The following is a 115,878-nucleotide window of genomic DNA, read 5'->3' as shown; positions in this document are numbered from 1 at the left end:
AAGAACGTTCTCTGCCCTCCCTCTATTTACCTAAAAGCAGGATATAGATTTACAAAGACAAAAGGTATCCCTACCAGGGAAAAACAAGGTTAATAACTACAGACAACTTTTGACCACTATGGACCTGGCAATGGCACCAGAGGAATCTGTATTAACAAGCTTTACTAATAGCCTTTATCTGCCATTTATTTGTCTTTCCCCACAAGTTGCAATCCCTGGAGACTCAAAGTCCTTTTGCTTTGTCTTTCACTTCTCTAAAAATCCACTGTTCTTTGTTGACAATGCTATATAAGCTGGAATTCAAAACCACTTGTTGGAAAATTACTCATTCTCTCGTTATCTCCCATGTATATATGAAATATACTTGTAAATAAACTTCTCCTTGCTTTTTTCTTGTTTATCTGTCTTTCATTACAGAGATTCCTTCCAACTAAGAATTTATGAGTTAAAGAAAAAATTGTTTTCCTTCCCCTGTAGCTGCCCTGTATACACACACACACACACACACACACACATACTTACTTATACACACACAGCTTTTTGTCCAATGACATAGAAACATTCGCCATTTTCATGTGCCAGGATCCCTCAAAGCTTCCAGTTTTGTATATCTCCCTCCTTTTCCCTATCCGGGTCTTATTCATTCATTTCACCACCCACCTTGAGGTGTATGGCTGACTCATCCTTTTAGACTCCATAAAAAAGTGTTCTTTGATTGTGCCCCATTCCTCAGGATGAATTAGGTCCTTCCTACTTTCCCTATGATGGTACTTTTATCACTGTATTACATAGCTAACTTGTCATTAGTTACCTCACTAGAAAGTGAGTTCTTGTTGGTTAGGTAGGGAGTCACATTTACCTCTGAAACCCTTTGGACAAATGCTTAGCATGCAACAGAGGCTCAGATGTGTATTGAAAAAAAAAGAATTATATTACTTCATTGAGGCATGTTATTATTCTCAAAGTTAATAATATTTTTAATTTTTGCATTGTCATTGAATATTTTCAAACCTTTGGCACATTTAGTTGCCAAATCTGTGCAGCATGTTTTAGCTATAACTAGACATACGCATAGCTTTCTGTATACAAAAGTCTTCAGTTTTAGAGTTAAGCTTTTTGAAAATTATTTTATATATTTTAAATAACTGAAGTTACAGACTCAGGAAATGTTAAATGTTGTACGGATTTCTTGTTTATATTAATATAAATTAACTGGATAATTCTATTTGGAAGGAAATTTCATGCTGAGAACAAAAAAGCTTTTCTTTGTAGTTAGTTCACTATTTCTATTATATTTCATGCTTAAAGTGAAGAGAAATGAAAAGAGAAGAAATTTGCGTTAATTGGATAAGCAATCTCCAGATCAGTGAGAAAGAACCTAATTATCCTTTGAAGATTCCCTTTCCTTCCATTTTTTCCATTAAAAGATGTAGGGGTTAAAAACTCTACCTCCATCCTCTTAGAATTCTGACTAAGTCTGAGAATTGAATTGACATAACATAAAATTAACAAGAGAAAAGCATAATATAAGTTTTATGTGGCATGAAAGCCCTCATAAAAAAAATGAAGACCTGAAGAGCAGTTTGAGTCAGTTACTTATATATTGGATTGGACAGAGAATAGTAAGTTATGAAGAAACAGCTAAGTTATGTGGGATGCTTAAAAGATAAGAGACATCTCAACAAAGTCTGTACAAAATTCTCTTGCTTTTGACTTCTCTTCCTGAAAAATAAAGATGTTGCTTCTTTCTCATATCAAGAGGGTCTTTCATGTCTTTCACATGGGAATCTCATCCTTTGCTTTTAAAAAACAACATGAAGGTCAAAGTGATTTTTTGTACTTGCTGTTTTCAAGTGTCTTTTACTTAAATAGTTAATATGTCATCAACTGTTACATGCACATTTGAAACCTTTCAAAGGGTAAAAGGAGCCTTGAAATTGCATAAATAAAGCTAGTTAATATTTAATGAGTGATTGACCAAATGCCAGATGTGAATCTACCGTGACCAAAGCCAAGGAAATATCTTTCAATGGTTTTTGCAGCCTATGTCACTTGAGAATTGTTTTTCAAATAGGTTGCTATAATAATCCTGATTTTTATAATCAGGCATTTATCCTCTGCTTCTATAGTTAGATAAGATGTAAAAATCTTTGGATTTCTAATGAATAAACCGAAAATCATGTCTCAAGGAAGTATACATTATATACCTCAAAACTGCTGGAAACACAAAGATAAATCTACTATGCTATTTTGACTACAATAGAGATATTTCTATAGTGCAATAAAACTTTCCTATTTGAATCATTTCCTTTCTTACTCTTGTATCTCCATCAGTTGCTACTCACTGTCCTATAATGTTTTCAGACTGATTCTACCAAGATGCCACGACTGAAATTTTCACTCTTAAGTGTTGAAACTCCTGGTTACTTCCATCTGCACTGCTTTTCTTAGCCTCTTATTGTCTTTTATGTCTCTCCACACTCTTTATTTCCTCCTTCCATCTCAAACATCTTTATCCTACTTATTGCATATTCCTAACTACCAAAGGACTGTTGCAGCTGGGAAGCAGACTCTGAGATAAGATCCTTTTATTTGTTAGAAAGTAGTGTCTGGATTAACGACTATGGAAAGAAAAGGAAACATCTAGGTCCATTCAGGCTTCTGTAACAGAATACCTTAGAGTTGTTGGCTTCTAAACAAAGAAATTTATTTCTCGTAGCTCTGGAGGCTGGAAGTCTGAGATCAGAGTGTCAGCATGATCAGGTTCTGGTGAAGGTCTGCTTCCTCGTTCATAGCAGCTGTCTTCTCACTGTGTCTTCACTTGGTGGAAAAGAGGAGGGAGCTCTCCAGAATTTCTTTTATAAGGGTGGCAGAGCCCTCATGGTCTAATCACCTATCAAAGACCCCCATCTCCTAATCCCTTTGCATTGAAGGATAGGATTTCAACGTATGAATTTTGGGGGGATACAAACATTTAGATTACAGTAGGAGGAAACCAGGATGGAGGAGAGGGAGAGGTTAAGCCACGACATAGTTAAACAAGGACCTCAGCTCAGTCAGCTGATCCCACAGGGAGCTCTGAGACTGATATGGCTGTCAAAGTTTCTGAGTTTAAGCAAGGAACCAAGATCTTTATACCTCCACATCGATCAGTCATTAGTTGTGTACTGCTCCTAGAATGGGAGCATGAACTTGGGCAAGGAGACTATCTCCACCTGAGCCAATTTCTGAAGAAGGCCAGTAGCTGAGGGCTCACAGCAACAATATTATAACTACCCAGGGAAAAGGTTGATCAGTCCTGAAAGGGGAGCTCAGTGACACATCATAATGCCCGCTGCAAAGACCAAACTTGTTCAAATGTGCCTTTTAACACGGAAAGCAAGACTAACAGTTTCTAGGGAATTTAATGACCTTTGCTGACTAAGAACTTTAGATCACACTGTGATGCAAGACATGAAGATATTATGACATAAGATATGAAAAGTCTTCTTTAGTAAACTAACGCAATTCAAGGGATTGAATTAGAGGTAAAAAAAAAAGACTCAAGAAAATGGGGTGGGGATGGGAAGTACCGAGTATGATGGTTGAAGGATTGGCAATCTGTGGAACTAAGTGCAAGAGAAAAGCCCCAAATAGCATGGGAGCCAAAAGGATTTTAAAGAACATGGTTGTCAGTGTCTGAGTGGAAGTTGTTGGTGTTGCTTCAGTGTAAATCTTTTTCAACTCAACCACCCCCACAGAAGTCTTTATAGATCTTCTTCATCCAGCATCTTACATGAATGATGTAATTTTAGCAGAAACTAAGTATAAGCTTCAGATTCATGAATGGGTTGTGTAGCATGTTTACAAGGAATCTGGAACCAGAATTTGGCCATTTGAACGTAAACCTTTGACAATTTTCATAAACCTTAGCAAATGTTCTTATTTATACACGGGCACAGAATGGGGTTTACATTTATCTTAATAGATTTCAAGGGGTGAGGAAACTCCAGGTTATGCTTGTGAACTGAAGTAGTTAAGCAATGAAATACTATTAATACAGAATTTAAAAAAGGAACAGCTTTGGAGCTCATCTGCAGTTGAGATAGCAAAGATGAACTAAATATGATAGACGACAGGACATTTTTCTTATTAGTTGTGTTCAAGGCCACATTCAGTCTAGATTTTCTTTTCCCATGAATGTTAGGGGTGCTGATGCAAACTCTACTTCAGCTGTGGTAGAAGGCATTTTGTGGCAAACATATTCACAGAATTTGTCAATTGTGTGTACATATCTGACAGGCCCTTAGTTTACAATTTCTTTTCTGGTATGGATGTTTGTGTCAACAACTTATTAAAGGACTAGAGCAATGAAAATGAGATTAATAAAATCTGTTTGATAAAGAAAATCATTGTAGTTTTATGATTAAACCTAGAATAATTAAAGGGAAAAAATGAAAAAATAATCCGTCATTTATAGGTAACTACTCTGCACCCAGCCCTATGCAAGGTATCTCAAATCCTCATACAGCTCTGAAAGATAGTCCCATTTTGCATTGCAGAGCCCTAGGACAACAAGGGCTACATCATTCAGAAGGACACAGAACTAGGATTCAAACTCAAATTTTCTCATTAAAGATCCATCGTTTCTAAATTGCTGAGAAATTTTGAAATTTTCTCATCAATTCTGATAAAAGGAAATTTTGCTTTAGCAAATTCCTATGTAGAATATAATGATCATGAAATGGAAAAACAGAAGATGAAAGAACAAAAAATATTTATAGAACTGTTGGTCAGGCCGGGTGCGGTGGCTCACGCCTGTAATCCCAGCACTTTGGGAGGCCAAGGTGGGTGGATCACAAGGTCAGGAGATCGAGACCATCCTGGCTAACACAGTGAAACCCCGTCTCCACTAAAAATACAAAAAATTCTCTGGGCGTGGTGGCGGGCGCCTGTAGTCCCAGCTACTCGGGAGGCTGAGGCAGGAGAATGGCGTGAGCCCGGGAGGCGGAGCTTGCAGTGAGCGTAGATTGCACCACTGCACTCCAGCCTGGGCGACAGAGCGAGACTCCGTCTCAAAAAAAAAAGAACGGTTGGTCAGTTGGACTGAGGTATTTTCCATGGCTAATTAAGAAAGTATTGGTAATTAACAAGAACTTCATTGTAACTATACTTGCATATTATTTGAATTTGTTGTAAAACACTCACTCTATTTAGTAAATTATAATATCTTAATTATTTTATGTTTTATCAGTGGTTACCAACATTCTTCTGTTGACTTTAGGAAATGTAGCTGAACTTGTGGGCCTAAATTATATTTGTGATCTGTAAAAAAAAAAAAATCTATAAAATCTGTAACTTATAAAATGATATACATGTGGGAAGAACAGGCAAGGATTATCCATTACTGAATGATGCCTAAATCAGATCTGTCCATGTTTAATTTCACTATACCTTAAATGTATAGATGTCAGGCCACAGGAGTACTTGTATCACCACACCCCAGTTTCATTGGCTAAGCATGGAGAGAGACTCTGTTTGGGAAAACATAAGGGAAAAGAACAAGAGTCTCTGCCTGGTAATCCAGAAAATTCTTCTGGATCTTATCCAAGACCACCAAGGCTGTACCTCTATGAGTCTACAAAAAACACAGCGATATTAGGCTTCGGTCCCAAGTCCCTTCAAATACCTGGAAAGCCTTCTCAACTAAGATGGCACAAATAAGCCCAGACTGCAAATACTACAATAAATACCTAACTCTTCAATCCCCAGACACCAATGAACATCCGCAAGCATCAAGACCACCGAGGAAAACATGACCTGACCAAATGAACTAAGTAGGTCACCAGGGACCAATCCTGGAGAAACAGAGCCATGTGACCTTTCAGACAGAGAATTCAAAATAGCTGTTTTGAGGAAACTCAAAGAAATTCAAGCTAAAACAGAGAAGGAATTCAAAATTAGATCAACTTAACACAGAAATTGAAATAATTAAAAAGAATCAAACAGAAATTCTAGAGTTGAGAAATGCAATTGACATAATGAAGAGTGCGTCAGAATCACTTAATAACAGAACTGATCAAGTGGAAGAAAGAATGAGTAAGCTTGAAGACAGACTGTATGAAAAGACACAGTCAAAGGATACAAAAGAAAAAAGAATAAAAAACAATGAAGCACACCTGTAAGATCTAGAAAATAGCCACACAGGGGCAAATCTGAGCTGCTGGCCTTAAAGAGAAGGTAGACAACAAGATCAGGGTAGAATGTATATTCAAAGGAGTGATATCAAAGGACTTCTGAAACCTAGAGAAAAATGTCTACATTCAAGTACATAAAGGTCATAGAAAACCAAGCAGATTTAGGCCAAAGAACACTACCTCAAGACATCTAATAAACTCCAAAAGGTCAAGGATGAAGCAAGGATCCTAAAAGCAGCAAGAGAAATGAAACAAATAACATACAATGGAGCTCCAATACATCTAGCAGGAGATTTTTCAGTGGAAGCCTACAAGCCAGGAAAGAGTTACGTAACATATTTAAGGTGCTGAAGGAAAACAAAAATTACCCTAAAATAGTATAGTCGCTGAAAATATCTCTCAACCATGAAAGAGAAATAAAGACCTTCCCAGACAAACAAGAGCTGAAGAATTTCATTAACACCAGAACTGTTCTACAAGAAATGCTAAAGGGAATTCTTCTATCTGAAAGAAAAAGATGTTATTGAGCAAGAAGAAATCAATGAGTTCCATTTGTTTAATGAAGAATTAGAATAAAATTGCCTAATAAGCAATCTCTCAGTCTCCTCAATAGACCTGAACAACTTTTTCAAAAATTCTTTTGGCCCTTAGTAGATGACTTTACCTCATTAGAAAAATAAAATTCACCAGAAGTTACCTCAATTTTGCCACCTCAGTTACAAATATATCTTCTCCTACTCTCATCCTTCCCTTTTTTCATTGAGTGTTCAAATTAATGGATACAAATAAACCTATCTGTAGGCACATTCAGAACCTGTGAAAATCCAGAACATTGCGGACAAAGAGAAATTTCTGTAAACTTTCAGAGAGAGGGAAAAAACAAAAGGGATATTAACAAAAGATGGGTCAAAATTACTTTGAATTTCTCTATAACCATGTAAGAAACTGACAAAGTCACGGAGCGATGTGCTGAGATTGCTGAAAGAAATTGATTTTAAATTGAGGATTTGAAATCAATCCATATTCAATCAAGGACAAGGAAAGAATTAAAGTATCTCAGTCATGCAGGATAGCAAAGAATTATGTCCCATTAAAATGAGGGACTAAAACAAGAAAGAAGAAAACATGGAATAGCTTCCGTTTGCAGAGACATAAGGGAATCTTCACTATGGGAGTAAGAAGAGTCTCCATATGACAACTGTTCACCAGGCCTAGAGGGCAATGAACCCAGATTGGAGCCAGAGAGGAGAGATATTTCTTCAAAAAAAAAGAAATTCATAGAATGATTCATGTGTCTGATCATTTCGAAGATTTAGACAATCGGCAAAGGGTTTAGAATTGAATTAGCGGTGAGTACAGAGAAAACTAAGAAAACAAGCAAATGAAAGCATGATAATTAGCTCCAGAGAAAACTCATCTGTGACTAACATTTGCATAATCGTCCTAATGTAAACATAAAATATTAATCTAATCCAACATCTGATCTAGCTACATTGGTAAGTTTGGTGGTGGCAAGGGTGTATGTCCATGGGGCTTGGGGGAAGAAAGTTAACTGCTCTTCCTCCTAAATAGCAGGTGACCAAATAATTCCTGAAACTGAAATCTCAGGAAATAGGGATACAAACGTGACCTTCAGAACCATTTATTTGTCTTTCAAAAGTTTCTATGCATGTAAAACTTTAACAAAATGCAAAATATAATAAAAACAAAACATTAAAAAGGACTAATGAGATCCCATCCTCCCATAGGACTTATGGCCTAGTAATGGATACAGTCAAGTAATAAATACATAAATAAAATGAAGCAACAAGTCCTAATGTGTGCTGTGAGAGGAACAGAAAGGGTGCCCTGATAGACACTAGCTGGGGAGGATTTTTTTTTTTTTGCATTGAATGAATCAGGAAAATTTTAGATTTTACCTAAGGAGGTGAAATTTAAGTTGAAAAAGTAATGAAAAGTCATGCATAGCTGGGGCTGGGTTTGGGAGAGTGTTCCATGCAGAAGGAAATATCAGTCTAAAGACCTGGAGGCAGGAAACAAATGAAGTTTTAGAGGAACGGAGGAAAGGCCTGAGTGTTTATAATAGGTATGAGGTAAGATGGAGAGTTTGAGATGAGTTTGGAGAAAGAGGAAGGGACTAAGTCACGCATGGATTTTATTTATTTAAAAATTAGAGTGTTTAAGCAGGCAAGTAAACTTATCTAAATATCAAACTGGCTTCCATGTTGAGAATGAATTGGAAACAGGCAAGATTAGAAGTAGGGGACCACCTAGGAGGAGTCCGGGCTAGAGACAATGATAGCGCTAGAGATGGAGAGATGTGATTAAATAGAAAATGTTTGAGACATAATATGCAAAATTAGATGATGAATCCAACATGGTCGGTGGTGGAAAAGGAAGTATTGAGGATTACTCTCAGATTTTGCTTGGAGCAACTTGGTAGATGGAGGCTCCACTTATTAAAACAGGAAATGCTGGAGAAAGCACAGATAGAAGTGTGCAAGTTGAAAAGTGAGTCTTTTTAATGCACAATTTAAATTTCAGATGCCATTAGTTATTGAAGAGAAACTATGAATCTCGCAATTGGATTTATTAATCTGAAGTTCAGGTATGTAAGTCAGGGAGCTATCAGAATTCAGAAGGCATTTAAAGCCACGGGAATAGCTATGATCACCTAGACTGAGTGGGTAAAAATAGAAAAGAATAATACTCATGGTTGATCTCTGAGTACTTCTAAAAATTAGTAGTCAAAAGAAGAGGATCAGAAGAAGAGATTAGCTGAGTTACAGACTAGTAGCAAATGACTGCTTTTCTTTTTCAAGTAACAAGCATTCCCATTAAGTAAAAAAATCAGAGCAAATCTCTCAACCAATCAGAGTCACAGATGTCAAGAAGCCCAGAACTTTTAATGCTCAGTTGTACTTTAGAATTTTAGTTAGTAAAAAGCAAGTTATTCTAAATGCCTATTGATTTTTACATCTTCAGTTTGTTTTGCCACCCATACAATTTTAAAGCTGGAAGGGTCTTCTATTCGCTTCTTGTAGCTGCTATAACAAGTTACTGCAAACTTGATGGTCTAAAACAACAGAAATTTATTATCTCACAGTTCTGGAAGTCTGCAGTTTGAAAGTATAATAGTATCACTTGGCCAAAAGCAAGGTGTCAGCAGGGCCATAATCCCTTGGTAGGCTCCAGGGAGAATCCGTTCCTTGCCTCTTCAGGCTTCTAGTGGCTACTGGTGTTCCTCGGCTTGTGGTTGCATCATTCCGTGTGGCTGCATTCCTCCATGGCACATTGCCTTTGTCTCTACCGAATCAAATATCCTTTTTATAAAAAAAAAAAATTGGTGATTCCACTTAAGTCCCACTTGGATGATACAGAATAATCTCTTCATCCAGAATCCTTAGCTTAATCACATTTTCAAAGTCCTTTTTTGCCATGTGATTTGACTTTCACAGTTTCCATGGATTAGGAGTCGGATATTATTAGGGAGTATTATTTGGCCTACCACAAGTCTTTATACATTATTTAACTTGACTCTTGGTCATGTTTGATAAGAGAAAATGAAGCAGAGTTCAAGTTACTCATGCAGGTGCATACCCAATCACAGACAGGGCTGAAACCAGAGGCCAGTCTCCTTGCTGCAGAAACCATGCATTAAATTAGAAGCAAGATGACATTTTTTTTTGTTCTCTGACACTGGTTTTGTACAGGCTAGCTAGAGATTTTTGAATCACAGAGATTGAAGATAAAAAATTTGAAAACAAATTTTAAGTTTTATGATTTTATTTTAATAACTGAAAATTACTTTTAACAATTATACTCACAAAACCTCTCATTTATAGTGATAATTCATAATTTAATACATTTTATTATAGAGTTTAGTGTCTTCAATTAGTGTTTCTTAAGGGAATTTGTGAATGACTTTCCTGAGGGTTCCAGGGACTTTACTTTTGAAGAAAGTGCTCAAAAACACTAGGAGCACTGGTGATTCAGATAAACTTTTTTTTTTCATCAAGTAACTGGAGAGATATAATTAAATGGTATGTGGTTCAAATCATCCCTGCTGAGGAAGCAGGCAAAGCAAGCAGGGTTTACATGTTTCCCAAACCACCTTTACAACCAGGTTAGTACACATTTTTAACGTTTATTTGTTTACACTTTACACATAAATGCTTCCTAACCAAAAACAAACAAACAAAAAATTAAAAACCCAGCCGGGCACAGTGGCTCACGCCTGTAATCCCAGCACTTTGGGAGGCCCAGGTGGGCGGATCATGAGGTCAGGAGTTCGAGACCAGCCTGGCCAACATGGTGAAACCCAGTCTCTACTAAAAATACACAAATTAGCTGGGTGTGGTGGCACACGCCTGTAGTCCCAGCTACTTGGGAGTCTGAGGCAGGAGGATTGCCTGAACCTAGGAGGTGGAGGTTGCAGTGAGCCGAGACCACGCCATTGCACTCCAGCCTGGGTGACAGAGGGAGTCCATCTCAAAAAAAATAAAAATAAAAATAAAATAAAAACCCTGCCTTAGACGATAAAATCAAAGCACAGTAGATGTTCATATGGTAAAATTGTTTTTGTCAGTCATCATTGCAAACTTTTCCAAGTGTCACATCAGCCTTACATAAGAAATCATAAAATGTAGGAGAAAAACATTCAAATTCAAGTTGATTATTCCACAGTCACTCAAAGCTGTCACAGAAAAGAATAAAGACATAATATTAGCATATCTTGAAAATAGTTGGGACATGCTTACTACTGTTTGGAGCTCTCATATATGATTCCTGATTGAGGAACCTTTTCCAAATATTAATGCATTCAGCCCCACCACACCTTTTCTGAAAAATGAGTGTCGACAAATACTATATTTTGAATCTAACTGCTTTTTTTGTTGTTGCTGAGACTAGGTCTCACTTTTTCACCCAGGCTGGAGTGCAGTGGTGTGATCTCAGCTCACTGCAGCCTTGACCTCTTGGGCTCAAGTGATCCTCCCACCTCAGCCCCATAAGTAGCTGGGACTACAGGCATGTGCCACCATGCCCAGCTTATATATATATATATATATATATATATATATATATATATATATTTTTTTTTTTTTTTTTTTTTTTTTTTTTTTTTTGTAGAGACAGGGTTTTGCCATGTTTCCAAGGCTGGTCTTGAACTCCTGAGCTCAAGAAATCCACCTGCTTCGGCCTCCCAAAGTGCTAGGATTACAGGCATGAGGTACTGCACCGGGCCTTTGAATCTAACTTCTGCACTCAGGAAAGTTCTTAATTTCATTTCTCTTCACCCTTATCAATACTTGTTATTTTCAAGCATTTTATTTTCAGCAATTCAGTGGTATGTACTCATATTTCGCTGTGCTTGAATTTTGCATTTCCCAATGTTATGCATTCATTTACATGTTCATTGTCTATTTGGATATCCTCTTTTGTCAAATCCCTGGTAGAGGACTTATGTCTCTTTTTCTTTTCAGCTATATTTTCTTATTGATTCGTAAGAGTTTTTTATATGTTATAAACATAAATCCTTTGTTGGATATACATATTTTATTCAGAATATCTCTTTCCCTTTGGAGGTTACCTTCTTACTCTCTTAATTTTTTTTACACTGACCAATTATTAATTTTAGTATCAAACAAAATATCAACTTTTTTCTATTATGATAGGGCTTGAAAAATTATTGTTAAGACTTGTTTTGAATCACATGATCAGCCAGCTGTATGAATTTAAATAACTTTTTAAAAAGCTGGAATATTGAATGACATCAACCTTAAAATAATGAATCTTCAGGTGCAAAACCCAATTAGAATTCATGCACAACTATTTGAATGAGAGTTATGTGTTAATGTAGCATAGTAAGTAAGTGTAGGTTTGGTATCAGGCGTGGTTCACATATTCCTTTTGACATCTAGTTCAGATTAGTGGATAATGTAACTTTTATGAGTCTCCCAGTAAATTCCTCTGTAAAATAGGGATAATAATGCATACCTGATAGTCTCTTAAATAGCTATCATATATAAGATGCTGAATATGACATTATTCTCAGATGTTACTTTTGTAAGCATTTCAAATAAGTACCAAAAAAATGTTTTCAACAGGAGGATGCAGTGAAGTTTCCCACTATCACTAAATATATGAATCAAAATATCCCTATACCTATGGAATAAACATAACTCATTTGAAAGCAAGAATTATGAAGCACCATTCAGATGATGGATGGATGCTCACAATTTTACTTTACAAATGACATTCAGGTACTTAATTTTTAAATTGCTTTTTGAGAGATGAAAAATAAACTCATTTATCAACAACATAACAATGTCAACTGAAACTGTTATAGAATGATGGTCTTGGAAGGAAAAATATAACTTAGATTCATGAATTCCAGAGACATCTTAATTCAAGAATTAAACTCCATGGGTCTTAATGGCAAATGGGAAAATGCTTGGCAATATTAACAATAAGGTACTATGTATACTGCATGAGCAAAAAACAAGCCCTATTTAAAGTAGTGACATATGCTCTATGAGAATGCGAGGACTCATGATCAAGTATGTCAAATAAAATAGACAGGTCCAACAATACAGAATTGACAGCATGGTGTTATCAGCATACATGAGCAAATGAGTTGGTGCAATTCACTGAAAGAGGGCAGCCATCATGCTATGGAAAGATCAAAACACAGATAGAAATTTCTCATTAAGGTTGTTACTTTGGAGGCAATTGTGTAAGTATGTTGTCAGCACTTTTTAAAATGCTGCTCTAGCAATTGGCTAGAGAAGGCAAATTGCTTTGGTAAGATAGTGGTATTATCACATCCCCATAACTGTCCATGAGGTATTCGTCATGGATAAGATCATTATCTTTGCAATCTATTATTTTTTAATATTCACAGTGTTTTCCAAATTTAGACAAATACTTATAAAACTTACATGCTGACATAAATAAGTTACATCATCTCTCCTAAAAGAATTCATCCTTTTGGGGATATTTACATAGAGATACATAAGCTATAGATGATATAGACAGAGACATAATGTTATAAAAACCTTATAATCACATATATATGTATGTGTGTGGTATACGTATATAAGATGACTTAATATGATGAAATACTCGGATGTTTCTTTGTAGGCATTTCAAAGAAGTACCAAAATGTTTTCAGCCTGAAGCTCCAGTGAAGTTTCCTGCTATTACTAAATATGTGAATCAAAATATCTCTATAGCTGTGGAATAAACACAGCTCCTATGAAAGCAAGAATTGTAAAGTTTAGTTGGTTAGGGCTGCCATAACAAAATGCCACAGACTAGGTGGCTTAAACCAGAAATTTATTTTCTCACAATTCTGGAGGCAAGAAGTCCAAGATCATGATGGTAGCAGGTTTGGTTTCTCCTGAGAACTCTCCTGGGCTTGCAGCCAGCTGCCTTCTCACTGTGTCCTCACATGGTCTTCTTCTGTGAACATCACTCTTATAAAGATGCCAGTCAGACTGGACTGGGGCCTACCCTAAATAACTCATTTTAACTTAATCATTTCTTTATTTTATTTTTTAAAAATTTTGTTTCTACTATTGGTCACATTAATCATCTCTTTAAAGTCCTTACCTCCTAACACAATCACATTCTGAGATACTGGGGGTTGGGACTTCAACATAAGAATTTGGGGTTTGGGGACACAATTCACTTCATAACAATACATTTTTTATTATTTTATGTTGTATGTTTAATCACATAAATGTGTTTTACTACAATTGCTGTTTTACCATTAAGTTCAGTGATTTTTTTTAAATTTATGCACAGTCTTAACTAATGTGAAAGGGCTCTAGACTCATTTTAGATATCAGTTGCTACAGTAGTAGGAAAAAAAGCCTGATGTCCTATCTCAAATGATCGTTGGTGACACTTCCTGGGAAACTCAAATGTTGAGGGGTGGCCACTGGCAATCTCAATGTCAAGAGCCTGATGCCCTTGACAACTCCTGTTGGGCATAAGCACCTGAGCATCCTCCCACATGACATTTGAACTGGCCTTGCAGCACAGCACGCGCTTCTGGGTGTGACGCTCGAAAAGGGGCATTGACAAGCAGTAGTTAGACCCTGAAAATAATTTTCTACAGAACTCTATATGACAGAATTAAACTAACTTATGAAAATAATGGAGAAATGAGTCTTAGCTCAATATTGAGAACAATTTATGTGCCTCAAAATATAATGAGCTTCTCATTACATAATAACCCCTCATCCAATAAAGTGTCCAGGGACAGGATAAACTCCAGACCAACACTCCCCACAAAATACTCTTCTCTTTTCATGTCTACTGTTAACAGAACTGGATCATTTGCACATTACCTAAGTTTGCAATGTGGTTATACATTAATTTGTTTCCTGCCAGGGAAAATAAACTTGGAGGTAAGTGAAATGCTGGGTCCCCTTTTAATATATAATGGCATCCAGGGTTTCTGGACTGTCAAAGATTATGAAATATACTGAGATAGTTACCATCTTATTCTCCTTCAGCTTATCACTATTTGAAGGGTTTTGAATTCTAAAATTAACCTAATAATTTTAAAAAGCAATGTGAGAAATTATTTATGGGAATTTTCTTGAAGCGGGTATATATTCTCCCCAGTATAAAAGCAATTATGTATTGATATTTTCTTCCCCCATACCTCCCCACCACGGAATTAACTGTGCAGTCCATTCATGGCTTAAGATCTATAATAACTTACCATAATATTCAAATAAATTTTTTTGAATGATTTAAAAAATGTTGACCTTTTTTTGGATATACATCCACTCTTTGTATTGTCTCTTAATTCATGAAGATTCATATGACCAGATCAAATCAACTGAAGACATTTTTTTATTCCCAAAGATCTAGAGAGTCTTCTGCTTGGAAGAGCTACTTTCCAAAAGAAAGGCAAACATAAGAAGGAAGAAGATGGGCCGGGTGCGGTGGCTCACGCCTGTAATCCAGCATTTTGGGAGGCTGAGGCAGGGGGACCACGAGGTCAGAAGTTTGAGACCAGCCTGGCCAACATTGTAAAACCCCGTCTCTACTAAAAAAAAAAAAAAATACAAAAATCAGCCAGGCTGAGATGGTGGGTGCCTGTAATCCCAGCTACTCTGGAGGCTGAGGCAGGAGAATCGCTTGAACCTGGGAGGCGGAGGTTGCAGTGAGCCAAGGTCAAGCCACTGCACTCCAGCCTGGGTGACAGAGTGAAACTCCGGTTAAAAAAAAAAGAAAAAAGAAGGAAGAAGGTGGGGGACTGAGGGTTCACAGGAGTGACTGAATTACACTTCCCAGTGTGTGGTATACACTGCAAAAAAAGCCATGAGTTCAAGAGTTAGGTTTAGCTTGGAGGGGATAAGTACCAAAAGAAAGGGAAATAAATTTGACATCTGCATTTGTGGCCTGAGATTTGAATTCCTACATCTAACAAGTAAATTGATCTTTCTTTCATATTGTGAGTTAAGTTTAATCTTTTTTCCAATATTTTGTCACAGTAAAGTGGACAAACATAGCATGAAAACAAAAATATTACATTGGGATTGTTCTCAAAATCAGGGATTTTTATATAATAATATTTTAAATATTTTAAATCTATAGACATGTTGTAATTCATATTGATTACTTTCAGTTTTAAATGAAACCAAATATGTCTTGATTTATACAATAATATAAAGATAATATAAAGGAGTATGAATTATGTGCCAAGTGGTATTCTAAAAGCTGTATATCTGTTAATTAATTTAGTCACCATACCAAATTATTTTAGAAAATAATTTCATATCACATTTTCTTTCTCTGTATGCTCTCATTTTAAAGCATTCAGTTTTTTCCTATGTATGAGCTGTTTTACTAGAAGTTAATGACACATTTGTAGTTGGAAAACCCAGAGTGCAAAACCATTTTCCTCAGTTATTTTCTTTCAGTAATTCAAATTTTCAGACCATTGCCCAAAATTAAGACTGTTGAAGCAGAAAAAAAATTATACAATTTTATTGAAAGCCAAATTTGAGGATCAATCAAGAAAGACACACCAACAAAGGTGGGTGTGTTCCAAAGTTTGTTCCAAGTTGGAATGCTTTTGTAAGAAAGTTTAGAAGAAGGGAGGGTGACTCCTCATATTGGAGTTGTCCTTTTTCATTGGAGGGTAAAATCCAGAGGTTACAATCATTGGCTACAGATAACATCTTACAGGCTCAAATGTTTTATGCACAAGACAATAAGTAAAACTTCATGATTCAGAAAGAAATCAGCAAAACTTTATGATTTAGAAACAAATTAGTGTCCTTTTCAATGTCAGTAGGTTACATATTAATCGGTATGTCAACAATTTGAGGAACTCACGATCAGATTTGAACATCTCACGATAAGATTCTTTACTCAAAGACAGGATATAAGACATGAATCATAAGATCTTTTCCAGGCAGTTAAAACATATTTTATTCTTTAAGTATAGGGGTGCATGACTTAACCCTTGTGTGGCATGGGCCTAGGTGCTGTTTAAAATTTGGTATTTTATTGCCACGAAGAGACTGTTCAGCCAGTTTTATGATCTCTATTTAACATTAATGCTGGTCAGTTGTTGTGTATAATCCCCAAAAGGGCAGGGGTATAATGAAACCTGTCCAACCTCCCATCTCATCATAGCCAGGAATTCAGTTTTTAAGGTTTCTTTGGGGTCTCCTTGGCCAAGAGGGGATCAGTTCCGGCAATGGGGTGCTTAGGAATTTGTTTTTAGTTTACAAGATGTCTATGTGTTTATATATTTGTAAATGTGCATGTATATGATAAAAGAGTATACTTTGTTAATATGCTATCACTTCTAATCTTGCTTTTCTTTTGTTTTGCCAAATCATGAATCTAACAATACAACTGAGTCAGTCTCAACCTAGTTTTCTATTCCCACCTTACTTCCCCGAATTGCATTTGTTGCCAGTGGTCGATGAGGTTGTTTTAATATACTTATTCTTTCATCACTACTCTTTTTCTCAGAATTTCTCTTCATAGTATATCTAACCACTTCATGAAGTAGCTAATTAGATCATTTCTAACCTTCTGCTTCAGTGACACATAACTAAGTCAAGTATGCAGGAATTATGTGGATTAAGTTGGAAACCTGTGGTTTCCCTAGACCATAGCCAAGGTACCTGATCATGTAAGAAAAACAGCTTCAGAAGGGCGACAGAGATAGATAGAAAGAAATGAGTGGGAAATTAATTTTAGTATCTGAAAGTTCTTGTTTTACATTGGTTTACTCAAGACATTCTTAATAAAGTATTTCCTGTTGCCTTGTCTTGATATTTATTTCAAGAAAGATTCTTTGAGCATCTCAAAATCTTTGTTTCAAGTGAAATATTTTTGAGATTAGGAAAAAACATTTTTAGATAATAAATTGAAACATACAGCTCTGAGCAATAGTGTCCTGACATCCAAAAAGGTCCTATCATATTTTTTTACACTTTGACATGGTTTCAAATGTTTGTTGCCATCATCTTTAAGTGAAGAATTCCAGAATTACCAGTAGCAAATACTTCAGGAGTATGAATTACATGCCAAGTGGCATTCTAAATGCTGTATGTCTGTTAATTAATTTAATCACCATACCAAATCTGTGAGGTAGATACAGGCACAACTCATTTTATTGCACTTCATTTTATTGAGGCTTTGCAAGTATTGCATTTTCTTTTACAAATTGAAGGTTTGTGGTAATGCTACATTGAGCAAGTCTCTGGGCGCCATTTTTTTTCCAATAGCATATGGTATTGGAATAACACAGGCTATTGGAAAAAATGACAACCATAGACCAAAATGTCACAAAGAGACTTTGTGTTTCTTACAAGAACTCAAACTTTTTCATTATTATATGTTATGATAATCTGTGATCAGTGATTTTTGATGTTACTATTGTACTTGTTTTGGGTTGCCATTAACCATGCCCATATAAGATGGTAAATAATCAATAAATGTGTGTGTTCTGACTCTTTCACTCACTGGCCATTCCACATCTCTTTCTCTCTTCTTGGTTCTTCCTATTTCCTGAGACACAACAATGTTGAAATTAGTCCAGTTAATAACCCTGCAATGGCCTCTAACTGTTCAAGAGAAAGGAAGAATTGCATGTCTCTCACATTAAATCAAAAACTAGAAATGATTAAGTTCACTGAGGAAGACATGTCAAAAGCTGAGATGGGTAAAAAGTTAGGTCTTTTGTGCCAAACAGTTAGCCAAGTTTTGAATGCAAAGAAAAAATCTAGAAAGAAAGTTAAAGTGCTACTTCTGGGAACACATGAATGATAAGAAAATGAAGCAGCCTCATTGCAGATATGGAGAAAGTTTTAGTGGTCTGGTGAAAAGCTCAATACAGCCACTATGCTCACTTAAGTCAAAGCTTAATTCAGAGCAAGGCCCTAACTCTTTTCCATTTCATGAAGGCTGAGGAAGGTGAGGAAGCTGCAGAAGAAAAGTCTGAAGCTAGCAGAGGTTGGTTCATAAGACTTAGGTAAATGCCATCTTCATAAGACAAAAGTGCAAAGTGAAGCAGCAAGTGCTGATGTAGATGCTGCAGCAAGTTATCCAGAAGATCTAGCTAAGATCATTGAATGAAGGAGGCTACAGTAAATGATTTTCAAGGTAGATGAAACAGCCTTCTTCTTTTGGAAGAAGATGCCGTGTAGGACTTTCATAGCTAAAGGGAAGTCAATGCCTGGCTTCAAAGCTTCCAAGGACGGGCTGACTCTCTTCTGAGGGGCTAATGCTACTGGTGACTCTCAGTTGAAGCCAATGCTCATTTGCCATGCAAAAAATCTAAGGCCCTTAATGAATATGCTAAATCTACTCTATCTGTGCTCTAGAAATGGAACAACAAAGCCTTGATAATAATGCGTATGTTTATAGCATGGTTTATTGACTATTTTAAGCTCCTGTTGAGATGTACTGCTCAGAAAAAAAAAAAAAAGATCTCTTTCAAAATATTACTGTTCATTGACAACGTGTCTGGTCACCCAAGAGCTCTGAGGGAGAAGTATAAGGAGATTAATGCTGTTTTTATACCTGCTAACACGACATTCATTCTGCAGCCCATAGATCAAGGTGTAATCTTGGCTTTCAAGTCTTATTATTTAAGGAATACATTTTGTAAGGCTACACCTGCCATACACAGTGATTCTCCTCATGGATCTGGGCAAAGTAAATTGAAAATCTTCTGGAAAAGCTCCACGATTCTAGATGCCATTAAAAACATTTGTGATTCATGGTAGGATGTTAAAATATCAACATCAATAGGAATTTGGAAGAAGTTGATTCTAACCCTCGTAAATCACTTTGAAGGGTTCAACACTTCAAAGACTTCAGGGGAGGAAGTAACTGCGGAGCAAGAAAACTAGAATTACAAATACAACCTAAAGATGTGACTGAATTGCTGCAATCTCATGATCAAACTTGAATGGACAAAGAATTACTTCTTACAGATGAGCAAAGAAAGTGGTTTCTTGAGACAGAATCCACTAGTGAAGATGTTCTCAAAATTGTTGACATGACAACAAAAGATTTGGAATATTATACAAACTGAGTTGATAAAGCAGTGGCAGGGTATGAGAAGACTAACTCCAATTTTGAAAGAAGTTCCCTTGTTGGCAAAGTGCTATCAAGCAGCATCACATACCACAGAGAAATCTTTTGTAAAAGGAAGAGTCGATAGACGCAGCAAACTTCATTGTCTTCTTTTTTAAGGAATTGCCACAGCCACACCAACTTTTAGCAACCACCATGCTGGTCAGCAGCCATCAACATCCGGGCAAGACTTTTCACCAGCAAAAGGATCATGACTTGCTGAAGGTTCAGACGATTGTCAGCATTTTTTAGCAATAAACTATTTCTAAATTAAGATATGTATTTTTTACATACCTTAACAACTTAATGCTGTATTTCTTTACATACCTTAATAACACAATGCCTTTGCACACATAATAGGCTACAGTACAATGTAAACATAACTTTCGTATGCACTGGGAAACCAAAAACTTTGCATGACTTGCTTTATTGTAATATTTACTTTTTGCAACAGTTTAGAAACAAATCTGCAGTATCTCTGAGATATGCCTATATAATTTTTATTATTTCTCATTTTATAGAAGATGAAATTGTCACTCAGATTAAATAACTAACCATAGGGCACACAGCAGGTAAGTGGAAAAGCCAGATTTTGAGGTAAGCAGTCTTGTTTGTAGCCACTATGCATTCCACCTCCTTAAAAAAATCCTTTTAGTTCAATTATTCTGTGCCGCTTTTAATCTAATGTCCTTTCCAGTGTGCTAGAGTGAGGAAAGAATATTTTTGATTGAATATTTGAAAATTCTTAATTTAAGGAGATCAATCAAAATATTTTAGTGAAGCATTTTATTACTACTGAGCCAAATAATTTTTAGCAATATAAAATAGATTCCTTAATTTTCATTTAATTTTGGTGCATTAGAACAGCTTGTGATATTCAATAGCTCTAACTCTTACATGGTCTGTGTGGTTTGTTATATTGACATTTATGGTTAATATAATAGCTAAAGAATCTATGAATACTATATTAAAACTGATCTAGGAGGACAATAAGCAGACTAAAAATGGATTAAACATTTTATTTATGGGAGAAGTCCTTTTTCATTTTGGTAATGATTATTTTTGCAAAATCTTTTGTAGTAAATATTTTTTTACACCGCTGCAAGGTTTGTGTCACTATGACACAAAGAAAAGTGAAAAATTAATATAGCTTCCTGAAATTCAACAAATAATTTCCTGTTGCATTTTCTTGTTCATATGTCCTTATTTCCTATACCAGCCTTTTGCTGAAACACTGATACATTACCTTAGGCTAAGGATATATTTCATTTCAGAAGTAAGCGATTGAATGTGTAAGGCTATCTTTTTATCTATTTTTTTCCTTTTAGTTTTTTAATCTGTCAGATGATGCCTGTGCGAGCTTATGCTGGTGACATGGTATCTCTTGATTTATTCATTTCCAAAAGTTGTCTTACTCTGCCAGTTCTGTTCATCTTTGCTAAAACTTGAATCCAAAAATAAGCAGTTATTTAGAGCTTTCTAATTGTCTCCTCTTTCCTGTGCATTCTTCTTTATCCTTCACAATCTTTTTTCTAGCATAATCATAGTGCTAGCCAATCATTTTGTGGGTATTTGCTAAGTACTAGTCATTGTGCTTAATGTTTTGCCTGCATTGTCACATTTAATCTACATAAGAATCTTAATAAGTAGGAATCATTTTATGTCCATGTTACAGGTGAAGAAAATGGGGCACAAACAAGTTGAGGTCAAGAGGTTGATGACTGTAGTTTAAACTCAATCAATCTGTGTCCATGATTCCCCACCCTTACTAACCAGCCTCTTGCATCAAATAGGTATGACCTTTGGGTTTGACCAACTGACAACTGATTTTAGGCCTTGTTTACAAGGGAAAGCCTGATTATCTTTGTACCTAAATCTGTGATTATTGTCTGTAAAAAAGTTTGATTTAAGGTAAATAAATAGTGGAATCAGAACTTTTAAAGACATGCAAACAATCAAACTATGGTTTACAGATGATTCTTACAGACTTGTCTTTGGAGTTGATTTAGTACTATAGACTTCATTTAATTGTTACAGACAATGATCACAGGGAACTGGATTTATATGAGAGATTATTTTTATAAAAATTAAATTTTACCCTTACCATTTCCACACACCTTTATGTATAAATTATGTGATTCTTCATAGCATATTTCTGTTTGAAGTGATTTTAGCTAACATATTTGTGCACACCTAAAACATATGTCCTTATGAATACTTCACTCATATTAAGTCAAGCATTCACTAAAACCATATTAAATAAATTATCTACTATATGTTGACCATTGAGATGGACCTTATAGATATTATGAACAAGAGAAACCAATGTTAGGTCCCTGTGAAATAGCTCTAATAAATGTAGCTAGTGAGTATTGCAGGTTTCTGATTATGGGAGTGAATTTTTTTTTTTTCTGTAGTAGCTATGCCTGAATGTAAATACTAAATGCCAGTGTTTCTTTGTAATGAAAAGCAATATATAGGGGTTCAAAAATCTTTTCTTTTTAAAATTTCTGTCATTTGGAAAATAGGTTTGATTATTTAGAGAGGTCTATAAATTACCCTTTATTCAAAATGTCTATAATTTTAATCATGTTATTTTAATTGCAATAGGTTGTAAATTTGCAATAAAATAACAAGAAGGGAGGCTGTAACAGATGTTCTGCCAGCACATGTGATTTCATCTGAGACAATCTAGCATTCATCATGCTTAATCTTCATCAATTGAAATGTACTACTGCTTTTCAATAATGTCAGCTCTGTACACTCAAAAGGCTTCTGATATTTAGAAAAACAAATTTGACTCAAACAGTTTTTTGTGTGTAGTTAAACGATGTATCTCTTTATCCTGATTGTAATTTTATTTAGTTGTGTATTATTTCATATTACATGATTTAAAAAGGTAGCTATCTCTTTCTATAGATGCAGTCTTTTTATTTTTTGGATCATCCCATGTTTCTTTGCACATGATGAAAAATATTTTACCCAAATAGGCAAAATATCATCTATGCTTAAACTGGATGCAATTTGTAAATAATGGTGTTAATTTTTTTCTTTGGAGTATACTACACAGATGGCAGCGTAATTAATTTAGATCGCTGTAAAATCCTATGGAACAGCACATTAGCAGTAATACTCTCATAAAGGAAATACAATTTAGGCCTGCTTCAGTACTATATTCAATGGAAATTAATTTCATTAATAATATAGTGCTTCCTAGAGTGTGTTTTGTATTATTTTAGGATCTTAGAACATATGAGGTAAAAATAAAATAAAATGAGAAAACAAAACAACATTCTTTAAATGATGGTTTATGAAAATGTATGTCAGAAAGAGAGTAAGAAGGAGAAAAAAGAATAAGGAGGAGAGCAAAAGAGAGACTGAAAGTGAAAGAAGAGAAATACAGTAATAAGTATGGAAAAAACTGATGGAAAGAATAGGAAGAAAAGGAGGAAGAGGAAAAGATGGAGGAGAAGGAGGAGAGGAAAAGGAGAAGGAAGAGGAAGAGGAGGAGGGAAGAGGGAAGAGATGGGGAAAGAAAAAGAATGGAGAAGCAAAAGGAGAACCAGGATCCTGTGAGTAAAAAGACCAAAGCTTTTCCTTTCACTTGCAAAGCCAGACATTCACCTGCTGACATTCAGAGGATCATGTAGAGAATCAAGCTGTTGGGTAATGAGAAGGTGATCTCCTGCCTTAGGGCTTGCTTTCATGGAAAAGAAGTGGACGTGGGGAAAAATGAATGAACGTTCCTGCCAATGAGATGTGGGGAGAGACCATTAGGTCTTGGCTAGTTCTCAGGTACTGCAAATGCCATTTGTCTAGGCCTAGAACTGTCCTTGTTGCTGGGTAAATGATAGCAGTTTGAGAGGCTCCCAAGGAAATGTGGGGGGTTGCCCAGAAACATAAGGCTGGTGAATCTAGAGGTCAAAGTAAGATTTCAAGTTGGCAAAAAAGGAACAAAATTGCACTTATTTTGTTGCCTTTTCTATCCAAAGGGTTGGAGAACAAAACAGAGCAACTTCTAGAATATCTTTTCATTCATTCTAAAAAATTATCATGATAACCTTGCCTGGATGACATTATAAAACATTTTAGCAAGGAAAAAAATCAACAGAATGTGCCTTTGATATCTTTTCTGACATTATGAAGAACCTCCTCTCCCAAACTCCTCTCCCACTGTTGATTATGAGATTCTCACCTTTTCCAAAATAAATGCAGAATGAAATCAAGAAAGTTTTATTTTAAGTGGAAATTTGTTTTATCTTTAAGAGCTTTTTGGGAGAGACAGTAGTACATATTATTACAGATTATTTTCTGATCAATATTTATAAGAACGTATTTTGTACTAAGGGCCAACTGAATTCACTGAAGACTCATTTTAAAGCCATTACTCTAAGAAATATTTTAAAATTCATATGCCATTTCCCCCACTTTTAGAGCTCAGTAAACAGAAAAGTTTAAATGCATTTGCTAATTTCCTAGTTTAATTCAGTAGCAATGCCAGTGTTGAAATTTAGCAATTCCATTATGAGAGCTTAAGTTCCATTTATTAAAACTGTACCCAATTTACCCATTTATGCCTTTTGTTTTAATGGGAAGAGCTGCCTTATACGACTTCAGGGAGTATGCTGAACAAATGCACTAATGGTCACATTAAACCAGGAAATAATCTTAGGATACTGTCAGGCCTCTGAGCCCAAGCTAAGCTATCATATCCCCTGTGACCTGCACGTACACATCCAGATCGCTGGTTCCTGCCTTAACTGATGACATTGTCTTGTGAAATTTCTTCTCCTGGCTCATCCTGGCTCAAAAGCTCCCCCACTGAGTACCTTGTGACCCCCACTCCTGCCTGCCAGAGAACAACCCCCCTTTTTCCTTTACCTACCCAAATCCTATAAAACGGCCCCACCCCTATCTCCCTTCGCTGACTCTCTTTTCAGACTCAGCCCACCTGCACCCAGGTGAAATAAACAGCCATGTTGCTCACACAAAGCCTGTTTGGTGGTCTCTTCACACGGACGCGCATGAAATTTGGTGCCATGACTCCTATCGGGGGACCTCCCTTGGGAGATCAATCCCCTGTCCTTCTGCTCTTTGCTCCTTGAGAAAGATCCACCTACGACCTCAGGTCCTCAGACCGACCAGCCCAAGAAACATCTCACCAATTTCAAATCCGGTAAGCCGCCTCTTTTTACTCTCTTCTCCAACCTCCCTCACTATCACTCAACCTCTTTCTCCTTTCAATCTTGGCGCCACACTTTAATCTCTCCCTTCTTTTAATTTCAATTCCTTTCATTTTCTTCTAGAGACAAAGGAGACACGTTTTATCCGTGGACCCAAAACTCCGGCGCCAGTCACGGACTGGGAAGGCAGCCTTCCCTTGGTGTTTAATCATTCCAGGGACACCTCTCTGATTATTCACCCAGGCTTCAGAGGTGTCAGACCACGCAGGGACGCCTGCCTTGGTCCTTCACCCTTAGCGGCAAGTCCCACTTTTCTGGGGAAGGGGCCAGTACCCCAACCCCTTCTCTCCGTGTCTCTACCCCTTCTCCACCTTTCTGGGGGGCAAGAAACCCCCAACCTCTTCTCCTTCACCCTGAGTGGCAAGTCCCACTTTTCTAGAGGAGGGGCAAGTACCCCAACCTCATATCTCTGTGCCCATCCCTTATTTCCGTGCCCTGACCTCTTAAATCTCTGCACCCCGATCCCTTATTTCCACACCCCGACCTCGTATCTCTGTGCCCTGACCCCTTCTCTGCTTTTCTGGAGGGCAAGAACCCCCCATCCCCTCTCCGTGTCTCTACTCTTTTCTCTGGGCTTGCCTCCTTCACTATGGGCAAGCTTCCACCTTCCATTCCTCCTTCTTCTCCCTTAGCCTGTGTCCTTAAGAACTTAAAACCTCTTCAACTCTCACCTGACCTAAAATCTAAGCATCTTATTTTCTTCTGCAATGATGCTTGACCCCAATACAAACTGGACAGTAGTTCCAAATAGCCGGAAAACGGCACTTTCAATTTCTCCATCCCACAAGATCTAAATAATTCTTGTCGTAAAATGGGCAAATGGTCTGAGGTGCCTGACATCCAGGCATTCTTTTACACATCGGTCCCTTCCTAGTCTCTGTGCCCAATGCAACTCGTCCCAAATCTTCCTTCTTTCCCTTCCGCCTGTCCCCTCAGTCCCAACCCCAAGAGTCACTGAGTCTTTCTAATCTTCCTTTTCTACAGACCCATCTGACCTCTCCCCTCCTCCCCAGGCTGCTCCTCGCCAGACCGAGCTAGGTCCCAATTCTTCCTCAGCCTCCGCTCCTCCACCCTATAATCCTTTTATCGCCTCCCCTCCTCACACCTGGTCCGGCTTACAGTTTCCTTCCATGACTAGCCCTCCCCCTCCTGCCCAGCAATTTACTCTTAAAAAGGTGGCTGGAGCTAAAGGCATAGTCAAGGTTAATGCTCCTTTTTCCTTATCCCAAATCAGATAGCGTTTAGGTTCTTTTTCATCAAATATAAAAATCCAGCCCAGTTCATGACTTGTTTGGCAGCAACCCTGAGACACTTTACAGCCCTAGACCCTAAAAGGTCAAAAGGCCGTCTTATTCTCAAAATACATTTTATTACCCAATCTGCTCCCAACATTAAATAAAACTCCAAAAATTAAATTCTGGCCCTCAAACCCCACAACAGGATTTAATTAACCTCACCTTCAAGGTGTACAATAATAGAAAAAAGTTGCAGTTCCTTGCCTCCACTGTGAGACAAACCCCAGCCACATCTCCAGCACACAAGAACTTCCAAACGCCTGAACTGCAGCAGCCAGGTGTTCCTCCAGAACCTCCTCCCCGAGGAGCTTGCTACAAGTTCCAGAAATCTGGCCACCGGGCCAAGGAATGCCTGCAGCCCAGGATTCCTCCTAAGCCACATCCCATCTGTGTGGGACCCCACTGGAAATCGGACTGTCCAACTCACCTGGCAGCCACTCCCAGAGCCCCTGGAACTCTGGCCCAAGGCTCTCTGACTCCTTCCCAGATCTTCTTGGCTTAGCAGCTGAAGACTGACGCTGCCCGATCACCTCAGAAGCCCCCTAGACCATCACGGACACCGAGCTTCAGGTAACTCTCACAGTGGAAGGTAAGTCGGTCCCCTTCTTAATCAATACGGAGGCTACCCACTCCACATTACCTTATTTTCAAGGGTCTGTTTCCCTCACCTCCATAACTGTTGTGGGTATTGACAGCCAGGCTTCTACACCTCTTAAAACTCCCCAACTCTGGTGCCAACTTAGACAATACTCTTTTAAGCACTCCTTTTAGTTATCCCCACCTGCCCAGTTCCCTTATTAGGCCGAGACACTTTAACTAAATTATCTGCTTCCCTGACTATTCCTGGATTACAACTACATCTCATTGCTGCCCTTCTTCCCAATCCAAAGCCTCCTTTGCGTCCTCCTCTTGTATCCCCCCACCTTAACCCACAAGTATAAGATACCTCTACTCCCTCCTTGGTGACTGATCATGCACCCCTTACCATCTCATTAAAACCTAATCACCCTTACCCGGATCAATGCCAATATCCTATCCCACAGCATGCTTTGAAAGGATTAAAGCCTGTTATCACTCGCCTGCTACAGCATGGCCTTTCAAAGCCTATAAACTCTCCTTACCATTCCCCCATTTTACCTGTCCTAAAACCAGACAAGCCTTACAAGTTAGTTCAGGATCTATGCCTTATCAACCAAATTGTTTTGCCTATCCACCCCATGGTGCCAAACCCATATACTCTCCTATCCTCAATACCTCCCTCCACAATCCATTATTCTGTTCTGGATCTCAAACGCGCTTTCTTTACTATTCCTTTGCACCCGTCATCCCAGCCTCTCTTCGCTTTCACTTGGACTGACCCTGACACCCATTAGGCTCAGCAAATTACCTGGGCTGTACTGCCACAAGGCTTCACAGACAGCCCCCATTACTTCAGTCAAGCCCAAATTTCATCCTCATCTGTTACCTATCTCGGCATAATTCTCATAAAAACACACGTGCTTTCCCTGCTGATCGTGTCCGATTAATCTCCCAAACCTCAATCCCTTACAAAACAACAACTCCTTTCCTTCCTAGGCATGGACAACAACTCCTTTCCTTCCTAGGCATGGTTAGTGCAGTCAGATTTCTTACACAAGAGCCAGGACAGGACCGCACCTTGTAGCCTTTCTGTCCAAACAACTTGACCTTACTGTTTTAGCCTAGCCATCATGTCTCCGTGCAGTGGCTGCTGCCACCCTAATACTTTTAGAGGCCCTCAAAATCACAAACTCTGCTCAACTTAGTCTCTTACATTTCTCATAACTTCCAAAATCTATTTTCTTCCTCATACCTGACGCATACACTTTCTGCTCTCCGGCTCCTTCAGCTGTACTCACTCTTTGTTAAGTCCCACAATTACCATTGTTCCTGGCCCGGACTTCAATCTGGCCTCCCACATTATTCCTGATACCACACCTGACCCCCATGACTGTATCTTTCTGATCCACCTGACATTCACCCCATTTCCGCATATTTCCTTCTTTCCTATTCCTCACCCTGATCACGCTTGATTTATTGATGGCAGTTCTACCAGGCCTAATCACCACACACCAGCAAAGGCAGGCTATGCTATATAGTACAAGCCACTAACCCGCATCTTAGAACCTCTCATTTCCTTTCCATCATGGAAATCTATCCTCAGGGAGATCACTTCTCAGTGTTTCATCTGCTATTCTACTACTCCTCAGGGATTATTCAGGCCCCCTCCCTTCCCTACACATCAAGCTCAAGGATTTGCCCCCACCCAGGACTGGCAAATTAGCTTTACTCAACATGCCCCGAGTCAGATAACTAAAATACCTCTTAGTCTAGGTAGACACTTTCACTGGATAGGTACAGGCCTTTCCTACAGGGTCTGAGAAGGCTGCCACAGTCATTTCTTCCCTTCTGTCAACATAATTCCTCAGTTTAGCCTTCCCACCTCTATACAGTCTGATAAAAGACCAGCCTTTATTAGTCAAATCAGCCAAGCAGTTTTTCAGGCTCTTAGTATTCAGTGAAACCTTTATATCCCTTAAGGTCCTCCGTCTTCAGGAAGAGTAGAATGGACTAAAGGTCTTTTAAAAACACACCTCACTAAGCTCAGCCACCAATTTAAAAAGGACTGGACAATACTTTTATGACTTTCTCTTCTCAGAAGTCAGACCTGTCCTCAGAATGCTACAAGTTACAGCCCATTTGAGCTCCTGTATAGACGCTCCGTTTTATTAGGCCCCAGTCTCATTCCAGACACCAGACCAACTTAGAATGTGCCCCCAAAAACTTGTCATCCCTACTATCTTCTGTCTAGTCATACTCCTATTCAGCGTTCTCAACTACTCATACATGCCCTGCTCTTGTTTACACTGCCGGTTTACACTGTTTCTCCAAGCCATCACAGCTGATATCTCCTGGTGCTATCCCCAAACTGCCACTCTTAACTCTTGACGTAAATAAATAATCTTTGTTGGCAGGACTATGCCGAATCTCCTTAGGCACTCTCTAATCAGATGTCCTGAGTCTTCCCAATTCTTAGACCTTTTATACCTGTTTTTCTCCTTCTCTTATTCCATTTAGTTTTTCAATTCATACAAAACTGTATCCATGCCATCACCAATAATTCTAAATTACAAATGTTCCTTCTAACAACCCCACAAATATCACTCCTTACCACAAAATCTTCCTTCAGCTTAATCTCTCCCACTCTAGGTTCCCACACCGCCCCTAATCCCGCTCGAAGCAGCCCTGAGAAACATCGCCCATTATCTCTCCATACCATCCCCCAAAATTTTCGCTGTCCCAACACTTTACCACTATTTCATTTTATTTTTCTTATTAATATAAGAAGACAGGAATGTCAGGCCTCTGAGCCCAAGCTAAGCTATCATATACCCTGTGACCTGCACGTACACATCCAGATCGCTTGTTCCTGCCTTAACTGATGACATTCCGCCACAGAAGAAGTGAAAATGGCCTGTTCCTGCCTTAACTGGTGACATTGTCTTGTGAAATTCCTTCTCCTGGCTCATCCTGGCTCAAAAGCTCCCCTACTGAGTACCTTGTGACCCCCACTCCTGCCTGCCAGAGAACAACCCCCCTTTTTCCTTTACCTACCCAAATCCTATAAAACGGCCCCACCCCTCTCTCCCTTCGCTGACTCTCTTTTTGGACTCAGCCCCCCTGCACCCAGGTGAAATAAACAGCCATGTTGCTCACACAAAGCCTGTTTGGTGGTCTCTTCACACGGACGCGCATGAAAGATACCACTGAAAGAAAATTTATGAAAATGGTAAGTTTTTTTTCTCTCGTTAGGCAAATTACTAGTTTCAAGAGTTAAGAGGGAAATAAATGAGAACACATACTCACGAATAATTTTTTAAATGGAGGCATAATCCCAGTCCTTTTTCTTCCCATTTTGTGACACTAGTATTGAAACCGCCTTTGCAAAATTATGACTCAAACAGTGAAACAGATCCAATTTAACTGACTCCATCTTTCTTCTAACCTCCAAGCTGTCCTTGTTCATTCCTGACCGTAGGCTGAACTAACTTTGGGAGAAACTTAGTTTGTAGTTTATAGTTTAAACAAAGACAGCCTTTCCCAAAGCAGACTTCCTTCTTGCATGGGGACTAGACTAACATTAGCCACGGGATTAGAAATTATGGTTTAGGAGTCATGTAGCTCCTAAGATCAGTGCTTGAGATATGTTGCAGACCCTGCACTTGATGGATCAGCTAGCCCCACCCAGATCAATAAACTGGCTTGTCTGATCTTGTGGCCCCCACCCAGGAACCGACTCAGCACCAGAAGACAGCTTCCACTCCCTGTGATTTCAGCCCTGACCAATCAGCATTCCTGACTCACTGGCTCCCCACCAACCTACCAAGTTATTGTTAAAAGCTCTGCTCCTGGCCAGGCGCAGTGGCTCACACCTGTAATCCCAGCACTTTGGGAGGGCAAGGCGAGTAGATCATAAGGTCAAGAGATCGAGACCATCCTTCCTGGCCAACATGGTGAAACCGTCTCTACTAAAAATACAAAAATTAGCTGGGTGTGGTGGCAGCGCCTGTAGTTCCAGCTACTCAGGAGGCTGAGGCAGGAGAATTGCTTGAACCCAGGAGGCGGAGGTTGCAGTGAGCCGAGATTGTGCCACTGCATTCCAGCCTGGCAACAGAGAGAGATTCCGTCTCAAAACAAAAACAAAACAAAAACTCTGCTCCCTGAATGCTCAGGGAGACTGATTTGAGTAATAATAAACTCCGGTCTCCTGCACAGCTGGCTCTGTGTGAATTACTCTTTCTCTACTGCAATTCCCCTGTCTTGATGAATTGGCTCTGTCTAGGCAGTGGGCAAGGTGAACCCCTTGGGCAGCTACAGTATTAAGTTACTCACAGAATGACAATTTTTTTTTCTTCGATTTTAAGTTCAGGGATATATGTGCAGGATGTGCAGGTTTGTTACATAGGTAAACGTGTGCTATGGTGGTTTGCTGCACAGATCATCCCATCACCTAGGTATTAAGCCCAGCACCCATTAGCTATTCTTCCTGATGCTCTCCTGCCCACCTCCCCCACCTCTAATGACAGGCTGCAGTGTTTGTTATTCCCGTCTATGTGTCCATGTGTTCTCACTGTTCAACTCCCACTTGTAAGTAAGAACATGCAGGGTTTGGTTTGCTGTTTCCTTGTCAGTTTGTTGAGGATGATGGCCTCCAGCTCCATCCATGTCCCTCCAAAGGACATGATCTTGTTCCTTTTTATGGCTGCATAGTATTCCATGGTGTTTATGTACCACATTTTCTTTATCCAGTCTCTCATTGATGGCCATTTTGAGTTGATTCCATGTCATTGCTACTGTGAATAATAGTGCTGCAATGAGCATACATTTGCATGTATCTTTATAATAGAATGATTTATATTCATTTGGGCATATACCCAGTAATGGGATTGCTGGGTCAAATGGTATTTCTGCCTCTAGGTCTTTGAGGAGTCACCACACTGTCTTCCACAATACCTGAACTAATTTACACGCCCACCAACAGTGTAAAAGTGTTCCATTTTCTCTGCAACCTCGCCAGCATCTGTTGCAGAAAGGCAATTTCACAAAGTCCAAAGGATGGACTTAAGATGTGTTCAAAAGTATGTCTCAAAATGTGTTGAAGATAAATTTGCAAGTTTTCAAAATGGCAACTGGAGTGAGTAGAGACAGTAATGGTTTCCTATTATAGATTTCCTCTGCTAGTTTTTCACATCATCTAGGTTAGAGGGAGGTTGAAGAAATGGTAACAGGATCTTACATCTCTTTGGCTTTCACTCTGCCACACTATCTCACACTGTGTCTGTCCACCCTCTATCTCTTAACACGGACCAGTTTACCAGTTTGGATATACAGTTGACCCTTGAACAACATAGGTTTGTATTGTGTGGGTCCAATCATACACAGGTTTTCTTTTCAACATTTTTTAAAATTAAAATAGAGACAAGGTTTCACCATGTTGACCAGGCTGATCTCAAACTCCTGTGCTCAAGCAATCCAGCCCCCTTGACCTTCTAAATTGCAGGTATTACAGGCGTGAGCAACCGGGCCTGGCCTATACACAGGTTTTCTTAAGCCTCTCTCACCCCCCACCCTGGAGAGAGCAAGACCAACCCTTTCTCTTCCTTTTCCTCCTCAGCTTACTGGACATAAAGATGAGGATGAAGACCTTTGTGATGATCCACTTTCACTTAATGAATAATACATATATTTCCTCTTATGAATTTCTTAATAACCTTTTCTCTAGCTTACTTTATTGTAAAAATGCAGTATATAATACATATAACATATAAAATATGAGCTAATTGACTAGTTGATGTTATCAATAAGGCTTCTGTCAATAGTAGACTATTCGTAGTTAAGTTTTTGGGGAGTTAAAATTTTCATGCAGATTTTTGATGCACAGGGGGTCAATTGTAGTTTTTTCCTCCTTCTCATTCCCCTCCTTTCTCTCATTGTCATCCTCCTTCTCTTCCTCTTTCTCCCACTTTCCTTCCTCTTCCTCCTCCTTATTTCTGTTCTGTTCTTTTGTCCCCTACCTCTAATTCTTGTTCTTTTCTTGCCTTTGTTATTAACTTCTGCCAGGTAGCCACCAGAAGATGAAAAACAATAGAGAAATAAAACATCCAGGAGGTTTGTTCCTGAAGTTTGTATTGCTTTATATTTTATAATTATAGAAAAAATGATATTATGCCTCTAAAAGTGTAGTGATATAAGGAAGATTAGTCACTCTGGGTAATGTTCACATCAAAAAGAAAATGACGAAAGCAATTCTGCATTATTATTCACTGTTGAATGTGGTCACTCCCCCAAGGCTGGAACCATTTGGCCCTATTGAAAATATTTTTCTCACAGGGTCATTTGCCAAGTCAATTTCTCCATTGGTGTGGTTAACCTAAAACAATCATGAGATCTATAAATTTAGAAAGGGAGACTTTATTTCTTGTAAAAGGTTACAGCCTTGCGAGGAGCCCATCTGGCAGGCTGGGAAGTGTGCCTCCAGGTGAAGCCATTTGCAGGCACTTTGAGGAAAGGAGGGGTAAGACAAGAATTTAAGTTGAAAAGGTTGGCCAAACATACATATTCAACAGATTACAGGAGGAGCTATGAATATTCATGAAGGTAGTCTTGACACATGAATATTAAGTAAACATGCATGTAATATATGACCCTTGTTTACCTTGGGGTGCAACTTAACATTTAAATGTGTTACAGTTAGATCCTATACATCAAAAGATGAAGGAGAGATACAGAGGCACTCAGCCATAACCAGTCCATGGTCAGTGGTCTTATCAGGAGACAGTTACTGAAATCAGTCTCTTGCCCAATCAAAGCTGTAGTTATGGCTTGTGGAGCAGGGGCCAGGGGCCAGTTAGTCAGCGTGTGGTAGAGTTGCAAATTGTTTTAATTTTGCTTATCTCAAGGCAGTGCTTGTTTAGTTGCTAGAAAAAACAACAACAACAAAAAACCCTTGTGGCAGTTAAAATATAGTTTATTCTTTAAGTATAGGGGTGTATGATTTAACCCTTGCCTGGCATGGCCTTAGTTGCTGTTTATAATTTAATATCTCATTGCCACAAAGAGTCTGTTCTCTGTCAGTCTTGTGATCTTTATTTTAACATCAATGCTGGTCAACTGTTGTGTCTAGACCCCAAAAGAGAGGAGGTATTGTTAGGGACAGGAGGCAGAGAAATTCTAGGCAGAAAGGGCAGGGTTCCTGCCCAGGGCCCCACCCTCAAGCCTGAAATCTCAGACCAAAGTGAGAACTTTACATCCCCATTTTCCTGCTCGAATGTCACCTTTTCCAAAACCAACCCTGGCCTGCACCGACCCCCATCCTGTTCCCATAAAAACCCCAGGCTCCACTGGCAGAGAGCAGAGAAGTGGAGAAGAGAAGAAGTGGTTGAACATCAGAGAGAAACAGTTTGACTTCAGAGGGACGGCTTGACTGCAGGACTTCAGAGAAGAGTCTGGCTGGAGATGGCCGGACTTCAGGGGAAGTTCCCACTCCATCCCCTTTCCAGCTCACCCTTCCTCTGAGAGCCGCTTCCATCAGCAATAAAATCCTCCTCATTCACCACCCTTTAATTCATTTGTGCAATCTGATTTTTCCTGGACAAGAGCTTGGGTGTCACACAGGTGTGGATGCTAAAGGCTGTCACACTGACCCTCTGCCCTCACTGGTGGAGAGCAACTGCCTCACATAAAAAGGCAGAGGCCAACTGAGCTGTTTAACACTTAAGTCGTCCACAGATTGCAAAGCTAAAAGAGTGCACTGTAACACACCCCTCTGGGGCTTTGGGGGTTGTGGGTACTCCTGCGAGATGCTGCTACAAGGCCTGCATGGAGTTTTGCTTCTGCTGGCACCCAGAAGCACTTGCCCTATCTCTTGCACCCTTTCACCTGTGTGCTCCCACTCCTGTGAGGGGTTGGACTGAGTAAGTGAGGTACCTCTGCTGTGAGGCCCACAAAGTGGTCATGGAAAATGTCCTGTTTCAGTATAACGAGGCATGTCTGGCTTTCCATCCTGTCCTGGCCAGGAACTCAGTTTTTAAGGTGTCTCTGGGATCCCCTTGGCCAAGATGTATCTGTTCAATTGGTGGAGGTACTTAGGATTTTAATTTGAAGTGTGAAGAAGTCACATCTTGTTGGCAAAACTGCATCAGTGTGTTAGGATATAGCTAGAGCATGTAGTAGCTGTTTGTTAAAACCCAGAATGAGGATATTTTAAGAAGATTCGATGTCTTCATTGTAGGCTTAATTCAATGAAGATGACAACATTAATCAAATGTAGATGTCATATTTTACCTCTTCAGATTATAAAAAGAAAAATTAGGATTAGTTTTGGGATTGATATTTAAAAATTCATATATATCTCCATTAAGATGTGTAAAATGAATTTTACTACAAAATTTTCTAAGTTTTATAACTTTCTCAGATATTTTTTTCATGAATTTAAGACATTTAATTTTTTCTATATTTCCAGCATGTTCTGAGCATTTACTGAATTCAGTGTTTTTTCCACTAGCCACAGTGCCAAGAACTTTATTGATGAGCAATTGGTATGTGGCCTCATGGAATTCTAAAATGCTCTGTGGGCATTTTAATATACTTATTCTTCAAAACAGATTATAGAATCAGTTTTCAGATACTAGTATTGTTCCAATGATACCTACAATGTATTTCTTAAATTTAAAGGTTCTTTTGTGATACCCAAGAATGCCTTTAGCGCATGTAGGTGTGCTGTTGATAATAATGATGGCTTCTTTTTCTCAAACAGATGTTCTCCTTTGAGTGTACACATGGAAAGAAAGAAGCCACAATTATACAGAAATGCAATTTGTTTATTCTTCCCTCCACCTTTGTTTATTCTGCCCTTCATTGCATGGGGTAGATTACATAACTTACTGTTAACAGAGATCTGTGATAGAGGAAAACTCACTGATGATCTGTCAGTCTGCTGACCATTTAAAGGAAATAGAATTAATATATGAAATAGAATCAAGATTCAAGGGATTTAATGACAAGATTCAGAAAGGGCAGTAAAAGTCACATTAAAAAGACATGCAATCTCTGGAGGGTCTTTGAATTTCATCTACAGAATAACTTCTACACTATTTAGCTTTCTCTTCAGCTGGAATAAAGAAACCTAAATATATTCATTAAAATAGCAAAGCTATGATGGTAGGCAAAAAGGTAGAGTAGAGAATTGAAGGAGGGTTTGAGACTGTGGGAGGAATCTTTGTAGGTTATTTTTTGTTAATAGCAAGGTTACTCTATGACAAATCATAAAAATTAATGCATGTGAATATACCTAAGAAATTAGGATAAGGAAAGACCATATTCTTGAGATATATTTGATATGTAAATAGCAACTAAATGTCTTTGTATAACTTTAGTACTTTTCTCCACACAAATTATACATCTAGTCACCTTAAATCGCTTTTAGAAAGGGTTTGGAAGCACAAATAAATGTATTTTTCCTACATATATTTTCTGGCAAATTACTATCATCCTTAATCCATAGATTTCATACCAATAAAGAAATGTACGTGTGGTTCTGTTTATATATATTATGCGTAATTACATATTTTGAAGATGATAGTGGCAGCAAACATAAATGAGGGGAAGTAAATTACAAAAATAACAGAAACTATCCATAATCGTCTGTATCCTGGTAAGAGGAATTCAGTGAGTCAATTTCTTTCTTTATCAGTGGCTTCAAGTTAGGAGAGTAAAGTGGTATTTATAAGAACACCTGTTCCTTGGGTTGCATCATGTACTATTTTCACTGTTAACTTGAGTAGATATAATTATTAGTATGAATCAAAAAAATAGGAAATCCAAATAAATATTTGAATCCAAATAATATGTTGAAAAAAACACCAACTTTAAGACAATGTTACGTAGCACTTTCACTGTTATCTTCAGTGGGCTTGATATAAATGTTTATTTGAATCTAATAGGAAATCATGTTACAACTAGGATCTACTATAGACTGATATTTTAAAATCTATGCAAAGAATGTTTTAAAACACCATCCTAAATATCACTACATTCAACACTTGGTACTATACACTGCATCTTTGTGCCCCCTCCCTGCCTCAAATGTATATGTTGAAGCTCTAACCCCAAATGTGATGGTATTTGGAGGTGGGGTTTTGGGAGTTAATTAGGTTTAGATGAGGTCATGAGGGTGGGGCCCCATGATGGGCCCCGACCAGGGATTAGTGTCTTTAAAAGAAGGAAGAGACCAGAGCATTCATGTGCTCTCCGCCCTCATGCTCCTCTCTCTCCCTCTTTCACTCTGTCTTCCTCTCTTTCTCTCTCTGCATGTGAAGACACAATGAGAAGGCAGCCTTTTGCCTTGTATAAGCCAGGAAAAGGGACCTCACTAGAGACACCAAATCTGCTGGCACCTTGATCTTGGAATTGTCAGCTCTCAGAACTGTGAGAAATAAATGTCTGTTGTTTAAGCCACCCAGACTATGGAACTTTGTTGTGGCAGCCTAAGCTAACTTAAATAGTTGGAATCTGAAAAGTGTTTTGACTAAAGCCCTGGCTTTGAAAGTTGATGAAGCAATTCATGAGTAAATATAATAAAAACTCCAAAATTTGGACTTTTCCCAGAGTTTTAGATTATGTAATTAGGATGTCAGCCCAGAGAAATAAATACTACTTTATTGTTGTTTTCTCTGAACACAAATGCAGTATAGCTCATTGAGAATTCTCACTGAGCTGTGGTAAAAGCACTGAAGGGAAGGTTCTTAATAACACTCCCCAGGCTGTTGATGAAACCCTCGGTTTGAAATCACCGGGACAGGAAATAAGCAAACATCCCTTCCTTCCACACAGGAGAGCAACTCAGCTAAATTGTACACTCTAGGAAGGGCAGGCCTATATTTTTGCTTTAATGTATCCCACAGGTGCCTTGCAATGATAAATGATAGAAAAAATTTTGAATAATGAGAAAAATTTTGCTACATTGAAAATTATCTTTGTTGAAGACATATACTATGTATGGCTCACGAGGTTTCCAATGTGAGTTAATAAATTTATATTTTGAAACAGATGAACAACAACCAAAAAATTATCTCTATGTGCACTAAAAACCAAGCCAAATGAAAATTAGGATGGCTTATTTTAATCATTTCTTAATGATTAACTAATAATAGCTTATTCTTCCAAATTGAGAATTTTAACTGGTGAAATGAGTAAGAAAGAGCAATTGTAGACACTTATGGCTTTGTATGGGAAGTCTCTCAATTCTGGGAATGATACAAAAGGAGGTAATAGAAGATTGGTCAATAGTGCAAAGAAAAAAAAAAAAAAAAGAGACCGGTGGTTATTGAAGATAAATTTCTCATTCTTACAGAGCTATCCATGATTCTGGTGGTAGTAAATGCCATCATGACCCCGGATTATGTATTTCAAATGCAACATTTGTCTGTACTGATTTACTTTATATACTTTTTATTATTTGTTATATATAATTTAACATGCCTCCTATATTATGTACCTTCAATTAGGTATAATAATTAGCTACTTATTAAGTAATAAATGAATGGATTTGAGATTTTCATCAGTAATTAGTGACCTGATGTACTTTGGGAGCTGGTGTGGCAGGAAGATATTGTGAGAGAGAAGGGCTCTGAAATTGAATCTACAAAATAATATTCAAGGTACTTGGCTATGTCCATAGAAGAAATAAAGAAACGTTCCAGTGCTATATTTTTTTCTACATGAATAAGTTTGAAGATGACCATTAAAAATACAATACTAAATTATCTTTGATTATATTGAGTGGCTTTAAAAATATAGCCAAGCAAGTTCACAGCAACTTAAAAGTTGCTATAATGCCTCTTGGCTATTGGTGGCAATTTGTTATTTAATTGTATATTCTATGAATCCATATAAAAATAAAGACTATTATTAATAATTATATTTCCAAACACCAAAGCATTATTTAATGCTAAATGTTATTATCTAATTAAAAATCAATAAATTATATTGGACAATGCAATGATGAACATTGTCAAATGATTTACTTCCTTCTGTTCTGGTAACAGTAAAGAAAAACAATATAATGAAATCACTGAAATCTATGTTGAAAAGTATATTTGGAAAGCAAAAATTGTATTTTAATCTGTGAGTCCTTGAAGAAATAAAATTTTAAAAATTTAGATTATAGTAAATTTTTAGGCAGGGACTGAAGATATCATAAGAACTTTTTAAATGTTTTTGAAAATGACATGTTTACACATAACAGGATAAAAATTGTCATCATTCAGTGATATGTTTGAATTTGTGTCCCCACGAAAATCTCATATCGAATTATAATCCCCAGTGTTGGAGGAGGGGCCTGGTGGGATTTGACTGGACCATGGGGGTGAATTTCCCCCCAGCTACTCTCCTGATAGTGAGTTCACACGAGATCTGATTGTTTAAATGTATGTGGCACCTCCTACCTCTCCCCCTTCCACCTCCCCCAGCCACGTAAGACGTGCCTGCTTCCCCTTCACCTTCTGCTGTGGTTATAAGTTTCATGAGGCCTTCCGGGCCATGTTTCCTATACAGCCTGTGGAAATGTGAGTTAATTAAACCTCTTTTCTTAATAAGTTACCCAGTCTTGGGTAGTTCTTTATAGCAATGCGAGGATGGACTAATGCATCCAGCTGTCGGTTTTAACTCTTAGGTCACACTCTTCTTTGGCAGCCTGAATCTAGTACTGAGTGAGGCTAGGGTATGAAGGCCTGATTATTTTGACTCAGCGCAGGACATTCTGATGGACAATACTTACTTTAGAGTTCCTCCTTGCAGAGGTGACAAAGTTTGTTAGACTGCAGTTTAAAATCTTCTGCATAGTTATTGTGAAATTCCCAGGTGTTGTACTCTATTGTATTTGTATGCGAAAGTTTGCGTAACCCTTTGTCTGTCGCGGGACATGCGGGTGATTCCCAGTTTTCAGCTATTACAAATAAACTGACTATGAACATTTACTTACAAGTCTTTGTATGGATGTATGCTTTCAAGTTTTAGCAAATTTGAAAAATTTTCAAGTATCTTCTACAAATAGAAGATATTCACTTTCAGGACTGGAAATATTTCAAAAATTGTTAATTTTGATGAGGATGTGTGGGGTATAAAGAGCAGTTTTTCATAGACTTAGATTGTTAGTACCCATCGAAATGGAAAATTATGATCATCCTTTGTCCCAGAAATTCTCCATCATTGGTTATACTACTGAGAAAATTATTTAACTTCTATGTGCTTCTGATTCTCATGGGCAGAAAGAGAGTAATAATATGTAGTACAAATATCATAGGTTAATATGTAATTCATTATGTTATAGTGATCATTAAACAAATCAATTCATAAAAAAGGCTTACCATACCAAAACTTTTTTATTATTATTTTTATTATTACTTATGAAAATCTGTTTTTCAGAAACACGTTGTCAGATATCCAAGGAATGTATTTTTAAGCATGTTCACCACAGTAATATTGTAATAATAAAAAATGGGAGACAACACAAATAGAGGATAAAGGATTAGTTAAATAAATTTTAGCACATCTGTGGGAGGCAATATAGAGAAAGGATGGATGTGGGCTCTGGAGAAGACATGGCCTGATTCCAAATCCTGCCTCAGCCCTATGAGCTCATGGGCCTTGGTCTCTGTGTCTTAGGTTCTTCAACTATAAAAATCATGGTAATCATGCCCACTTTACAAGGGTTATTGTGAGGAATGAGACATTACATGTAAATTGTTTAGAAGAGAAACAGGGCATAGTGAGCATCCCATAAATTGTAGTATTACACAGATTATGACTTACCCTTTAGAAGAAGAAGGGCAGATCTGTAGGTACTACCATAGAAGAATACTTATTAGAAAAAGACTTTTTGCCCCTTATAGATGTTGTGGGGCGGGGGGCGGTAAATGATCCACTCATATATTCTTAGACTTGAGTGTACATGTCCAACTACATGTAAATTACTATGTTATAATTAGAGAATTATAGGAAGAGAACAATAGTTAAGCATTTTTCATATTTTCAGTCCAACTTTCTTAATTTTGATTCTGAATGAAAATCTTAGTATGGAAAATTGATCAACTCAACGTAAAGAGTAAAAATAAAAGTTTACAAAATCAATTTTCATTTTTTGAGTAATTTATTTAAATTTGTGAATCTAGAAAATGTGTGTTATATATTTATATACAGGGAATAACAAAAGTTAAGTGTTTAATTGGAAAGAAAACTGTGACTGATAATATGTTGTAATTACCATTTTATAATATTACTTTCCATTGCAATGACTTAAAATGAAGAAATAAGAATAGGAATAATTATGCTAACAAATTCACTTTGTTTTCTGTGCCACTAAATTTCTTTAGGATCAAGAACTCTTTCATATTCAGACATTAAACAATATTCAAATAATTTTATAAAATAGACATACAAGTTTACTCATATTAAAAAAACAAGTTGATTTTCATTTCCTGTAGAAAAACCAAAACAGAGCAGATGTGCAAGCAAAGATAAATGAAAACACTGGCTGTTTCTCAATAAAGGTGATAGTCTGTTTTTCATACTAACTTATGTACGATATAATAAATAGCCACTAAATGTAGTAACAGGGGGAAACTTGGCTGGAATTGTTCCTTTTGCAAGTCGTAACCAGACTTCCTGCCCATAATTTAATTCTAATAAGGCATCCCCAGTTAAAACCCTATCACAGTGTATTTCACTGTTAATATTTTCAGACTCAAATGCAAGCTTGTCTATTCCATCAACCACTAAAAATCCAGAAATATGAGCACTAAATGACTCGATGGTGTACTTGAAAACATATACTCCAAGATACGGAATTCTAAATTTTCCAGTTCTTGGGGTATATGAAGCTCCATAATTGACATCCAAGTTATTAAACAGGATAGGACCAGGTATAGTCATTCCATACGTATGAGATGCAAAAAATGCCACCATGGGTGCATATCTGTAAGATCCTTTGGAAAAATCTGTTAGAGGAAAAAATGGCAAGAGTTAATTTTCATGTTTTTATCTTATTTTTCTTTCCTTATATCTTCGTCATTTTTATCTCAGTTACAAAAAGTCTTAGCAGAAGAGAAAGGCCATCCATCAAACTTAGCAAAGGTGCACGTGTCTCAATGCCTGTCTCTTCTCTGGGGTAAATTACTCTAAATTGCTTAGCCTCTTGTTGCCTCAGTTTCTCCATTTAGATCAGGACAGAATAAAAATAACATTTGATACCTTCCTCACAGAAATGCCTCAAAGATAATTTGCATGTTGCTTTGATCTCCCCAGAGATAAAGGAATTCAAAGCACTCTATGATTATTATGGTTATGTCAGAATGTTTTAAAGCCCCTTGCAGGAATTGAAGCTGACATGATGTAGAAACAATTTTTCCGGCACCTTGTCAAGCAGTTTCTAAAGGCTAAAACGAAAACCATATAAAGTCATATTCACTGCAGCAAAGTAGACAAAGGCAATTTTCTGTGTAATTAATGCCAATTGTACTTACAAAGGCTGAGATCTAAAAACAGACTAAAAAATTTACATTTCACTATGCAGGATATTATTAAGAAAAAGCTGATTTGAAATAGGTTTTTTTGCAGTCATTAAATAACACATTTTTATGCTGCACATACATTTCTGTATAAAAATCAGAAATGGTGCACTCCTGAAGTAAATCCAAAGCACCAATACTTATGAATTTAAATAAATAAAAAAGCCATCTTGTTTTACTTAATACATTTGAGCATGTTCTAACAGTTCTCACACAGTCAAAATGGTGCCATTAGTTTAACCTTCACAGAAAACGTGTTACTAAGCATGTATTAAAGCCTCATTTAAATGACCATACCAGACATAAATCAAAGGCGTATTTCTTTAACTGCTTGTTTGAGGAGAAAGTGTTTCTATCAGTCAGATATATACATCCATATATTTTTAGGATGCACAAGAGAAAAAAAGTTTGTGAGGGGGTAGAATTTTCCATAAACTGCCTCTATATAGCAATATTGAAAATTTCAACAGGTGCATGTGAATAAGAATTTGCCTAACAAAAGGACATTTCCACTTGTAAATCAGGTACATTCTTCAGTAAGTTTCGAAAAAGTAAAAGGAATTGTCAAGTGGATCCAGATTAAGCAGGCTTAAATATTCATTAATAAATATTTTCAAAACGTGTTTCTATTTATGACAATGAGCAAATCCAAAGATGCGTATACTTTTTTTTTACCTGGAGCTAAAGCATTTTCTTCCACAAGCTTGATAGTGCAGTTGTCACCAGTAAAAGGATGTCTGCAGGCACAGGTAAAGCTAGTTCTTCCATTTATGCACGTGCCCCCATTTTGGCACGGATGCCGACTACAGCTTGAATACTCCTCTGTTACGGAAAAAGAATCAAGGTAAAAGAGAATAAAGTGACCTATTTTCCTGTTGATCTCAAATCGTAGTTTGCAGCAGAATAGGAAAAAGACTGAATTTTAAGTAAGAAAAATGGGCTCCACGGCCCAGGATGCCTGTCGATCTGGGCACAGGACGTCATGCAAATCCCTTAGCTCTGATCTCTCTATCTCCTTCAGTAAAGTGGGCAAAATTCTGTGATCCATTACATTTATTGGTGTGAAATGTTAACATTCTTGTCAACTGCAGAACAGAATAGAATTATCTCAATACAAATCATGTATATTTGAAACTGGTACTTGATAAAGGTAATGCTTTAAATCACTGAGAAGAAAAATATCTGTTCGATACATGGTGCTAAGGTGGTATTGAATATATATTAGAAACATAAATTCCACATATACAAAAATACTAAATATAAAAAAACCAATATGATTGCATTACAACAAAAAAGGAGAATATCTTTCTAGAGCTTTAAAATTTTAAAAAATTCTTTCAAAGCAAAACAAAGCAAAGCAAAGGAAAACAAAACTCAGAAACCATAAGAGAAAAACATTATCATGTTTGACCTAAGAATTAAAACTCATTTGCATTGAAAACCACCATTTTCAAAGTTTAATGATAAGTTACAAAATTAGAAGACATGGCAATCTAATGACTAATATTCATAACATATGAAAAACTCTGAAAAGAAAAAAAAAATTCTCCCTTAAAAATGGAAAATGAGGCCGGGTATGGTGGCTCACACCTGTAACCCCACCACTTCAGGAGGCCAAGGCAAGAGGATGGCTTGAGTCCAGGTGTTTGAGACCAGCCTGAGCAGCATAGTGATACCCCATCTCTAATTTTTTAAATAAAAAATAAATAAAAATAAGAAAATGGTCTTCACTTACAGATCAGAAAAAAATAAGTTAAAAAACGGAGAATGTATCAGTAGGCAAATCATTGAACAAAACCCACAAAAGGTCACTAAAAGTTTTAAAGCATATGCAACCTCATTACTAATTCAGAAATAATAAATTTAGCAATAATAACATTATTTAAATATAAGGTGGCAACATTTAAAAAGATACGTAGAAAATATCCAGTCATGTCAATATAAGGGAAAATGGGCCTTTTCATGCAATGCTGGCTGGAGTGTAAACTGCTATAGCTGTTAATAGGACAATGTGACGATATTTATCAGTATTAAAAAGGTTAATTTACTTTGAGCCAAACATTTCTTCTGGCAGTATATATATACTCCAGACATACTTGTCCATGTGCACAAAGACAATTCTTCAATTCAAAATGATATCACTTGCATTCTTGAAAAATTTAAAGACTCCTAAATGATCACTGATGCAGGACTTGTTAAATAAATTGTAACATATTCCCACTGAGGAATATTAGACAGCAATTAAAGAATGAGGTAGATTCTCCAACAGGTTTGGTTTACTGAAGACAGAAAGTTACAGCTCACACATTACATATAGAATAATTTCATTTGTTGTGAAAGCTTCAAATTATGAATATGGTTATAAACATAATGCATAATTATGTAAATGCAGAAACAAGGTCAGAAGAATTCAGCGCTTATACTACTTGCCACAGTTACTCTGGTGCCACCTTATGGTAATGATGTAGTTTACCATCCACTCATTTCAAACCAGGTGATTGTTGATGATTTTTAATTTGGAAGTTATTTGTTTTGTGTAATATTTTTCTCATGAAGTGAGACCTATAAATTTTTATATACATTTTGTTTCATAGCCATACAATTGAAATTCACATAAAATGTGAACAAACGGCATGCCTGTATTATTAAAATTTTTTGCAAAGCAAATATATTAATATTGTACTTATGTAATGAGAAATTAATCAGAATTATCTTGATATATTCTCTGCAATATTCTATAAACTATTTTCCTTATTAAGAAAAGTATTAAAATATTACATGTGTGTAATACCTTTTAACAAATATTTCGACTGGCTAACATTCCTTTAACCTCACTTTGCTGCATGTGAATAGATTATCAAATCCCTTTTTTGCTGCTCATTAACATTCCAGAACTTTGCCCATTATTTTCCTGCATTAAAAACATCAATGACTTTTCATTACTTATAGTAATGTGAATATTCTGTATCAAAGCATTTGCTTCATTTATTTTTACATTCTCTGAATTTAGCACAGTGATCAACTCACAGGAGAAGTTTCAATTAATGGGTTTCACTAGGAATGTATCAATTGTGCAGTAGAGTTGGGGGGAACACTAACTTATTTATGTAATTTGATCAGCTCTATAATTTTAATTTTCCCAAATATAAAAAATCACAGTCACCTGTAACCTTGGCCCTGTTCATGAATCAGGGATCAAAGCTGTGCTATAAGGAGAACTTAAGAAACTGTGGAAAAAATTAGATTTATCTGCATTGCTGTTGGCTCTACTCTGAATCTTCAGGATCAAGGATTCTGCCTGCTATTTAATGTCCAGGAGCAGCATTCCATTTTTTGCTTCTTTATGTTCCATTACTTTAGGAATTGGGTCTTGCCTTGCTGTAGTTCTTTGAGTCATTTCAGAGGGTGCTATTTTACCCCATTTTCCAATTTCTTTTTAGGGTCATTCATCTGGAGTAGGGCTACACTTAAGTTTAATTGAAGGTCTGCATCTACTACTACTGTTACAGTAGCCCAAACTTCTTGAGACTGCACACAGCTTGCCTTCTAGGACATCTTTCATGGTGCCTACTGATTATCTGCTCAGGATGCCTCAGCCACTTGTCTGTACCTGCTTCGACTGCTTCTGTTTTAAGTTCCTTTCTGTGCCTCTTTTTGCTATTTTAGGTATGTCTGGACTTTCCAAGTCTCTGCCAAAATAATCACATTTTAAAATATAAAATCATGTCCATGGCACCCAGAACTGGACATATTGTACCAGTTGAGCCCAAGCATAGTAGGTTATGGTAGCAATTGCTAGTTACCCCTGCTGAAATGAACTTACACTTCTGTCAAGATAACACAAGCATTAAGTATTCATTGTCTATTTCTGCATCTGTATCACACTGTCTCATAACAGGTCTCCTGTGCTCTGATGTATTGAAGCTTTCTAAAATCTCATGTCTATTTAATTCATTTAAACATGAATTTACAATTATTATTGATAATAAAATTTATCTTATTAGACATGAGTTACCATCTCTGTCCATAGAAAGCATTCAGTTTTATTCTGTATAGATGTTTCAGCCACCCTCCCCTATCTTTGTTATCATTTCCAAATTTATGTCTCATGCGTTCCTCCAAGTTATCGATAAAAATACGTACTAGAAAAAAAATACCTGATGGATTAGTGACAAGTACAGAGCCTTATAACAGACAACTAAAGATTGAATGGCACTGATTTTCCAACTGAAGCTATTTGTACTTTGTTATACAATGAGTTAGAAATCAACTTTTGGCTGGGTACGGTGGCTCACGCCTGTAATCCTAGCACTTTGGGAGGCTGAGGCGGGCAGATCACCTGAGGTCGGGAGTTTGAGATCAGCCTGGCTAACATGGTGAAACCCCATCTCTACTAAAAATACAAAATTAGCTGGGTGTGGTGGTGTGTGCCTGTAATCCCAGCTACTCCGGAGGCTGAGGCAGGAGAATTACTTGAACCCAGGAGGCGGAGGTTGCAGTGAGCCAGGGTCACGCCACTGCACTCCAGCCTGGGCGACGGAGTGAGACTCTATCTCAAAAAACAAAACAAAACAAAATCAACTTTTGTACACCACCTGACTTATTTTTCTCCTTTATTATTAAAACGCTTAAAAAATGGTTAGGTACCTTTATAAGTACCTGCTCATATTTGTGCTTAATAGGCTACTTGTTCTTGAATTACCAACAAAAATCAAACTCCAATAAAGCATCATTTTCTTTATGACATCTTTCCTCATCCCTAGGAGTAAATCACTTTAGTTCTCTCCATTGCTGCCTGATGCTCCAAAGTTGTCTTCTTGAATTCATCACACTCAACTGTAATTGCTTTGGTGTCTTTCTTACTTCCAACAAGAGTATGAGCTTTCATGAGGTCAGGGATCATGTTCTCTATGACTTAAACTTCATATCAACCTTATTAGCACAGTGCCTGACATATAGAAAATACTAAAGTAGTTTTAAAAATGAATAGACAAATTAATAAAAGATGGAATAGAATACCACATTCTTATCAAATTTCAACCTTCTTCCCAGTTTCTCAAATGTCACAGAGTTTGACACTATGCTATCATTGTCATGTTATCCTAGAGACATGAATCTATTTATTTATTTATTTGTTTTATTTTTGAGATGGAGTCTCGCTCTGTCGTCCAGGCTGGAGTGCAGTAGCATGATCTTGGCTCACTGCAACCTCTGCCTCCTGGACTTAAGCTATTCTCCTGCCTCAGCCTCCCAAGTAGCTGGGACTACAGGTGTGCACCACCATGCCAGGCTATTTTTTGTATTTTTAGCAGAGACGGGGTTTCACCGTGTGGGCCAAGCTGGTCTCAAACTTCCAACCTCAGGTGATCCACCTGCCTTGGCCTCCCAAAATGTGGGATTACAGTGTGAGCCACTGTGCCCAGAAGTGAATCCATTTAAGCGAACTTTCCACAACTTCTCCCCTTACCTTGAGCTTCAATAACCTCTTAAACTCCTTCCTGTCCATTTTTTTTAATGGAGATCAGTGCAATTAGTTCAATAGTTCTTCCAAGTCAACATTCTACCACTGTGCAAGTAGCATAACTGATATTTCATTTATAAATTTCAATTTATTCTGGTCTTTGCTTTCTGGACCCTAATATGTGCTCTAGTTACAATTTTCTATTAATCCTAGTTTCATATTTCATAAATGTACATATTTGAACTAATTGGAGAGCACCTTGCATTTTCAAAGCACCCTGTCATTCCTAATATTTGTCATTTTTTATTATAATTACTCGATTAATGTATGAACTTCATGAGAAGAGGGGCTGTGTTGAGTTTACCGCTCTATTCACTCAACTTTCCTCAGTGCTCATTCAGAACTCATTCAACAGGAATTTGATGAATAAAGGGATACATTGTGTTGATGATTTCTACTGTATTCTTACATTTATTTCTATTACATATAATGTTATCTATCATATACTTTTATTTTAATTTTACTTTATATTTTATTGCTTACTTCTACTTTAGCATCAAAATCTTAATTTCTTCATGTAAACAGTAACATTGTAGAGGGCAGATAACTGATCTCTGCTAGGACACAATGGAGTTTCCAAGAGATTAGCGAGGGAACTTATCGTTTTGCCTGTCCTCCCATTTTATAATACACAGATGAAAGCATTACACAAATCTGCTCCTAGGTAACATGCCCACACAACATTTGCACTTTTCTTTATGTTTCATCCTGATTCCAATGCTCTGTAAAATGTTTTCATTTCCATATTAATGGACACATTCTTAAGTTTCAGTGCTATTATGCTTCCCCATTTGTCAAAACTGTTTATATCAAATAAGGCTTATCTTCCTGTTGCTCTAGAAATATTTCATATGCCCATTGCCAGCAACTTCTAGGAATACTAACATTTATTTGTTTTTATTAAGTTTTCAAATGCATTGCTCTAATTACTAACATTGTGTTCTTTGGTGTATAGATGGATGGAAATACTGTTTCAAACCATGTTTACTGCTTTTCCTTCAAACTGTCAGTTTTTATTTTTGGTATTCTTTTTATATCACACCAATTGTTTCTTATATTGTTTTCTGGGATCTTTTTTCCTCAACCCTTCATATATTACTTTAAGGCACATTTAGTTGTATCAGCAATCTTCAGCAAATATCTTAGACCTGTCCGAAAGGATTTACTTTATCCCTTGCTATTATTTTGTTATCTTAAGCTGTGACCTAGGAAATTAAATGTTTTTGTTTGATATCGTGAACTGATTTATCCTTTTTCTTTAGAGTTATAACCATCAATCAAGAGAAGAATTAAAAACATTGTCTGACCAATACATTAAAATATGTTCAGTGTTCCTAGTCACTAGGAAAATGCAAAACAAAACCACAGTGAGATATAACTATGTACCTACTAAAATAACATGAAAGATATTGACAATGTCAAGTGCTGGCAAAAATTTGGAGCAATTAGAATTCTCATATATTATTCATGGAAATGCCAAGTGGTTAGTCATTCCTTCTAAAGTTAAAACTATGTATCTTATAACCAAACTATGCTACTGCTGTATAATTATAAGAGAGAAACAAAAACTGACATTCATACAAAAACCTGTATGTGAATGTTTATAGCAGCTTTATCCACAGTAACCCCAGACTGGAAACAACCAAAAAAAGATCCTTCAACTGGTAAATAGATAAAGAAATTGTATATTTATACTATACACTACTTATGAATAAAAATGAATACATGCAAGAACATGGATGAATCTCAGATATGTTACATGAAGTGAAAGAAGCCAGACTCCAAAGCCTCCACATATTGTATGAGTTTGTTTCTTACATATTCTGGAAAAAATAGAATTGTCTGGGAAGAAAACAGATCACTGGTTGCTAGTGCTTGGTAGTAGGAACAGGTTTGACTACAAAGGTGCATGAGGAAATTTGGGGTGGTGATGGAACTGATCCCTATCTTGATTATGGTGAAGGTTATACGACTATGTATTTGTCAAAACTCATAGGCTATCTATCAACATTAGTACATTTAACTAAATGTAAGTTATACCACAAACAAATAAACTCGCGTTGTTTCAAGTCCCTTAATTTCCTACCTTGGATTTCAAAATCACTAAGAATATTGTAGTTCATCATCCCACCTTCTTTGTTGTCTATAAAACTTATTATTTTACCAAATGTAACTTCTCAAAAGTAATCTCCCTGCTCTTTGATTTCCATTCCATCCCCATTAACTTTTCTAATTGATGCTCTCATTTTCTCATATCTAGATGATTATAGCCGTCTTAACATCGCTTTGCCTGCCTCTAAACAACCCTCATCCATATAGCTGTGAAATCTGCTTCCCTAATTACAATGAGATATAACTGCACGCCTATTAAAATGATAAAAATAAAAGATATCCATAGTGTCATCATTGTCTGTTAAAAGTCTCATATTTAAATATTTTTTAATTTTTTGGACAAACTTTTTGGGCAAAGTTAACGTGCCCATGTGTATATATGTGCACACAGGTATAACACTTGGCCCTTTCATAAGTTGCTCAAGGGAGCGTAAATTGATACTCTCTGAAGAGAAACTTGGCAATATTTATCAAATTCTTTCAAAATGTGCATGGGCTTTGCACCAGTAATTTTACTTCTTGGATGTTATCTTAAGGAAATAAGATTAGAGATGGTCACAAAAATTAATTAGTGTGGCACTATTTAAAATAGAGAAAAAAATTAAAATGTACAAAAGTCAAAAATTGAATACAAGTTAGATAAATAGTTAGAATATGCTGTGGTATGTTGTTTCTTTTCTTTCACATTCAAAATAGCTTCATAATAACATGGTATTCTTATGCACATACCAAAATATCAAAAAAAGTATAAAATATAACAGAACATTGCACTGCTCTATAGGTATATCTTTCACTATCATTTTTTTTTTTTTGAGACAGAGTCTCGCTCTGCTGCCCAAGCTGGAGTGCAGTGGCATGATCTCGGCTCACTGCAACCTCCTCCTCCTGGGTTCAAGATATTCTCCTGCCTCAGCCTCCCTAGTAGTTGGGCACGTGCCACTACACCTGGCTAATTTTTGTATTTTTATTAGAGATGGGGTTTCGCCAGGTTGGCCAGGCTGGTCTCGAACTCTTGGCCTTAAGTGATCTGCACACCTTAGCCTCCCAAAGTGTTGGGATTACAGTGGTGAGCCACCGCTCCCAGCCTCACTATCAAATTCTTCTAGAACAAAAAATTACAAAGCTTTCTGAGCCAGAGCCTTGCTTTCTAACTTGATCCCACTTAGGACTTACGTAATATTTGTTGAATCAAGTTGGAAAATTAAGAATCATTATAACTTTCCAATAATACTCATAATTCTAAAAATAATTCATTTGGGTCCTAAAACAAAAACTGCTTTAAGAAGTTTTAGCACAACATTTTAAGCTAATATAACCATGAATAATAGAAATTATCTTGTCTTTATTGTAGCATCCATCTAGGAAAGTGTTTTACAAAGATCCTCTTGAGGTAAATCTGCAATTTCACATTTTCAAACAAATTTCCTATTCAAGTAAATGACTAAATACACGTACACATGATTGTGTACAAGCAGTTTCTTAGTTGACAATAAAGTCACCGAATTTAGGTTATATATAAAAGGTAGTGTTGATGTCTCATTATTATTCAGATGATGATTTGGGATAGTAAGTATTTTTTATAACTTCCAATTTATTTTGGCAGGCCTGGAAAATGCAATCATATGCTAACGTCCACATCAGATGTGCTTATCCTCCTGTCTCTTTTGTTTCTTCTTGATATTCTCTCCAGACTGCTCTCTCTCCAGTTAAGCTTTAGAGGTTGCTCTTCCTCTGACTCTGCTCTTACATGAGTCCCCTGGCTCTGCTCACCCACACCCAGAGTTTCCAAACACCATTTTCATGCCAATACCTCTCAAATCTAAATTTCCACGCAAATTTCAAATCTTAACACTCGTTTAAGATTATAAAGTCTGGAAAAGAATTCTGAAAGGAAGGTTCATTAACTGTAAAACAATTGTTTACTTTTTTGTAAAAAGTAAAAAAATAAGTGTAGTTTAGAACTTTTATCATTCTGGCACAACATGCGATCATTTTTTTTCATTGATTGCTTTATTTCTCCAAACACTGTGTCATAATTTTACTGGTAATTTGATTTTAGGGTAAAGACACTTGAGTTTAGATTTATTAATATTGATATCAATGGAGTTTCATGTGATATTTTCCCCTAAAACAATGCTGTCAACATAATTGGAATTAAAAAGTTCAAATTAGGTTTATATCCTAAAATAATAATTATTTCTTTGGAGAGCCCATTTTAAGCTATGTATAGTAAAACTGGCAATTAAAAACTTAAAGTATGTTTTTCAGACTTCATATGCAGTTAGTATATTACACAGCTGTTATTTCTATGCTGTGATTTTTGTCAGGATGAAAATATCATGTTCACTTAGATCATTCCATAGCAAATTTACAATCTGTAATTTAATAATCCTGCCACCTTCCTTTTCATGTTTGATAATCAATAAGTTACAAAATAATACTATTGAGTACAATTTTAAATTCATAATATAGTTAATGACCAGTACAAAAATATATGTTTATTGCATTTAATTTACAGACAAGTTAAGAATCAAATTTCGTTTCAAATCCTTGGTGTCAAAGAAATCGTCTATTGTTGGGAAGTAGCTCCTGTGATTTTTGCTTGGGAAAGAACCCAAGCATATGCAGTGACTGTGTAAATGGAACCTGGAATTCCATCCCATTTCCTTTTTCATGTCAGAGCAAATGTTAGACATTTTGGTTCAGAGAATGTGATCATTAAACGTCTGGGTTTCTGACTATGCACCTTAGATAGCCTGGCTACTTTATTGAGGACAAGGTGACAGAAAAGGTTGTCAATTTTGTCAGCATTTGCTCTTTAGCTGTCATCATTCTTCCATATGAAGGGAATCATATGGAAATCTGGGGGAGTCTGTTCTTCTCCCAGAGAGCCATGAACAAAAAGTAGTTCATTTACTATTTCCTTCAACACTGATATGTTTTATTGACACAAATTGGGGAGGCCATCCCCAGCAGACAGGCCTCCTAACCAGTTCTGACATGAAGAATATCTTTAAGATAATCTGCAGAGAAGAGTGAACATAGTAGGCCAGAGACTGATATCTTTAGAAAGGCCTACTTGGAAAATTTTGCAGTTGGTTAGCATCTGGGAACTTGACTTCTCTCCATTCCCTAACTGGTAAGTGTCATTCACCATGCCCAGACTCTTTGTACAAACAATATGATTTATGCTGAATATCTGCTTCCCTTCTGAGAGTATGGAGTTTTGGTATGTCCTAGGCAGAGGATGCTTATGTGACCAGCCCCCAGTAAAACTAAGTGCTGAGTATCTGATGGGCTTGTATGGGCAGAATTAATGTACACGTTACTAATTTTGTGTATGTGTGTGTGACTAGAAAAAAAGAGCACACAGAAATGTTGTCCTTCATGGGAGGGATAAACATAAAAAATCCTGTGCCTAAATTTCTCCAGACTCTGCTTGTATCTTTTTCCTTAGCTGATCCTGTTACGAACTTTTTGCCATAATAAGCCACAGATGTGAACACTATGGATATGCCAGATCCTGTGAGCACTTCTATTGAATTACCAAATGCGTACACGTATTTGGGGGACTTCTAAAACACATCTAAACTCTAAATTGAAGCAGATAGCTTTCAAAATTTAACGGGCTTATATTCAGCCATTTTGTACAGAAGATAACCTATTAGTTATCTTGAGGTATATTTGAAAATATTTTATAATATGGAAAATCATATAAATAGTAGAAAATCGCTTGGAGAAAACCATTCTTTGACATTTATTTTCAGTGCTTATCAATGCACATGTTTTTACACAGTCTTTATATTTTGTATCCTATTCTTTTTGATTTATCATTGCATGATGACCATAAGCTAAGTTATAAGCATATGCGGAGTTTAAAACACAGTGAATTATCAAAGTAATAATAAGTAACAATGAGATGCTATAAGTTTGTAAACTATGTTGATGCATGGAAATAATTATATATCAAATATTAAGTGAAAATGTTGAGAAAATAAAAGCATATACATTGAATATAGCTAAGAAAATTGCATCATATAGTAATAACTTAATACACTATCTGCAGATTATATTCTTGATTCTCAAAATAAACTTATAAGGTTTGTATGTTATTCTTATTTTATAAATGAGGAAAGAAAGGCCTAGAAAAATAAATGACTTATTACAAATAAATATATTGCCAGGCAGGACTTGAACCCTGGTGTCCTGATTCCAAATTCAGGGCTCATTAGTCATCACAGCTGCCTCTATGCAGAGTCACAAAATTTAGAAATGGTTTCAATGTGATATAAGACAGTTAAATATTCACTAGGTCCTCATTTTTTCTCTTTTAAATAGCATATATTCACATCAATGATAATTTTTAAAATTACATTTTAAAACACTACCAAATGTTTTATAGAAAGTAATCTTTCTTGGGAGTACAGGAATAATTATTAATAAGAGAGGTTTATGAAGGGGAGCTAAATTGATAAACATTAGAGAAAAAGTTGAAATAAAAAGCCAATGGTTTTACAAGCAGGAGGTGCACATGCTCAGCAGTGAGCTGCTGACATTGTGTTAAGTCAGGATTCAGCTGCTTTTGGAAGGGCAAGCAGCCAAAAGCTCTCTGCAGGGATAAGTCTGCCAATTGCTGTACAAACAAATCTTCAAAGATGAAATAAAAACCTCTTGGTGTCTATTAGAATATTGTTTAGAAACAAATCAAATATTTAGCAATTGAACCAGAATATCTTATCATCAGTGGCCTACTAGGAATCAGAAATAGCATGAATGAATGTAGGAATGGCTCAAAAGGAAGTGGCAGGGATGAGAATAATGAATTTTGTCCCTCTTCTTCGTCAGTCAAAGGAAGATCTTGTGACTATCTGATGGTGACTTTCAATAAGTACCCACTGGCCATATCCCAAAAAAGCCAAACTGAAAAGTAGCACCTCTACTTCCTCATGTGCAGAAACAACTTGTCAGTATTTGGATCTTCAAGAAAAGAAACTCCCTAAAAATATCGGCTCCAGCCATATGGAATATTCAGATATGGCCAGACTGAAGAACATATGATGCATGAAACAGAAACAGAAAGAAGAGAAAGGCATGTGAACACACTCTATAATTTCTTTGAGCATGTGGTTGAGGACTGAGCCCTGAGTCTAGCTGGCCAGAAGCCAAGCTCTATCACTTACTAGTTGAATGACCTTAGGCAGGATACTTTAGTTAATGTCTCCGAGGGTCAGTTTACTCATCTTCAGAATAAATAATAATACTTACCTCACAGGTATTGTTAAATGAAGTTATGAATATTGGGAATTTTCACAGTGCCTGAGATATAGTAAATGTTAATGAATACTAACCAATGTCGTATTATTACGGTATTCATATTATCAGGCTTCAAAGTAAGTTATCAGTTATTAAAATTAAGATTAAAACACTATATTTATATGCTTTTTTCTATATACTGTACTTATTTTGCAAATGATGGCAGCTAGAATCTGAATAATATGACTCTGAGATTCATAAGATGATGATAAATTATCTTCTGGCTTTAGTTATGTGGGAGAGCAATGTGGCTGTATAATACTTATACAATATCAAAGGTGAAATGAAACAGCCAAATTTAAACAGTGTGTCCCACCCCTGGTATAAAACAGGGTATCAAAAGTAGTAGTTTATTCTGCAATTGTTCTATTCTTACAGGAGAACTTAGCCTGAGTCCACTGGTTTCATCATCTTTCATAGACCTTGCCTGCTGAGCTGCCCAATGATTGACATCTGTTCTATGGCCCATGGAAGTATGGCTGGCTTAATGGGCATGCAAACCTATGCAACCACTTAAAAGGGTCCCATACATTATGTTGCTGGCCCGGCCTGGCATAAAAGGAATATCTACCTTGCACGTGGGAATTAGGTCAGTATATCTTTATTACCTTGGCATCATTATTGGTATCTTTGCTTAAATAAAATAAAGAACTTTAATAGTTATTTTTGGTAGACAGGAACATAAAAAGTTCTACAGTCAGTAAATAAAGGAACAGGAAGCAATGTTATCAAAGCCTTATTGGAAAATAAGAATCAAAACTGAGTTATTTCCTATTATTAGTCTATTAAGCCCAATATTGAGTCAATCACAATAAGTATCTAGATACAATTTTTATAATGTCCTAACATGCATTCATTATATTATCAAAGTTTGCAAGTTCTTAATGTTCTATAAATGTTTTTCCTCAATTTATTTGAGGCTATTTCAATTTTATACTTACTATGAAAATAGCATATATATATTTTAAATATATATATATATATATATATATATATATATATATGTTTAAAAAATGACATAGCTTGCCTGGTGTGTGGTCACACATGCTGTATAGCTAATTGAAGATCATGATGAAGTGTCCACATGAAGACCAATAATGGAAATAGTATGGAAAAAACAACTCCTTATATCTCCCAAAATTGTTATTTTAAGAACATCTTATATTGAGATACTACCTTTCTCTGGGAAACATATACGTCTAAATAGTTTCTTCTATGTTCCTACAGAAGTAAAATTAGTTCTATTAGGTCAGATTACTCTGGGGGAGTCATAAATAAATATACTAATTTAAATAGTAGAGATAATTCAACTCTATTATTCTGTTATTTTTAATATTATCAAAACATTCATACATTAAATATGAAGTCATATTATGTTAGAATAATGATCATCCTTTGTAATTAAAAAGAAATAAAGTACAAAATTCATACAAATGGGCTATAATTTAACAGCAGACTCATATGAGAAAAACACAGCCATTACTTTTTGTAAGAATGAAGAGATATTCATATTTAGAAAAGATTATTCAATATTACTTATATGACAACCATATTCATAAAACACTTCCTTCATACAGAGGTACTATTATGCAATTTATATGCACCACACAATTCCTCTTTCTTCCCAAATACATGCTTCTTCCTTGGTGTTTAGAACATCTGTTAATGGTACCACTATTCTGTCATTTCCCAAATTCAAAACATCGGGAAAGTCTAGATCTCTCTCTTCTCCAAGTGTCATGCATTAAGGCTGTGAACAGATCGTGGATTTTTTTACAGTGAAGCAGTCTTCGGCATATCTCTACTAAGCACCTCAGCAAATCACCTACTGCAATCTCATCACTTAAAAGGAAGAAACTAAGGCCTAGAGAGGTGAACTTTTTACCTAGTGCTATTAACTAACACAGAAACTTACTAATACATCTAGGACCAGAATCAAGATTTGATGTTCCTCAAATCATTTTTCTTGCCACTCTCCCTCTGTTTCTGTTGATGGGAACTTTCCAACATTTCTCACATCAGCCTTAGAGCTTCCTCTATGGCTCTTGCCAATATTCATTCAGTAACATCCCTAATATCACCTCTGCAATCACACTACACACTATTGCTAGCTTCATGCTTCTGAGTTGCAGCTCTTATCACAACCAATCCACTGATACCAATTTTCAGACACCCTACTCTTTACAAAATCATGTCTAAGTACTTAGCTTGGCATTGATGGCCTTCTATGATTTACCCAAATCTATTTCCTGAACATTCATTGTCAGATGATCATTCAACAGGTATTTACTGAGTTCCTATTGCATATCAGATATGGTAAAATGCCAAAATAAGTAAATCTGGTCTATTAAAGATCTCCTTGCCTAATAGCTTTGTTTAATTACTTGTGCAAAGCAAATTGTTCCATAGGAGCAAATTTAATTATTTTATAGAGGTCTAGTCAGAAAAATTTTAAAAACACATAGCCAAATATACACTAGAAATATTTGTTTTGTATTGATGTCTGAAATACTGTAAGATAGATTCAGATTTAAATAATGTCAGTGATCTTCACAACTTGACTATCTATCCAAGTTCAAGTATGTAGTTTTATGTTTAATGGTCTTGCTCAACTGTACAGATCTATTAAATATCATTTAAGTAAAAAGAGAGATTAAAAGTTACTTTTCAGTAACAGCTTACCAGGATATATTATGTTGTCCGTGTTTCTTTGAGTCCGGCCTATCAGGACTGTGGTAAGATTTACCGTTGGTTTCTTAAGTGCGTTAATTTTCTTTGGCAATGATTTTACTTGCTTCTGAGACTTGACAACATTTGCCAGACTACCAGGCAACGATCGATCTATACAACAAGTTAAATTAGATAGGGCAGCTTGAGTTTTTATTTGAATTATTGGTTCCACAAATTCTGTTAGACCTTTCTGAAGAAGTTGAATATCTGGCAGGGAATGTTTTATCCACTTAGGGATGGTAGCATTCAGTTCTGACACACTTGTAGAAGCATTGTGACACATTGTTAAAACTTCGTGGAGAGTTTTGTTAAGCGAAAAGAAGTTAATTGAAAGATGGATAGATTTTGCTTCCAACGCCTTAAATCTGGAATTTAATACTTGCAGTTGAAGAGCCTGATCTCTCTCATTTGTAACTACACTGCCTTTTTTAACTGAAATATAATAAGGTATGAGCGTCTGGGTAACTTTAGACTCAATGTCTTGCAACCGAGTCTCAAAATTTTTGGAAATCTTGGTAGTTAAGAGTAGTTTTTCTTCCAAATGACTCATATTTTGCTGGTATTTTCTCACTTGGGAAGTGGTTTCATTGAACATTTGATACATCTTTTGGAAGTTGGACTGATTTAGTTTCTCATCTCTGGGAATACCTGCAAGGGTCTTGGCGACTTGCAAAACAAAGTTATATCTCTGATTGTCATTGACCAAAGTCTGAATAGAATCATTCAGACGGTGGAACTGAGGAATAAATGTCAAAATAGTTTCCATATCGGAGGTACATTTATGATGGATCTCACTATTATCCTTAATAGTACTTAAAGTCTCTTTTAGGGCATAGTTATCTTGAATGAAATCAATAGCATTATTTATAATAGTCATTGTCTTATTGAGGCCATCTTCCATTTCTAAGGCATATTCATTGATACGTCTTTCTAAGGCATCATCACGACCCTGTACTTCATTTCTAAGTAAGTTGTGTCTTTTTGTAAGTTCTTTGATAATAAAATTTAGACTATTGACAGCACTAGTCAGATTTTCTATCTTTTTCCTTATCACTATTGCTTCCTTTGGTTGTTCATATGTCATTGTCTGTCTGAGTGATGCTCCCTGCTCAAGCAAGGGTTGAAGGATCTCCATATCATAAGTCAAATCATTTAGTTGCTCACTCATTTTGTCCATCTTATTGTCCATTGGAAAGAGAACTTCAGCCAATGTTTGATTTAACACATGTAAATTCTCTTCTGTGTCCTTAAGTTGAAATTTAAAATCATTTCTGCATTTGGATAACATGTCTTCACATTCACCTCTGAGAGACTCTTTCTCCATCTCCAAAGAGACGGTGAGATTGTTAATCTTGCTTTCTTGAATGTGCAAATCTTCAAACATTTGCAGCATCATCAAACTCTGCTTCTTTATATTTTCATGTAAAGTAGACATGTACTCAGTGACATTATTGCTAACTGACTCAGCAGCTGGAGCATTCTTCTGGTCTGATACCTGTTCAGTTGATAAAAGCTGCTCATGTACTTCCTTCAATTTAGAAAGAGTTTTATTGAGGGATTCATAATACAGAATGCTTCTTGAGTGTTCCTGTTCTAGAGCACCTTCTAAATGAGTCTGCTTTACTTCTAGTTCTTTAATAGGCTTCTCACATGTAAGAGTCATTTCTTGCCTTACATTCACAATGTGATTCCTTAGTTCCACTATATCAGTCAAAGTGGGCCGATTCTCTTGCACCAAAACAAACTTTTGCTGGGCTGCTATTGAAACCACAGATTCATTAACTTTTTGAATTATTTGCCTGGTGCTTTCGAGGTCCTCTGATAGACTTGATACAGTCTTGAAGAGCTGTGCTACAGTCTCTTGCATGTCATTTTGAAAAATTTTAAATTGTTCTCTTACTATGTCTCTTATCAGTACATTAATGCTTTTGGATTTTAGACCTAGAGAAAGAAATAATTAATAATACATAGTTTTAATTATATGAGACTTTAAGCATCTCTAAAAGATAAAAAGTTTGAAATTAAACATTAATAACACGTAATAATAAAAATACCTCTTAACTACATTTACTTATAGAATTTTAAAAATTACTATAATTTATAAAAGGTGATCAATTCCTTGAATAATAAATCTGAGAGGAGATATCACTTGCAGAACATACTAGAACATACTAAAACCATAAAACTAAGGTCCTTTGGATGAAAGACATGACGGAACTACTACTGACTTCAGTAATACACCCTTGTGTACAATAATTCTAGGTCTAGTTTTCGTTTTGTGTGAAAATAAATGGCTTTGGGCTTTCTGCCTTAGTAAATAATACCTGGTGTTAGCTCATGACTGTGTTGTTAGGTTTCTACTAATTAAGTTGCAAAGCTTATGCTTTGGGCTTATAAAAGCTAATAAATTGACTGCAGGGAAAAACCTTAATGATATTCTCAAATGAGGAAAAATGAAGTAATATTCATAAGATTTAATAGTGTTTTATAATAACAATAAAATAATAATAATGAGATTTGGGGATTTCAAAATTAAGTCTTCCTCCAACGAAAATAGGAATTCAAGATACACCTGACATATTATTATAGTATGACATTAATTTTTAACAAAAAGAGAAGAGAAAACTTGCAAGTAATGAAACACATAGTACTATCTCAAATATTAGAAAACATTGGTTAATCATAAGCCATAATTGTGGTAGTCTCTAAATGTAGCATGAAAAAAAGGAACAGGAAAAGTGTACTGGACTATTCACAACTATTAATATTCATAACTATTTAGAATAGAAAATGACTATTTAAAATATAAAAAAACTTGCATACAAAGAAAACAGAAAAGATACATATACTAGAGATATATTTATAATATCTAGTGATGAAGTACACATAACTGGAAGATATGTCCATTCAAATTCAAAATATAATTAATATGGTTTGGCTGTGTCCCCACCCAAACCTCATCTTGAATGGTACCTCCCATAATCCCCACATGTTGTGAGAGAGACCCAGTGGAAGGTAATTGAATCACGGGGGTGGGTTTTTTCCCATGCTGTTCTCATGATAGTAAGTGAGTTCTCACAAGATCTGATGGTTTTATAAAGGGCAGTTCCCCTGCACATGCTGTCTTGCTTGTCGCCGTGTAAGATGTGGCTTTGCTCTTTCTTCACCTTCTGCCACGATTGTGAAGCTCCCCCAGCCATGTGGAACTGTGAGTCCATTAAACCTCTTTTTCTTTATAAATTACCCAGCTATTTCATAGCTGCATAAAAATGGACTAATATAGCTTTTACCAACAGAGTGGGGTATGGTTATCAATAGAGTGGGCTACTGCTATTAAGACACCTGAAAATGTGGAAGCGACTTTGGAACTGGGTAACGGGCAGAGGTGGGAACAGTTTGGAGGGCTCTGAAGAAGACGGGAATATGTCAGAAAATTTGGAGCTTCCTGGAGACTTGTCAAATGGTTTTGACCAAAAAGTCCAGGCTGAGATGGTCTCAGATGGAGATGAGGAACATATTGGGAACTGGAGCAAAGGTGATTCTTGATATGCTTTAGCAAAGAGACTGGTGGCATTTTGCCCCGCCCTAGAGATCTGTGGAACTTTGAACTTGAGAGAAATGATTTAGGATACCTGGCAGAAGAAATTTCTAAGCAGCAGAGAGTTCAAGATATCACTTGGGTGCTCTTAAAAGCATTCAGTTTTATTAATTCACAAAGATATGGCTTGGAATTGGAGCTTATGTTTAAAAGGGAAGCAGAGCATAAAAGTTCAAAAATTTGCAGGCTGATGATGAAATAGAAAAGAAAAAAAACCTCATTTTCTGAGGAGAAATTCAAGCTGGTGGCAGAAATTTGCATAAGTAATAAGCAGCCAAATGTTAACTGCCAAGACAATGGAGAAAATGCCTCCAGAGCATGTCAGAGGTCTTCCCAGCAGTGCCTCCCATCACCAGCTGGGAAGCCTAGGAGGAAAAAATAGTTTCATGGGGGCCTTGCTGCTTTGTGCTGTTTCAAGGCTTGGTGCTCTGTGTCCCAACCATGGCTAAAAGGGACCAATGTATAGTTCAGGCCATTGTTTCAGAGGGTGCAAGCCCCAAGCCTGTGGCTTACATGTGGTGTTGGGCTTGAAGGTGCAGAGAAGTCAAGGATTGAGGTTTGGGAACCTCCACCTAGATTGCAGAGAATGTATGAAAACACATGGATGTGCAGGCAGGGGCACAGCCTTCATAGAGAACCTCTGCTAGGGTGGTGCAGAAGGGAAATGTGGGGTGGGACCCCCCACACAGTGTCTCCACTTGGGCACTGCCTAGTGGAGCTGTGAGAAGAGGGCTACTCTCCTGCAGACCCCAGAATGGTAGATTCACTGACAGCTTGCACTGTGCATGAGAAAAAGCCACAGACCTTCAAAATCAGCCCATGGAAGCAGCTGGAAGAGAGGCTGTACCCTGCAAAGCCACAGGGATGGAGCTGCCCACCACCATGGGGACCCACCTCTTGCATCAGTGTGACCTGGATGTGAGATATGGAGTCAAAGGAGATCACTTCGGAGCTTTAATATTTGACTGCTCCACTGGATTTCGGACTTGCGTGAGGCCCGTAGCCCCTTTGTTATGGCCAATGTCTCCCATTTGGAATGGCTGTATTTACCCAATTCCTGTGCCTGCATTATATCTAGGAAGTAACTAATTTGCTTTTGATTTTACAGGTTCATAGACAGAAGGGACTTGCCTTGTCTCAGATGAGATTTCAGACTGTGGACTCTTGAGTTAATGCTGAAATGAATGAAGACTTTGGGGGACTGTTGGGAAGGCATGATTGGTTTTGAAATGTGAGGACATGAGATTTGGAAGGGGCCGGGGTGAAATAATATGGTTTGGCATTGTCCTGACCCAAATCTCATTTTGAATTGTAGCTTCCATAATACCCATGCATTGTGGGAGGGACCCAGTGGGAGATAAATTGAATCATGGGGAGGGATTTTTCCCATGCTGTTCTCATGATAGTGAATAAGTCTCACAAGATCTGATGGTTTTATAAAGGGCAGTTCCCCTGCACATGCTCTCTTGCCTGCCACCATGTAAGACGTGGCTTTGCTCCTTCTTCATCTTCTGCCTTGATTGTGAGGCCTCCCCAGCCATGTGGAACTGTGAGTCCATCAAACCTCTTTTTCTATATAAATTACCCTGTCTCAGGTTTTTTTAATAGCAATATGAAAATGGACTAACACAATAATCAATGACTATAATGTAAAATACACACAATACAATGCAAAGCATTTTAGACAGGAAAGTCTGTACAATGGGATATTGCCATCAATTATAGCTACTATGTAGTCTATTAAAGAAAGATCATCCTAGGATTAAAAAAATAGGCTCCACATGTCTCCATTTTGTAAGTAAGTTTTTAACATACATGAGGGACTTACATAAAAATATGTGAAAGAGTGATTATTAAAAATAGAATGATGTATTGTTTGAGCATCTTGATATTGACAATTTTGTACAAAAACGAAGCTGTAAATATGAAAATTTAGATGGATAAACATTTCTCTGGAAATCCTGCACCCTAAAGATCCATGTTGCCAGATGAAAATAAAATGGGAAAGATATTTTATTTTACTTTTTATAAACTTAGTGGAAACTAAAGTAAGTTTAAAAGTCCAAAGATCAATTTGTATGTAATGGAAAAAAGAAAACAAAACATGAAATATAGAATAGTAATCAATATGACACACAGCCTTAAAGTACTAAGGAAAGGCTAAATGAATTAGAAAAGACTAACTAGCCACAATTAAGATAAATTATACAGAAATAGTCCTAGCTTTTGTATCAAATAACATGGATAATCACACCAGAAAGGCTTTAAAGCATTTTTATCTTCTACATTTTGCTTAGCATTTAACCAGTCACCCATTTATTCAATAAATATTGATGAAATACATTCTATATGCTATATAGAGTAAGTAAAATTTAGAAAATTCGATTTCTGGTCTTACAAAAAAGAATATGTAAGTATCATTGAGTGTAAGGTACTATTCAATAGTAATATTAATATTACTCTTTCTATAAGAACATTTAGTCATTTCCCATTAGTTAAAAATGACTCTAATTCTCATGACATCAAAAGCTTGATGAAATATAATAAAATATTTAAGGTTCAGATTCGACCTTCTTTAAATTTATAATCTTACAGTTTTTCAAGATTGAAAGGTACAATAAAATTTAGGCTTTATTGAATTTATTAGTTGTGGACAATGACAATAAATGTTTAACTTCAGCAAACAAAAAACTACATGCCTAAAAGTCCTAATAAGAAAAACAATAAGCAAAAACTCAGCACAAAATCTTGATCAACATAATTGGGAGAAAAAACAATGAAAATGAGTAATGTAAATTACTTTAGCTGTTACACTTTAACACTTTTATGGAAAAATACTTTGAAGAAAGTGCAAAATCACAGCAATGTCTGAAAAGATATTAAACATATTATTAGCTTAAAAATGTGTTTTGGGATCAGAAGCTTTTCAGGTAACATTTCTACAATTTGTTACTAAACAAGCATCTGTACAAGAATCTGATTTCCCAAGAACATGTCAAAGTGCTTTATGTTAATAGTTGAGTGGGCACATCATTTTAATTCTGTTTGTTTCTGTTTCCTGTGACTCATATGCTTCCACTTTCTTAGAAGCATATTACATTTGGTGACTTACCAGATATATTTGATATCAGATACCTTAGCATTCACCTTCTGTAATTGTGAATGTATGGCCTTTTAATAACATTTAGGTACCTCTTAAGGTATCCACCTCCTCTTACGGAGTTGAGACATTTGATTTTCAACAGTTTCTATGGCTACTGTCAGATTACGCAGTGTTTTTCACCTTGGATGTAAAGTAAACTAGGGAGGAAGCTGTGGTTTCGCTAGGCAAGCACAGCACCTTGGAGGTGGGTTTAGTTTTTGTTTCCTGTAAGAATATTCATTAACTACAAGCCCTCTGGTTCTTATAATTAATGACTGTGCTCAGTACACAATTAATTCCTCCTATTGCGGAGGGAGTTTCATTATTAATGCTGTTGCTGTGAGTGTGTGATTTTTCTCCTGTGTCAGTGCCAGAATCTTTGTAGTAGGCTGGTAGGTCACAAAAAAACAGTTGACAGGCTAATTCTGTTAGGTCATGAGAACCAAATCTTGCTAAACAAATCTCATTCAGATGGTTATAGTCAATTACATACTGTTTCTATTTGACTTCTTTCTCATGCTGTCACTTCAGGGGGGAAAAATGTTTCCTTCTCATGCTCAGCATTGGTAAGGTTGGGCCATACCAGATATGTAGGACAGGGTCTTTCTTTTAGTGGTTGAGTAGCAGCAATTATTTATATGATTAAAAAACATAATTGTTGTTGAGCTATGTAAGCATCCATACTGGTAGATGATATATTAAATATCCACCTATTTATCTTTTTTAAATCAATAGAGAAAAGATAACTTGTGAATGATAAAAATTGGGTTGTACACTGAGTTTTTTAATGAATAAAGCAAAAGGAAAAAAAACAGTAATCCTGAAACTTGCAAACAGACAAGTTTCATACAATAAACCCGACTGGGACGCTCCCAGGAATCAAACTAACTGCATGCCTAGAACATCCTTGCCCTACCCGAAACCTTTCTGCATGGTTAACATCAATTGAGATGGTTTCTCTTTCTAGACGCTTTCCCTGGTCCCCTTAGATTGGATTTGTTGCAAGTGTCAAGTGGTCCCATTGTATCCTGTGTATAACACTATCATAACAATTACTCACTATACATAAATCTCTGTGGTAGGCAGAATAATACACACCCCTTTCCCCCAAGGTGTCCATATGCTAATTCCCTGTATCCATGAATATGTACCTTACATGGCAAAAGGGACTTGGCAACTGTGATTAAAGTTAAGCACCTTGAGATAGAGAGATTTTTCTGATTATCCAGGTAGGTCCAACGGAGTTACATAGTCAGAAAGATGCAGGGAGAACTCAACACAATGTAGCTGGCTTTAAAGATGGAGGATGATGAGTCAAGAAATGCAGTGGCTTCTAGAAGCTGGGAATGGGCCTCAGTTTACAGACATCAAGAAAACAGAGACCTCAGTCCTACAACTGCAAGAAAATGAATTCTGCCAGCATCTTGGATTAGCAGGAAATGGATTATCCTGTTGATCCTCCAGAAAGAAACATAGCCTGCTTTTAAGCCCACTGTTTGAAGAGCACAAAATTCAGGCAAAGCCTATTCACATATATAAATTATTATTCTTTAATATTAATAATAGCTGGAATGTTTTAGGATATATTTAATAGATTTTACACCATAACCTAGAAAATTTGGGGGATAATAATGCACTTCAGATTTATCCTCAATGTCTCCATCAATAGTATTGAGACAACCATGCAACTAGCTATCTTGATCCCCTAACTGCGTTTTTATTCTTGAAGTAGATAACACAATGGAAGTAAATTAATATGACTCACTTTAACTAAAAATGAATATGTTAGGCTATAGTTAGAGACATCATGTTTATCAACCAAATGGAATATTCAGTCAAAGACTTCAGTATATATAATAAAATGTAGATATTTCAAATTATTTCAGAATTTTAGTGAATTTATATCTCATTAAAAAAAATCTTTCTTAGGTTTCCATACCACCCAAACTAAAGCAAAGATCCCAAAGTGATGTAAGAAAAGAAAAATGAATCATTTGCTTTCTGTGTTACTGAATGAATATTTTATTTTATTTCATTTTTACCTTTTAGAAGAGATTGAAATTCTCTGCTTTTATCTTCGCTGACTTTTCCTTCTAGGGAGGAGTAAGTGTTCCTTACATCATTCACAGTCAAAGAAATATTGTCAATCTTCTTCTGCAGAAGAGTCAGTTTCATTGCCTGGTAGTTCACCTGATCAGTCATTTTTTGCATCACTTCTGCATATAGAAGAGAAAATTGAGACCATTAAAAAATATATTTTGACCCATAGTTGGTATCATACTGAATGGAGAAAAACTAAAACCCTTTCTTCTGTAAGCTGGAGCACAACAAAGATGCTCACTTTCACCACTATTTTTCAACAAAGCACTAGAAGCTCTAGCTAGAGCTATCAGACAAGACAAAGGAATAAAGGGCATTCAAATTAGAAAGGAAGGGGTCAAATTATCCTTCTCTGCAGATGATATGACCTTATATTTGGAAAAACCTGAAGACTCCACCAAAAAACTATTAGAATAGATAAATGAATTCAGTAAAATTGCAGGATACAAAACCAACATATGAAACTCAGTAGCATTTTTATATGCCAGCAGTGAATAATCTGAGAAAGAAAAAAAAGTAATCTCATTTACAATAGCCACACACAAAGTTAAATACATAAGGATTCAATTAACCAAAGAAGTGGAAGGTCACTATAATGAAAACTATAAAACACTAATGAAAGAAATTGAAGATATGCCGTGTTCATGAATTGGAAGAATAAATATTGTTAAAATGTCCATACTATCCAAAGCAACCTACAGATTCAATGCAATCCCTATCAAAACACTAATGACATTCTTCACAGAAATACAAAAAAAAAAATCCTAAAATTTATATGGAACAACAAAAGACCCAGAATAACCAAAGCTTACCTAAGCAAAAAGAACAACTGAAGGAACAACTGGAGGAATCATACTACCTGACTTCAAATTATAACACAGAGCTGTAGTAACCAAAACAGTATGGTACTGGCATAAAAATAGACAAATACACCAATGGAATAGAATAGAGAACCCAGAAACAAATCCATGTATCTACAGTGAGCTCATTTTCAACAAAGGTGCCAAAAACCAGGGAAAAGACAGTCTCTTTAATAAATGGTGCTGGGGAAATTGGATGTCCATATGCAGAATAATGACTCTAGACCTCTGTCTCTTACTATGCACAAAAATCAAATAAAAAAGGATTAGCTCTTTAAGTCTAAGACCTCAAAACATGAAACTACTATAAGAAAACATTGGAGAAAGTATCTAGGACATTTGGTCTAGGCAAAAATTTCTTGAGTAATACCCCACAACCACAGGCACTCAAAGCAAAAATGGACAGATGGGATCACATCAAGTTAAAAAGCTTCTGCACAGCAAAAGAAACAACCAACAAAGTCAAGACACAACCCACAGAATGAGAGAAAAATCTTTGCAAACCACCCATCTGACAAGGGACTAATAATCAAAATATAAAAGAAGGTCAAACAAGCCTATAGGAAAACACCCGATAATCCAATCAAAACAGGGCAAAAGATTTGAATATACATTTTTCAAAAGAAGACATACATATGGCAAACAGGCATATAAAAAGGTGCTTAACATAACTGATCATCAGAGAAACTCAAACCAAAACTACTATGCGATATCATCTCACCTCAGTTAAAATGGCTTATATCCAAAGGACAGGAAATAACAAATGCTGGCAAGGATATGGAGAAAGGGAACCCCCCCATACCCTGTTGGTAGGAATGTAAGTTAGTACAACCACTACGGAGAACAGTTTGGAGGTTCCTCAAAAACTAAAAATAGAGCTACCATATGATCTAGCAATCCCACTTCCACGTATACACACAAAAGAAAGGAAATCTGTATATCCAAGAAGTATCTGCACTCCCATGTATATTGCCAGCACTATTCACAATAGCCAAGATATGGAAGAAACATACATGACCATCAACAGATGAATGGATAAAGAAAATGTGGTATATATACACAATGGAGTATTATTCAGCCATAAAAAACAAAGCAACAACATGGATGGAACTGGAGATCGTTATGCTAAGGGAAATAAGCCAGGAACAGAAAGACAAGCATCGCATGTTCTCATGTATTTGTGGGATCTAAACATCAAAACAATTGAACTCAAGGAGATAGAGAGTACAAGGATGGTTATCAGAGGATGGGAAGGATAATGGCTGATTGGAGTGAGGTGGGGATGGTTCACCTCCCAGGTTCAAGCGATTCCCCTGCCTCAGCCTTCCCAGTAGCTGGGACTACAGGTGCATGCCACCACGTGTGGCTAATTTTTTTTATTTGAGTAGAGACAGGGTTTCACCATGTTGGCCAGGATGTTCTTGATCTCCTGACCTCGTGATCCACCCGCCTTGGCCTCCCAAAGTGTTGGGATTACAGGCGTGAGCCACCACACCCAGCCTAAAACCACTTAAATTTTTAATTAAAAATTAAATATATATATATATATTAAAAATATAAATAAAAATTTGTTTTTTATTTGGGTATAAAAAAATTGTTAGAGACTAAGTCACAGTGGCTCACGGCTGTAGTCCCAGCACTTTGGGAGGCTGAGGCAGGTGGATTGCTTTGGCCCAGAGATTCAAGACTAGCCTGGGCAACATGGCTAAACCTCGTCTCTACAAAAAAAAAAAAAAAAAAAAAAAAAATTAACCAGGCATGGTGGGACGTGCCTGTATTCCCAGCTGCTTGGGCACTGAGGCAGGAGGATTGGTTGAGCTCTGGAGATGGAGGCTGTAGTGATGCATGATCACTCCACTGCACTCCTGCCTGGGTGCAGACCCTGTCTCTAAAAATAAATAAATAAATAAATAATAAAAAAGAATAGCAAAAGAAAGAATGAATAAGATCTACTATTTAATAGCACAATGTGGTGACTATAGTCAATAATAATTTAATTGTACATTTTAAAATAACTAAGAGAATATAATTGGATTGTTTGTAACCGAAAGGATAAATGCTTGAGGGGATGGATACCTCATTCTCCATTATGTGATTATTACACATTGTGTACCTGTATCAAAACAGTACATACACCTACTATGTACCCACAAAAACTGAAAGTTAAATATATATATTTAAAAACACTTAATTTTTAATTTTTTATTTTTGAGACAGTCTCGCTCTGTCACCAGGCTGCAGTGCAGCGGCATGATCTTGGCTCACTGCAACCTCTGCCTCCCGGGTTCAAGCGATTCTCCTGCCTCAGCCTCCCAAGTAGCTAGGATTACAGGCACACACCACCACGTTAGACTAATTTTTTTTTATTTTAGTAGAGACGGGGTTTCACCATATAGGCCAGGATGTTTTCGATCTTCTCACCTCATGATCCACCCGCCTCGGCCTCCCAAATTGCTGGGATTATAGGCATAAGCCACTGTGCCCAGCTTAAAATCACTTAAATTTTTAATTAAAAATTAATATATATATATTTAAAAATCACTTAAATTTCATGATAGGTTTGAAGGTAATTCAAACAAACTATATTTGCAGGAATACATTTGAAAATACAAGACTATATTCATTCAGGAAATGGCAACTTGAATGTTAAGACTAAGTGTAGAAATTTGTAAAGAGTAGTATAATAGCTTAGATTTCTAAAATGTTTTAACTTTTCCCAGAATTTTCAGTGTTTTAAAAAAATTATTTCAAAGAGTTACTGTTACACTCTCAAAAAGAAACAAAGGGGCAGAAATCCAAAATAACTTGCTCGCAGTTACAGAGCTGATGGCTCATCTTCTGCTTCCAAATTCAATACCTCAGCATTTAAAATATGCAGCTAGATATATGTATGTAGTTGTAGCTATGTTCTGAGAATTTTATTGTTTACTGAGGTATTCGTTAATCAAAGATAAAGAGACTCATAATTTAGTTTGAATCACTTTATATAGCAATAATACTGTCTATCCCTTTACACATGTATTGCAGTAATTCAAGAATATTATGGTCTTTTATAAAGATACTGAATTTCAATCCCTTAAAAAATTACACCACCATTGTTAAGGGATATTCAGCTGCATTCTTAAAGACAGCCCTTTAAGTCACATTTCTTAATTGAGTGCCTTGTTTTGTATGACTAGATCCATGCCAAACACAGTGAATAGATGTTTTTAGCAGTAACCAACCTTATGTTTGTAAAAGCTAAAGTTTAGCCTAAAAGAAATGGCAAAAACTGATTAGAAAGATGGAAAAATATGTGACATGCCAACTTTGGATCAGCAGGAGGTTCTTGTTGATTCTTAGTCATAATCCCATTTCTTAGGGATCAGTACCCATTAAGCAACCTCTTATTAATGAATTGAAGAGAGCCTTCTTAGATCCCTTAAAAGAATAAGTTGTTCCTTCCATGTCAAGGGTCTTCCATAATGACACTCTTTGGAGAACAAAAGTTTGGTCTTATTTTGGAAAACTGTGGTTTCCTTACAACCTAGTATCACAGCATTTTTATTCTTTCTGTGTTTGCACACAAAGCTTCTGTAGTTATACATGGTCTTTTCAGTACCTATTATAGCTTATCCACAATTTCTCCCAACATCCAGCACCAGTAGAAAAGGACTGAGAAGTATGCTAATGTGTCACCATCAATCATTTGACAACTAAGAGATTTCTTGCTTGGAAGTTGTAATAAATAGCATTGACAATAATTGGGTCAGAGATGATAGTAATTACAATCTATGACCTGGGTCACCACAGCCTTGCTGCTGCTGCTGCTCAGCTACTCCTCTGCCAACAGCTGTATGACTTTCAGCCTGGTTGGTGTGTATCAAACTTTGCTGTTCCTGGGCTAGAAGGAAGCAGAAAGAGAAGAGAGACAGTTAAGCACTGGGACAGCCTCATTTTTTCCAGTCCTGAACAATAATTTGGCTGACATTCATTTTCCCGCGTACTGAAGCATGATGGTCGGGGATGATTGCAGAGTAAGCTGCTCCGCCCCCAACCATAGGGCAATGCAACACCACATTGGAGTGGGAAATGCAGGACTCTAATTCTGCTTGGAAAAAAAAATAAAATTATTCAGGCCTCCTTTCCGTGAAAAGGGATGGTAGTTTGGAGGAGCTGTGTAAACTAGCAGATGTAAATTGCCTGCATAATTGAGGGGATTTTTAAATCCGCTGTGTTAAAAGCTATAGCATTCTTATAAGTGGACTGCCACAAAGGCTGATTGTTTAACAAGGCAATTCCCAACTGGTGTCTACTTGGAAAAAAGGGAGAGCTACAGGTTCCTTACTAAAATAAAAATAGCTATTTCATTAATAGTGCCACTTAAATGGATTGTTTCCAGATTTTGATAGTCTCAAACTGGACTAAAAATAAAAGTAAACTATTGCAGGCACATTTCAAGCAAATCAACTGGTAAAGTCAGTGAAATTTCAATAGAAATTCTTGTAAAATAAATCTACTCTACTGAAGAATTTACCATGAATCAAGTAATATTTTAAATGGCAAGTAATAATTCCCATGAATCAAATAATATTTTAAATGGCAATATAGTTTTTCATTGGGGAAAACAATTTAGAGAAATGATCTATTTAAAATATTGAGTACAGGCCAGGTGCGGTGGCTCACACCTGTAATCCCAGCACTTTGGGAGGCTGAGGCAGGTGGATCACTTGAGGTCGGAGCTCAAGACCAGCCTGGCCAACATAGTGAAAGCCCGTCTCTACTAAAAATACAAAAATTAGTCAGATGTGGTGGCTCAGGTGCCTGTAATTCCAGCTACTTGGGAGGCTGAGGCAGGAGAGTCTATTGAACCCGGGAGGCGGAGGTTGCAGTGAGCCGAGATGGCATCACTGCACTCCAGCTGGGGGATAGAGCAGGACTCTGCCAATCAATCAATCAATCAATCAATCAATAATTAAAATAAAAATAAATAAAATAAAATATTGAGAACATCAAATAATATGGCTTTAATTTGCAGACTTCTAACAAACAAATTTATCCATTAAAGTCTGCATGACAGACATGAGGAAACAAGTGTTTTGTGTCTAGCCGTGCTTCTTCCCAGGTGAGTTTATGAACCAATGAAACTCTGCATCTCTGGCACATGTTAATTATGCTCCCTAAGCCATATGTGGCTTTGACTATAATACTTAAGCTTCTCTACTCCACAGGAAGTATATTTGGCATTAATTTGGGTGAGTCTATATTGTTAGATTGAATTTTGCATTGTTTTTCTTCAGGGCATTGAGCTAAATTAATGAATTTCCATTCATGTCCAAGATTTTTGTTTTGATGCTGTTTCTTTTTGATTTTCATTTCCTCTGCTGTATTCTATAAAGTCCTGTGTAATTGTTGACTTATCTGATGGACAAAAGCAATCTGCAGCTTGGGGAATAGTGTAATTATTTAGGGGATGGATTGCGTGGGGAAAAGTGTAAATCTTCTTCTAAGACCTAGCAATAAGGTTATTATAGTGTAAGTTTAAATTAATTCATACAGATACAACCATTTAATCATTGCATAAATTTTTATCACGATTCCTCCTTAAATGGTGTACTAAGGCATTTTATTCTGGCAGCTTAAATGTACATCCATCCAAGAGTATAACTAGAGAGTAAAGCAATGGTTCTCAGACTGGGGTCCTTTAATCAGCAGTATGAGCATCACCTGGAAACTTTTGGAGGTAGAACTTCTAGAGTCCCACCTTAGATCTATTAATTTAAATATGAATGTTAAGGATACTAACTTATAAATATTTATAGCAGTAAGAACAGGTGAATTTAACAGGATGAACAATGATCTTTTCATTTATTTGCTGCTTACCTTTTTGGCTAGATCATAGGAAAAAAAAAGAGCTGGTGCATTTGAAGGTAGTACCATAACTCAGTAGGCTGTGGATACTTTGTTAGGAAGGGAAGCATAATTATAGTGAAAGCAAAGATAATATTGTTTTGTTGAATACAAACAAGATTACTATTCGAATTTCCTTTTCTATCATTAACTTTTATTATAACACATATTTCTTTACATCCCATTAGAATACTGATTTTTTTCCTCGTAGATGGAAATGAGAAGTTCCTGTATACTTTGAAACATTAAGTGTCCATGTTCTTTCCACTCCCTCACCTGAGATTCTCATTCAGTAGCTCTATTTTGAGGAATGGGGCAGGTGCGTATTTAAAAAAAACAAACAAACAAAAAAAACAAAACTCTACAGGTGATTTCTATATATGGCCCTGGTTAGGAACACTAATTTTGAACAAATTGCTAAGCTTTCTACTTCTAAGAGGTAAATTCATTGTTATAATGCAGAAAATACTAGATATATTAATACTAAAATTGCAATCCAGAAATCAATCTTCATAGACTTTTAAACAGCATTCCTGTTAATAACAAAGGTGTGTGTTGAAGACAGATTTAATAAAGTTTAAGAAATGAAAACCTTGAGTCTCATACAATTCCTTAAAGAGTAAGTGAAGTGGGATGGGGGTGGAAGGTACCTTTCACAGCTTCCTGATTTCCTCATGCAGATATTACCATTCTTTCTATTGTTATAACACAAGATCCCTAAAGAGGCACTGTTAAGCATGGAAACATATGAAGAGTGTTTGTGCTGCCTTCACAGCAATCAAATCTACAGCCCAATGACAATTTTAGAATGTCTCAGAAATAAAATCACTTTCCACTCAAAAGCCAGACTGTTGCTCCTTACTCCCATCTAGCAACATTGCACATTCCCCAACTCCATGATTGTGTTTTGCCAGTATGTAGCAATGTGGTCGGCCAATTGTTAAAATATTGAAATATAATAAAGCCACAACTGTTGGCAAATATATAATGCTGAAGTCCAATAACTGACAAGCTGAGTTATACAAATTATAATATTAACTAATTACAAGTTAATCATGGATACATGATAAAGGATGTATTTTGTAGGATATGTGATGAATGGAATTCCTACTGTGGCAACATCTGAAAACTATTTTTCAGAATTAGCATTTTGTTGGACTGATGTCAGGCAGTGCATAGATTTTGTGAAACAGTCAGTGTTTTAGTAGAATGAACAGTTTATCATTGCTTATGATTTTTGTATTTGCTACAACTTCTGAATAGTTTGATGCTCAATTTATTTTACTTATTAGCATGTGCTAATTGTTCTAAATGCATAGTTATTTGATAATTATGGTCCAGAAGTTTATAGTAAATTATCAAAGACACTGAAAAAGAAACAAAAGTTTAACCAAATTTTAAAAGCATTTGTTTCGGGTATCTTGAGTATGAATTTTTTGAATTTTTGAATCTGAGAATAAAACAAAAATTGTATCACTTAGGAACCTAGTCCTAAATTAGGTAATGATACTCTGCAAACTCAGTTAGTCTGGAACATCTTTTAATATGTACAACATCTAAATAATACCAAATAATTATAAAAAATAAATTCAATATAAAATAAATAAGTTACATTTCTGGAATGAAAATCAACTTGATTTTCAATATTGGTAGATTATTTTTTCTTGCTAGGTAAACGTTGGATTCAAACAATCCTACAAATTTGTATAATATAGAAATAAAATTATTAGACTCATTTTTCATCATAATGGCATTCACCCACTATGTTAAAGATCGTTTGCAACCATGAATCATGAAGAAAATATTAAAAAATGTTATGAAATTAGCCTCACAAAATAAGTATTCCTAATAATAAAAATGTTCAATGAAATCAATTGAAGTAAAAAACTTAAAAAATACTTTATCCGATAATGTTAATAAAGTGCCCATAAAATAATAAAATATTTAGAAAAAATCAGAATTTTAAATTATTTCTTTTTTAAAATAATAAGAGCATTTAAAAATAATAGAGCATTTTAGAAAAGAAAAGTATTACAGAACTTACCTAATATAATAATTCTGATCTAGGAATATCATTGCAAATGAGTTTTATGATACTGCTTTTTGTAAGACAACTTCTTAGAAAACTTAAAAGTCAACTTAATAAAATTTAAAAGTATTATTAATGAAACTTGAACTCTTTCATATACAAGTATTTTCATAATTTTCCTAAAACGTAAAAATCAAGAATTTTAAAGCAGTTAATTTTTTTAAATCTCAGTAAATTAGAAGGAAAAACATCTTTAATGCTACATTAGTAATGTAGTAATACATATGAACACTTGAGAAAGGAATTTTCCACAAAATTTGTGTATGTGAAAATTTAATTTTTTACATAGGTGAAGCCTGTGCAATAATAGTGAAAAAGTAAACCAGGAGTTCCAGGCAAAGTTTTAGATAGACTTCTGCTTTTTAAAAATTTTGGCACTATAAGCTACTGTATTCAAATATTTCTGACTGAAAGTATAATGTGTTATCAAGTAAACACTTGAAATCTTTTCTAGATGAATTTCATATTTACTGCTATATATCAAATAAAGAAGAGACAATAAAAGTAGACGAGAGGGAGAGAGAAAGATGGAAAGAGAGATGGAAAGCAAGAGCACATGCTAAAAATTAAAATAATAAAAATTGGAAGAATATTTGGACTTCAAAGATAGCCTGTGATGTTACAGCTAAAAAGGCATTTTGTAAATTATATCAAGCCCTATGAATTCACTTTCATATAAATTGTGAAATTTAACATTTGGAAAATAGACTTTTTTAAAAAATAACTGATTTTCAGAGATGACACTCTAACAGAAATGCCAATCCTTTTTCAGCTTTACGAGAAAAGAAAATTCCCCTTATTAAACTGGAGATAGTTAAAAAACTGATCAAAGATAGTATAGATATAAAAATTTCATGTATTCTATAAATATACATTTGAAACTTATATATTCTATTTTAAATGAATATATATTAATTGAAATATATAGATGTATATATACTATTTGAAACAAAAATTAGTAAAAGGCCAATTATGTAAGAAAAAGATTTTCTAATGAATTGTTTGAAAATAAAATTTATATGACAAAACTAAAAAAATGCAATAAATATTCATTGATTTATGCTGCCAGATGAATTTGGCCTAATGACGTTAACAAAGCTCTATAAACTAATTAAATAGGATATTTAGATAAGAATTTTCATGATTTAGTTAATAATAAAGACAGTAAACATTCAAAAATACACACAGTATTTAAGTGCTGATAAAAATTGAATGCAATCACTTTTTATTCAGGAAAGCCCAATAGATAATTCAGCAGGAGGATAATTTAACTGATGTTAATAAAATTACAAACTTATTGAGACCTCATGTCACCCAGTGACTCTAAATCTGATGGGTAAATCATTAAAGGAGGTTGAGAGGGTTCCCTATATTAAATTACCTCTCTGACAAGGACATCATTTAGCTGGTATCATCCATGGCAAAAGAAAGACGACATCAATATAATTTGTAGAAATCAATAAATTGCTTAGAAATTATTAGAATGATATGAGTGATTTTTGGTATGATGTATATTACTTGGTCTGTAGTTTTAGACTGTATTATAGACAATGCTCTAATTTAAGAAAATAAAAAGTAATGCATTCTTAATTTTTGATTTATATACAATATTGACTGTGGCTGCTGCCCCTTCCCACCAATCATCATAATCAAGAGGCAGATTGGTTTGGGTGCTCGTGATCCCGAAGTGGAGAGACCTCAATACAAATCACAAAAGCATTTTACACAGGATTTATTTCCAGGGGTTCAAAATACTTTGGTAAAGCTTTATTATAAATAGTGACATGTTATTTTAAGTTGCATTTTATAATGGAATTGTAATCAGGTCTCTTAATTTTACTTCTTACAAAGTATTACATGCTGCATATTTAATATGAAGATTATAACAATGTTTTACTTAACATCCTTCAAAGACTGGGGAAACAAGGGCAAGGGCTCTCTCTGTCTCTTTCACACATACACACACACACAAACACACACACGAGGATGTGTGGGGGGATTTTAACTCTTCTAGGATCCTATTTGAGACTTCAGTAGGAGCATGTCATCAAGATATAGTTCCCTCCGTGCTACCCAGTCTAGGAAAGATCCTGAATGTTCAAGAAGTAAAAATTTACCTAGGTGAGAGGTAAAGTGTCAAGAATAGAAAGGAAGCAAATGAAGAGCATCAAAGTTTAATTTTCTATTGACCTCAGGGTCAAAAGAATTTGAGACATATATCATTCATGTGATCTTGGAAAATGTTATTCCATTAAAAAAGGGAATAGACAGTGATATGCGGGAGATAATCAATAGATTGAAAATAGTAACCAAAAACGTAAGAAAAAACTTTAAAATCAGTGAGAAGAAGGAGAGGAGAGAGTAAATTGAAAAGCTGTCAGAAAGAAAAAAAACAAGCAATTGAAAAAGATAAAAAATAAACATACATAGAAGTATCAAGTGAAAATCTAGTTTTCCTGCACACTAAAATTTGATGATTCATTCCTCAGTATATGAAAATAATATATATAAAATGAGAAAAATTAAGCTTTTTTCATATTTTATAGTTTCAACATCACTAATTTGAAAGAAAATGTGATTAACTTTTTTAGTATTAAATGTCAAAAATTAATGTAATTGCATGTGGGCACATGCATGTTCATAAAGTTTCCCATTTGCTTTTAGCAGCATTGTTAAATTTATTGTTTGTTTGTTTGTTTTTTTTTTTTCAGAATCTAAGTGAGAAAACTGTACTCCTGAATAAAAGAAACAACTATTAAGCATCACACAAAGATCCTTGAGATCCAATTGTCACATGAATCTCTTTGCTCCGGAATTCATTGGATGGAGTCCCTGCCAAGGCTGTTGAAAACTTGAAATGCCTGTTTTACAAATTCAATAGTTTATGTTATCTTTCCCTACCTTTGTTTGTTGACTGGAGTTCAGTACTTGCATTCATCCCAATTTATTACACGGGATTTAACCAGCCACAGCAAAGAGCTGATAGGATCTCTGACAGTGGAGTCAGTTACTCTCTTGTGATAAAGAGCCTCGTTGATTGATGCTCTTTTGTTTTTTCATTTAGCAATCTTTCTGTCTCCCCAAATGTATTCTCTATCACAAGGACTGCCACAGATTCTAGGTTTTCCAAGCAATCTGTCTTTCACTTGAGCACAGACCTTTGCTTTGTTCCATACAGGACAGATTTCTAAGTTTCTTTTTCTTGTTCCCTTCTAAGCGATAGGTACAGGGACAGAAGGACATTTATTTCAGTCAACTAAATTTTTAAAGATGTTTGTGCATTTCAGATTTTTTTAAAATGCAATATATTTTTTAAGTTGGATTCCTTTTTGCTTTTCTCCCAGGACAGTTACTCTCTTTTTTTCCCCTTGCAATGGAAGCCCTGACCTTGACAGATCAACGACTTAGAGAAGCAAGGTCAGCAAGTGTCTACAGTAGGAGCAACAGCTTCCTTATTAGATGCTTTTTTTTTTAATTAGATGGATTTTATTTGCAAGTTTTTTTTGTTTTCCTTCCAGACCTTTGAGCCATATGGAGGATGTCATTAATGGCAACTCAGTAATGAGGATGTTTGCTCTCTCTCACTCAGAACCAGAAAACCTTCCTGTGTGGCTTGAGGAGACAGATTTCCAGCTGATCCCTCAATATCAAGTGAAAACTTGCATGGTGAATGTTCGGTGTACATGTTAAGCTTTACTGAGATTTACTAGGTAAATTGAAGTAGGCAGTTTGGTGCAACAACCACTTATGGTACAGAGTGTTCTTCACTAAATGCATCATAATTTTATTGTGAAAGACTCTTAGAGGAGGTAATGTTCTTTCTCAAAGAAGAAAGCATTTGCTACTGCTGGGAAGAACTAGATATGCAAAACTACAGGGAATGCATTTTAAAATACTCCTGCTGGAGGAGCCCCATATTCAAATGTTAGTTACAGTAGCTCTTATATAATTTATTGCATGATTTCCCAGCATTTGTAAAACCAAATATTTTTTATATATTCATAACATATGGTAGGGGCCAGTTTATTTCAGCACTTGTACATGCTCACATTTTGTCAGCATTCATAATATCTGCAGTACAAAACAGAATGTTATAAGATACCTTTTTCCTATAAAGGATCTGATGATTAAAGCCACTGGATTTTTAAAAACAGATTTGCAAACAAGTTTTCTTCATCCTCTGTAATCTAACACTATTTGTATTTAAATCATTGCCCTTTGTGTCATTAAAGCAAGTCACACTTTCCTTGTTCCACTTCAGAATATTTTAGAGACATCTACTGGAAAAGAGCATTATTGCAAATTTTATAAAACAGATTTAAGTGTATGTTACTGCTGACTTTTTGAAAAGTATCTTGAATACCATATCACAAAATTAGGTCCTTTCTAAAGGCAAAACCCTTGTGCAAACTGTCTTTGATGACTCACTCCTCATTATGTACAAATATATATGTTTGAAAAGAGAAAATGACATAACAAATGTAAAACATATCAGAACTATTACTTTGATGTTGGACTTAGTACTCCTTTTTTCCCCCAATAAAGTTCTATTCATTTAGATTTTTAAAAATTGGTTTCCTTTTGATAATATGATGAATATTTTTATAAGGTAATCTAGAACTGTGGCTACCAGTATTTTGATTATCTGAGTTGCAGCTAAAGTACGTGCGTAGCAGATTAGCATATTGTGGAATAAAGAGAGAATCGCCATGTATTCTGAGTCACCACATCTCTTTCTAACAGTTTCGAGATGGATCCACATCCCCAAAGAAATAGAAAGAAGGGTATAAAAGAAAGAAATGGAAAGAAGGGTACAAAAGTGGGGGAGAAGAAGTAAAAAAGTACAATTGCAAACAGCTCCAATTTATTCCTGAGCTGGTGATATTCCCTGCATATTTAGAAGATCTTCCTACTGCAATTTGGTTAGCTATTAGAAGGGGAAAATGTGCAAATATCCTCCCAGGAGAGATATAATGAAGGTTCAAGGGACAAAGGACACAGTAGTTCCTAATACAACCAGTGCATCAATTGCACTAATAGAAAATTCAGCCATTGAAAATACAACTGCACTAAAAAGTGAAAAGTAGAATGGTCAAAGTATAGCAGAGAGCAACAGGAGGCTATTTTGGAATCAAAGCTATATTAGAATTGGTTGTATGACAATATGACACAATATGCATATCTGCCATTGGAACATTATTCCCATTGTAGATTTCCGTAGAAAAGAGGCCTTTCAATAACAGCTTAATCAGCAGATACCTGAATTATGAGTGGTTCCAATTACACTATTATGACAGAAGGTCATAATCAGAACTGTTCTGGGACATTTTTGCCACTGGAAATTAATACAATGATTTGTAAATCTAGTATAAAACCTATCCACAGGTTGCTTCTAATTAGGATATAAGGTGTCATTAGACAATCCCTAAACTACTTGAATTCATAAATATTTCATATCATACTTTGAAAAATGAGAGTGGCAGGACACAGTCTATATTTGAAACTGTCAGCTAGTCTTTGTTTCTTGTGTCTATATTTACAGTGATGTTCTGGTATTTTCTTCCTACATGTATGTAGTCCACCATAGTGATAAAGAATTGATTCCTAAGTATAAAAGGTTGAAGCACGGAGCAACAACGCTCTGATCAACTAGAGTCCATGACATTTCATTAGTAGACTTTTTCCCTGCCACATGTCTACTAATAAGATGTGTAATAACAACCTAAATTTCTAGAAATGTGCTCTGCAAACAAACTTGAATCATCAAGAAATAATGATGGAATTAATAATCTCATGATATCCTTCTTTGTAGAAGAAGAGAAATACAGATTTCAGAAACAGAATTCTAAATATTATCCAGAACTTTTAACAATTCACCAATTCTAGACACAAATATGTTTTACCATTGTGAGTATATATTTGTGTACTTCATGGAAATCAGAAATCAGGGCCATATTTGGGTCTTTTTAAAATATGCTAAATTCCTTATTTCCAAATATTTTCAGCATAGATTATATTTTATTTAAAAGTTTATTTTACCTGGTTATAAATGAAGTACATATTCATTCTGTAGTCTGAATATAAATTGAATTTTTATAACATCTTTGAAATTCAGGCCAGACCCAGAACAAATAGCATTATGGTGAAATTTGCCTGTAGATTCTCATTGTATAGGCTAGTAAAACCATAAATAATATCCCTAACTAAAATGCAGGATTCCTAGAGCTTTTGTATTATAATTTTCTTTTTCTTAATGTGAGCCATAACGGTTTCTCCACAGTTTTATTAATTTTTAATCACAGTCTCTTATACTGTTGATTGAATTCCCCACCACTGCTAATGGCCTTTCTTGTAATATTCATTCATTTAAAATATGTATGCTGATGCTGTATCTTATTTTTCAAAGGAAACCTGTTTAAAGCCAAAAGCAAAATAATAGTCACATGGATATTAGGCCACAGCGGGTTACCATGTGTTTGATCAGCCTTGCCACCAGAAAGTCCTTAAAACCTCAGCTGAAAAAAAAAAAATAGCTCCATTAGAATTTTGAAAAAGAGAGAATTATTCATGACATACCTTGTATGTCCTTTAATACTAAATTTCATTCATATGCACATTATTTCAAATAACTGAACTGGAACAAAACTAGATGGTAGTCTTATTTTTATATTGAGTCACTTCTAATAACACTTTATTTAAAAATTGAAAATTAGCATTCCTGATATTTTAATAAGGCATGCCTCTATAGCTTGTTGTTAAGAATAAGTAAGATCTTTCATCAGATTTCCATTTGCTCATCATATAAATCCAACATAAAAATGGGGGGAGAAGTTAAAGAATAGCTTATGAGATTTCAGAGTGTTATAAAAGCTACCAAGTTAGAAAGCTTAGAAAGTATAACAGTCCTAGGAGTTTGGCTACATGTTAATTTACCTTGGTTCAAAAGGGGAAATGCTATTCTTTTCTTCAATAGAATCAGTTTCTTATTGTTCAGAATTGTGATTATTAATATTAGAGTGTACCTCTTAGTTGACATTTCGGCCCACTGTATCCAGGACAGCACCTCCAATCCAATGAGGTGACAATTTTATGTTGCATCCTATAGACAGGATTGGATATCTTCTGAGATCTAGAGAGTTGAGCAATTGGAGGGAAATCGATTATTTGTTTCACATTAAATTATCAGCCGGAATAATAAATGTAAAGTTTTTGGGGCAATGCCTACAATATAACAAGCATTTATTTAGTATCGGCTGTTATAATCATAATATTCATCATCAATATTATTGCCTAACTTAGGTTTCTTTCAATACATTACAAAAAGCATTACTAGTTATGGTATTTGGTATTTTAAATTGATACCTGCCATTGACTTTCTAAAGATATTATAGCTTTTCTCTTGATAATACTTCTTGCTAAATCAATGTTAAAATTTATTTTCATTCCAATTTTAAAGTTATATGGAGATAATTTATTCTACTTCAATTCATATGATTTCCTATATTGTTATATTTAAAAAGATCTGTATTTCCTCCAGATCAGTATCAAACAACTTGAAACAAATTGGATATTCGTGATCTAATTGAAATTATGACAACCACTATCATTTTCCCATGGAATTTTTCATCTTCAAAGTTTTGAAATTATGCTACCTACTATTTTTGTCATATAGTATTTCTCTGAGAGAGAGAGAGAAGGACAGAGAGAGAGAAGGGATGTAATATGAGGAAATTTTATTTTTAAGATGAAACCATAGAACAGCAGAAAAGAAATATGGAAACTATAGCAGTTCAACACAACAATCAATATAGTGACTGCTACTAAATTGTGAGCTCTGTGTGTTTGTAAATGTAAGTCATAAGTACAATTTGGCCATATTAGTCTTACCCATGTGACTTTAATATTTAGTTGCTATTTATCAAATGGGTCTGTAAAATGGGTACATACTATCTTGCTTAATTTTCATTTTAGTTTATGATGAAGGCATTATTATTATCCTCATTTCCTGACGAGGAATCCAAAGAACAGAGAGATGAAATAACTCTCTCAAAGTCCCATATCTAAAAGGGGTAGAGCTGTGATTTTAGCCCATGTCATGTGGGCTAGCCTCCCTTGTTATTATCCTGGAGTTTGCCACGTACAACTATATGGAGACAACAGTCACCTACATGGGTAAACCGTGAACATGTGGAGCAATAGCATTATAACAGACCGGCCTTTAGAGACTTACGTTTCAGTTTCTGCTATAACATGACAGGTAACCGAGTATGTCTGAGGCTATTTGTCAGTTGCAAAATGAGCTACAAGATCCCTTCCATCTGAAAAGCATGCTAATCATTTACCCTCATTTATTTCACTAAATCATTCTGTCTAGTGAAATACTATCTGCACTCTCATAGTTAAAGCTAAGTAGGAAGCAAAGCAATTTGGAAAGGGACTGTATATAGAGTTTGTAAGGATGAGCTCAGGCAGTTAGTTGAACTATTGTTGGGGTCAATGTTCCTGCTTTGGCAAACTGAATATCTGTTGCATGTAGCTCAGACATAATAAAAGAAAAAGTGGCAATTATGACACGAGTATTAAAAATAGCGAATGAATGCACCCACTCAGAAGGCATAAAAAAGATAAGATTCGAGAATAAAGATAAATACTTATGGTTTGTTTAAAGAAAAGAAAAAAATAAAAAGAGCTCACCTTGAATCCAGAAGGGCAGTATGCTAGGGGCTACTGTGGTAAATTTTTTATTACTAAAGAATTAGCAATGCATTCTTTGTGTCTCGTATTGGCAAGGAAATTGTCACAAAGAGAGTGAGGGCTGAAAACAGAACTAGAGTTCAGCTCTCCCAAATCCCTAAGATGTGCTTAGGTCTCTGGACCATGAACCTTAGCTATTCCTCAAGGGACTAAGAAACACCTTGATTTTATGTATCCTTATTGTGCACTGTTCCAGATTGCCATGTGTCAGATTCATTGCCTGAGTTATTTGTATGACTATTTGCATAACATTAGCCATCATGGCCTGAATAACAATTGGAGTTTTTATTGCAGGCTCTTTGGAAACACCCCCAGCTGAGCTACGGTGACTACATGAATTCAGATAATTTATCAATTACTCAGCCCCATCTTTTAGGACAACAGCATAGACTTTTTTAAAAAATGATAATCAAATGACATGGCTAATTACAATAGACACAAGAAGAAAAGCTTCACCTAGCTGCTTTTCCATGCATAATTGTAACTAGAAGCTCTCCTAATTTTAGAATATGAACCAAGTTATAAACTTCTTTCTGACCTAGCATGAAGAGAAAATAATAAATCTTCAAAACTGTGCATGAAATTCATAAGCAATTAAGGACAGGATTGTTGACCAGATATAGAGTAAAAGTAATAGTGATAGTAAAAATAGAAATAAGCATGATAATTAACATTTATTGAATGCTTATAAGGCACAAGGCACTAGGCTAAATATAGTATTGCATTATCTCAAATGATTCTAAAAATGACCATATGAGGCAAATATTATTAGTGTCTGCATTTTCACTTACTAAAGCATAATGTGACTACCATCCCCTGACCCTACTATGTATTATGTACCTTGCATGAATAACATTATATATTCCCGGCTATAATTTATTATGGTGCAAAAACAGTGGCTATTTTCAAGAAATATTACATACCTCTGAGGACAGGATCCACCGGTCCAGCCACAAGGTCCTTTCCCACCTGGGACATAAGTGACCTGGTTGTCCAATATCACTGTGGGAGATAACCTGGTATGTACATAAGCACACCAATTCCTAAAGAAGATCATAATTGTTAGGGAAAAAACTGTTGTCAAAAAAGAATTCTTTTCATCAAAATTATTTTCACAGACAAACATTTATTTTTGCCATACTATAGATCAGAAACCTTGTAAGATTGCTATTTAGCTTTAAAATATTTAAATATAAGAGAAAATAACTTATTACTGTATTGCTGTACTCAGGGACTATAAGGAAACACTAACAAGATCAAAATAAAGAAAAGAATAAATCAAAGCTAAAATGAGAAACCTGCAGAGTTTAGCTATAAGATAAATCAAAATGCAAGAATGCTCTTGTAGCAAATATTAATATTAGTACTGAGATAAAAAACTCAGATCCGGGTCCATTACTTTAAATTATGTGCAGTAAAGCATAAGTAAATAAGTAAATAAATGGTTTCAAAATCAAAAAAGAAGAGAAAGAACTGTTATTAGCTGCAGTGGATATGATTGTAACCAAACAAAATGCAAAATGGTCTAGATGCCGATTATTATAATTAAAAAGACAATTCAGCAATGTAATCAAATATAAATGTTTATGAGTTAATACAATACTAATTTATATTAATTCAATCACAAAATTAAGATCAGTTACATTTCTCTGTACCAACAACAAATTAAAAAAGACACTATTAACAGTAGCAAAAAATAACAACAAGAATAATGTACCTAAGAATAAATTCAGCAAAAGAAGTGTTAGATTTAATAAGTAAAAATTTTAAACTTTATTGAAAAGTTTTAAAGAAAAAGCCAATGAATCATGTTAATTAATGGGAAACCCAATGCAAATATGTCAATTTTCCTCAAATTAATCTTCAAATTCTATGAATTTTCACAACAAATCTTAGCTTGATATAAGGAGTTAAATGAGCTTATTCTATAATTTTTCATATAATAAACTAAAAACATAAATTTCAGAGAATTTTGTCCCTGGCTATATAAACTATCAGATTTACCTTTTATGGCAAAAATTATAAATCTGGACAAGATGTATAAAGCAACAGTTTTCAGATGTTGGGCAGTAGACAATGCAGTGATATGATTCTTGAGGGAAAATATGTGATGTTAGCTCCACATTCAATCTAGTTTTGTGCCTGGGAACAATTTTCAAACTGCATCACAGAAGGATGGATTCCAGAAAAGACACCAAGTAAAGAAAATAGAGATCTGAGTTTGGGGATACTAGGATGGTTAAAAAATGTGTTAAAGATTAATAAAATGAGGGGGCCAGACAGAAATATCATTTTAAAAGTCAATATAGGGGTGCCCTTGAATCTTGGACTGAATACTATTTTGTGCTTGCAAACAACAAAATCCAGACACTAATAACATAGTATCCACAATGCCCAGCATGAAAAGCAGACAAAACTAACTATGAGAAAAAGCAGCAAAACAGGACCAGTATATGGAGTAAAAATCCAGTAAATAGAAAAAAAAAAAACAAAAAAACAGGCATGACATAGAAGTTGGAATTAGCAACCCATGACTTTAAAACAATTAACCATTAAATAGAACGAGAAGTATACAATATGTGAATTAAAAATGGACTGAATGTTCTTAACAGAAATTTGGACACTTTAGAAAGGAAGACCAATAAACTCGAAGATAAGGAATAGAAACCAGCCAAACTGAAGTACAGAGAAAAAAATTCAAAAACATAAATGAGCAAAACTGAAGTGGTCCTAAGATTGGGCAGAATAAACATGAGAAGAAAAAAAGGGAAAATTTCCTAAAATTGTTTTTTAAAAAAATCAACCCTCATATCTAAGAAGCTTAATGAATTCCAAGAGGATAAACACAAAGTAAAACCTCACTTAAGTACATCATACACAAATTCCAGAAAACAACACATAAAAAGAAAAAAAGATATGTTAATTGCTTGATTTAATCATTCCACATTGTCATTCATCTAAGGCAGAGAAATTGAGCTCTACAGAACTTATTGTGTTCTTTTGAATGTGATGTTTAAAATTTCAGGCCCCTTAAAGAAGTAAGAAGACATGCTGGCACATGTTGTTAAATCACTGGTGACAATTGAGGCAAAAATAATGTAAAACAAAGAACTGGAAAAAGCAAGAAATAAAAATAAAAAGATTTAAAATTGAGAGGACCACAATAAAGGGATCTTTAAAAAATTAACTAGATTCCTCATGCAAATGCAATGATGATCCTAATTACTGAGACTGACTCACTTCAACAGAAGCACAATTAAATTGTCACATGAACATTCTCTGAATGACTGTGGAGGAGGGAGTGTGGGGCAGAAACAACACAAGTATCACCGTCACTACATGCTCAGGGCTTTGAAAAGAAAAAAAGTATATTCATTCTCTGTGAGGCAAAATGATAGTGTCACCTGGCAGAGACCTTTTGAAATCCTAAATATTAAAACAATCTCATGACTAAAATAGTTGAGGAGACAAAGAAGCAGATCAGCAGACTGCTCATGGCCCAGCAATCTTTGATCCAGGGTAAATTAGAAGAACTATCCACAGCAAAAGAGCCCCTGGTGTGACTCATAATTAGGTTTATGCTACCAATGAAATAAGCTCATTAAGGGATATTAAAAATGTAAATATAATTTTAAAGCCAAATTATCTGAAAATGTAGGTTTAAAAATAGAAAATGAAGCATGGCAAAATGGTGATGGGCAGTTTAAAGGCAAATGCAATGATCCCAGACAAGCATTTTGCTTAAACCTAGTAATCCTTTGTACCTTTCTAGACTGATTATGGTGGATGGAGAGCAGTTACTTTGAAGTGTTTAGTTTTCCATGGGGTCATAACCTTCCATCCAGCAGACCACATTTGGGATTCTCTTTCAGGGTAATAACTCTGTTGCTTTTGTGCAGCAACATGTACTGAAAAAAAGCTTGTATTGATTCTTTGGATTTTCCAAGTTAATAGGTAAAAGGTTTGTTCTAGGGAAAAGCAGACATCTTTGGTTATGAGCAAATGCCTAGCTTGTTGAACATATAAAATAGAGAGGGGAAAGGATTCTATTATGATTCATAAAACTCAAAGACTTGTGGATAATGAACTAAGAGAAGGCATCATAAATAAACAGTTTACTATATTTTTTATTTTGACATTTTAGAAACTCAGTCTTTCAGGAAACTAGTGAAAAGACTAATGTAAAAAACTTCCATTAATTGACTAAATAATGGCCCAGTCATACCAATTCTTATCCTGAACTGAGTGAGAGAGGACTGAAGCAAAAAAGATGGCTTTAAATAATGACCACACAGAATATTTTCCCAAGAAATAAAGGGATAATCTAAGAACTAACATTATTCAGTTATACTAGTTCTTAGAACCCAGATGAATAGATTGCTTGTCATCTAATTCAAAAGAAGCTAAATACTTAAACTTTCATATTAATAAACTGTGGCTTTAATTGACACAATAGTATGAAAATACCAAGTCCTGAGGATGTTCATTAGAAGTCAAGGTAAGACAATAAAATCGCCACCATAAACCAAGCCAATGGTATATAATTTTCTTTGAGAAGTGGGAGAAGATTTTGTTTCTGGGGGAGACTTTATGGATTGAATGACCTTTGTTTCCCATCATGCCCTTTAACGTAGAGATTTAAAAGGGAACAAGAGGAAAACAAAATAGGACAAGACAGACATAGCTGCTTCTGAAAATTAACATTCTCTTGAAGAAATAAGATTATCAGGTGACTCTAGTAATAACCCCTCACACCTCACCTAATACCCACCCATGCGTCTCTGACTTGAGAAAGTATAAGATCTCAAATGTCCATTTCTTTACCTTGTACTTAAAAATGACTACAGTTTGCAAATGACAACATATGAATACATTAATGAATTCATAAATGCTTCAGGGGAAGAACTAAGTCTCTGGTGGGACTTAATTTAGAGAGAAAAATATTGATCCCTCATAAGAGAATAATTTATTCATATTATTCCTAATTTACCTCATGAAAAATACTATCATCTTAATTATAAGATTATTATTGCATGAAAATACAACCAAACAAAACTTAACTGTTTGACCATTACTAATGGCAAAATTATGAAATAATAGTGTTGTACATCATTTTACACTAAACTCCTGAAGTCCATAGTGATAAAATCCCCACCCAATTCAGTGATAAGTGGGAAAACATATCCTAAATATATAAAAGTTAGTCTTATATTTTTTTATAAGTGTTTACTACTTTTTGCAAATCCAACCTGCTCATCTCATTCTCAACTCTATAAGTCTGACATATGTGGATAATTCCCCCCCTCTCTTTTTAAAAAATATCACTTAGTAAAAAATAATTTGTTTAAAGAGGAAAATAGAATTTTAAAGGTAACTATATCTTAACAAACCTATTTTTATTGGTGTCAATAATCAGGGAAAAAATTCAGCTAAACCCTCATTTGTTTTAACGGTTCAATTATTAAGTCCCTGAGGAAAACTATGTGTCCTAAGTCAATAAAAATAGAACAGATTTTAGATAGCAACACTAGTCAGAGTACATGTTCTCCCTAGCACACTACCCTAATTTGAGAACGTCATTAAAATATCATGTATCACAATAACAGAAAGGTAGAGGCAACTCAAGTGTCCATTGACAGATGAATGGAAAAAGAAAATCACACACACAAACACACACAGACACACACGCACACTCAAAATGGGGTATTATTCAACCTTTGAAAAGGAAGAACCTTGAAAATACTATGCTAAGTGAAATAAACAAGACACAAAAGGACAAATATTGTACAGTTTCACTTATATGATGTACTTAAGTGGTTAAATTCATAGAGACAGAAAATAGAATGGTGATTGCTAGGGATGGTAGGGAGGGTGCAATGGGAAGTTATTATTTAATGGGTACAGAGCTTCAGTTTGGGAAGATGAAAACGTTCCAGAAATAGATGGCAGTGATGACTGCAAAACAATGTGAACCTACTTAAAGCCACAGAACTGTACATTTAAAGACGGATAGAATGGTAAATTTTTTAATGTATATTTTACCACAATAAAAATAAATAAATACATACATACTGAAAAAAATGCCACACAAAGTGAAAAATAATAATTTTGCATATCTCTTGTCAAAATCAGAGAGAGTTGAAGAAGAAAAAGTAAGAAATAGAGCAAAGGATGAAAAAATAGGACAAAATAACAGGAAAGGGGAAAAGAAGAGAGGAGGAGGGGAATGAGGCATTTCTGGCAACATCAGAGTTGTCATCAATACATGCTTTTTTCACCTCGTAGATCAGAATTAGAAGGTCATTTCTGATGATGAAGTTCTGCCTGCTGGACAAGATTTTTATTCTCCTTTTAACTGCACACATAGGTGTGAATAAAGAAGAGAGTGTATTTCTGTGCCTAGAGTTTTTTTTTTTTTTTTCTAATCCTGAATTAGGCAAGGGTGAGGGGTGGGGGCAGTGGGCACATCTGCATAAGCAAAAGAAAATAAAGAAAAATTTCCCTGAAAAATTTCCCATAACATAGTTCGTCGCTGGAGCCAGGCTACCTGCTTTTAGATCTTGACTCCACAATTTATAGCCATGACTTTGTCTGGCAAAAGTGACTACCTCATCTACGAAGCATCTACAATAATATTATCTACCTCACACGATTGTCGTGAGACTAAATGTTTTAAGAAAAGTAAAATATTTGCTGCTATCACTGCTTATAATAATTAAATGATTCAGAGTTAAGCGGGATTTTTTTTGAAGAGGATATATATAATATGGCCTCAATATTTTTTTGCCTCAGATACAAAGAAACACAGCTCCTGTTTTGCTTCTTTAATGACCTGATAAATTCATCTTAACCATAATTGCTTGTATGTTTCAAGTCAATAATTTCCATAAAGCCAATACAGAAGACCATCATCATCATTTATGTTCAATTCAGATGAAGCTTGCCTCTCAGGAAAAAAAAAAAAACTTTCAGAATGTCTCTACAGTCTTAAGAAGTCATGAACATAAATACTTCCAAAGTGTTATAGAATCTATTTATTGAAATCTTTATTTTTTCCAATCAAGCTAAAAAGAGAAGTTTTTAATCAAATTATTAATTTGAAAGACTATAATTTGCATGTAGTTCACTAGTCATAAATGAGAAAATAATTCAAGGGAAATATATACATGAAAAAAGATAATAAAAATGGGAAGCAATAATTTACACTTAGTGAAAAGATTCTTGATATGTAAATTATATTTAAATAAAGCATTAGACATTTGATATTTAGCTTTGGCTAAAAGTCCAAAAGACAAGTTCATCTCAATATTTATTTCCTTAAGAAAATCATTGTTTTATTTCCTAACAACAAAATAATTTATGTTTGTGGTTCTTTTATTGTAGTGTATCTTTCTATGCTTAATCCTTTTACAAAATTTTATATAGTATTCAAACTGAGATAAAAATATCAGTTTTGTAAAAGAATCATATAAATAAATTGATATTTAAAATAATTTTTTGAAAAGCAATTATGCAAAGCTCAGATTATGGGGAATTTTAGATACTTTGATTTATGGTTAATTTAGACTTTAAGAAGAAACCCTTTTTTATGTACCAACTTTTGCAATTAAAATATTTTTGTCAGGCATAATTTTATTTGCTTTCTGTAGTGGGAACAGTGTGGTGAATGTAATTGAGTTTTCAATGATAGATGACTGTAGAGTGCCTCACAGCCACAAATTACTGTCTATACACAATATTGTCAGTGTAAAGTTTTATGAGAACGAGCCGAATGTATGGCCATCACAGGATGTACATAGAGTTTGCTGTTTGGATCCAACCTATTTTCCAATTTTAAAGTGAAAAGTAGTATATTTTTAAAGTGGTACATCGAATTAAATATGTATAACATATATATTTTATAAGTAATGATTCTTAAAGTCAACCTTTAATATAACCTTTTCCATAAATTTGTTTTTTTTCTCTTCTATAACTTATTTATTTATTTTTTTTATTATACTTTAAGTTTTAGGGTACATGTGCACATTGTGCAGGTTAGTTACATATGTATACATGTGCCATGCTGGTGCGCTGCACCCACTAACTTGTCATCTAGCATTAGATATATCTCCCAATGCTATCCCTCCCCCCTCCCCCTACCCCACCACAGTCCCCAGAGTGTGATATTCCCCTTCCTGTGGGAATTGAACATACTCTTTTTTACCTAATTTTATTTTTTGTTTCCCCCTTCCTTGCAAAACTGTGACTTGAGCATATTCCGGGCGTTGTAAACTGTTTCTATTCCAGTAGGTGTCAGGCTTTCCCAGCGTGCAGACCACAAAGGCAGGCTAACGGATGCCGTGATGCAGAATTCTATGCTTAATCCAGTTCCTGTAAACTGACTCTCTTAGCATTTACCCCCAAATAATAAATTTAAAATTATAGTTTTATATTCAGAAAAGCAGAAGTTGTGCGAATACAAAAAGTTCCCACTTAATTATTAGGAATATATAAGCACTCATTAAATTCTAGCATATGAAATGCAATATATATTTATAGTAACAGAGTAGAAACAGCAAAGTAATGAAATAAAGAATGTGATTAATGGGTAAAAGTTGATAGAGAATATACTTTATGTAGTGTTTATTTCACTGGCAGTAATGTAATAGAGACATCTATTTCACAAAGATATAAGAAAATACCCTTTAGTATAATGGTTTCTCTTTAGAATTTAACAGCATGTAAGAATAACCCATTTTGGATGTTATTAGGCCTAATAATAACTTTGAAAACAACACAAGAATTTAGCTGATCAGATAATTCACTTCTAAAACCTATTCATAATTCACACAAAATGAGCAGAAAAAAAGTATGACAGCAGAATTTAATGGTTAATTTTTGTAATTTTCTAATTTGTCATTAAACTCAGAATAATTTTCTAATTTGTCATTAAACTCAGAAATAATAATTTCTAATTTTCTAATTTGTCATTAAACTCAGAAAAAAAATCCCTCTTTTTCTGCATATTCAAATTTTACCTTCCTCTGACCCTTCTCATTAACATGTTAACATATGTATGAGCCCTCTGTATTTAAAATGAAATATTATAAGAAACAAACACAAAACATAAATAACTGGACTAGCCTTGGCTTCTGACCACTTTCTCCTTTTTTTTTTTTTTTTTTCATAAAAGCCCTCCTTAATTGAGTTGGCTTTAATGGCTCTCTTTTGCCTTCCTTCATACCTCAATTCTCTCAGGCCAGAGCATGGTGCTCACTAAACTGAAATAGTGGCTATTTTTCAGTCCTCATTTTGTCTTTTTCAGCAGCATTTCACACTGTTGATCACTTACCTCCTTCTTAAAATATTTTCTTCCTTTGCTCTATGACACCACACTTTTATAGATTCCTTCCTAACTTCTCTGGTCACCCCATTTAAGACTGTATTGTTGGCATCCACCACTATCAGTTCATCAAATATTAGAGATTCTCCGTTCATAATTCAAGGTCCTTCTTTCTTTCAGTATCATCCACATTCATGACTTAATACATTTCTATATACCAATGCTTTGCCAAATTTATATCTCTAGCCTTGATCTCCCCTCTGGATGCCAAACCCATCTAATAATCCATGATTTTACAGAGTTTTATTGAGCTCTTTCTATGCACCTGGCACTGTTCTAGGCAGCAAATAGAGTAGTAATAAGACAGGCAAGGTCCCTGTTTTCATGGGATGTATTGCGGAAAGACATAAAATACACCATTGTCTATATAAGTAGAATAATTTCAAATAATTCCTACAAAGAAAAAAATAAAGGTGACAAAATAAGGAATGGCAAGTGAGAGCATAGTTAACTTTACATTGGGTGGTAAGAGAAGGTCCCTTTGAAGAGGTGACATTAAAGCTGGAGGTGCAAGTGGAAGAGGAGTCCTTCATTATAAAAGGTGCAGAAAGAGCATTCCAGCAAGAGCAAAAAAAGTTTCCTTTGAGATATTAACTTGACATGTTCAATAAACAGAAAGGAAGCCAGTGTGGCTGGAGGAAATGAAGTGCAGTGATCTTGGAGTGTGACAATGAATGAAAGACCAAATTTCACACATTTTAAGACATACATCTCTGAAATCAAGAATGTGTCTTGAAATCAAAGGCATTTTTCAGTCACTAGTGGTCAGATAGCAGTTGTTGCCATTGCCTTCGAAATACTTTACCAGTTTCATTTACATTTCCTTCTTAAGTTTGCAAAAGTGATATGTGACCAAAATCTCAAAGTCTGAAAGACAAATCTAAAAATTCAAATTAAGCAAGTATGATGTCATACTTTTCCTTCTGATTAGTACCTAAAATAATGTGTCACTTACAATAATGAAGACTTAATCCAGTGAAATGCATTAATCTGACTTAAATGTTCAAAAGATCCCTCCCTTTTGTGGATCATGGATTATGGTAGACAAGAGTGGAAAGAAGTGGACCAATTAGAACACTAGTGGTGAATAACGGCAAGTAGAAGATGGAGAGAAGTTGAGGTATTTGGGATGTATTAGAGGTGTAACAAGACTTTTTGATAGATTAGATAAAAACCAGAAGGGAGAGAAAAATGCCAAAGATCTATCCAAGGTTTCTAGTTATGGAACTAGCCATTCACTGATTTGGTAAAAATTAAGATACATGTGTACAGGGGTTGGGAATTGTGGGAAAAGCTAAGTAGGCAGTTAGATTGTATCATTACCTCATTTCACCTATTATCCTCTCAGGCAAGGTTTACTGACCCCATTCACAATTGGTAGGCCATTCCCCCCATTATACACTACAATTTCTTAAGCTTCATTCAGAATCAGCATTTGTGATTCACTGTTATTCCTCCTCTCACCTCTGCCACTGGGCTGTTGGTTCCATAAGGCAGGACATGTAGGAGTTCTTGTTCATTGTTTTACTCCCAGCACAAGCACAGTGCTTGGGACAGATAAGGTGTTCAGCAAATATTTGTTCAACATATAAATACACTAATCCTAATTTCTTATTTCCATCCTTCCTATTTCAAAGTGCTTGGTCATTGACTAACACCCACTCTGCCAGACAGGAAACCATAGGTCTATTTTGGCCAGGAGTTCCTGCAAGGCTAAAAAAAAAAAGAAGAAAAACTACAAGATGAAACAAAAATATGCCAGAATAATCCTGAATAATCTAGAAAAGAACCTGTAATAAACATAAATACGCCTTTTACTAAGAATTATTATAAAATTCCAAGAATGGTAGAAAAAAGAACAAATATGAGTTTATTCTAAATCAACCAGGTTTTTTTCATAAACAAATGCAAATATTTGGGAAGCTTTCTTCTTTATATTCACATATTAATCCTCATATTTCACATTCAGTATGATTAAATATTGATTGTGTACCTGCTATAAACCAGAGACTTTGCTAGCTCTGAAAATAAGTCCCTATATGCAAAGATACTACAAATTCATTATGATTATTATGTAGTGTCGTAAGTGCAGTGAACAGGGGAATTCAAAGAGACCTGTAGGAGCGATTAGAAAGGCCACCTAACTTCACCTGAGAAGGCTTCCTGGAGTTATTATTAGGTGTGAAAAGAGAGAACGATGGCAAAAGAGGGCCCATTGTTAGTCACAGGGGCAGACAGGGAAGAAAGGTGGGTTTAACAAACAGCACATATTGTACCAGAGAACCACTTATTTGAATAGCCGGAAGTGGCGGAAGATGAGGTTGGGGAGGTAGGCAGGAGGCAGATCTAGGATGGCATCGTGTGACTAACTGGGTAACAAATCTAGATTGTATTCTGGAGGCAACCAATAGCCTGTGAAGCCTCACGAGCTGGGAAGTGAACTGGTCACGCTTATCTTCCCACTTGTGATAAGAGACTGTACCTGCCAAGGGAGTGTAATGTAGGAGCTGAGAGCTACAACTCTAAAGCCAGCCAGCTTGGATTTGAGTCTTTGCCCTGAGCTTTGTTAGCCAAGTGACCTTAGGTAAGCTACTTAATCCCTCTGTAAAGAAATAATGATAAAAATCTTCCTCTTCTTTATGGAGTTATAGTAATGATTAAATGAGTGAATATATTCACTGACAATAGTAGAGTACTAGTAACAGATGCCATATAAGTGTTTGCTACTATTATTATTATTATTTGCCAATCAAATGAAAGTACGAAGGACTTCTTTTGACCATATCAAGGGTTTGCAGCAGCACTGTGTCCAAAAGTGAAGGACCTAGGCTTTTCTCTAATGCCATTGTCATTTGCATGGCCTAATGAGTAAGGAATCTTGGTAATGGAAAGGATTACTAAAAGAAAACCTCAGGCTCTCCAGGACCTCAAATAAGAGAATCCCTACATGCAGTTAGTACTTTTCTATAGAAGGAGTTTAAGATTATTTTTGTTAGAAAATCCAGAGGATAAAGTTCTGTTCAGCAAGTTATACCTTTAGTATCTTGTTTTCTCATAGCACATATTAACATTTTTTGAAGTCTGATAGGTATGTTAGTGTTTACTTTTTATAGGGAATATTCCTTAGACAGAGGAATTATTATTATTTTTTTAAATTCTGTGTAACCCAAAGCCTAGCACAGTGCTAGCACATGATGGGCAAATTATAAATATTCATCAAATTGTTCCCAACATTTGAAAGCAAGGACCTTGGATAACACAACTAGCATTTATTTAAAAACTAGTATTTATCAAACTATTAGTTACTAGTTCTAATTATGACACAACTGTATGCCACTTTCTATATGGTATGTAAAATTTAAATGCTATTTTAACTTGAATTGTCTCTTTTTTCTGTTTATTATATTTCCCTTTCTATTAAAAAATTCTGGCTGGGTGCGGTGGCTCACGCCTGTAATCCCAGCACTTTGGGAGGCTGAGGTGGGTGGATCATGAGGTCAAGAGATCAAGACCACCCTGGCCAACATGGTGAAACCCCATCTCTACTAAAAATACAAAAATTAGCTGGGTGTGATGGCACACCACCTGTAGTCCCAGCTACTCAGAAGGCTGAGGCAAGAGAATCGCTTGAACCTGGGAGTCGAAGATTGCAGTGAGCCGAGATTGTGCCACTGCACTCCAGCCTGGCAAGAGAGCGAGACTCCGTCTCAAAAAAAAAAAAATTCTTAGCTATAGCATCTCTGAAAAGCTCACAATCGTTTCCCATGAATGTCCAAGGGTTTTACTGTAATTAGTTTTTAAAAATTTAATTACAGCCTCTAATAAAATATGATTAACAGAAATGATGCATTCAAGTGATTTAGAAAAAGCTGTCAATAAATGACATTTCTGATTATTTAATAGATAAAATCCTGTTGTCCCCCAAAGTGAGAAAGATTAATGCATGTCTGTTAAATGTTTTTTTAATGGCAAATCTACTTGTCCCAAAGTGAACATATTGTAATCTGTACTATTTGTTTTACAGTAAGCTGGGATTGTTCCAAAGTCCACCAAGTGAATACTTTTTTAGTTACAATCAGATTTACTTATATATTTCGAAAAATTCTATAACTTTTGAAATATAGTGAAAAATAGACTTGAATAATAAATAATACAGAAATAAGTAAATTCATTGGCTAGAATTCTTACCAGTGTCTCTCTTCTTCTCACCTTTATATCAGCAACAGCTTTAACTAAATGTCTTTCACATAGCAGGTGTGTCAACTTCTATTTTTAACTTGGATTTTATTTTATTATTAGTAAGATATTTAACCCCATTTTGCTCCCAAGACATGTCTGGTGTCTTGACTTTGTATTATTACATGTAAAAACTATTTGTAAGTTTAGTTTTGCAATACTAAACTTCTAGTATTCCAAACATACAGATGACTCTGAGCATTAAATGAATAAAATATTGACCCACCCAGATATTTTTTCTTTGTTTATTTTGATTTGACTATCACTTCTTTTGAAAACCCTCTTTAACAACACTCCTTTAAATTTGTTTTATTTTATTTCAACCACTCAAATTGCTCTAACTTTAAATTAAAATTAATTTGAAAAATAAGTTTTCTGATTCATCATATTCATGATGGCAACACAACTCAAAATAATCATGGTACTAGCAAAATTTGAGTTGTTGAGCACCTATTCTGTGAGGAGCATGCATCTAAGCACTTTTCATTCATTTTTATCTGAACGAGAACCCTGCAAAGTTTTATTTTTATTGACATTCCTTGTATTAAATCTGTAGTTTCCATATGAAGAAACTGAGGTTCACAGACATCAACTGAGTTGCTCAAAATCATGGAACTAGACCATACTGAAGCCAGGATTGCACCCCTGGTGTGCTTGTTTCGATCTTTGACAACTGTTACTTTTTATAATACTGCTATTCCAATTTTCACATCTGTTCAAGCCCCAATTTTATTTATTTGTTTATTTTTGTCTTTCATATTGTGAATATGGTTGGGAACACAATCAACATATCCTTGAATTAAACTAACAGCCACCGTGGTGCTAGTTTGCTTGGCAATGACTATTCTAAGTAAAACTACCTCTATAAGTGAGTAGAAAAGTGAATGATTATTTCAGTTAAAACAAAATTGCTGCATTTTATTTCTTCATTTTTCCCTATTAGATAAATTAACAATAACTTTATCTAACTGAAATGGTGAAATTATAAATATGATCCAATTTCATCTTGAATTTGAAATAATTTTCTGGGAGTGAGGTAAATTTCACTTGCAATCTTCTAGACCTGATAGACAGAGAAAGAACAAAAAGAAAAGAAGATTTCTTACTTTCCTCTAGTTGTTTCGAAATTTGATTTTTGGTAGTCAGTTCTTTGGCTGGAACTGCTGTCACCCCGGCTGAGGTATGTTTCCCGTGGGGCTCGATTTCCCACGCCTCCAGTGCCTCCAACGCCTCCAATGCCTCCAGTGCCTCCAACTGTGTTTAGAGAAGTTGCTTGTTCATTTGACTTTCTGGCAAAGCTCTGAAGAAATTTCAGTGTAGAATTGGAAAGGACCACTGATTCTGCTCCAGGATTGAACTTGATGCTAGCGTTGGTTGGGAGGGTAAGATTCTGTAACTTGACCACTCCTTCTGCTTTCTCTGTGGATGTGAGAGTTTGATTTCTCACACCCTCAGCAGGTGCACTTGTTTCTGAGGGAGGCAGTGTTGATTTAAGAAGACTGTCTTCAGAAGTTCTTGCCTCTGGAGTTGTAGCTATCTCCGCCGACATGACCCGAGTGGTTGGCAGTATTTGCAAACTTTGTATTTTATTTGGAGGAACTGAAGCAGAAGGCATAGTCTTCTGAGAGTTCCCATCCTCAGGTATAGTCCAAGAATGCTTACTGTTGTTAAGCCCAATGCCCCCACTCCATAAACTAGAAAGAAGGACAAATAATCTTGCCCCCTTCATCTCAGTAGTTTGAAGCAAGGTAGCTCATGTGAAATTTGGGGACAAAATCCTTATGGCCTTTTTGATAGCTGCTTCCACACTGAATCTGCTAAGACTGAGTTTTGCCAGTTTGAGATGTGTAGAGGAAACAGGTTTCTGTGTTTTGTAGCGTACTCAGGAAGTTCGGTTTCCTGTTTCTGTAGGGTTTTTGTGATCTGTGACCTCTAGTGGGATGGCTCTATGGAAGTGCTGAAGGGTCTCTGACAAAGCTAAGGGTAAATGGGAAAGCACAGGCAATTATTATCAGGAAAACCCATGAAAAAATATGAAGTAACTTTCTTTTCCTGAGCACACCCTGGTTTCACGTTTCACTGATTTCAAAGAGAAATTTCAGGTTCACGATAGAGAGTGCAAAATTTTGTTGATATAGGCTGAATACAGTTTTAACATTTTGTTCTACTACATAAAGACACTGAGAAAAGTTTTTATGATACTTATCTGCTGTGCTCTATCCAGAAAGCTGCATTTTGTTCAAGTGTATATCCACATGCATACACATAATCAAAAGCTTGTTTACAGTGTCTCTATCCTTTCATATAGTACATATACTCTGAATTATAAAACATCTATCTACATACATGTATATCTTTCTATTTTTATAAATACACTTCAGCTGTATCATTACTTAATCTCAATGATTATAAGTAATAACAGAAAAGGAAAGCATAAGTAATTGAATTAGACAGGTATACCAGGAAGTCACTTTAAATTTTGCTCCTGGAACTTCTACCAGAGATACCCACTAATGGAATAAATAATCAGAATTTTACTTCCTTTATTTTCCAATCACGATTGTCTGATGGTTGGGGGTAACCAATATTTTACTAGTAAGGGATAGATGAAGAAAAAATGGAGTCACATAAAAATAAATTAAAATGGGATCATATAGAATGCTTTTATACATTTACTGTAGGACAAAATTATGCCAGTTGTAGGTAGCAGAGAACCAGATTTATCTGAGTTTTCTATGGGTTTTTTTCTGGTAGAGATGTTTCATGAGATTTATCATTTAATTTCTCCAGCAAATCTCTGATCCTCAGATTTCAATTAACCTCTTATCTATAAAATTTCATATCAGTCTGTTTAAATAGATATACAAACTAAGTTATAATAGTTCATTCATTCATTCACTCATTCATTTATTTATGTATTCATGAATTCAGTAGTTACATAACCCCTCATTCTGTGCAAAGCACTCTCTTATGTGCTAGGATTATAAGGAAAACAAAAATATTCTTTGCTGTCAATTTGCTAAATGTCTGTTATGTTATTTGGAAGCTAAATCCATGTGTAACCCATTTTTCTGTCAACTTCTGTGCCAGGCATTATGCTCTTGCTAAATATTCAGTCATTGATTGTTAAACTATTATTAGATTTTATTTTTTGTTATTAGATTATTAAGTTCCGTCTTTCAAAATTAGAGAATTGGAAATCTAATGCCTGCTTGGTTATGTTTTATTGTAGATATTTTCTCTAGTCCTTATTCCTGGACACAGTGCACCAGGATTTGAAATAAGGCCTAATTCTTCCTTGAGCTACTAACTACTTGGGATTAATATTTTTTTCTTCCCTCAATCTTTGCCATTTATTTCCGTAAGTGTATTGTTGACCTACTAGAGAGTATTTATTTAAACTAAGACAATCATCAGCAACCCCAATCGACTCTGATATGGAGTAAAAAGCATCCGTTTCTCAGATATACCACAGAACAATCCACAAACCTTGCCTTAGTAAAGGAGCAAAAAGGTCCAGCAGAGACAATCCAGGAAACGATTAGTTACTAAAAAGAGCAAAAGAGCAATGAAACTGCACAACTGTCACAATACAAACATGGTTTTCAGTAGAAAGAAAAAGGCTTTACAGTGTCTTTATCTGGAAAACACAGAAGAAACTAGCTTTGGCTTATGGAAGAGCAGTAATTTCATAAAATTTAGGAAAAATGTTCCTATTTATATTCAATTTTACACCAATTTTCCTAGCTTTAGTAAAAATAGATGAATGGACTGTCTTGAAGATTTACAAAACTGCCAAAATAATGACATTCACTGATTTTTTGTTTTCTTCTACAGTTTGAAAGACTGTTCAAACCTGGTCTGGCAAGTGAACTTTAGTGGTAAAATGTCACCCATTGGATCTATAACTGATAACAAATAGTTATCCAATGATAATAAAAACTGAACAAAGCTAAGCAATTCATTTAACCACTTATAAGGTATTGACCAATAATGACTTTTGCTCACCCCTATCCTAGCTTACAAGGGACCCTGAAATCAAAAGGCTAAAGGTTCTGTATCTCACTATTGATCTACTAAGCCATCTTGCACTTTAACTCCCCAGAGAATCTCAAGCTCATTTAGTGATTTTGGGTATATGGATCAGCCCTTAATTAGAGGTATAAAATACTCCAGAAATTGTCAGAGACCTTGTCTCAAATTCTTCTTTCTGAGACTAATTAATACTCATTAAATAACAATTAAGAAAAATAATATTGCTGAGATGACTGGCTGAAGAGTACTCAGTTTACTCATTCTTCTAGATACTATTATACTAGATACTAGATACTAAAATACTATTGTTGGATTAAACTATATCATCAGTTTTGTATAACTGGACCCTGTCATTTTGCTATACCTCCCATTTCCCACTTGGTTGTTCATATTAAATTATGTTTTACCATCTTGCCATTTGTTCACCATGAATATTTTATAAGATAAAAATCATGAAATTTATTATATTATGAGTTATCAGGAGATTTTTATGTCATTTTTCATTGTATCATAAACATAGGATTCACTATATACTGCAACATGGGTTGTCTGTAGGTGATGAGATAATGGGTTTGGTTCTTTTCCACCTTATAATGCATATGAATTAATTTTCTAACCACAAGAAAAAAAAACAAAAAAAGATTATTAAGTTAAAAGAAAATATAAATGTGAGTTAAAAGAGAATCTTAGATTGAGGAGTTCACTGTAGATGGTGCTGTGTACTATTCAAAGCATTTTTATAGCTGCAAGACTTATTCTTTGTAAAATGTTGGGGGTATGGGCTAACTTCCACCAGATTAATAGGATTTTTCAGCAGCTGTTTTCTTCATTTTTCACATGAGAAATTCCTATTTTCTTAAAATAGTTTAAAACATCCAAAATATGATTTCATTATTACCTTCCTCCATAAGACATATCTGTCAAAAAATAATAGAAGAAAACAAATTTTAGAGCTTTTTCAATTTAATGGTGTTTGAAAAATATTGAAAACCTGTCAAATTTACATGTGGACAAAGGGGGTTATCAACATACAGCAAAAGGGCTGGAGAAGAAGAGAAACTGATTTCTGCATGATTTTGATGAGTCGATGTGCTAGGTAAGTTAAATTTGGCATATTATTTAATTCTTACAAACATGTTAGGTAAGTATTCTATTCTTGTTATACTCATGGGAAGTTAAACTTAAAGAAGTTAAATAACTTCCTAGGGTAACACATTAGTAATTGTTAGAACAGATATTTATGCCCAATCCTGATTCAATAGGTATTCGGTAAATATTTGTTGAATCAGTGAACGAATAGATGAAGCTATGACCATACTCCTATGTATAGTGATAACAAATGGGTTGAAGAGGGCTCTATTTCACATTATTATAGCCACACAAAAGAAAAAAAAAGTAATCTAAATAAATATAATGAACTTGTTCCGGGAACACACCTTCAAAAGTCTTCTGAAATACCCATTCAGTCAGATTGCCTCCTGTAAGTTACTCCTAAAGAAAATTCAGAAAGCCCATTGTTTCTATATTATCTATTCTCAAAATAAATATGAGAAGGTTTATTTTGAAGCCGTCACAGCCACATTAGAATAATAAACCAAAGACTGGGAGTTGTAGAATAAAAGATAATGAAGCAGTAGTGATGCTAGAAAAATTTAAGATAAGCAAATAAATTGGAAGTAAGAAAATTTAGGTTTGAGTGGGCTGGCAGGAAAGGGAAGATGGACAATTAATGAATTATATAATTCTTAATATTAAGTGAGAGAAACATATTAGTTTATCAGGAAAAAAAAACAACATATTTGTCCTAATATTAAAATTTTAACTTTATAAGATCATAAGGAACATACTGATAAAGATGACCAAATGCCCCTCATGAGAAAATGAATGTAAGAATAGTTCACAAAACCATGTCATTGCTGATTTTATATTTCCCATTTACGCAGAACAGTACCCTTGAAGTGAAAGAGTTCAAAACGCATTTCTTTTGATCATTTTAGAAATAACCATATTTTCATTTTCTTAATGGAAAGCTGTATCTGGTTATCAAGTGATTATCATTAGTGACTTCCACTTCTGGAAATATGGAATAGACATATCTCCCTATTCCTTCTGCTAAGTACATCTGAAAATATGGACATTATATATAGAAAAAATAGAATAAGACTCTGAAGAGTGGAGAAAAGAAGGCAGAATGGCTAGGTGACCCAAGGAACAATGAAGCACTGAGTTCCCAAGTTTACTTTTGCCTCATTTCTGGGTACTGGAGAATTTGGCAAACTAGGAACGCCAATGGGCAGAAACAATAAAAGCCCCAATAAAAGCTCTCTTTAGGCCAAGGACTAGAGAATTGTCAGCCTGGAAAGAAGAGAAAGTTTTTAGAAAATAACCACTCTACTCCCACCATAGAGCACAGGGGAAAAAAAAAAAAAAAAGCAAAATAAAAGACAAAAGAACCCACCCTTGCCAGCAAAGCCTGAAGGGAGAATTAAACTTCCACCTCATGAGGTTATAACAAGGTGTCCCAACCCTCATTCTTCTGTTGGGGTAGTCTCAGAGAAGGCCAACAGAGGAGCCAGAAATTTCTTCATCAAGAAGCCTCGCCTGAGTACACTGCCATGGCTCTCCAAAAGCTGAGTGAAAAGAAAAGAATGAAAATCAGTAGCTTCAAGGCATGGCAGGTCTTCACTGAGTGACTTTGGAGGAAAGGTCCTCCAAAGGCTAGAGATAAGGCAAGAGGTTGGAAAGATGTCTTCCAAGGTATAGAAATGCAGGGGTGGGTCTGGAAAGAAATGAGAATGTACTAGAGATTGTTTTAAAAATGATTTTTCGTTGCAAGTAGAAGAAGATTTTTCATTGTAAAGTAGTGTTTTAATCATCCTCTCTTCACCCCATTGGTGAGGGAGGAATTCCCACCCTAAGGTTATAAGAATGGGTGAACACATGATGTCTAGTGTTGAATTGATGAGATTGGAAGCAGTTTATACATAAACTAAAGCCCTGGGGAAGAGGGCACAGCACATCACGCAGGGCCACACCAGGGCTGCACTCGGGAATACAGTGAACAATCAACAATGCTAGAAGGCGGACTTTGTAATATCAAGAGTATGAGGTGTCCCCTGGCTCCCACAGGCGGATGTGACTGGCTTGTTCGAATAATTCTGTGGGCTGGCAGGGAACTGAAACCTACTACTCAGGGATAAGCAGGAACTATGCCTGGTCCCTTTGATAAGGCAGTGGATACTGGGCTGGGGACCTTATCCACAAGAGCAGAGTGGGGAAGGAAACTTTTGGGTTAAGGCCCTCGACGCCCTCTGGTTTCAGATGTCAAGACGGCACATAATTCTGTGTCTTAATTTTAGGCCTCGTATCACACACAGTTCAGAGAGCTTTTTCTCTGTATTGTCAAGGATAAAGAGCTCTCCAGAGCTTTGCCTGTGCTCAGATCTCAAAATTAGTTGAAAGGAAAATCCTTATCACGTCCTCAAAGTATTTTAAGAGCGTGGTGAGTTAAAACTTAATGCTACAACAATTTTGGTTTATATTAGACCTAGCTCAATTACAAATTGGGATAACTCAGCTCCTACACTAAACGGCTAACAGAATAAGAATGTCCTTCTCTGAGGTAAATATTATTTACTATAGCCTTTATTATTCTTTTAAGCATAATGCCTCATACAATAAAAATTGTAAGACAAATAAAAAATAAGAAAATGTAATTCATGGTCAAGAGAGAAACCCTAAAAAAATCAAGAAAACACCAAGATATTGGAAGTATAAGAGAGAGAATTTCAAATAACTATGATAGAATGTGGTATTGAAGATGGGCAACATGTCTGAACAGAACGGGAATTTCAGCAGAGATAAAAATTATTTTTTAAAAAGTTGAATGAAAATGCCAGGAATAAGACATATCAAAAATGAAGAAGTCATTTGATAAGCTTGATAGCATACTGGAAATATCAAAGAAAATAAGCAGTTAGCTTGAAAATAGGTCAGAAGAGATTATCAAAACTGAAACACAAAAAAGATGAATATGTGAACGAAATACACAGTGTCGAGATCTGTGGAACAATTTCATATGGTTTAGCACACCTATAAATGGAGGGAATAAAGAAGAAAAGAGAGACTAAATAGGACAAAAGATAATTTTTTAAAGATTTATAGGTAAGAATTTTCCAAAATTGATGAGACACAATTGATGAGTTATCAGGAAAAAAAAAAACACGCCATATCACATAAAGGGGAACACAATTATAGCTAACTTTTCATTAAGTCAGATAGATGAGAGAGAGCAATAGAATTACATCTTTAAAGTGCTCAAAGGAAAAAAATAACTTGCCAACTTATAATTCTATATCTTGTAAAAATATCCTTCAAAAGTAAAGGGGAAATAAAGACATCTTTAATAGGTAAAACGTGAAAGAATTTGATTTCAGAAGACCCACCCTATAAGATATACTAGAGAAACCCATTGCGCTAAAGAGAAACTACAGAAAAATGGAGCTAGATTGACAAGAATGAATGGAGAGCATCAGAAAAGTTAAATATATATGTAAACAAATTTGATATTATCTTATCAATTAAAAAATGTAGATAATTGATATTATCTTTATTATAGAGTCAAAAAAGATGAATATGTGAACAAAATGAATAGTGTCTGAGATCTGTAGAACAATTTCATATGGTTCAACATACCTATAATTGGAGGAAATAAAGAAGAAGAGAGAGAGCATTATAATTTCATATGTAGTGTGAAATTATAATGAATTAAATTTTTTTTTAATTTGACTGTTGAGATAAAAATCACAGCAATAATGTATGGTGAGATTGATAGCATTTGTAGTTAAAATTCAAGACAGAGGAACACAAAGAGCCTGCAGGTGTGTAAATGGAATTACACAGTTATAAGTAGATTCTGATGTTATATGTGAGAAGTAAAATGTTATTTGAAAATATACTAGAATAAATTAAAATGCATATTTTAATTGTTAGAACAAAAATGTAGTTTAAAAATCAATGTAGGATTACAATGGAATATTTAGAAAATACTCACTTCATATAAAAAGGGCAAGGAAGGATGAAAGGAGACTCAGTTAAGAACACATAATACTGAATATAAATGTACCTAGTAGTGTTTCAAAATATGTGAAGCCAAAATCACTGTAAATGTGTGGATTTATTTCTGGGTTCTCTATTTTGTTCCATCAGTCTATGGGTCTGCTTTCATGCCAGCACCATCCTATTTTGGTTACTACAGCTCTGTAGTATAATTTGAAGACAGGTAATATGATTCCTCCAACTTTGTTCTTTTTGCTTAGAATTGCTTTGGCTATTCTGTATTTTTGGTGGTTTCATTTAAATTTTAGGATTTTTTTCTATTTCTGGAAGAATGTCATTGGTATTTTGATAGGGATTGCATTAAATCTGTAGATCGCTTTGGGTAGTGTGGACACTTTAACAATATTGATCCTTTGAATCCATGAACATGAGATATCTTCCCATTTTTGTGTCGCCTTCAACTGCTTTCATCAATAATTTTTGACAAAGGCTTCAAAAACATACACATGTTTTCTTTAATTTGTGGGAGCTAAAACATTTGCTCTCATGGAGGTAGAGAGTAGAATTTTGGTTATCACAGGCTGGGAAGGGTAGTGATGAGCAGGGGATAAAGAAAGGTTGGTTATTGGATACAAAATACAGTTAGATGGCAGAAATAAGATATAAGGTTCAGTAGCACAATAGGGTGACTATAGTTCACAATAGTTCATTGTATATTTCAAAATAACTAGAGAAGTGGATATGAAGTGTTCATAACACAAAGAAATGATAAACATTTCAGGTGATCAATATCCTAATTACCTTGATTTGATAATTAAACATTGTATGTTGTATCAAAATATCACATGTACTCCATAAGTATGTACAACCATTATGTAGCCATAAAAATAAAAAATAAAAAAATAAAAATCATGAAGCCAAGATGGACAGAATTAAAGGGAGAAATGGATAAATCTAATATCATAGTCAGAGATATTAACATCCTTCCTTTAGTAGACAGATATTCACATAATCAGCAATGATATAGAAGATTCGAACAAAATTATTAACCAATTGGACCTAATTGATATTCATAGAACATCCAACAACTACAGAACACATACTTTTTAAATGTACATGGAACCCTCATTGATACAGAATATGTTTTGGGTCATGAACTATTTCTCAGTAAGTTTCAAAGCATAAAAATCATAAAGAGAATATTCTATAAACACAAAACTGTTAAGTTACAATAAATAAAAGTAAGCGTTAAAAATCCCTAAATATTTTAAATGAAACAATATACTTCTAAATAATCCTCAGTCAAAGCAGCAATAACAGGGATGTCTTAAATATGTGTAACTGAATGATAATCAAAACATATCAAATTTTGTGCAATTTTGTCACTTGAAATACCTATCTTACAATAGAAGAAAGGGGCCAGGCACAGTGGTTCACGCTTGTAATCTTAGTACTTTGGGAGGCTGAGGCAGGCGGATTGTCTGAGCTCAGGAGTTTGAGACCAGCATGGGAAATGTGGCAAAACCCCACGTCTACTAAAATACAAAAAAAAAAAAAAAAATTAGCCAGGCATAGTTGCTAATAAAAAATAAAAAATAAAAAAAGAAGAAGAAAGGGATGATATTATTGAGGTATGCTTCCATTTTAAGTAATAGGTAAAAAAGATCAAAATTTTCCCAAAGTTAGTAGAAGGAAGAAATAGTGGAAATAATAGCAGAAATTAATGAAACAGAAAATGGGCAAAGAAGAAAGAAAAATAATTTTTGGAGTTGATTTTTTGTAAAAATTAATATGATTAATTGACCGTTAGCAAGACTAATCAAGAAAAACAAGCGAGAAGAGATAGTAACTGTTAGAAAATAAAAGTAGAGACATTATGAAGAGCCTACACACATTGCAAGAATAGTAAGGTCCCATTATGAACAATTTATGCCAATATATCTGGCAACTTAAATGAAATGAAAATATTCCTTTAAAAACTAAAACTGGTAGAAAGAGACATTTAGAAAACTAAAAATCTCCATTCATAATAAAAACTTTCACACAAGTAAAGCTCCAGATCAAAATGGCTTCGCTAGTAAATTCTAGTAAACATTTGAAGAAGAAACAATACAAATCTTCAGGAATTCTTTTCAAAAACAGAAAAGGAGATACCACATCCTAATCTCATTTATAAGGCCACAAAAACCTAATACCAAATATTACAAAAAAAATTTCAAGAAAAACAAAACTTCAGACCAGTATCTTTCATTGACATAAAAGGAAAAGTATTAAACAAAATGATAGCATTGTGTAAAAAGCTAATATATCATGATCCCACAGGGGTAATTCAAAGAAGTTAAGGTTGATTTACACTCAGAAGTCAGGCAATGTTATTCACCATATTAGAATGAATGAAAGAAAGAGAGAAAGTAGAGACAGAGACAGAAAAGAGAAAGAGAGAAAGGAAAAAAGAAGGAAGGAAGGGAGGAAGGGAGGGAGGGAGGGAAGGAAATGTATGTATATACATCTAAGTAGATACTGTAGAAACATTTGACAAAACTAAACACTAGTTTATATTGAAATCTATCTGCATACTAGTAATAGAAGGCATCTACAAAGAGTCTATAGCTAACATCTTTATTAATTATGAAACTTTGAATGCTTTTTCCCCAATATAAAAAGAAAAAACAAAAATATTTGCTCTCACAACTTATGTTCACTATTGCATTGAAAATCCTAGCTGATGCAATAAGGAATAAAAGAAATTAGCAGGATGACTGGAAAGGAAAATGTAAAGTGCTGTATTATATATAAATGACTTGTCTGTGTACATAAAAATTCTATGTAATTCTCAAAGTTTTTAAAGCCGGGTGTGGTGGCACACTCCTGTAGTCCCAGCTACTTGGGAGGCTGAGGCTGGAGGATCACTTGAGCCCAGGAGTTCTAGGCTGCACTGTGCTCTGATTGCACCTGTGAATAGCCAAGGAATGTCAGCTTTGGCAACATATCAAGACCTTGTCTCTATAAAAAGGAAAGAAAAGAAAAAGAAAAATAATTCACTATTAGTGAATTTAGGCAAGTTCACATGATAAAGGATTAATATTCATGTATTAATCGTAGTTCATATGCTAGCCACAAGCAATGGGAACAGCAATTCATTAAAGTTCCATTTATAATGGCATCAAAAACCCATCAAAATCTTGGAATAAACAAAATTTTGCAAGATTTTTGCAGTGTAAACAACAAGATATTGCCAAAAATTTTTTGAAACACCCGAATAAGTAAATATGCCAAGTTCAAGGACTGGAAAACTTGATATTTTGAAAAGCCCATCCTCCTCAAGTTTACTTATACCTTCAATACAATATTAATTAATCTTAGCAGATTTTTGTTGATTAAATTTCTAAGCAATGCTAAAATTAATAAAGAAACACATTGGATCTAAAAACTCAAACAATTTTCCAAAAAAATTGGATAGTTAATACTACATGATGTCAAGACGTAATCTACAATAAGGAAAAATACTATAATATTGGTGTAAAAATAGAAAAATAGAGCACCGGGACAAAATAGTCCAAAAATCAATCTATACCAATTTTGGACAAAGGTACCAAGTCCATTCAATGGTAAAATATCTTATTAAATAATGATACTGGAACAAATACGTGAATTTAAAAAAATGAACCTTTACCTTGAACCCACTCCAAATCCAAAAATTAATTTGAGATGTTTCATAGATTTAAATATAAACATTAAAACCATACACCTTGTAGATGCAAGTATAAGGAAATGTCTTCATGGTCTTGGTATAGAGAAAGATTTATTTGATAGATACGGAAAACATGAACCTTTTAAAAATAGTTGAAACACTGCATCTCCTCCAAATTTAAAACTTTAGTTTATCAAAGGACATAGTTGAAAACAAATTGGCAAGCCACATCTTGGAGGAAAATAATAGAAATTTAGATATTTGAACAAATTACTCCATTCAAAATATAAAATGAATTCTTATAAATTAATAATGAAAAGACAAGCAATCCAATTAATAAATTGTCAAAAGCCCTGAACAGACACATCACAAAGGAAGATACACAACTGGCTAACAGACATGTGAAAAGATGTCTCAGCATCTTTAGTGATCGGAGCAAAACAAAGCAACTAAAACTACACTGAGATACCATTTCACACCCATTAAGAGACCTAAAATTTAAAAAGCCTCATAGCACCAAATGTTGGATGGGAGTGGAGTGAAGCAATCAGAACTCATACGTTTCAGGTAGAATAAAATGGTACCACCACTTTGGAGAATTGTGCAGCAATTATAAAGTTGAAAATTCATGTCATCCATGATTCAAGAATTTTGCCTGAGATACTTACACAAGGAAAATAAAAAATGTGTCTACAAAAAGACTTGTTCAAGAATATTCGTAACAGCCCAAATATAAGAGAATATCAAGAGAAGAAGATATAAACAAGGAATGGAATATTACACTCATACAATGAAATAATATTCTGCAATGAAAAGCAATGAACACTGATACATGCAATTACATCTATGAATGTCAAAAATCAATATGATTACTGAGAGATTTGAGATGAAGAATAATGCTTATGTTATAGTTATATTTATATGAAGTTCAAGAGCAAGAAATACTAATTTACAATGATAGAAATCAGAAGGAAGTTTCTTCTGGGGAGGAGAGGAGGAAAGATTGATTGGATAGGGACATGGAAAGTATTTCTGGGATGATGAAAATATTTTACATCTTGCTTTCGGTTGTAGATTCTGAGTAGAATGCAATTGTCAAAACTCATGAAGCAGAACACCTAACAGCTGTGCATTTTAATGTGTATATATTACACATTAAGTTTTTAAAGTGAAAGAAAAGAATTTAATGAAAATGTAATAAAGAATGTTTGCCTCTTCCTATCATTGTATTCATCTTTCTTAAATCAAGTATTCAATCTTTTGCTTACTGAATACAACATATATATTCTTCTGGACAGCAGCGATTATCTACAACACAGAGAGTCAACTTAAATTGAACTGACATTTATCAAAGATGTAATATGACTAGGACATTAAATGGAGGAAAAAAATGCAAAAGAGCATTAAGAAAACTTCACTGTTAAAAGTGTTCAACTAAAATTTAAGTTTTCTAAAACTAGATCAGTAGTCTTTCTATACCTTACTCTGTCTTCATTCATGTCCTCTTAAAATCACCTAAATGCACATAAATTTAAAACTGAGAAGATTTTTTCTAATTTTATTAAAGAAAGAAAAAATGTTCAGTATTGTTCTTAAGATTATATATATTTATATATATACTGTTATACAAAATAATATTGATAGAAATGTTTCAATATTAGGAACATGGATTTATAGAGACAACAACAATAAAAACTCATAGGAAGTAGTTGAATAGCAATCCAAATTCTCTTTTTTACATGACAAAACCCACTTAAGGTAGTAAAATTAAGAGACAACAATATCCCCCACTCCATATCATAGTAATTAAATTAAAGACGTATGGTCATTCTAGTGAATGTGATTGTGATACATCAACATCACCAAAATACTAACGTAATCTTTCTGAGAGGGTTATTTAGCTTAAATTTAGAGAGACCCCCGCTGCTGACAAACTTTCATTAGTAATAAATTTAAGGTATAGATATTGGAAACAAGTGTTATGATCAAAGTGAAAATACAAAATAGCCCAGAAAGCAATTTACATTCATCTGAAATATTTTCAATAATAGTTAATGCATACGTTATTACACTAGACTCATTACTGTTTAGCTCTGAAAGGCTAACTATAAGTTTAAAGGTAGTGCAACCAAAGCGAATTCAGTACACAACTTGCAACAATATATTAATGAATTGAAGCAGGTGTACAGCACTTAATTGGGCAAAAATATGAATCAATACTAGATGAATCAATACCAGAGCTGTAGTAACAGTACTGACTAGAAAAGACTTCTTCCATTCACCATGGGCACCTTTGACAAACACAAAACGGCTTTAATGAATATTAAATAATATTCTTTAATTAATATCAATAATATTCTATCATCCTTCATTTACAAGAAAATGAAAAGGCATATAATTCTTTTATACACACATTAGAATTCATACAAAATGAGAACACCTGCTTTTACAGTTAGAAGAAATCATTTTTAACAAAACAAGTACATACAACATTCATTCTCAACTTGTGGAGATTTTGTATGTCATGACTAGAAAACGGCCACATTCTGTTGGAGTCCTTTAACACCTCAAAATAAGCAGGTCCTACATTTAAGAAATGTGTTACAAATGTATTTGCTTAAAATTTACAAATGTAGTTTGAGTTTTGAAGTAAGTATGTGCCAGATTGGAATTTAAACTTAACTAGATGCTAGCATATGCCCCAATAAAATTAAGAAGTTGCCTCCACTGGCAGTTAATTTGTTGCTTAGCTTACTGTATGCAAACTGTGTTATCATTGGTTAAATTAAAGAAATTAGTCACTGAAAAAGTTCCAGTGAATACAGGCAAAGCAATTCTGCAGATTTGCATTAAAGGAGCCAACAAATGCCTTACCCTTAATTTATCAGTGCTTCTGCTACTAAATCCCAATAGTTATTACATTTATCGACTTTATGAAAGCACATAGTTTTTCTCACATTTTTATGGACTTCTTCCCTCTCAACCCTTTAACATTTCTTTTAGAATTACATGCAGTGCAGTGTAGAAAGAAATATGAGGATCAAGCCTGAGACTGTTTTTTAACATCCCTGCTGTCAGGGATTGCTGGTGTGGTCTTAGACACATCCCTTGATCTTGCCAAGCCTCAGTTATCTCCTCTGTATTCTTCTTCCCATGATTACATGGGTCACTGCCTAGGACTGTTCCATACAATGTAAAGCGAGATATTGGTAAAAAGGAGAGATGTTATATAAGAAACCAAAGCTATAATTTATCAATTCTTAAATGTCCATTATGTTTTCTCTCCTCTCATCATGAGAAGGGACTGGACTCATCTATCCTTGAATTTCTTTGATCTTCAAGGCAAAGTTATTCTTACTCTAAGCACCACAGAGCCTTCTATGTGACTCACCTTTTCTGTAAATTCTTGTTGGACAACTTGCAGATTTTCTGAATTTTCTGATGCCAATAGAAGGGCAGATTAATACTGATTTCCTTCTTTAGGTAATTATAGTAGGTAATGGTTAACTCTTTGTGCACTGATTTTGTGCTAAGCACTCTATTAAGTGGCATATAAGCTATAATATCTTTTTTAATTTCTCTAAAACTCTTGTGACATAGTGACTCAGAATCCCCATTTTAACAAGCAGTCAAGTAACTGCCCAAGATATGGCAGCTGAGAGGGGACAGAACTGCCATTTAAACCCAAATCCTTTTACTTTAGGGCTTAAACTCAACCTTCTCCCCCAACTTAACTGATTTCATGTTTTAATTTAGATTCTTAGAAATTGTGTTGACACAAAGAAGTCAATTTCTGCTACATTAGAAAACATGTAAACAGCTAAACCAGAGTTTGACTTCAAAAGAAAAGCAGGCAGCTATATTTGTAAGTGCACCAATTGTCCTCCCCCAGGGTTTCTATACCCAGAGCAGTCAGAATATCTGTAAAATTAAAACCAGCATCATACCATGTCCAAAAGATTAACAGTTCCACAGTACAAAGTTTGTTGATTTAGTAGTGGATTCAGTCTGTCAATCAAAATGCCATAAACAATAACATGATAACAGTTTTCAACATAAATGCTTTTCTTCAGGCTATTTTCACATGTCTTGTTGAATTCTGCCAGAACATTTTCTCTACACATTCTTACTGCATTCTAAGTGCCCATTATAAAGGAAAATTATGCTTTTTTTTAAAGACAGTGTATGTTACACAAAGAGCTAAACTACTAATACTTGAAATAGACCTGTAATCTTATTTGAAGAAACATTAACAAAGTTCTATCTTACAAAAATAAGCAAATGTTAATTTAAAAAATTATCGGTAGCTCTTACCTTAATATTCTTTGCCCGTGGTTATAACCAAATGCTAACATCAATAGAAGCAGAAACCTCTTGGCCTCTCTGTAGGCTGTCTCCAAATATTCACTTATTTTCAGAAGCAGAGAAAGACAAGTTTGAAGAGGGCGGGGAGAAAACCACCCTTACAATAGCCCTGCCATTATTCTCTCAGTGAATGCCTAGCAACAGAAGTCCAGGGACCTAGAAACTAAGATGTCTGAGGGCACTGACCCCCAGCCTGCCTCACGTCCTTTCAGTGTAGCTAGGATCCTAGAGCTCTTACTAAAAAGTGTTATACAACCTGAAGGTTTAGCTGCCACCATGATTAAAGTGTTCAGAATAATGTTACGGCTAAGATAATTTTCTCAAAAATATTGATGGTATTATATCTTCTTGATTAACAATACTTCAGCCAGTACTGAAAATAGGCCTAATAGATAAATCTTATACATTAAGATTTAAATGTTTAATTCCACCCAGTTTAGAAACTAAACAAAAAAAACATGGAAGCTGGGGTAATCTCCTGCTCTAACTTTTTGATTAACAAGATTATTGCAACCCTGGAT

At 35.2% G+C, this 115,878-nt stretch overlaps 1 protein-coding gene across 4 annotated transcripts, besides 1 other annotated feature; it reads right to left on the bottom strand.

Annotated features, from left to right (window-relative positions):
• Positions 40,295 to 115,398, bottom strand: MMRN1 (multimerin 1). Of its 4 annotated transcripts, NM_001371403.1 has the most exons (9): positions 115,307 to 115,398; positions 99,315 to 100,185; positions 85,514 to 85,633; positions 82,859 to 82,965; positions 71,637 to 71,741; positions 66,941 to 67,114; positions 58,111 to 60,099; positions 43,158 to 43,304; positions 40,295 to 41,912 (listed from the first exon to the last, which is right to left on the bottom strand). In NM_001371403.1, exons 2-9 carry the CDS (start codon positions 99,935 to 99,937, stop codon positions 41,491 to 41,493), a joined length of 3,687 nt encoding a protein of 1,228 aa, NP_001358332.1. In that variant the 5' UTR covers positions 99,938 to 100,185; positions 115,307 to 115,398; the 3' UTR covers positions 40,295 to 41,490. The 4 variants fall into 4 exon arrangements, with proteins under 4 accessions (NP_001358332.1, XP_047305787.1, NP_031377.2 ...); XM_047449831.1 differs by lacking the exon at positions 71,637 to 71,741; NM_007351.3 differs by lacking the exon at positions 115,307 to 115,398 and having other exon boundaries at positions 99,315 to 100,055.
• Positions 96,404 to 96,604: a silencer, noted in NCBI's record as "peak5070 fragment used in MPRA reporter construct". NCBI's record gives its function as "represses an SCP1 promoter by STARR-seq MPRAs in K562 erythroleukemia cells {active_cell/tissue: K562}" and the evidence as "EXISTENCE:reporter gene assay evidence [ECO:0000049][PMID:32103011]".

The sequence above is a fragment of the Homo sapiens genome, chromosome 4 (assembly GCF_000001405.40).
Source record: "Homo sapiens chromosome 4, GRCh38.p14 Primary Assembly".
In the NCBI taxonomy this organism is placed as follows: domain Eukaryota; kingdom Metazoa; phylum Chordata; class Mammalia; order Primates; family Hominidae; genus Homo; species Homo sapiens.
The sequence above is the reverse complement of the archived record's forward strand: the minus strand, read 5'-3'. Positions and strand labels throughout refer to the sequence as shown.

Bases quoted from the DNA above. Each gene is read 5' to 3' on its own strand.
- MMRN1 (NM_001371403.1), bottom strand. From the start codon at position 99,937: ATGAAGGGGGCAAGATTATTTGTCCTTCTTTCTAGTTTATGGAGTGGG. The intron at 82,966-85,513 runs GTATGTAATATT...TCAACTCTCTAG, and splicing joins GGTGGATCCTGTCCTCAGAG to ATCTCAGAAGATATCCAATC. The intron at 67,115-71,636 runs GTCATAGATTGT...TTCTATATGCAG, and splicing joins GCAAGGCTGTGGTGACCCAG to AAGTGATGCAAAAAATGACT.